Here is a 121,896-nt window from a genome sequence, read left to right as displayed (position 1 = left end):
TCATAATAAAAGCTTGGAGCCCTCATGTGGAATCCCCACCCTGCGCAGAAAACTTTCTTTAGCCCTCCCATTCCATGAGCGATACCGCCTCCTGCGCACTCGCGGAGTAGCCTCCTGTACCAAAACTCCTCCTCAGCTTGTAAACTTTAGAAAACGCGCTTCACTTGTTGCATTGGCTCAGCAGCCTACAAGTCCAGAGCGATGTGACAGATGACTGGTATCATTCAGTTAGGTCTGGCCTATATGGGTCTGCCCAGTGCCAAACCTTTTTGAGTTTCACAAAGACCCTCTCCTGAAGGTGTAACCTTGATTTGGGAGAATGAGCTCATTCTCAGCTTCTGATGGAGGGGACCCAAACAACCGCATGTTCACCGTAAGTGTCTCGCTGCGCATGGTTATGTTGAAAAAAAGGGGGGGATTTGCTTCCACTCGTTTAGGTTGTCTTGGTTTTCATCTTTAACCTGCGCCTCTGCAGTGCGTACACGCGCAGGTGCTTTGTATTCAAACGGGTTGTCAAGGCACAAACAAACACTTTCATCTCACTTGCGCGCGTTTGCAAGCGTGGACTCTTCTGTTTCGAGTTAAGCAAACTTTTCTTTTCTCGTTTCTTGAAGGTGGAGGGATGTACGAGTGGAGAGTCTCCAGCGACCCACAGGAAAAGACTTCTCTCCGCGGACGAAGCGCGATGTAGCAGCCGACCTCCTCCTGAGGGCGCCGGGTCGGTTTCCATCCCCGAGTCGGAGGAGAAAGGAGGATTTTGCCAGCAATGCCAGAAGAAAGTGTCAGAGCTCAAGAAGCAAGCTCTAGCTTTGGCTGACCAAAACTCACTGAAGGTCGGTTTTGTCTTTTTACTCTTTTGGTTCAGTCTCTGTTTCACATTGCAATGTTTTCACATCTTGAAGTTTGGAGTAAAACTAATAGTAAAACTAGTTTCAAAAAGTCATCAAGTGACAAAGTTATAGCTGCTACTGCAAACACAGAGTATCAGTGGAAACTCTCAGTCTGATCTGCTCTGACATTCCTGTAGAGATGCTTGTGTCTCTCAGTTTTTCTGTCCCACCTGCACCTGTTCTTCACACGGGCACAGAGACAATGAAATCACATCCATTTGGTGGTTTCTCATTGTACCAAGCCAGCTCTCACCATCCACTTGTAAGGTTGTTTATTGCCATACTTGACTTCAAATGCTGGCCTTGCATGTGAAAATGGGAACTTTTGCGACTTTGAAAGTGGCCCATTGTTTGGTTAAACAATGCTTATCTTTTTATTTTGCTGCTGGGTGTGGGGGGTCGAGGGGGCCGAAAGTGAGCGAGCCGCTCACGTTGGAGACTGAGGAGGAAGTTGGGTCCCAGTCGACCTTCGCCGCGCATTGAAAGTGTTCCTGTACCGCTGCTCCCACAATTCCCACCGCTGTTATATATATAGGCCCTGAGACCGCTGTTGTTGCGGCGGGCTGGGTTTGCCCTCGGGTCGGTTCTCCTTTGTTGTCCCGTTTTAGTGGTGGGGGGAGTCTCAAAGTCGGATTGGATTACAGCTCTTCAAGGTTCACCCCAAATCCCACAGCAACCTGATTTTCATACGGGAACAGGTATACAAGGGACAAGGGGGCATTTCTGTAGCACCTGGGCTCTGTATGTGTGGTCTGATCTTTGTAGGTGGTTTTGAGTGTATCGGATCTATATTCAGGTATCAGGTAAGTCCACCCCGTAAACACATTAAGCCCTAACTGCAATTATCTGCCATGGGAACTGGCCTCCCCTTTTTAGTGCAGGACCCTCCAGCAGTACTTTGCGGCCTTCACCAGGTGCTCTGTGTGGTAGAAAGAGACGCAGACTTCCCCTTTCCTCGCTCTTTTGTACTTGTTGATGGCTAAATTGGGCCTTAATTCCGGGGTGACAAACAGTGATGGCAGGACGCTGTTATTGTACCTGGGTCGTGGTATGGGTTCTCCAGCTGAAGGATAATAAACCCATTGTCTTTGCAAGTTGGAGCTGCTCACCTGTTGGGCCTCATGGGATGGACGTGGTTATGGCCGACTGCTTCCAAATTACTTCCTCCGCTGAGAGAATAAAGTCAACGGGGTCATTCAGGTGGCCCGCTGGCGTGTCTGCAGTCCCGCTACCTGCAAGGGTTCGGCCAGTGTTGTGTCTGCAGCTGTCATGGGAAAAACGAGGACGGAGACTGTTTACCCGAGGTCGCACTTCCCCTCCCTCCCCATCCGCCAGCCGTCCCGTTTTTGTCAAGAGGAAGTCGGCCTGGTCCCCAGACATCCCTCTCCCTGCTGTAGACTTATTGTTTGAATACAGTAGTAGTAGCGAGTAGATTAAAATACAAGGAAGAGTGTTTGGGTAGAGTGAATGTGCTTTCAGACATGAAGCCTACTAGAGGGAAAGTTGACTTTTCACACACATTGAAGCCTTCCAGACAGCTTTTGTGTTTTCCTGTTTGGGTCTAAAGGAACCTGCTGTTGTGCATGTCCCACGAGCAACTTGGTCAAGGCCTTTCCCCTCCATACTGCGGCTGAGTGCAGCCGTTTGGTAAGGGATGGTGTGAGTGGACGATGAAGGCATTTTTGCGCGCAAAACCAAAGGCTCAGCATTAAAAAAACTATTTTAGATTTCAACATTTTTCTTTATGAATCCACAACCGCTGGCCTTTGTTGGACAACTTTTTAAAACTATTTAAACTAAATTGCCCAGTTTATACACATGCTTTGCAATGCTTTTCCAATTATAACGTCATACGGAAGGGCTCAACCCCAAATTAACTTTGCTGAAATTATGTCCTTGAGCTACCAGCCCAATGTTTTAACTGCTGCGACACGTTTTATGTTATTCAGATGGCAGATGATGAAAAAAAAATTAAAAAACAGAGGCGAGAAATGCCCTCTGCTAAAACTTCCAGACTTGATCTAATCAAGGGAATTCACCTACTTAATATGCATAATTAAAACCTACAATGATGAGCGACTTCAATGGTGAACAGCAGACAGTCTGGATTCAGTAACTGTAGACTGTGTTTATTGTGGCTGGACTCAGCGGCTAGGTGAGGTATGATATGAAGAAAGACGATCGCTTAAATCTCACCTTCAAAGAAACCAATTAGCTTCTTACTTTTATCAAGGGTATCAGTCAATAGACAGCGGAATCACACAGCTGGATTAGACCCAGCCTTAACTTAGAGCTGTTCTCTGTTTTGTAAAAGTTACATTATATTTCGGTTGTGTCTTCTGATGACATGGAGTGGGGAAGTGATTTTTCTCCCGGCGCCATAAACCATCACATGAAGAAGCTAACAGAGTCCCATTGACAACGTTAAGTGATTAGGCTTGTGCAGAGCCAGTAGCCTGGAGCTGTTGTGACCTGTGATTCCTCGCCCGTGGCCAGGCTGGGACAGAACAGCAACAGATGAAGCAAGAGACTGATATCATATTTTGAAAGGGCTAATTGTATTTGCTGATCCCTGAGAGAGATGACATTTGTAGAGAAAAGGAGCCAAACTACTGGATTATGTTGATGGAGTATGTAAGGAGGAGCTGCAGGTAGCCTGGCCTTGTCAAAAGACAACAAAACGACTACCAGCACGGGTAAAGCTCGCAGATGAACATGTTATATCTTGTATGTTCAATCTGTGCAGAACTGAAAAGTGTAAAAGTGACACTCGCCGGGGTTACAGAAGGTTGTGTGTCTGTCTCTTTCTCGATCAGGCGCAATCACTTGTGCAAAGCTTCCTGTTTCCTGCTGTTTCCAGGCTTTGTGCTAAGCTAAGTTTACCAGCTGTTGTCTGCAGCTCCATATTTAACATACTGACATGAGACCGGTGTCAGTCTCCATCTCGGCAAGAAAGTAAATACAGCAGCTACGAAACTATTCTTATTGAGATTGCAGCTGAGAGGAATATGCGTCACTGATAAAATGAAACATTGCAACATGGAAATATGTGAAATACTTGCATTGTTGCATTGGGTTTTGGTATACTGACCGCGGGTCAATGATAAAATCAGCACTGCTGGCACTGGCTCGTAAATACTGCCGCCTATGAAGCAGAATTGGACCATGTGAGCTCTATTAATGCACTGACTGATTAACAGAGAATGTCCTGCAGGCCTGCGCGAGGTTGGAGGATTTGAATTAAGTTGAGTTGTTGGAGGTCAGCTGCAGCCAGGCCTCACCTTTCCGATGACCTTTGCCCTGTGAAAACGGAGGCGCTGACCATTAACCGGGTCACTGTAGAGATCAGATTATAATGAGCGGCGGAATCTGGTTAAATCTTTTTGATAGAGAGCGAGCAAACCTCCAGCTAATCATGAAGTGCACTGCTGATGTATGCACAATGTGTCCAAGCCTATTATGGATGGTGTGTACGAGTGTGACTGCGAATGTGGCTGCACAAATTAATTTGTACCACGAGGCCTTTTGCCAGAATTTTTTTTTATGCTGGATTCATAAATCATGGGAACAGTAATTCTCACAAATGACTCATTGGGATTCATGTTTGATCTGTTTCTGCTTTGTTCCTCATCTGACCCTCAGTCCACTCAGACTTGTTAGTGAGTGCATGCAAGTGTTTGGAATCAGGTTTTGTTTCCTGAAGCTGCGGTGAAAGGAGCCGAGAGAGGAATTTAATTAACCCTATGACAGCTAAAAAATAATATTTCTGCGTCAAGTATTCATTGACGTTGTTTGCTCTGAGGTTGTTTGTCTTGTGTGTCAAAGTATTTGTGCGTGATTGTCACATATTAACTGCATGTTGTTGCTCTTCAGCCATTTTCAAATGCACTTGGTGTCTCTTTTCCAACTTATGGATTTGTATAACTGTCCATGAAGAGGCAGAACAGAGTGTTCCGTCGCCGTGGCCAAGGAGCTGGGAATATTGCATTGTTGATAATAATACTGTGCACAGATGAGTGCGTGTTTACATGTGGGTGTAAGAGAAATGAAGTGAGTCCAGGAGACATGTACAAGATGTGGGTGAGCGGCTGCAAATCTACCTGGCTACGGTTTCTCATCGAGTTGGGGGGGAGTGTGTCACGTCTCCTTTGTTGACCGACCTCTGACCTTTCTGTCAGTTCTCTCAGCCTTTATGATGGGTTAGGGTTTCAGGGGGCCGACCCAGGCTTGAACAGGTGTACGCTGCCAGGTTCGCTGCGGGAAGGGCGGACGACAGCAGAGTGACTGGCAGACGGATGGAGGAAAGGATAGAAAAAGAGACTGTGCGAAAAACCCCTCCGGTTGTGAAACTTGAGCCGACGCAGAGTTAAAACAGAGCATGACCATATTATTCCATTCACCTCTAAGCACCTGAGCCCCCGAGGCTCTCTGTGTTGTGTGTGTTGCGCGCCTGCTCAGCAGTGCGTGCGCTGCTGAGAGCCCGGGAGGCGGTGAGAGACGAGTCGGGAGAATAGAAGAGACACTGGGCTGAGCTATGCTCTCTCTTCATCCCTGCATGCAGCGTGACTTCTGCTTTATGGCATGTGGCTGTATTAAACTCCAGAGCAATAATCTGGTGTCAAGTGGTGCAGAGACCGTGGACATCAGTCATGGTGCTACCGTGCCACACTGTATATGTGATCCTCAACAGCATGCAGTTGTTCACTGCCATGTTACCCATTCATTCCCTTTTAAGGACTGGGCATTGAGGGGGCTGCATGCCTTTTTTGGCATGGACTCAAATGTGTTTAATGGGCCAAAAAATATATAAATTTGTAGGTATATGAAAATCATTACTTTCATTAGTATTAAAATACCAATCCATACTTAGTGCAGGGTATAGTGTACCAAAAGACTGATCTAGGTCATTTTTTGGTTCTGCAAAAATCATTTATCTCCATTATTTGTCTGCCTGTGCTTCATCTTTATCTGTAGCCTACTTCTTAGCAGCCCAGTGCAACCACAGCCCTTTAAATTTGGTCAGTGGAACAAGCCTGTCATTTGTTGAGGGAGTGCAAGGAGTTTCTCGTTCACTTTCCTGCTCCCAGATTTTCACAGCTGGTCCTGCTTTCAAAGCACTTTCACAGGCCACAAAACTTATTTTCTAACCTTCAGGCAACTCTGGAATGAAGGCCACGTCTTCACTGCGTCTACTGCAGTTTCATTTTACATCTTTAATTTGGTGAGCTGAAAGTGAATTGACCCCAATAGTTGCCGGCCAGTCCACTACTTATCGCAATTGCAAGGGTAAATTGCTACGCGGCCGAGTGCAGGAAATGGGTTCAGCGTGTGCAGATTCAAGAGCTGATGGGTGTGGATGGAAACTGGAGTTGCAGTGGCGCTGATGCTCATCGCCTTTCATCAGGAGGAGAGCGTAGGAATCCGTTGATGAAGGTTGGGGAATTCTCCACCTGAAATAAATACCATTCCTTAAGTCTTCACTCCTGGCTGCTCAGAGGAGCAGATCCACAGCCGGCAAGATGAAACAGGAGATGATTGAGGCTCCTCTGCAGATACCCTCTAACACACATAATCCACATACACAGGCACGTGCACACATTTAGTCGAATGTGTCCTCTTCAGGCCATCTGGCCATTTCTGCTGCGCCTGCATGCCACTGTAATGTCTACAGAGAGCCGTCCAGATGTTCCCAAAGTTACCTGTCAAGGTGAGCGAAGCTATTTAGAGCTGCTTATACCTGGGAATTTTCTCTGACGCCTCCAGTTATTGTACAGGCTGCAGTCAAATATGCAAAGTTGGCCCATTATCAGCAATAGAAGCATTTCAGCAAAGGCATTCAGTCGAAGTATGTGGCTTAGGAGACCGGCTGTATGACTAACTCGTAATGAGCTGATGAGAAAGCAACAAAAACAAAGACCACGAAGCTTCACGCTTGGCAGAGCTTCTTAGTTTTTCTTAAATCTCCGTAAATGTTGGCCCGAAAGTACCGTAATATGATTGAGAAGAATTTAAATGTGCAAGATAACTTTCTTTTCCTTTCTTGAACAAAAATAAATCGTACTTTCCTTGGCATGTGGGGAAATGTTAAGTTTCTTGCCAAGAGTTAGAGGGGAAGATTGATGCCACTCTCGTGTGTGACGCGTCTAAGCTACAAGCTGTTAGCATCTTAGCGTTTAATGCTTGTACCTATCCAGTGCCTACCAACACTACTAAAGCTCACAAATGAACCTGTGTCAGATTGGTTTAATCTGTAAAACAAGAGACAAGTTGTGGTTGAACATTGTGAACTGTATTATTTTAGCATTTAGCAGCAGACTAGCTGTTTTCCTCTGCTTCTCTCATTACGCTAAGCTAAGCTAACTGTTTCCTATTTGGTGGACAATGATCGTCTCATCTGCAGTTACTTTGTGTCACCGTCTTTTGAGGCTGGAGTCTGCATATTTTTTGCTTGAAATTAATAGGTTATATAATAATAATATTTAGTCTGTTAATATCTGTTTGTATTTGGCCTCGGACGCAAGTTTACTTTTTCTTAACTTACTTCTTTATTCAGACATGACTCAGCCTGTATCTCATTTGTTTTATTAACGGTCACTTCATAGTGCCTTGTGAGCCGGGACTCTGACAGCACCTTACAGTCTTTCACAGATTTCTCTTTCTTAGCTTTCCTGAGAAATGATCACCATACACAATCACGCTTGTCTGCATGGGTTTGCTGCTGTTTGCTGAAGGATCATGTGTTACAATGAGCCAGACCTAAATGAAACAATGGGTCTGCAGTCCAGGCTGACAGGGCGATGTGTTACAGCACTGCACAGGTCCGCGGAGCATGAGAACGGAACAACAAGAGCAGAAATGTCAGTGAACAAAGAACATAAACGCGACAAGAAGCGTAACCAGCGAGAATTAATCAGTTTGACTTGTTAATTTAGGGCGAGCCGCGTGTCGTGTGTGTATGTCTGATGGTGGATACGTCAGCGTGTGTTTGTTTCAGGCGCTCTTGGGGGCTCCCAGCGCTCGCCTCCATATGTCATGTTGAAGTGAGACGTGCACAATCCGGGCAGACTGCAGTCTATTATTGAGTCTGATTCAGAGTATTGGAAAAACATAGTGGTTGAGATAAATTTTCAACATGGTACACAGACACCGAGGAGCACTGAGTTGGAGGTAATCTCCTGCTGGCTCCATAAAACGCGCTCAATTGACAGCAGGCCTTGTGGTAGCAGACAAATCGCCTGGCTTATGGCAATGTGCTGAAAGAGAATGCCAGCGCTGTGTATCCTTGCCAAGATGGATATGCAGACTGCAAACTCCGGGCTGTTTGGGCGTGGCTCCCTTGCTCACAGCAAATAGTGGATCAGTGGAGAGTATGGTGCCTGAGCTGGACTTGACATTGCCTTGTTTGTTTTCTTCTTGGGCAGATGTCAGTGGAGCGTCTACTTCTCACCTGCCAGTTCAGAAGGTTGCCAGTGTTTGGCCTCTTTGGCAATATTTGCCCTCAGAGAGCGAGCTACAGCGCCTAGATGTTAGCAGGCTTACGAAACTGCAAAACTTGGTGATAATTCGGATGAATTAATCAGTGTGTGTGCTGCCTTTCACATAATACGATAGCAGTCATGTGATCCACTGAGATTTAACTCTTTTTTTTTGTTGCTCAATTAACGTATTCTGAGTAATTTGTGGCATTCAAAGAGATCTTCAAAGGTAAGGAGGTATGGTCGCCAACGCTGCTGTGCATCTTGGCTGCAATCCTGAGGAAATCCAATTATGTGTTTGTTTATCACAACTGAGTGCAGTTTAATATTTCTTTCTTTTCATTCCCAGAGGAGCCTTTCACTGACCAGCAGTAGTAAACTGGCGGTCGCGGTTTGCAGCTGCTGCGTAAGTGCACCAGTGTGCTTTCATGTCATAATTTTCTATATGTGTCCGGGTGACACGTATGCATGCGTCTCTCTTTGGTTCTATTTGTGTTTGTGTAATCGTGGATGGATTGTGATGGGTTGTGTTGTGATTGGCCGACGGGTTGCGTTAACTCATCCTCCGGCTCTGCTACGGGGCCGTTCTTTATCGTCAGGGGCTCATTCAGATACGTATATAGTGCCCCATAAATCGCGGCGCGGTGCGAAAACGCCAGTCAAAGTTCACGCCGCTCATGTTCATTTCATGCTTGAGTGTCCGGCTCCGTGAGCGAGGATGAGTGTGTGTATTGATGATGTGTGAATGTAAGTACTGGAGAAAAAAGAAAGAGATGAAGCGCATTCAGAGTCCCTCCATCCTTTCCACTTTGCTGCAGAAGTCGTCCGTCTTTCTGGTCTTAACTGCTACCAATTTATGATTGCATTATTACGGTCGGTGTTTTATCCTTATTTCAGCACACTGGCCTGGTGGTGGTCTGGTTAATGGAGAGGGTGATGGAGAAGGTGACCAGCCACTGCCATTATTCTGCTACCTGCTGGGCTTAGGTTTAAGCTGAATATGATGACGGTGCAAGGTTTCTTTTACTTTAACCCAACTATTTTTCCCCTACCTACTAGTTTAGTGCTTATATAATGGTACACACTATTAAACTAAAATATTAGCTTAATTATCTTGTATCTTCGCACCATCAAATTAATACCCAAATCTTCCAATTTGCCTCCCTTCTGTACACAGAATAAGCTGAAGGACAGGGGTGGAATGTGTGTTTCAGTTCAGTGCGGCTTTTCTTTCATCAAAGTCAATGCCTCGACTCGGCAATTTGTCTGCTGACATTTTAAAGGAAATGGCTCGGCCCTGCGTTCTGCAAAATGGCAGCAAACTTGCTTTTATTCTTGTGGAAAACTGTGCCGCAGAATTTCTCAACAGGCGGAACACAGAAAAGGTCAACCGGAGCCGTATTGATTTTCATAATGGATTTTCCCCAGAAAAAGTCAATCAAGATACAGTAGCTGGGTTGTTTTGTGTGTGTGTGTGATTGGCAACTGGCGCCTTAAGACCGGTCCGCTTTTTTACTTTTGGGAAAAATGTTTGAGGATCATCCAAAGCAACAAAAGCTGAAGAAAAAAAGATTTTTGTCAGGTTTTGTTGCTTCTTGAATCAACAATATCATAAGACATTGATGTAAAGTGCTTTTCGGCAAACTCTCAACAGCTCATACTTGAAAGCTGTATTTTTTTACTTTTGTGTCTTTCCCCATTATTCTCCCAGATAAGCAACACAAGAGTGATAAAATGAAACCACTTAAGACTCGGTGCTTCTAAACCTTCTTCAAAGCCGATAAAGGTGTTTCACTTTGTCTTGAACTGGCAGCAGAGCAAGAAAATCCAGATTCTCATAGCTGGCGAGCCGCACTGTTGTACAGTGAATGGAAAAAAACAAATGAGCTTAATTAGATTTATATGCAGACCAACAAAGATTTAATGTCTTGAGAAATGGTGTCATCTCGAGCTTGTCATTACTCCCAGCAGATGCTTGCGGACTAAGCCATCCCCAGCCTCACTCCCATGAACCGACTCCCATTAATAGATCCGTCCTTTATGCTTCCCCTCTTGTTACTGCCGCGCTATTTTATGATGTCACTCTCTTTGCTGAAGAGCTCTGGGCTGTTTTATCTCCTTCGTGTGTGTCGGGCACTTAAACTTAAACCTCTGTGTTTATGAGTCCCAAAATGCCTCTCCATCCTCTGCGTTTGCTGCTCAGTATCAGCTCAGAGCGGCCCGTAAAAGCTGAGCTGAGCAGTTCTGGGAACTCGCTGTTGGGCCTCGCGGTGCGGACCCCCCAAGCTAAGTGCTCGACTCCCATGTCGAGTGCGAGAACAATCCTGAGAACATTTTTGGACAAGTGGGTGTGTGTGTGTTCAGGCTACTCCACAGCATTGTCTCTTTGCTGCATTTTTACTTAAATGTGACAGCGGCCTCTCCCTCCGATTGCTACTTTGTGGCCTAATTGGGCGCGGTTAGTCACCATTTCATTTTCATTTGGAGTGGCTTTCATTTAGCATTTTGTTCCTACCTGCTGGTATATCATTACTGTCATTAATATCATCTGTTTTCAGGCTGTTTGGCAACACTCCACCCCTGGTGCTTCCCTCAGACGCATTTAAATCAACGCTATAAATCGTAGCTGTTGTTTACTGCTCTAAATTTATGCATCAAACAAAAACATTGCTGGAATGCCTTTGAACAAGTCTGTGCAACGCGGAAACGTCGTCCCTGCTCGGATACCCGGTGAGAGAGGAGGGAAGCTCTTGTGGAGCACACCTGTGCTTGCGGCCTTGGTAAATTCCTGCAAAGCCTCACTGGTCGGACTGGGACTGGATGCTGTGATTGTGTTCAGTCCTCCGATCCTTCCCTCCGTCCAGCCCAGAAGGTCTTTTATGTGGTCAAACACAAATGTGCGGTTTTATTCATACAGTGTTTTACAAGTTGCCGAAGCTTCAGTTAGACGTCCAAGCAAAGTTACGGTTTCCAGGGAAGGGTTTAGTCGTACAAAGCAATGCTGACCTCTGACTTGAGCTCATGAACCGATGTTCAGAAATAATCCATGTGATCAGCATCTCTTCCCTCCATTTTTCTTTCCTGTCATGTGCCTCTTGTGACCTCTCTGCGCCGGACCACAAGCGAGTAAAAGCATTTCAGCACATACGCGCCCAGTATTTCTGTCCTCCTTTATTGGGAGCTAACCTCCTCCAACATGTGTTCACCGCTGTCACACGGTCATTACCACATCCGTCTAGCGAGACGTTGCCCACCACCACCTCCTCCACCTCCCCTTTCTGTCCATCCACTGACCCCTTGGCCTCCCCCTCGTCCCACGCTGGGCGTTTATGTCTTCATCTCTTTGTGGGAGAGAAGCTGTTTTGGCTGCAGCGTCCAATGGTGGGGTGAAACCGGGGCACACTTGAACTCCCACAGAAGCGGTCACTGGAGACCAAGTTTGAACTGAAGTTGACCTGTCAGACTATACCTGATGTGTGTGTGTATTTCTATCTCACACTCAGAGGCTGAAGGCAGAGTAAGTTTTTGCCAGAGCTGGTTCCCACACCAGATTGCAGTTCAGAAAGTGATTCCTGTTTGAGCTGTTAAGTTATAGAGCGTGCTGTAAAAGCCCTACAGTAGCCATTGAAAGTGATCGCGGCGCTATGGGGATGAAGAGCTGGAGGCTCCTGCAGCAGCTCAACAATGCTTAATTAGCTCATAAACAAAGGCTAGTGGGGGATCAGAAAGGGCAATCAAAGTGTCCCGTTCCTTTGAGCTTCTCTCACCGTCAACAAAGCCCTCTCTAATGGCCCCGTCACTCCACTTGTTGTGTCTCACCGTGGTGTGCTTCCTGACAACATAAAAGGCACACATTCCAAAAAGAGGCTCGGACAAGAGACGGTACCCGTCCACACCTCCCTTTGCTTTCAAGCTATCCTCCTGACGCCAGTGCCACTCCCCACCTCACCCTTCCTCTCCCTGCTAGATATTGACTTTGCTCCTCTCCTCACCTCCTCAGTGTATGTTTGGTTCCCCGTGGCGACCACAGCAGCTTTCATCTTTTTACTCTTTCAGTGTTGTGTCCGTGACTTTGGTGGTCTGTTTTATAGCGTTCCTTTGTGCGACGCTGTGCTGGCACGCTGCTGGGAGCCTGTGAGGAAGTGCTCGACACACACAAGGCCGTGCCAGGCTCTGGAAAGGTTATTCAAGCTTATCGTGACGACAGGTGTGTACGTGATGTGTGTGTGTGTGTGTGCGCCAGTGGCCTGGTGTCCATGTTTGTACTAGACAGCGAGTGTGTTATTTTTTTTTGTGTTTGGACACGAGGCCCTCTAAAGAAAACAGACATCCACCGCCACACGAGGACAGCACGGCAGCAGGTCGGAGGCAATCTCTGCTTGTTTGTGCGACTATGTTATCATCTCCTGTTTCCTGTCAAAACAGGAAAAGACAGGGGCGAAAATGGAGGCTAGGAAAGTGCCGCCTTGATGTGTGTTGGCTGGAGGTCCAGGTTCTGCCTGACGGTGACCCTCCCGGCCAGGAAAAACAGACCCGTTCCGGGCGTAACCCACAGTGGGATACTTCACGGTGTTATTTTTATCACTTTCACAAAGCACAGCAAGGGATGCTTTTCCCAGCTGTTGACACAGGTCTGGGTCATTTTTGTCTCCAAAACAGTACATCACAGGAGAGAGGGAGACAACCCATCTGGCCGTGTCCCTTTGCCTGGCAGCCTCACATGATTGTAGTCTCTGTTTAGGAAGGGAAATCCTTTTTGACATTTTGCTAATCATAAAAGCGAGACACTCCTTTTCTTTAGATGATCCCTAGACCTTAATCACAATGCCTTTTCCGTCAGGCTGGAGTTGTCAAGTGATTTAATCCATCCATCACGCGTATTTGTTAATTCTTTGCAACAGGATGGCACACACACTCGTGCGCACATACGCACACAGTAGACCTGGGAAATGCTCTTTTATGGCCTGCATCTGTGAGCACATTCCAGTCTGTAGAGTCGCTATCACTGTGGTTCAGGCGGTGGGTTATTGCTGATGGCATGGCAGGTAAAAGCTCCAGCGTCTCCTGTGATATGGCTAAATGAGAAGGCAAGGACAAGCGTGATGCACAAACAACTGAATAGCTAATTATTGGCTAGTGAAAAATTATAATCGCCTCCTGCTCTGCTGTGCACCAGGAGTCACTTTTTAAAACTAAAAGTTGCCCTTGTGGAATTCCAAGAGTTTTAAGGCAGAGCTAAGTTTAGCTCTTTATGGGGTCTTGGGCGCCTCTTGCACAAGAATGCTCTTGTTACACTGACCAGATTGCACCAAGCCAGCATTTCTCTTTCCCCTGCAATTTGTGTGTACATTGTGGCCTGAATGACCACAGCTATTGTCATACAAGAAGCAAAAGACAGCAGCTGGCAGCGTGACCTTACAGAGACTGAGATTTATTTTTTTTTGTTGTTTGCGCGATTTGATGAGCAACTGAGCACGAAACCAGACAGGTAAACATCAGAAATAGGTTCTTCAGCAGGTAGCACCTGGGTCGGCGGGATTGGTCTGCCCCTTCCTCCGTGACCCAGATTAAGATTTGGCATGTGCTTGCTGACTGAGGTCGATGTCATCAGCAGGGGGGTCGGAGTTCATTTGTCTTTCTTGACAGAGTTTCAGGTGGCGTTCCAGTGCTTTGGCAGGGGGCCACACCAACGCTGACCTCCATGAGTCGCGCAATTAGTTACCCTTTGACCCCCCTGGTTCTACAATCAAACCCTGAGCTTGGACTGGGCATGCTCCTGCATCCACAGACCCACTTTACATATGACTCTGAGCTGTGTGTGTGTGGTTTAAAAAGGCTCTGATGTAACATGTGATTCAGTCTTGATGCGATAGCTCCGCAGTTCTTCAACCGTATTTCATGAAATTAACAAAACAATGTAATTGGAGCCCACTTGACGATACATATGTCTCTTTCCTTTCCTCTTCCATTCATAAATCTGTAAAAGACTTTGTATCAGTCTGTTACACACCAGACAACTCTTCCTTAAGTGACTGTTGTGTTTCACTCCTTGAGTAACAGCTCTTAACTCTGTGTTCCTCATGCTCTTAAACGCTGTCAAAGTGCATCACTCAGAGCTTATAGAGACAGACGAGCTCAGATAAATGCCACTGTACCCTTGAGCCGAAAGTATAAATCTCATCGCAAGCTCTCTCTCACTTTGTCCGACATCTTCGGTCCTTGCTTTGAATCTGAACATGCGATTCAGCTGTGACCCCGCAGCTCTACAGTATTTCTCTCAGGATTGCGTGTTCCTTTGCAGCGCTGCAAGGTTGTTTGCGGCCGGAAAGCCCAGACAGAATGCGAAGAGGACATTTCGAGACAAGAACTCAGTATTTGAATGAGCCTCCGACAACTCAGAGGTTACCTCTTCATTTCACGATGTAAAGTAACAGCAGCGGTGTCCCCGTCCGCCCATGCCGGCGTCCCTGACAGGAGACGAGGGACGGTTGTGTAACTTGTGATTGGCTCTGCAGAGAAAGGGCTCCTACAGATTAGATTGTGTCTCCTCAGGCGGAGATTTGCTCAACCGCTTGCAAACAGGTGAATAGTTGACAAATTGCTCGGCTTCAATGCTGCAATGTGTTTGAGCATGTGTCTGTACTGTATGTCGTCAGTTGGTCCAATGTTATTACAGGGTCATGTAACTATAAGAACAATAAGTGTAAAAAAAAGGCATGTAAATAAATGTCAATAATAAACTGCCTTTCAGCCCAACCAGTCCTCCGCATCTCATTTGAATACTAAGTGAAAGTACTGGAGTAGCTTTGTGTTGTAGGCCACGGGGCCGTTTGCAGGATGCCATTGTTCCTGAAAGACAAAGTGGCAAAAATGTGCATGTGAAAAAATTTTGATAAGCCAAGCACTTTCTAGGATGGCAAATGAAAATCCTTCAGACTCAGTAAGTGGATTAGTGTGCGCTTTTCTCCGCCGAGATAGTTCAGCCTACTTCCTTATCTGACCGAGGTTCAGCTGAATGTGTCTAGACGTCTCAATTAGCAAGAAAGAACAAAACAAAAACAGATAGCGGCTAGCGTGCTTATCTCGGTGTGTTTTTCTGTCAGTGCTCTCACCAGCCTTCAACGTCTAATTCTCATAAACAGACAACATTTCTTTTTCCATTAATACAGCCCTTCCTGGCTGAAAGCCCTGGGCTGATGTTTAAATTTCTATTATTAGTGATAATTGTGTTCTCTGAGAAGTCATTGGCATGGTAATGACATCTTTCATGATAAATTAGTATTCCCCCTGTCTCTCTCTCTCTCTCTCTCTGCCGTACCTACACCATAGCCCGTTGCACCAGACTGATTCCGCCTCTCGCAACTCTGCTGCTCCATTGTTCTGGCGACACGCAGCAGCTTTGTGAGACACAAAGCGTGTCACTTTCTGAGATAACGCTGTGCAGACCGGGACAAAGATGTTCAGCACAGCTCACCTTGGCTCAGGATCTGTGCTTTTGCATAGGAGCGAAATGTGGGTCTAACCTATAGCTCATACTGCAGCCCCCTACGCCCTTGTGATAGTAAGCCGTTAGCCTGTTGCTCACTGGCAAATGGGCCGACGAGTGAAAATTGAGATATTCGCCAAATACAAAAAAAAAGTGCCAAGCTCAACAATAACCTCTTACTGTGCCTCATTATGTGCCTGCTCCTCACACACTGGATCTACAGAGTCACTCCATGCGGTGAGATGGAGTAGGAGGGAGATTGAAACGCAGAAACAAACCTTGAATATTTTCCCAAATAGCAGCTTGCCAGCATAATTATTCTACCGTCTATTCCAAGTGAAAAGTGAGCAGAATAATTGCTGTAGGATACTCAACATTTCTCCTTGTCATCACCTTCATACTGCTTTGTTTTCTCACAAGTTGAAGGATGGACTGTTGCTTTAAGAGCATGAAATGAGGTGCATGTGGACGCCGCACATCCAAAAAATGCTGCTGGGCTTAAAAAGTATTTAAACGTTGCTCTAAAAATGATTCATTCTAATCATGCTGTGAGATATTTTCCATCGCGGGATCTGGTGGATGTTGATGAAGTACTGTATGCAATTACTTCTGTTTGAGCATGAGTAACTCCCTTTGCATTTTTCTTTGATAATTAACAACCCACATGTGCGCACATGTGTGCTCACTGCTGTCACACTTTACACTCAGAGTGGCTGAGGGAGCCTCGCGGTGGAGATTAGCTGCCATAAGCTTTTAGCAGCAGTTTGTTTTCTCTCTAAATAAACTGCAGGGATACGGGGAGCGTTGAGTTTCCCGGTCGAAAAACAGAAAAAAAAAAAAAATGTCCGCCTGCAGAACAAACTGCAGGAGTGACGGCAGCTCTCTTGGTGTGACGGCTCAGACAGGAGGAGAAGCAGGTGGCTGTCATCACCGCGTATGGTCTGAAAGGGGATTTGAAAAACAAGTGAAGTAGTGGCTAGGACTATTGTATCAGGATCATCTGCTCTGCGGTGAGAGTTTTAAAGTGGGCACTTGGACAAAAATAGATCTCTCAACGAGCTTCGGTGGATAGTTGGGAAGGCTGATTGCAGTTTCAATTTCACGCTGCACACTTTTGAGAACTTGGCAAATGTATGGAACAGAATTAAAAGTGGTTTCAGGTCTCAAATACCGGGCTTTAGCTTTTAAATAGAAGTGTTTTTTTTTTTTCATTTTTTCAACGTACGTGCCAGTGGATTTTTAACCCCTCCATCTAACCTCCCCCCACTCGCCACCACCTCCTCTGCCTCCCTTCTGTCCTTGCTTTCACCTGCATTTCACAGCAACACCTGGCTCCTGCCTCTCCAGCTTGCCTGTTGAATTTTTCATTATGTACTCATTTTGGTTCGTTTCCACGGGCGGGCCCGGCTGGGGAAGGAGAGCAGCTACCTTGAGAGCGTCTCGGAGCCAAAAAATCAGCCATTTTAATTAGAAGTGCACAATCGTCGGCGCTAGCGTACATAAACACAATTCGCCGCGTCTCTGGTGAGGATAGCAGGCTAGCGAGCACGTCTGCAGCTGCCAGACTTGCTCCGCTGCAGCAGTGGAAGTGGGAAATATTCAAAGAGGAGAAAAAAAAAATAGTTTCATCCTTCTGGGTTATCTGGGCAGCTTTGGAAGTCGCCCACGTTCTCCAGCGCAAAGCGTTGTTTTATCTCTCAAATCAATTTCTCGTTGAGTTGAAGTAATGGTTATTCGCCGCCAGATGCCTAACGAAGACATCTATTTGGAACGTTTAGTAAAACCAAGCCTGCACCTCCCAACACTTTGACCCCGACCAAAGCTGATGAAAGCCTGACGGATTTTGGGCTGAGACAGCGAAGGCAGCGTCCACAGAGGAGAGAGAGAGAGAGAGAGATGTTGAAAAGGGGGCAGAGGGGGAATGAAGTCTGTCCAAACAGTCTGAAAGGGGCTTGTTTTCTTTATGTGCGTGAGCGAACAGGAAAAGGTAATTAACTGGCCAAGTGGCGAAAGGCAGGAGTGATGGATGGGTGTGGTGTAAAGAGACAGCCACACAAGGGGCAAAAAACACACACACACGTGCCCATTTTTCATCCATTTCTCTGTCTTGTGTAAAGATTGGTTTAGTGAACCTTTTATGTAATTACTTTTATAAAAAAAACAAAAAAAAAACACCTACGCGAGCCCCACTCCGGTTTCAGTAAGAGGAGCCACGCTGACAAATGGGCCGGCCGCATGGAGTGGTGACATATCATTACATGAGGTCGTTAATGGTCGCAGGGCGATTTGGAAAAGACTCATGAGTGATTACATCTGACTCTATCTATGTTTAACCTGAGGGTCAACAGGATCTATGGCCTTTTTATTTTTGATGGACAGTGACATGTGTTCTTATGGATGACGGGAAGGGCTGCAGGCCGCAGTGTGGTGTAAAACGAGCTCTACCGCGGCGCATGTAATCCCGAAACAAAGCGACACTTCAGCTCAGACATTATTATAGAGAATATAGAGAGAAAAACCATCTGCATTGTTGGGAAAATTATTCAAATGGAAGATGATTTCTACCCTCTAAGGATGTGTCGCTGTGATTTTGTGGACAGGTGGAGCTATCATGTGTTGAGAGTGTCACTGAGGGGTAATGCCTATTTGCATTTTCTGTCAGCAGCAGTTTGCCGACAGTTAAAGGGAGGAAAGGACTAAAATCACACAGGGCAGACAGACCGACGTCAAGTCTCTGAAGATCCTCTAGAACAGATGCTTGATACGGGGAGATTTCGCTGTTCATTTAAGGGAATACTGATGGAAAACTCTGATGCACTTTTCTAAACAAGGTAATCTGTTTGATCTAAATACGGGGACTCTTTGTAATGTGCTGTTGACATTGTAAGTAAGCAGCTCGTCTTCAAGATAGCTGCAGAATTAGGTAATGCTTTCTCGTCTCTCGGAAGAATCAAACACTGCCAGTAAAAAAAATTTTTCTGACTTGAAAACATTGATTTTGAAAATAAACGACATTGAATTTTCAACACATCTTCCACTTTTTTTTTTTTGGTGTATCACCTTTCTTTAATGGCAAAGTTTTCTCCCGGTTTTATCAGTTTATAAGACATGAAAGCCCTGGAGAGTCACAGACTAAGACGGGCGGCGAGACCACGGCCTCTGAAAGGCAGGAGCTGAATCGATTTTGCAACCGTATCTCCCGCAAAAGCTTAAGCTCGGATAATGCGATAAGAGGCTAAATGTGCCCTCACTTAGACAAAAGCCAAAATTCATGTCAGAAATGCTGGAGATGCTGCAGATATATTTCATCTTTATTTGATGGAATCCAATTGTGCTCCAATAAAAACCCCAAAGACCGACTTAAAAATGAGTTTTTCGCACAACCTCACACGATGAATGACTTAATTACTGCCATGGGTGTGCTTTTTGTCTGAGGCTTTATCACCAGGTAGGGAGTGAGTGTGCTTGTGTTGCTGGAGATACCGTTGCCTTGTTTGGTAAAAGTCTTATTACAGGTTTGTTTAATCTTGTCGAGTCGGCAGACAGGGCCCAACATATGTTTGATGTGAATTGCTGAACCGTCCCATTTTGTGTCCTACCGAAGGCGTTCCCGCACGGTTAAATAGCATGCTAGTGTGACATCCTGACTCATTGTCTTCTCTGCCTCCGAGCAGGCAGTGGTTAAACTTAATGGTCTGTATCCCAGATTTGCTGTGGCACTAAAAGCTCAACCTGATATCTAATCAGAGTCACAGGCGCTTCCAGCGATTCCCTCCTTCAGGGGATCTGAGCGGCTGGTTTGGAGGGCAGGTCAGAGAAGTGGAGGTGGCAGGGATAGTTGAGAAGGAGCAGGGGGCAGAGAGGGATTACACCGCTGGATGTTTTGCTTTTATCCTGGGAATGTAATCTGCCTTAATGCCCTGTGCTCACTCGGGGCAAGGCCAGCAGCTGCGCTCGTTTTTCTCCGGCTCGGCTGTCAGACTGAGCCCGGGCTACCTGTGGGAAAGCAGGCCTGCTGGAAGCTCTCGTCCTCACCCCGTGATCTGAACGGGGCTCCTGCGGTTTATTGGGGGCCAGTCTCTTTGAGACTTAAGGAGGCGGTGTGTGGGGTGTAGGGTCAACACTGGCTCAGGCCAAGTAAACAGAGATGGCTCCGTCACATCCTTACGGGGGAACAGGGGAAGGGAAAGTCAGTGAGTTGAAAGGGCATTAGATTGGGCAGCTGCTGTGTGGTCTTCATTTTACAAGAAAATGCAGCCAGTAGGAAGTACTTAAGAACTGTGATCTGTAAACAGGACTGGTGCCGGTGAGAGGACAGATATAAAGCAGCGTGGTGTTGCACTGACTCATATTGAGGAATGTCTCCATGCTGTTAGAATAATAAAACAGAAACCTGGAAGAGGAAGGAAGGAAAAGAAGATTGACTGAGCAATGTAATCTTAAAGTGAACTTTCAGGAGTTAACCTGGCTTGTCTTTCAATTTAATAAATGCTTACAATGAACACACAACTGGCTGAGGAATGACGAATACCTTAATGCAAGTTCAGGGCTGATTCTCAGCACTAGGCACCGTGACCGATGTTAGAAACAGGAGTATAAATTACATATGGCAGATTGCCACAGATTTCTGGCGACTCTAATATAGTTCAGGTGTGAGCTGACAAGCTGCTGGCTACCAAACTTTTCACTTTATTTTTTTTCTCATCATGGATACACATCGATACCATTTTACATCATTTCTCTTTCTGCCACTGCTGCAGAGGGCCACGGGGAGCTTTTATGTCTGGGAAATATCTGTTGGGCTCAACTGGAATAGAAAATAGGGTTTCCCAGAGTATTTTGCTTTCAATGGAGCGTGCCTAAAAGAGTCTCGGCTCGTGAGGGGCCTCATGCATTTCAAATCACTGTGACCTTCCGTTGATTTAAGTCATCTTGCTGTATCTGGCCCGGCGCTCCACATCAGAGGTACATCAGGCACAGAATGTAGAAACGGCTAGATGGCTGCTTTTGCTTTTGTCTGGTTAGGCAGGTGGTGTACTGACAAGACAAAGTAAATGAAGTGTGATTTGAACCAAAAACCCATATGTGACTTTGCCTGGTTCTGCTCGTACCCTGAGGAGGCACGGGAGAGAAATCATGCACATCTTTCTCCCTGTCCCCTCTTCCGTAAGTGGTTACAGCTCAGCTTGTTTCCATCAGCCTCTGGGCACGGGCTGTCTGTGATGACACTCTCCATCAGCCCAGAGAGACAGTCAGCTGGGTGGCTCTCGCTCCTGCTGCTGCTGCTGTCCTGGTTTTCATCACAGTTAGTGTGAGGGACAAAGACAAACTTAGGTCTCTAAGGGCCGTGAAGGGTTCATTCCACAGGGACGTCCTTCTCTCTCCAGTGTACTCGGCACACCTCCTTCCCATAATAAGGCCACAGTATCTGACTACATTTGTCCCCAGAGTTTAATAAAGATCAGCGCTGACAGGCAGTAAACCAGCACAGCCACCCACAAGCCTCCAGGCAAAGGCCACAACCTCGGCCTACCTCCTCCCGCCTCCCTCTCTTCCTCTGTCCTCTTATCCTTGCCTGTGCAGTTTAATTTTCTCCACCGACAGACCTCGGGTTGAAAACCAAAACCATCTCCCTCTTGAACAATGGTCGTGGAGCCAGAGCCCTGAAGTAACTCCACGCCTCTACTGCACCAGTAGGAATGCTTTGAACGTTTGGATTGGGCTGATGCCGTGCGGTACATACTTCTCTGAAGCAGCGCTACTCTTTACACCCACTTGCACCTGTCAGTAATAGATCAAATGGATAATAAAAGAAACAATATGGCTTCAGGGCTGGGCGCACTCATGCGTCGTACGTTTCGTGTTTTCCACTTACGCGGAAGCTCTCAAGCAGTTAGACCGAATGAGAGCAAACAAACGAGTAAACTATTTAAGCTTGTAAGAATGTGATGACTTCCCAGCTATCTTTATTGTTATATTTTTATATCCAAACCTGCATCATCTGAGTGATGTGTGAAATACGTACCACCACCTCCCGCTCCTCTTCACCTCTTATGGACTACTATATAAATACGGACTCTGTGGCCTTCAGTTTTATCATACCCGCATCATTCTCTTCCATATCCCCAACATCATCATCATCCTCCTCATCTTTGCCATCATCCTCACACGCCTTGTGGCCCTGACCCTTGGTTCACTCCGCCGGGCGTAAAGCTCGCAGACAGCTTTACAGGAAGAAGCCCGCTCTCTAACCTCCAGAATCCTAACTGAACAGCAGATGGGCTCAGCTTTGTGTGTCACTTTATTAGCTCCCCTAAATCAACACCTAACAATGCATGCATGAGAGAGAGGGGAATTGATTTCCTCCATCTACCAGTTGCCCGAGGTGGGTAAGGAGTGGCTCGGAGGGTGAAGGGTGAAGGGGCGGAGTTGAGTGGTTACGACTTCGCCTCAATTTCCTGTCGAGGAAGTGTGTACATGAAACCAGAGGAGACTGTGGAAGTAGCAGCCAGCGGTGTTTTTACTGGCTCTGTCTCACATTTCACTCCAATTTTTCATAGTCTTTCGTTTTATTTCGGCGGAACTGTCCTGTCTTGTGCATAAATATCCTGCCTTCAGCGGAGATTTTTCATGTGTCAGTATGAAGGGGCCTTAGATATAACTTTTTAAAACTCTATCATAGCTCTATCGCGTTTCTACTATAAGCTTCTTATATTTAAATCCGTTTCCGCCTTGGATTTACTCTAGCATCTTCATTCATTCAGTAGCACACTGCACTTGATCAACCATTAGCCATCTCAGAGGAAGGTTTATGGGATTTTTTACATGCTTAGTTTGTTTCTTAGCGGTGCTTACATCCTGCCCATGCCTGCCCATGTGTAAAGTCAGTAGCCAATATAGTAAAGCATTAACCAGAACCACTCAGTTAACATTAGTCCAGACCAGTCTTCTAAGTAAAGCGATGATATGGAGATTATGCTCATCCATCAGAGTGCTTTAAGCATGATTGTGTGAATTCAGCTCCCTGTCCATTTTTGTAAAAGGGTGATAAGTGTCCACGTTTCTTCCGTAAAGCTGCAGGAAGGCTGCTTGGTCATCCTATTAATGCTGCGGGTGTTTGCAGAGAAAGGTAATCTAACAGTCTATGTATTGAGCTGCCTTCATGGGGAGGAGATTTAGAGTCCCTCTGCCTCCCTCTCCGGTCTCCGGGCCAGTCGGGTTAGCCGCATTAAGTGGCACTGCATTAGAGCGGAGGATCGCTGTGTTCTCCTCTGCTTTACTCCTCCTGATCACCTCCGTGGTTCTGCGGAGCAAAGGTCTCATAAACATTTATGTACAGGCTGTGAGCTCCCTTCTTAGGCCACGACTCCTCTGGGCAGGAGCTCATAGTGCCCCTTTATGCCTCTTAAGAGACCGTCTTGCCTGTGAGTGTGTCTGTGTGTGTGTGCGCGTGTGAAAGTGTTTGTGTGAATGTCTGTTTCCCTTAAACAAACAGAAAGATATATTCATCCCTTACTTGTCATTTCAAAATAAAACTGTGCATCTGCTTATCACACTTTTCACTATGAGACACTTATCACATGTAAAATATATTTGGGTGGTTGAGTCCCCTCAGTTGTTGTTCTTGTTTGTCATTCCTCCCAAGCTGAGATGGACTGTCCCGGGGAGACCTGCTAGAAATGAAGTGAAAGGACAAAACTCTGCTGGACACCATCTTTAAAAGAAAGCTGCTATAAGCTTTTCCAAACATTGTTTTTAATTTATTTAGTTATTCATTTTTGCGAGGAATGTCTCTGTGGGATCTTCTACTAATTCCTACAAGACTTGTTTCAGAGCTTCCTCCTTACGTTTGCATTGTTTGGGCTCCCATCAGACACTGTGAAACGAGCACTTGCCTAGTGAACCTGATTAGAAGTCTTGTGTTGCATGCAGGCAAAGCAGCTCAGCCTAAACAAACAACCATCCTGGAGAAGAGGAAGTGGTTAAATGAGAGAGAGATGGTCCCAGAGGGCATTAAGGGACCGCACTGTTAGCAGACCACAGACACGCCTGGAAAGTTTAAACAACATACGGGAAATTCATGCACAAAGACAGACCTGAGAGCCTCGTGCTACATGTGTAGTATTTGGAATAACGGGCGTTGACTTTAATAAAGTACCTTTGTTGTGTGTGTTCTCTCCGCAGGACCCTGGATATGCTGCCTTCCTGTTCGATCAGCTTCAAACACCTGGGAACCATGAACCTGGATGTTGCCAGGTGTGCTCCACGCCTCTCCACCAACTGAGGCAGGAAGCCTTGCAGACACTCCATGCCCCCGTCCTCGCCTTCAGCTCAGACATGGCAACCTTACCAACAAGATCCTATTTGCCGCAGCCTTCGAGATTGGCCGTGTCGTCCTCCAGTGTCCACGCGAAACAGCTGTCAAAAACCCAACCCGCTGCCCGTTCCGTCCTGCCGATAGGGGAGCGGCACAGGGTGCCAGGCTGGTCCCAGAGCCCCTCGGTCACTTCAGGACCCAAAACCAGCGTCCAGGTGACAGTAGCGGGAGGGCAGCTCACTGGATCTCTGAATACCGTCACCATCCAGGCGCAGCAGTACCTCGAGGGCATGTGGAGCATTTCCAGGGTCAACAACTTTATCCCTCAGCCTAAACCGGTATGGGTCCATTTTCCCAATTATTTCATGCATCTAGCTCCAACTTTCTTTTAAAGCAACTTTAAAATAGTGTGTAGTGGAATGACTTTCTATTCCTTGCAAACTACTAAAATGTCCCTCTAGGGATTCCACACATCTGAATCTATGATACTATACTTGATTATTTTCAATTCATCATCACCATAAGGCAGTGCTCGTCAAGTCTCGTCAATACAAATGTTACATTTCAGACCTTTAGAAGAGACGAAGCCCTGGAGAGCATCTGTGAGTAAGAACTCTGCAGGAGTGCTGACCTCTCATTCCTCAGTAGTCAAGGAGCTTGAGTGATCTGAGGTCGGAGGTCATCTCAACTCTAATCTGCTGACCTCCTCCTCAAGGGCATTTCAAATGACCACCCCACAGCTTCCCCATAACTCTTCTCTCATGTTGGCCGAGGCATTAGTCTGTACTTTGTTTGATGTGCGAGATACTCGGAAAGGTCCTGAGTTTTGCCCCCGGTGTCGTGGGAGCTGCTGTACTCTTGTTATGGCTTTACGTAATTTATTTGCATTTACAGCAGCTTCCCAGAAACATTTACTCATTGCATCTCAGAGTGTATTCCTGGGTGCTGATCTGAAGGTGTCTTTTTTTGGAGTCTCTTCTGGCATTTACGGGGACATCTGGTCTCGGACCTGATTGACAAATATCTGTGACATTCTACACCAGGCAGACTCAGTGTACAGAGTAAACAGCTACTATCATCTTGTACTTTCATTTTAATAACCCCATCAGATTTATAAACTGTGAATTTAGCCATTTCTGGTATGGCTGTGTTGATAACAGTCAGCTACAGGTCATGGCAGTGTTGTTCCTTCTTTTTCTTGTTGAAAAATTGAAGACAGATTTTCACTCCTCCCTTTCATGTCAACCAGTGCCTGTAGAGATGGTTTATGGGAGGCCATCAAAAGCTTTTAACTGCATGTACGCAATCTAGGGCAAATCAAACGGCCTGGCACAGAAGGGAGAGGCTGACTTGTGTTCTCCATCTATGTGTCTAAAAGCAATTAGTGGCCCTGGGAACTGGGATGAGTTGCTCGGTGCCTGTAGCTGAGGCCGGGGCTTTCCTCGGACAGAGAGAAATGTCCCTTCAGGACATTAAGTAACAAACACAGCAGAAATAGTGTTATTTTCTCAAGACAGTTTCTTTCATTAAAGCCAGGTCCTTCAGAGGGACAAAAAAAACAAAAAAACCCACACACACTCTTGAGGATTGGAAGTTACATACCGCCGAAAGGCACAAGCTTTAGTTCATGATTCCCTCTTGGTTTCTTTGTGTGGAAAGCATGCAGTGTTGTTCAGACAATGAGGCAGAGATGGACTGTGTGTGTGCTAGACAGAAATTCTTCACAGTGTGTCAACCAGGGAGCCTGGGGCGCTCCCACACGGCAGGCCATTATCGAGCACCTTGACTCTCCCATTTGGGAAAAGGCTCTGGTTAACATCTGGAACTATGTTTGTGGTCGTCTTTTGAATTGAAACTCTCTGGCTCCATCTCTGTATTTGTCTTACACTGGTTACAGACGGGTTGAATTTGGCATTTCTGGTTCGTTTCTTTCAGTTCCAGAACCTAAAAACCAAAGTTGACATTATCCAATTTCACATTTGCTCAAGTAATCCTTAGGTCTTACTGGCTGTTTGAACGAAGAACTTCAAGCACTTAAGGTATTCCGGGAAATCGCATTACAAGCTATTTTATGCTGGTTTTCAAAATCTGCCATTCTCCCTTCTGCTCCGTTAAATCCAAAACCACATGTGCACTAATCTACAAAAAACAAGTGTTCTTGACTCACGAGGGTTTCCGTTGTTGGCCCGCTGGTTGCCTGCTGCCATGGCCTGCTCCATTGCCACCAATTTGAAGCCCAGCAGATGATCTTGGCTGCTGCTGCTTCGGTGCAGCTGGGCTCCCGCGGCAGTGTGCCACAGAAAGCGACGATGACAAGAGAAGGAAAACGATACAGGAAGGAAAATGAAGGAAAGCTCCCACTCGTGCCAAATTTGGAGACAGTCGAATATTCCGTGGCGTTGGCTTGCAGACATTTTCCGTGTTATATGTTTGTCTTTTTCTGATGTAGTCTTAAAATTGTTAGAGGTGGATTCTCACCTCAGCAGGTTTCTGTTGGTTACAGAGGCCAGCCAAGCACGACAGGCAGATTAACACAAGGCCTATTTCACCTCAGCAGTAATCGTCTGTTGACTGCTGGGATCAAAGGTCACAGGGGAGTCCTGGTAGTCTCGGGGGGATGATTGTATACTGATAGAATGCTGGTCTACCCTGCTCACTTCAGACTTCATAGAAAGCACTCTCCCAAACCCTTTTTCAATTCTTCACTTTTTTCCATTATGCCCCTTTCCTCCCTCCTCCCTCCTCTTTCCTCCTCATCTTTTCTTTCCAGTGGAAAACCAAGGTAAAGGGATCAGGGAGGGCTGGGGTTTAAAGGGTGGAAGGCCAGCTCATTACTGACTTTTGGTGCAAACGGCCGAGCACACATGGCTCCACTGACACTGTCTAATTACCTGACCAGGGGATAGCTCATACTTTTCAGCCAGAATCAGGGCCAGTCCAGGTCCAAGGCCACTGAGAGCAGCTTGGCCATGGAGCTTAAGTCCCCTGTCTTAATTCCAAGGGGAATACTCTTTGATAGGGCACCATGATGAGCCCAAGCCTGTGTGTGTTTGAGTCTGTAGCCCCACCTGCGACCAGCTGTCCCTTCGTGCTCCTGAAATCTGCCGCCACTTGATTTTAAAGTTGCCACTACACCGCCTCAATCAGCGACAGACTTGATGAGCTATACACATCGGTTTCCTGTACGGCTGCGTGTGAAGTGCTCCGGCCTCTCGTGCCAGCGTGTAATGGGTCTACTCCGCTGGTATGCGCCGAGTTCCTAACCTGTCACAGACACCAGCATGGTGTGAGGCTTTCCGCTCTGGCGGCTGCGTGAGGATCTGTATTTGGCTCATTTCAGTTTGCAGACAGTTTTTCCATCGTGTGCTTCCGAAGTCATAACTTCACACACTGCGGCTTGATTTCTGGCTCAGCCTCTACCATGAAATCTCAAGAGAGCAAGAGCAGGGCCTTTAAAACAAGGCTGCGATCCTTAACTCCGATAACAAGCTCAAAGGAAAGTAATGGGAAAGTGGGAATGGGTATGAAGACCGTGCAGCAGCCAACGCCAGCCCAGTGGAGCTTTTCTGGGAAAAGACATTGCAGCCGTGCTTTAGTATAGCAACGCATTGTACTGCATTTGAAGCAAACAGTGGAACTCGGAACAAGAGCCAAACCTCTCATGTGAATGTTAGAATGCAAGTATGTCTTCACATCCTGATGTATAGCATTCAGATGTCAGGTTCACCATATAAATAGTGCAGCTGTCAGTCTGTGTTGACGAACGGCAGATAGTGGAAGGCCAGTCGCTTTATAAAAAAGATTGTAAAGGATGTTATTTGAGTTGCCAAACATGAATCTAGGGCAAACACAGAGGTGGTAAATATGCAGAGGGCCTGAACTATGTTTATAATACATATCCTGTCAAACAGCACCGAGGCTGCTGCTGCTGCTCCGTGTTTTGCTCAGTCCAAGGTCATTGCTGATTATACAGTGTCCATGTGTCAGTGTAACAAATGTTTTCAGGAAAACTTTGGCCTTTATTTATTTAATTTCAGATACTGAAAACCCACAGAACCGGTTTTCGTCCGGCGCTATTGATCATTATCCTGTAGGATGAACTGGCGGCTCCGGTGGGGATTAACCTTTTGTCAGTACGATGACTCCGGCCCTAGTGCAGTCTCAGAACTGGCTTTTGGCTCGTATAATTAGCTCTCTGCACTCCCTCTGTCTCTCCCGGAGCAATCAGTACAATGATTGTTGCAGGCGTCACAGCTCTGGCTGACCCTCTCTGTGCTCCATCTTCACTATGCCGTGTTCGCCTTGACTTAACCACCAGAGAGCCAGGAGACTTTATGCAGTCTTTTTTTTTTTTTTTTTTTGTTAAAGTATAAATATTAAGATCTGTGTTAAAACTTTTTCGTCTGTATCTATATTTAGAACTTCATATATTATGACCTTTTGTTAACGTGCAACTACAATACCATAGTTATTAGACACAGTACACTGAACGTTTTGTATCTTTAAAGTGAGTTTCAAGTTGTTGCTTTGACTTCCGGTACAATAGCCGAAGGGCTGAACCAGATGAGGCTCACCTCAATTTACCCCTATTCAATTACCAAGCTTCCAGAGCAGGGTGTGCCCGAAAAACCACAATTCAGCTATCCCGCAAACATTTCAGCTAAGGAACAAATCTCACCTGTCACGTAGTTGTTCATTATTTACTGCCTTTGAAACTTGCTCCGACAAAGTCTGACTCAACGGTGCAGGAAGACACGTTCCTCGTTCCTGATGAGCAAAGTGCCGAATTAGCTACGGAGGTATAGATATAATCGAGAGGGGAGCGGAGTGAGGTAAATCGCCAGTGATTTAATTACTAATTAAATGTGGGTTATCACTTAATTACAGTAGGGTACAGCCAGAGAGAGCTCCTTAGTGTTGCCAGAATCCGTGAATGTTGCAGCATCCTTGCTGTTATGTAGCGGGCTCTCTGCTGTGGATACTGCTGACTCCCCCTAACCGGTACTGGCTGCAGCAGCTGCCCATCCATCTGTGGCAGAGGAGAGCAGAGGGGGAGTAAATGGAGTGGAAGGAAAGTGGGCAGGAGCAGCAAAAAAAAAAAAAACCTGTACGCTGTTGTTGTGGTCTTATCTCTGTATCTGTGTGTCAACAGGCCCATGGTTTGATGGGGGATGCAGACAGTGATGTCACAGCCGCGGAGGCCCCAGTCACCACCATGACCAGCGCCGCCAGCATCCTCAGCAGCAGCAGCAGCAGCACCCTGACGCCCTGCCGACTGAGGAGCTCCAGCCAAGCGGGACTCCCAGCACCCGTCACCAGTGCATCCACCTCCCCCTCTCCTTCCTCATCTGCAGCGGCCTCCTTCTTCATTAGGTAAGCCCCTCCCCCTCGCGCTGTCAGATGATGGGTTCTGTCAAGACGTCGAAAGATTAGATTGAGCTGTTATGGCGTGAAATGTGTTTGCATACACACCTGCGTGCATTCAGCCTTTCAGCATGTGCTGATTTACACGAAGGCAGCTGAAGAGGAGATATGCACAGACTCGCCTTCAGATGTCTGGTTATGGTTCACAGTGTCCACCTCCATGTGGGGCGCCCACCTCTTCCACCGAGATGTTGTTTTTGCCATGCTTGACTTGCAGCATGCCGTGGGATGCACATCATGGAACTAAATGAACCTTTAGTTACAGGCACCAGTGCTCATGAATGGATAATAGAATTACATAATTTGATATGAAGAAGGAGTGTCTCACGAAAGGGGCTTAGGTTAAATCTGAGTATTGTCCTGAGGCATTTTATCCTTTGTTATTTTTTTTCTTTATTCAGCCTAAAACAGCTTTTTGGATTTTTCCTCTTCGGGCAAAAGCATATTGGATGCTGCAGTGCAGGGCTTTTATTTGGTCATTCAGTGAAACCATTTGGTCCCTGTGTGTCTCAGGCAGAGGAAAGCTTTTTTTTTTTTGTGTGGAGTGCTTGGCTCTGGTGTTGTTGCCCTGGAGAATACTTCACCCTCTCCAGGCGGGTGGATTGCTGCTGAAATGTGCTATATTGTCATTGATAGATTCTCTGGCAGGCTGGTCGGTTCATACATTCCCTGCCTCTACTCTCCAAAGAGTGCTATGCTGTAATGAATGTTGGCCAAAGGGAAGCTGGCTAAGAATGATGCATAGGACTATTGAAGGCCTGCACCACGGGAGGTAGAGGAAACCGGTGAAGGGACTTGTGGAGTGTGACAGGAAGCCCAGGGGGGATCAGTGTGGAGCTTTCTTCAGAATGGAGTTTGCCTTGCCAGCGTTCACAGTGTCAGAGCGTATCAGTCTGACCACGAGGCCTTTCCTCTGACTGAGAGGACCTTGCAGATCCTTACATTAATTTGCAACTTCCTATGTGTCTTTCTTCCCGTCACAAGAGCAACGTCGGCCCGAACAACAGCGAGGTGTGTCCCTCTGCTAGACAGGGTTAATTCCTGACACTGATGTATTAGTTCTCATGTTTTCTTTGGACGTGAGCTCAAAAAAAAAAAGAGTAGCATAAAGAACTTTTTCTAGCCATTCAGAGTGTGCTAAGCGCAGGAAAAACGAACAAGCTGGACTTGTTTTTTCCCTTGCAGCGGGTCCTGGTGGAGCAGAGGGGGTGCAGAGGGGGTCCCACCTTTCATTTTGTCCGAAAGATAATTTGCTGCCAAGAATGCAGTGTTTTACTTGGCCCACAGAAGTACAATGATGATGGGCCAGCCTTAAACAGCATTCTGCAGATACGAAAAAAGGGGTGGCAGAGATGCACTGTGCTTGATTTGAAGCACACCCACTTCCTGACCCTTTTGCAGCTGTTGCCTGCAACAGGAATATCATCATCATCATCATCATCATCATCGTATTGTTATTGTTTTTCTTTGTCATTACTGATTGAAATAGACGTCCCCAAAAGTTCAAAAAGAATTGAAACAATCAGAAATTTATTTCTTCAGTTGTAAAAAATAAATTGAAACAGATCAAATTAGTGCGCTTCGTGTTTTTTGGCTTGATTGAAAACTCATATCTGATTAGTATTCTTTTTTTGTTCTCCAAAGATACAATTAGCGGGACGCGTGTGTAAATCCTGAGAGCCCGCGATGTTGGGAGCAGAATAACCAAACAGCGGTTTTTACCCCAGCGGAGTTCAGAAGGCTCCTTCGACACTTGTCTGACATTCACTAACGCCGTTCCACTCAGAGATGAAATTTTAATTAGAACGCAATTAGCTAAGAGTCTAGCGGCGCTAGCTAGTTTGTTGCCGAGTGGAAAGAGGAGCATGGCGAACAAAAGCGATCCAGTGTTTCATTTTTCATTGGAAAAGCAAGTCAGCCGTTCTACTGGCTAAAAAGGAGAAGAGCATTTTAATTGTTTCATTTAAGACGTCTACTCGGCTGAAAAATAATTTTAAGAAAAAACGTCTGATAAATGTGGAGCCCTGCTGGTCAGAGTCAAATATTTGACAATTGCTATGTACGAATCAGTAATGTGTACCACTAGATTAATTATTTGAACCCCCATTTTAAAAGAGAAACAAATTACTGAATTATTTGTCTTACAATTTTTGCATTAAGTTCACCTTATTATATACAGTATGGTTGGGTTTTGGTTTGACATCCCTTGGCATTATTTTAGGAGATAACCGATTGTTAATGTAATTCGTGTGGAGACATTATTAACCAGACAGAGCAAATTATTAATTGAAAGGAACTAGTTATTAATTCAAGAGGGCATATTACCCATTTGTTCGCATGAATTCATTTGATTTACAACATCTTCCAGGCTGAGTAGACAAATCTCAAAGTGCTTTCAGTCTCTGTGTCCTTGCCTTAGTAAAATGTTCCCATTTCACAAATATTATCTTTTGATGCATCCATTTTTCTGGAAATAACCAACGTCTTTGATCGTGCTGTGAATGCGCCTTTCAAAGCATTTGTGAAATTCCTGTTTTTAAATGTGCTCTTTTATCTGCTTCCTGTTTCCAATTGTAAGGAGGAAGCCTGAAACCAAGATGACCCCGGGGTCAGCAGTGACCAGTTGTCAATTAGACTGACTATACAGTCGCAGGGAGACAGGACGAGTCAGAGGTCACACTCTGGCTGGATGGTGTGTGTGTGTGTGCATATCGTTACGTGTCTATGGGCATGTCATTGTGGGGTTAGGGGTAATGAATTTAGAGCCATGTGTTCAGCTGACTAGCACGTTAAGCACTGATTGCCTTGTGACAGAGCATATGATTAGTGTATTGACACAGCGTTGTGTAATGAAACCAGGCGGAGCCCACAGCAGGGGCTAGACGGTGTGGCTAACAGCCGCCTCGCAGATCCTTCTACCCATCTTTCTGTTCCATTAACACCTGCTGATTGTGACGGTGCGTTTATTACTCGCCGAGCCCGTGGGATTTCTTTCTACACACTGCTGAGAGGAGTCGGCTGCACAGTTTGCCGCCTGCTTGGATCAGTGGGCTCATTTCAGCATAGCAGCATGAGACAGTTTCCATGGTCTATTGTTGGTCCCTTGTTTGTGTTTGTGTGAAAGGAGGCTAGTCGAGTCGTCACTTTGCTGCCTCACATTTATCATGCGCTGAGAGTGGATGATTAAATCATTATTAAGATGCGGAGAGATAATGAATTGAAGAGTCTTGAAGACACTGAAGTTAACAGTCAGTGGATGTAGACTTCAAAGGTGGCACACGGGCGGGCGGGATGTTGCAGGGGCAGGCCGGACAGCTGTTTGCTGGAATGCAGCCCCGGAGGACTGTCAGGAGGAAGTGGTTTTATGGTCATCCATCGCTCCCTCGCAGCTGCTGCCCAGGTGAGTGTTTGTGCAGTAATGACTGTGATTGTGCAGAAGGAATCCTCCTGTAATTGTTGCAGCAGGGCCATTTAGCCTCGGCTCGCCTGCACACACAAGACCCTGCCTTTGTGTCAGCAACACTCACTCTGCCCTTCATCCCCCAGGCTGCTCTGAGTAACCATAGAAACAAGTCATTAGCTTGTGGGAATAAAATGGGTCTGATTTTTCTTTCAGAAGTGGAGATTGGAAATCAGGAAGTTGAAATAGACCTCTCTACTCCACTGGACTGTAATTTAGTCAGAGGGAGTTACAAGCATCTCTTCAATGACGAGTCCTGCGTGTTGCAAAGGGGGAACTCTGCAGGATCACAAGTGCTTGTTCTTTGTTCTGAATAACAAATGTTGGTTGACCAATCAGCCATAGAATGTGGCTGTTTATGAAGTTTGCGCAAGTAACTCGGCCACTCCGTTCTGTTTGGGTTTCTGGGGGAACACAGTTGTTCTGTCAGCCCTCTTTCACAGCAGGGGAGATTCACACAGAGAGGCTCAGCGCAGACAAAGCAGGACAGTGCTGTGTTTGGTTGGCTGTGCTGTGACTGACAGCAGGAATCCCTGTTACTGACAAATAGGCAGGACAGATTACGCAGAGGGGTCTACTCAAAACCGTGGATGCGGCCCACATGGCAGGGGGATAGAGATACGGAGTGGGACAGTAGCTGCCTCGGATGAATGTGTTTGTAAATGTTGTCATTCCGAAGGCGTGCTCGCACTGATGCTCCTTTCTGAGAACATCAGGAGCAGGAGGTTTGTACCTGCGGAGAAGAATATTGGATTCACTGCCATGGGAGTCAAGTAAGTTATGTTACACACAGACAACATTGAGCTCACTTGGATTTGTGATGCTCTTATTCTGTGTGTGGACAACGTGTAGGACGTGCATGTCTGTGTTGGATTGTGCTCTGTGAGCTGCAGTGGTATTATTCTCTCTCTCGATTTATCTATCTCTCTTTTCCGCTCTGTAGAATGCGCAGTTTTGTGCAGTCGGAGTTACACTGTCTGCTCCCTGGAGGTGAGAGGCTAATGGTTCTGTTGTCAAGCCACAGCGAGATGGATTCCACCACCTAAGAAAGTGTGTGAGCAGAATGTGTAGCATGTGTACCAGAAATCCCGGCTCCATTTTGAGGAAGCAGCCACACTGGAGCTGAAATGTTAATACTACCGCTTCCTCCAGAGCCTGACGAATAAGAATTGATTCATATCAATCTGTTGAATCTCAGAAACACATGCCCAGGGTAGCGAATGGCTCATCAGAAGTATTGAGTGGGTGGTAGTCGGGGTGGTTGAGCTGCTCTGTGGTATTTGTCTTTGTTTACTGTTGGATAAAACACCAGCTGGTATTTTCCTGCCATAATCAGGCTGATGGGAGTAATGGCTGCCTCTGTGCAGCGGCAGACTCGGTGGTAGCGGCAGCTGAGGCCAAGAAAGGGCTGGAGCCTGTTGATAAGCCCAGGTGTGAATCTATCCGAGGCCTGTCAGGCACCGTCAAGGCTGAGGTGTTGATGGAGATCCAGTCTGGCCTGAGAGCCTCAGGGATCTGTACGAGGTACAGTAGATTCATCCCACTACCCTCATGCACCTTCTCATCCAACCGCAACAGCAAAATGCCTCTTCCCTCTGACTCATAATCCTCCATCATTCTCAGGTAGCAGACAGTTTTTTCTTTTATAAATATATATATATATATATATAGATATAAAGATAGAGATTTAATCACTAGTTGCACAGGGGTATATGCTGAATTTTGCATGAGACGTCCGAGATTCTGTGCTCAAATTATATGAAGAGCAGCAGCTAGAGTGCTGATCTTGCTGTGGCGGATTCCGCTGCCACTTTCTGGGGGTCTGTGTCTCCCCCGGAATACGATAACATGGTGTGATGGTGTTGTGCCCCCTGCAGCGCCGGGGTGATGGGTTCTGTTGGGACAGTTGGCGTAGAATCACTCGGGCCTGTCATTATGACTGGCAAACAGCTGCAGTGATAGGAAACAAAGAAAAGCTGAGGGCTTGTCGCAGCCTTCGCGAGGGATAACCTCATGCATTTTCCCCTCTTCGACTCAAATAAATCCCTGAGTCAGGAAGTCTGTCTGGGCCCACTCACATAGCCTGCAGGGGGGCAGTGGAGTTGGATGGGGAGGGGATGACAAACAAAAGGGCTGAAGTGCTGACTCAAGCCTGTGCGCTCACCCTGGGTCCTCGTGTCCTAAGCCCTGTGGGGAAAGGGGGAAGCACTGCCGTCCACTCCTGACAGATTCCTTTCACACATGGAGGACTGAATAAATGTGGAGCATAAACCTCTGTTCTGTGGGCTTGTCATGTCATTTCCAACAGGGCTGCTTTTGTCACTCAGCAAGGTGGTAGTGACGGTAAAAATAAAATAAAAAATGATTTACATGTGGGCAGGAGAGGTCACGCCCTCAACATCCATCCATTTCCGAATGTTTGCCTGCCCACGTCGAGCCGTCCCAATTTAACTAGATAACGGCTCTGATAGCTGCCCACGGGGCTTCACGATCAGTGCATTAGTGTTCAGTTATCGTACTAGCCTGCCCCCAGCCTGTTGAATGGATATTAGGCATCAGGGCTGTGGGGGCTGAGGGATGCCATCTAAACCTCTTTAATGCCCCTCAGTGAAAGGTGTCATGCAAATGGAGTCTATTATCCTTGTCATTACAACCGCAGTCACTTCTACATTGTGTTTGAGACACGACGGAATAAGAAGGAGCGAACTCCCAATAGCTGATGGCAGGGAATGTGCAATGAGGATTTTTATGACCTTTTGTGTGCAGTTTTGGATTCGAGCCTGTGGCCTCACGAGCCCCCGCGAGCTGCCTTTATGTCTTACAATCTAGAAAAAACAAAGATGGCTCCTGGTGGGGCTTCTCAGGCATCACTGCCCCTCAGTGCTCAGCCACGGCCTTCTATTCAACATGAATAACTAAAAGCTATGGTGCCTAATCACTGGAAGTGGGTTGATTTCCCCAAACGCTGGCGCTTTATTTTATTTGAGAAACACACACACATGCAGCCAACCAGTCCCTCTGAGTGTCAACTGGTAGGGCTCTGCTTTTTTAAGAGTGGAGTTCAAATTACCGCAGAGGGTAAGCCCATTGTCAGGACAGGGTGGTTTAGCATTTACCTCATCGCCCGCAGCATCAATAGCTGAAGCGTTACATTGTAATCACAGTGTCTTCTTTATTTAAAGCTCCTTCTGTAGGTTGCTTGGCTGCTGCTGTGGCAAATGTGTGAAATGACATGAAAATGCCAACTGTGGAAAGTTTTAAAAAAGGGAAATTTTGGGACTAACGAGACTAATGAAATGTACTGGTACAGTTAGTAGACAATAAGCTGCAGTGCTTTTTCTGCAATATCATGTTTGTGTGTACTAGAAAGAGAATTAGAAAGATTAAGACTAACTGTGCAGGATATTGTGTCCCACCTCTCCGTGTCCACTTGAGACGAGTCAGCAGACTGGCCACACGCAAAAACCGCAGTATGAAATAAAATAAAAAAGAACTACAAAGAGTAGTTTTACGCGCTCTGTGTTTCTGTTGCGGCTTCCTACATGCACATCGCCGTGAATGGAGAGGATTATAGCCTGTAATCGGTTCACGGCCCAGCACGCGAGAGCCAGCTGTGGTGTGCTAAAAACCCCCTTATCCCCATGTACGCTCTATGTAGCCCAGTGAGTATAGCCGTGTGTGTTTCGGTGGTTGGCTTTACGAGTGTGCGATACAGGATGAACTGCTTTAATTTGAATAGTACGGTTGAAGTCGCCGACTTTTTATTGGCTGTTCTCCATTTTGTCTGGATTTTTCTTCCCAAATACGTCCATGATGTGTTTATTGATTCGCATATAAGACGTTTAGCTCCATCCACTACTCCCACGTCCATCTCCCTGACAATACGGCTCATTTCGCTTGACTTGGACCCCCTCTAGTTTTTGTTGGGTTGCCTATTGACTAGAATATAGATGAAAGATTAAGAAACACATGTTTGAACTCCCTTCCCCCTGCGTCCTGTCTCTCTCGACGGCCCACTGATTAATCACCCCCAAATGTTCTCAGCAGCCTGCGGGCCTGTTTGTTGTGATAGCCTCTGTGCGGAGAAGTGCAAATAAATAATCGCTAGGTGTCTTGCCCTGGCAGCAAGTGATTAATGAAGCGGAGAAGTGGAGCAGAAGTATGCTGACTTTTTCCCCTCTGCATGTCTCTCCCACACTTATCATGGTCTCAAGTTGTTATCTGTTGTGATCCCAAGTTATGAATTAAGGCAGGAAGACGTAATATTTGATTGAGGAATACTCTTGCGTCAATAATAGTCCCCCGTTTGTCTCTTGTGTATCAAATATCCTGCCTCCATTGTGTGCTTGAGAACGGAAACGTCACTCAGCCGGGCGATGACTTGACGACAGCGCCAAGCGTTTCTGCCTTGAGAAGAGCTGCCTACCTGAAGTTTTCAAGGGAAGACGTGGGTGGGATAGGTGGGTGAATCGGAGTTCAACATGTGTATTGAAAAATGTGGAGTTATTCCAGTCTCTCTGCAGCCTTGGAGAGGAGCGTTGCAGAAATACCCGGAGCAGTGTCTGAGAACGGCTCTGGAAGAGATGAAAGCAGCTGTTAATCTTTGTCAGCAGTGCCAGAGGTGGGGAAGCTGCAGTCTGTGGAGCAGGGAGGAACATGTCTTCATTATCATCTGTCACCCATCAGCTGAAAAGTGAATTTTCTTCAGAGACTTTCACTTTTGCTGCCTGAAACCGTTTTGACATAATAGCTGCGCGTTTTGCCTGCTCGCATCCGTAAACAAGTCAATTGCTAGAGGTTTGCCTTCGATGACCTTTTGACTCTCGTTGCAGGTATTTCCAATTCTTTCCTCAAGGGGTCTTAAATTGATTGACAAATATGTCCTTTGTCCACCTCTTCATAGCCTAATGTTCAAGCTAGTTAAAGCCACATTAGTAAGACGTGATCCTGAATGCCAGACAGAAATATTGAAATATCCATCCTTTGCTCATGTTAAGCCCACCATAAGCCCCTAGCTTAGCAAGAGAGTTTTGTGGCCTTTCAGTGTGAGGAAGGGGCGAATTAATATGACTTGGATGATGGGTGCAGGGTGGTCTTATGGGCTGCGAATGCACCACAAAAGCTCTTCAGTTTACTTTGTCTGCCTTATGTGAAAAAATAATCCCCTTCTCCATCATAATGCAGTTAACCTCACTGTCGGAGACAATGAGCACCTTCTTTGCACTGCACTTCAGGAACTGATTGCCTGTTGGCATGAACAGCTTCTCCTTGATCTAAAGTCCAAAGCCACAGAAGATGGATCCGCTTGGGTCTCTTGATATTTCACAACCAGATCACAGTAAAATGAACAAAGAAGTTGTTTTACCTCAGCGCTGATACAAGCCAGCGCTTAAATTTCCGATTTTCACGCTGATGTACTGTAGCACCAAACCAGGCTTTCTTGAATATTGATGAGTTTTTTTTTTCCACATTTTAACGCCAACTGTTCCATTTATTCTTGGCCGAGTGGGGATTCCCATCGTTGGGAATAAAGCAATTCCAAGCTGGCTGTGGCATCGCCCCAGCCGTCATTTTTCCCCCTGATTCTTTCTCAGGCAGAAAATGATTTACCTCCTTGTGGACAGCGCTTCTCTGGCACAGAGCCAGGCCCTCTGATCGCAGAGAGGGCTTGGCTGTACACCCCGCTGCTCTCTCTGTCACCGTCTCTGTCATTCTGTTTCCACTGCACTTTTCTCTTACTGACTACCTCACCCAGTTTTTTCTTTTCTAACGCCATCCCCACCTCTGCGATTCCTTTTTTTTTCTCCCCAGTTTACCATCCGCAATTCCCTTTCTCCCTCTATGTTTCAAACGATCCTCCATTATTCAAGCTATTCTCTTGAGGATACTCTAATCCCCTGTTTTCCACCTCAGTCCACAGGCCGTTTGAAAAGAGTTGTGAGGAGACCGTGAACAGGTTTACAACCCGTGGGTAGAATTTAGGATTTTATTTACGGAATGCTGCATTTTTCTCGCTTCCTGTGACAGGAGGGCTCTTTGAATCCGCATTATGACACAGCGACAAGTCGCATGCAGAAGGAAACATCACTTTTGGTGGGGAATCTATTCTTTCTGTGGCAACACATTGTAGTCACAGATGTTACATGAATGCATTTGCCCTTACCTAATTGGTTGGGGATTGGTGCAGTGAAGATGTGTGTGCAGCCTTGGGCTGTCAGCAGTCAGCACACAAATAATGCTCCATTTGATATTCTGCGTCCAAGGCCAGACACTGTGCGGGAACAAAAGGCTTGTTGAACACCTTGTTGGAACAAAGAGCTTTTCTAAAAGGCCTGGGTCTGATGTTTTTTTGGAACGTGTCAGGCAGGATATTGCTCCACTAACTGGACATCACATTCATTGCTGTCTGGTTTTGCTGAGATTCATTTATCTATTTCAGAGGATTTATAAAAAAGTCTATAAATCCTAGCCTGAAGGTGTTTGGCCACTTCGTGCAAATTACTGCTGTGTAAACTGACACAGGAGAAGGGAGCTCTACAGTACCTCCAGACCAAAACAGCCAAGCAGGAGGAAACAGGTTCGCAGTCAGTCGAAAGCTTCAGAGCTTTGGATTGATAAGACTCAGCTGACAGCCAGATAAGCCTGTTAGTTCTCTCTTCCATTTAAATGTATCTCGGGCTGCCAGAGGAGGGAGGAAATGCATTTTTCAAAATGACTGGAAAGATCTTGGTTTTGGTTGATGCTAATCTGAATCTGAATGATAAGATAACCACACCGCACCGAGGGAAATGTCGCCTTCTGTATCTCCAGGTGGGAGCTTTTTGTGGCAGCTTTCTGTGAAATATAATTGCACATTTTTGGTCCAATTAAGAGTTGCTCAGCCACATTCCAATATTAATCCCAGCGTTCACGGTGCTGTAGCCTCAGGCAGGCAGTTGTTTTGAGTGATTTAGGAGAAGGGAGAGGAAGTGAGAAAAACTAAATTAATGTTTATACTAGAGTGTCCTTGATTGCAGGAAGACTTTAGAAAGGAGATGGGCTCATTACCAGACTAAACTCCTCTGCCACAAAGGAGGCTCGGATCAGCTTAGTCATGCATCTATCAGCTTGTTCTTCTGTTACCCTTCCCATATCTCTAATGCTACGTCTCAGGTAAATGTGCATATTTCTTTGGTTATTTTAACACCTTCCGTGAGCTTTTCGTGTTGGTGTAATTCATATGTTTATACATGATCGGCCGCACATCTGGAATAAGCTGACACTTCCAGCAAACAGCCCTCTCTGAACCACTGAAAAAAACCAGCTACAATGGGTGAACTCTGAGAAAACGTTGATGGCATGGAAGCATTCGTCTCATTTAATGATCGGCATCCTGGCCTTGCTAATAAATCTTTTCCGGGTGGGCCCTCTCGCTGCCAGGGCTGGTTGGCAGAGTATGACATCATCTCCCCTCGCCTGCGAGCCATATGAATGTGTGTGCGTGTGTTCATAGGCTGATGTCATGGCTGCTTAATCACCATTGAAGCTTAGCGGCGGCTGGGTCAGGCTGTGTGTGACCTGGGACGACGAGGCCAGCGCAGAGACACAGATTTGCTTTAATCCCGTCCCAAAATTGGCAGAGCACGAGCCACGCAGCGATGTCTGTCTGCACTGTGTCTGAACTGAACTGAAGTTGTGTTTCTGCAACAGCTGGTAGATTTATGTTATTCCCCCACACCTTTGGGGTAGAGGGCTGTTTGATCCTGTCAAGGGCAGCCCATCAATAAGGCTGTGTGTACTGATTTTAGCTCTGGGGAGGTCTTCTAATGATTGTCTTTTGACTCAAAACCACAACCCGATAGACCAACGCACATCGAAACCAGGCAATCATGCCCATCTGCTGATATGGCATGTTGGCTTTGCAACATTTCCAGCACGCGGCACGGATATAAAGAAACCACACAAATGCCTTTGCTACTGAACCCAGGGTAAATTCTCAGTGTCTCCAGCGAGTGAGTGAGTCGGACTCATTGTGCTGTAGTCATTATCACTGCATGGTGTTCAGGCTGGCTGGAGCCCAGTATTCCCATCTCCATTCATGAAGAGCTATGCCGGTCTGCTAATCAGCAGCAGTGGGAGACTCGCCGTGGGTGGGTGGCTGTGAGAGGGGGGGGGGGGGGGTAAAGCATCCTGATATCACCCCCAATGATCTGATCCCCGCATGAATGGCCAGAGTGGCCTTATCTTGTCTGTGGAGTGAAAAAAGAAAAAGGAAGGAAATGTCAACAATGGTAAATGTGGCCAACGTGATAATTAGCCTCAGAAAGGCGCTACCTAAAGAGCCGCGTGGCTAGCCTAGAAAACAGAGGCAAATTTGCACAAACAAAGCTAATGGGCGTGCCCGCTAATGATTCTCTGGGGCAGAGGAATTTCTCTTGTTAATTTGACAAAGCTTTGAAAGAAAAAGAGGCTGGAGTGATTATTGACAGCAGGCATAGGTGAAGCTTTGAAAGCAGGAGGTGAAAAAAAAACACATCCTCTCCACTCTCTCTGTTCCGCAGTCATTGACCTGATCTCCTCCTCCTCCCTCACTGTCGCTCCCTACATAGGTGAGGAGCTCGAGATGTCCTTTCTCGAACAAAGGCGCCAGGAGACCTTTTCTTTAAAAGGTGGTTGATTTTACATCTGTCTTGCTCCGGCTCATTTATATATATATGTATTACAGTCATTATATGTCCCTAAGGTCTGTTCATAAGGAGACAGTGATGGAGCTGAAAGGCCATCAGGACAGTTCCAACTGTGACTGGGACTATTTTTATGTCATTTTGATATATAACACTTGAAAGAACATTGAGGGTCGCAGCAATGGGCATGAGGCTAATTGCTTTCGGCGCCGTCAGGGTGACCAATGTGGACGTTAGTATTGTTTTCCACCCATCGACTGTTGCCAATCACGATTCAAAGGGCGGTGGGGGAGCATGTACAGTAGCAAACCTCCAGGAGACGGCTCTTGCACTTTAAAATAAGACCACCTCAGCCAAATTAATTTAGACGCGCCGCAGAAGATAAAGGTTATGCGATATATCAAACTGCTTCCTCGCTATACCGCGCTCCGCAAATATGTAGGCAGTTTTTCTGTTTTTTTCGCCTCCAAATTTAATCCAAGCAGAGTTCAGACGAGGGGCACTGTGTCAGAAGGAGAGAGGCAGAGAGAGCTTTGTGCTGAATGTACTTTCATCTGGCAAGTCTCACACCCACTCGGTTTGCCGATGTGTTGTAGTAGGCACTCTGCAGCCAAAGCAGCCGCCTTTCAAACAAGACTGGCTGGTCGGGGGCTGAGAGGGCTTACTGGTAAATTGGCAGCCCAGGGAATACAGGGTACTCTCACCCCGGCGCTCACCCACTCACATGCTTTCATTCCCCTTTTTACCCTTGACCATTGACTGACTGCGCTCTCTCCCACTGGCCGGCATAAATCTGCCTTTCTAACGTGTCATCTGTTCATTGTCTGTCCTCTCCCTCGCTCTCTTCCCTCGCTCGCACTCTTTCTCTCTTGCTTTCCCAACTGAGTCAGACCATCAGTCATTCCAGCAATCCATCTCCTAAGTATATCCTTCCTTATCTGCGTGTCGCTCCTTCTGATTAATAACGCCCTCATTCTTCTGGCTAATTGCATCCTTCAACAATGAAAAAAAAACAACAACACAAATGTGTAGAAGTGTACGCTCACTACCCGCACAGACGCACATACACACTCGTGCTCTTGCATGCATGCACTGTAGGCGTACTAACAAAATCTGTTTGAAGTGAGGGACCCTAAAAGAAGAGAGGGCTCCTGTATGCATTAAGTATTCATGTGACGTGTGGTGGGGTGCATACGTGTGTGTGTGCTTGTGCAGGGGGTTGTATGAGAGACGGTGTGTGTGTGTGTGTGTGTGTGAGTACTCGCAAATTGCGCCGCAAGCAGCCAGCAATCGAGCGCTGACACCTCGTCTGGCAGTCGAAGGGAAAAGGGGCTGGGCTGTGAAAAGAAAGAGAGAGAGAGAGGGAGGCTGGAAGAGAGGAGGTTGTGTGTGTGTGTGTGTGTGCGTGAGCGAGCGAGCGAGAGAGGCAGGGAGAGAGAGAGAGAGAGAGAGACACGGCAGGACAGCTGCCAGAATTTCTCCGATAGCAGGAGAAGGACCGAGAGGCGGAACAGGGGTAGGAATTCTCCTCATTCTCAGCTACCCAAGGAAATCTTTCAGCAGAGCCAAGTGTGCGGATTCTCTCCCTCTCCTTCTGCCTGTGAGCGGCGGAGGCTCTGGGAAGAACCTGGCCACCAGGATCTACAGCCACTCACAGCAGACGCAGCACAGTGGATTAACTGAATGAGGGAAAACCATGCTGCCGGTGGGATGAATGAAGAATTAGGAGTGGAAAACTGAGTTGAAGAGCAAGCTGTTTTCAAGCAGGTTTTTTTTTTTTTTTTTTTTGCATCTCTGAACTGAAGCTGAACTTTTTCCGGTGAGAGACGTGGAAGGAGTTAGAGATGTTTTTGTGTTGAGAAACTCTCTGGATTACCTGCGCCCTCTCACCGTGCACCTACAGCTTTTCCTGCAGGGCACTCATCCTGCCTGCCCACCTCCACCCTGCCCCACTTGGTGCTTGTTCCATTTAGTTACTATGTCGCCCACGCTTCCCGCTCCTCCTCCACCTCCTCACCGCCCCTCGGCCCCCCCATCTCCTTACAAACCTCTGTGAAATCAAGTGGAACCTCGATGATTGCGATCGGAGCAAAGAGGACTCCTGCGCCCATGACCAGAGAGCAACCCCGCCTCGCTCTGTTCTCTGCGACTGTGCCGGCATATCAAATGTGCGAATAATGGAGAACAGTGACACCACAGACGTGGACCGCAAAGTTGAACTCTATCAGTTGCCTGTTTTTTGACTATGAGCATAAACTAGATAATGGATTGGAAAGAGCTGTAAGTACACCACTGCAGCATGTTTTCACTGGTGCATGTTGAAACAAACCACTTTTTTTTTTTTTTTTTACCAAACAGCAGAACACACACAGTATGCATATGTACAATTTTTTTTGCACAAACTTAAAACTGATGGATGTTAGACTTTGCTTCACCAGGCGCGCAGATTCTCCTTTGAGCATTTAGAGCAAGTTGTGTAGGGAAACAGCTTCATTAGCATAGAGACTGAGGGTGAACAGGTGGACAAGCTGTTGTAGGCGAAGAAATCTGAGCCTTTCCTCACTGCTTTTTTTTTTTTTTTTTTCTTTTTTCTGTGGCTGATCATATACTTGGGTGAGGCAGGGAGAGAGAAGGAAGGAGGGAGGGAGAGGAAGGGAGCGAAAGAGAGAAGCAATTAATTTCCCTGTACCTGTGCTTGTTGTAGGGGGAAAAAAAACAGCATAATAATCCTTTATTTCTCTCCTCCCTTCAAGAACACATGTGCCCCGGTCGTCATTATGCCGCATGAATTAAACCTCAAGGTTACAAGCTGAGCTTTTGGTTGTGAGGACCCCTCAATGGCAAAGACAATTATAAATCAGTAGAGCACCTTTTTTTATGTCCTGTGTGGCGTCTTAGTGATGCTTGATTTATGTCTTTGCCGGAAGAAACGAGACAGAATGAGGTGAGAGAGAGGCAGAGACAGTGAAACAGGGCAGATTTGTCTTGAATGGATGTGTTGCGGATACCTCTCATAAACGCTCCAGCACACTCACGAGCCCGCACGCACACGTGCGCGGGGTCGCACACAGCCACGTGTGCTCCGGTGTAGTTTCTCCCTTTCTTTCCCTCCATCTCACATTCATCTATTCCATCTCATTTTTTCTTTCAGTCACACGATCCGTCTCGCATGCTATCACACATAGGCAGGTCCCCGGGGAGAGCCTTCTCCTGTAGCCTTCTTGGATGCAATAATTATTCCATCAGCCAGCAGTGTGTTCCCTGATTGTGCTCTTGGGCTGTCGCTGCAGGGGGTGTACAGTGAAGAGGGGAGCGTTGAGAACGAGAGGGAGGCGCGGGGGAGGTGGGGGGTAGGTTGTCACTCCAGGACGTTGGGGAGAGGGGAAGCAGAGGGGGTTGTGTTTTTGGCAGTAGCCCACCCAGTCCTGTCCAGAGGAGCCCAGAACAGGGCTAATGAGCTGAGGCTGCCCTCTTAGGCTGCTCGCTAGGACACACACTGATCTGTTCTCTTTTTTTTTTGCCCTTTCTCCTTTTCCTCTTTTTCACATGCTTTTACCTCTCCCTAAATCCCTTGCCTTGCAGTTTTCTCATCTTTGATTCCAATTTTCTTTCATTTTCCGTGCCACTCTTTCCTTCATGTTGACAACCGACGCTTTGTCTTCCCTGCATTTCCTTTGAAATCTGACTGCTCGAGTGAAAACCATTTGAGTGCATTTGAATTTCCTAGGGGTATTACTTTCCTCGCTGACCTTGAATTACTATATGAGGTGTGTGTGTGCGTGTGTGAGTGTTAGCTGATCCAGGGCAATGCCATACCTGGAACTACTCTCAGTCTGGCCAGATTCCCTGCAGACCTGGCAGAGATATTGCTGCTGTCCTGAGTTTCAGGAGTTTAGACAGAAAGGAGTGCATGTGCCTGACTCAGTCGGCGAATCTATCCTCTCCTTAGCGCTGAGTCTGGGAGACAAGAGGCCGGGATGACAGTGGATTTTAATTAGAGGACTGTCAAAAAGATGGGATTCAGTTACAGCTGTGGGTTCTTCAGTGAACCAGCGCCGTAGAATTGCTTTGTTTCCATCTAGACATTGTTTCAGAAAAGAGGAGCATTGATTTTACCTTCCCGTGTCTCATTTGCTGCTGCCTGTCGCCTTAAAGGATCAAAATTCTCAGTGTAAAGTACAAGTTTTAGCTTTTACTTTAACAATGGATGAACATTCTCTCTCATAACTGCGTGGCTTTGGTAACAGAAATGGACATGACTGCGTCCCAGAGGGTCGAGTTTCAACGATCCTCACCTGTCATGTCTGAGACAGCTTTTTCATGTTTGATCAAGATAAGTGCATGTATTTATGGTGTCTTCCTGCCACGACAGCCTGTGTTTGGTCCCTGACAGAAAAGGACTGGTAATCGTTTGCGTTCTGATGTTGTAGTTTCTGTATTAAAAAAGATATCAAGGTATAGATGGACTGTCTGTAGAGTGGATAGTGGTTGGGTGCAGTGGCATAGTGCAGCGTTCCTACTGCACTTTGCAAAATAAAAAGGAGATTAATTTATGCTTTAGTGTCAGCGTGTGATTTCTAATGGTTTTGCAGCTCTTAAGTCAATAAGCTCTTAATTGGGTGCCTCACTGGAAGAAAACATTACCAGATCACAAAGCTATTTACTTAAGTATAAACTTCTTTCTTTCTTTCCTCTTCCAGGGCAGCTCAGAAGCTGAATCTGTCCTCCAAACGGAAGAAACACCAGCCCTCGCTGCTCCACCCACAGGAGCCCTCCATCTACCCGACCAACTTCAGCGGCATCCTGCAGGTCTCGCCGCCCCCGGCCCCGCCATGCCTGCTCCGAGCCGTGTCCAAAGTGAAAGAGAACCCAGGGATGGGAAAGGTGAGAACAGACGCATAGCAGCAAATGCACAAAAGACTTAGTGGCACAGATGCTCCTAATCCTCAGAATGTACAGACACAACACAACGGATATACAAAGTCTTTTCATATAAGACACCACTCCCCGTTGCCCTTAACCCTTCCCCTATAGAAACTCATACACACACACAAACACACACACACGTACAGATATACACAGACCCCAGTTTGAAAGGGCGAGTGGCGACAGACTGGTCCGCAGGCAGCATGCCGTCTGGTCCAGTCCGTGCAGATTCAGTCAGATAAGCCTGCTGGAATGTCATGAATTCAGTCAGTTTGTGAGACAAGCATTCCTCACCCTGAACACAGAAAGACAGTAATTCACAAATCTGCGCTCACGCTAACAGCAGGATTTCTAATTCCTTTTTAGGTACAGTGTGTGGTACCGAACGTCAGGCGGGCAGCGATAGGGCGGTCATTAAACAAAGCTGTACAAACACATCGCTCTTCCTTTGTGGTTTATTGGGTATTGTTTGTCTGAGCTGGCGTCCTGTATTTATAAAGCAGAAGAAGTCCCCTAACAAGATTAGATCCCACCTGGATAGGAAGCGCTTGCTTTTGTTGCCAGGTATCCAGACGGTTGAAATTTTGCCACATATTGTAAATCACCCATTGACACGCGGACTTCATAAAAAACCTGTGTCATTAACAAGCCTCCTCAAGCCTACACCTGGCATATACTGTACATCTGTGCAGTTCAAGGGGGTCATTCAAAGGGGAAATAAGGATTTATGGTATCTTGATGTTGCTCCAAACTTATCACGACATGTTTAAGGTCTTCTCATTGTAACACGAAATGTGGTTTTTCAGTTTCTTTGTTCTTGCCTCTCTTTTGCTCATGGAATCGCAGTTAAAATACCATATTCCCAAGCCGTCATGGTTTTAACGTTTGCCTGCATATGTTTTATATTCATTCTACCTTAGGTCAATGTCTTGTTTCCATCAAGCGTATGTAGGTCACTTCCACTTCTCCACTTTTGACCTAGACACAGCTCTCTCAGGTAGAGACAGTTGAGTGGATGGAGTAATGCCAAGCTCCACTAATGGATTTTGTGGGGGATCAAGGGACAGGGAAACACAGGCCATTAGCACGGAGTCCGAGGTGTGAAAATACTGTAGTCAATCCTCTGTGGCCTCTGGTGTCTGATCTCTGCCAACATAAATAAAACTGAGCTCAACTGGTAGCCTCTGTCTGGTAGACAGACACACAGCAGTCATATGTGGAAGCCCAGTTTAAATGTAATTTACTCAACATATGCACATGTCAGTCACGATAACAGCCCCCTACGGAGTAAAGAGAGAGTTTGCACTCCAAGATGAATTCACTCGCTGAAAGAAAGGGATTTCCAGCCACATTGTTTCAGAGTGCTGGAGCCTAGATCTGCAGAAATATTTATATACTAGCCAGGGGAAGAATGGACCTTTTGTGTAGGCGTGAAGATGGTGGCGAGTCCCGGGCTGAGCAAAACAGTCTTCTGTCAAAAAAGGGAAGGGAGTTAGCTGTGTTTTAAGGTTTTTGTTTCCATGCCTGAGAGGCATCACAGGTACTTTTTCAAGAAGCTTTGAAATGGCTCAGGATCAAGTTCCCTATAAGAACAAACTGGAGCATATAGAAACTGTTCAGTTGATATAATGCTAGGCGTAACACTTAACAGTCTGGGAGTTGACAACGACGCCAAACACTGCAAAACATATCCCAAGAGCCGTTTCTGTCCCCCGTCGGGTCACGTATATATTTTCCCAGTGCCTTCAGAGAAATAGCGGTGGCGCGTATCTGACCATCAGATTGTAAAGCAATGTAGAGTTGTCAGGATTTCTAAAGAAGGCGATTGTAAACGGTGGTGTCGTGTAGCCTGACATGCACACGCGAAACCACACACACACACACACACACTGCAGCAGACAGGAAACTGTAGCATTTCTTTGTACTGTTTAAGTGGCAGAATGATTTCACTCCCTGTAACCACGGCAATAACATTAGACATGAATGGGCTTGTCAGAGCCGTGCTGAATCATCAGATTTACTGTAGATATAAGATGGCTTCCCATTTGGTGCAGCGTGCGGGCACGATGAACTGTACAATTATCTGTGGAACGTGTTAAGACTGTAAGCTCAATTCATGAATGTCAAGCCCCAGAATGCAACAGGGTGTGGAGCTGGCGTTTTTGTAGGCAATAGAGGGGAAGGAGAGGAGAGGGAGGAGAGTGAGTAGGTGGGATGAGCGGAGGGGGGGCCATATGCTCCTGCAATCCCATGCTGGTGAGCCGCTCCTGGTCCAGAAAAACAACCTCCTGTGGGATAATCCCCCAGCAGGGCGCTTCACACATCACATTAGCTTCCACCGTTTTCAGCTATGACTTTCAATAGTCACCTTGCTGCCTTTTGCCAACACCATTAGAAAATGTGTTGACCCATCGACTCGATGTGAGACTGAGTGTTTCCATGGTAACATCGATGTCCATCAGCTCTGACATAGTTGGATGTGATGTTAATGAATAGAGGTGAAGGGCGCTCTCAACTACACAGAATGCACGCATGCATGTCTCCTCATGGAAAATATTGCAAGGAAAGGATTTTTCTGCTTCCTCTGTGCTGAACCTGAAAGTGCATTCATAGATCTCTCTGCCAAGTCTGTCTGCCCATTTGTCTTGCTCTGTGTTTTCTGACCTTCTAATCCACCCTTTTTATTCCCTCTCCCTGCTTATCTGTGTCACCCTGTGGTTTAGGTGAAAGTCATGATGCGTATCTGTCCGTCTCTGGAGGCTGCAGACTCCTCAGAGTCTCAGTCCTTCTTGAAAGTAGACAGCAGAAAGAAGCAGCTGACCCTCTACGACCCCGCGTCCAGCCCACACTCCGGTTCAGGGCACAGGAGAGCCGCCACTGTGGCCGTCCCAAAGATATTTGCCTTCGATGCTGTTTTTACCCAGGATGCCTCTCAAGTAAGATCCTGTGTTTGTGTGTGTAAGAACGTGTTTTATTTTTTTTAAGGTGTGTTTAAGGTGCCTCTCAAGGGCAAGGGGACATCTTTATCCTCCCAGGGTGTGGCCCGGGGGCTTAGAGAAAAAATGTCTGTCTTGGGTCAGGGGGCATTCTTACCAGTGTGGCCCGAACAGCTGGGCCTTTTAAGCCTTCTGAGGAATGATTTGAATCCACTCCACTTATATCTAACCTTTCATAGAACAGCTATATCTAACCTCAGCCCTGTGCAGCACACAGCAGGCATACCCCCTGACAAAGGACAAAGGTCAGATACATGTTTACTATATTGCGACAGACAAGTTATGCTCTCTCCACCACAGTCTTTTAATGGAATAAATGCATGTGGCAAAATTTCCTGAAGATATGAGGTCAAGTATTTTATGCATTCCCCCAGTGTGCAGTAAACTCAAAATAGCTATAAGAGCAGAGGGGATTATCATCACTGGTGTAGGACTGCAGTGAGAACCTCAGATCTTCTATCATACCACCTACTTCGAGCAGTTATTTTCCGAAGCAGGCTGCTGAGAGCTACGGCCTAAATGTTTCTGCAGCGGAGCTGAGGCCAAGCTGCTAGATTGTGCCGCTGGGACAGCACTGCTGGTGGCTAACTGTAACAGCAAGCTGTTCTGCTGTTAGAGGTCTTGTTTGCCGTGTGATGTATGGGAAGAGGCCTCTGCTGCAGAAGCCTTGCCCCAGAGGACCCATGCTGAAACAGATTGCAAAAACAAGCCACGCATTGCAGCACACACACACACACATGCACCTGAGTGATGAAAAATACAGAAACCATTAATATGATTTGGTGTAACCAATGCCAAATAACTGTTTAGCGTATCAGACATTTTGGATTCATTGTTTTCAGCATGCCTGTTTTACAGTATCTCTAAAATGTGGCCGAATTGTAAATTGACTGTGAGGGGGGCTGTCTCTTTGCGTTTTTCACAGGTTGAGGTGTGCTCAGGGACGGTAGCCGAGGTCATCCAGTCCGTGGTGAACGGTGCAGACGGTTGCATCTTCTGTTTCGGCCAAGTCAAGCTCGGTAAGCTCCTCCACTGGCAGAAGATTAGACAAGTGCCTTTGATAGCCAAATAAAACTCTCATTGCTCTTTGTTAGCTACACTTGATGTCCACAATTGGCTTAGCTGTGCACTGGGGTGAGTCAAGGAATGGGAGATTGGAGAAAAAGGAATGGGTAGTGAGTTTAAGATGGGGGTGAGGGGCATAGTGCTGCACCAAGGCTTCAGAGCTCAGTCTGTAATTAAAATCTTAGTAATTGGACTGGCCAGTGCTCTTAGGCTGAAGGGCTTGCTGTTTCCACTAACTGCAATTCTCCACAGAATGGCTGCTCCTGGAATAGGTCCTTGGATTAGCTTTTGATTTTTATTTGGCATGTTCCGTATATTACCTCCGATCCCCCACATCAGCCATTATTAATTTTTTTCACGAGCAGTTGTTTAACACAATAACCCTCCGAAAATACCCAATGTCAGTGCCTATTTCTTTGTGAACTTCCTGGCTATTCCAGACAGCTTGATGAAAGAAGTAAATTTAGTTTGAACATAGTGTGTGTGTGTAGCTCGCTTCCAGACACAAGGCAATATTTCCATTTTCATCCCCCTCTCTCTTTTTCACACATCCCCAGGCAAGACATACACCATGATTGGCAAAGACAGCTCCACTCAGAGTCTAGGCATTGTGCCCTGTGCCATTTCCTGGCTCTTCAAGCTCATCAACGAGCGCAAGGAGAAGACGGGCACGCGCTTCTCGGTCCGCGTGTCTGCCGTGGAAATCTTTGGAAAAGATGAAGAGCTGAAGGACTTGCTGTCTGAGGTGTCAACAGGCAGCCTGCAGGAAGGCCAGTCTCCGGGAATCCACCTCAGAGAGGATCCCATCTGTGGCACTCAGGTGAGAAGCATTCCATCTCTCTGCCTTTTCTTTGTTCACTGATCCTTTCATTCTCCCTTGGGTTATGAAGTATTAGTCTGTCTGAGTATTGATCTTTTTTTCTGTCTATGATCTACCTCCTCCTTCTCCCTAAGATATTTAAACTTCTTGTGAGTGCATGTGTGTATGTGTTTGTCTCACTCTAACCTACCTGCTCCTGACATCTTTGCTTTATATTTCCAACAAACCCATCTGTGGTATTGATGGCTTTCTTCTTACCTTTATATTGACTCTACTGTCAGAATCCATCAGCATCTCTTATCCTTGTGTTATTGTTAGCCATCTGTAGCACAATAGTAGTATTATTGGGGGATGGTGGAGTGATAGGGTTGGAGGCACTCACAGGTGCTGCTGTCAGATGTTGTTTTTTGGGGGATATGTATGGACTCTGACTTCAAAGGCTCTGCAGTTCTGTGAAGCTCCTTCTTGCTCTTCCTCTCAGAAGCCACGCGTGGGCTCCCTTCATGATGCCCCCCGCCTCCTCTCTCTTCTAACTCCTCTTTTCTTTCGGTATCCCACCACTACCACCATCACATCATTGTGAGAGAAGTGCCCCTGCCTTCTGCTCCACTATTACCCCTTCTAATCCTCCTCCCTCTGTGTGCATATCTGCTGTTTTAATACCCCCCGAGACCCAATCTAATGGGCAAGAAATGTGTGCTGGGGTCCAATTAACTGGCTCCCCTCACTCACTGTTACTTCCCTTCCCCGGGATCCTTTTCCCCATCTATCCATCTTTCTCAAGCCCTATGTGGTCTCTTTTGCCCGCCCAAACCATGTTCTCTGTCTCTTCCTTCCCACCCCTGCAGCTCCAGAATCAGAGTGAGCTTCGTGCCCCAACTGCAGAGAAGGCCGCCTTTTTTCTGGATGCAGCCATTGCCGCACGCAGCACCAGCAGACCGAATGCCGATGAGGACGAGCGACGCAACTCCCACATGCTGTTCACGCTGCACATTTACCAATACCGCATGGAGAAGAGTGGCAAAGGCGGAAGTTAGTATAACTGCGTTAATACTTCTCTGTAGAGGTGAACCTACAAGTTGCCGCCATGCATTGCTAGCACAGAGTTATAAAGTGAACTGTATGCAAGCAGCTGGATCAGTACATGAAGCCCTTAGTGTTTCTGAATGGGATTAGAGCAAATGAAGGTTTGACATTTACTGACAGAAGTTTAATATTTTGCTGCCGTTGTCATAGCTGCATGAGTTTTACAATGACAGAAGATTTGCTCTGTCTGCATTTTAAACCATCAGAAGGGGACTGTGTTTCTGACTGTCAGTGAATTCTTTAGTTTTTATGTGTCTAACCAAAGGACTTACTGTTACCATGAGTTACACATCTGGTGGGAGTCTACCAGTCTGGCTCCAATTTGAATCCCTTCAGTGTGGGAATCTTACTCATACACAAACCAGACAGCTCAGAAAGAGCTGTGCCACTCCTGTCATCATGACACAGTGCTTGAGGAGCCAACTTCACGGAGGGAGTGTCTGTGTTGTTCTCACCTGGTTCTCCTTCTGCCGTTGACACAGTGTCAGGAGGACGGAGCCGACTGCACCTCATCGACTTGGGGAGCTGTGAAAAGGTCCTGAGTAAAAGCAGAGACGGAGGAGGAGGCTTGTGTCTGTCCCTGAACGCACTGGGAAACGTCATAATGGCTTTAGCAAATGGAGCAAAACATGTACCTTACAGGTAAGAAACCCACCATTTGTTTTACTGTTACTTTACCGTGTTTCAGCTTCCGAAAAATCTTATCTATATGTTAAGTGCTTCAGACGAGTCACTGCATGTGTTGTCAACCTTGTAGGTTTTCCGTGTGACTATTTATTTAGTTTGTTTAGTTAATCTCATATAATAGCTTTCACTGGTGTTGCACAAGATCATACCATAGTCACTCAAGTGAAAAGATGAATGACTCCTCATTTGGGAGTGTTTTTCAGCTCAGAGAATTCACAGCTCACCCTGGGGAAATGCCGGCCTCTTCTATTCTCAGTTTAAAAGATCACCGTAGTGTTTGCTAATAACTACGTAAATGCACCCTGCAGGGACAGCAAACTGACAATGCTGTTGAGGGAGTCTCTTGGAAACATCAACTGCAGAACCACCATGATTGCCCACATCTCTGATTCCCCGGCCAACTACGCTGACTCACTCACCACCATCCAGCTGGCATCCCGCATCCACCGAATGAGGAAGAAGAAATCTAAGGTACACTGATGAACTGATAAATGTTACTAAACGTATGTTGCTATTATAGCTAATACACATTTAATCTGCATGGGAAACTCTGATTTTATTAATCATAAATAATGCCATGAATGAAATCCTTTAAATGTGTCTTCCTCTTGTAATTTTTTAGTGATTAAGAAAATGAATGTGTGAATGGCTATGCGGATGAAATATTATTAGTGCAGTAACTCAGAACTAGTTTTTCTCAGGTCCTCGACACATAATCATGTAATCAATACTATGGTCCAAGGAGGTGTGTAATGTATTCCCTTGCATTATGGAAATATATGCTCCGGATAATTAGGTGAAATGACAGCATGTTTTAATTTAGTATTGGCCCCAGTCATGATTGTATTGCGGTCCACACATAGCAATTTGCATTAATGGCATTCATTTCTCTTTGAGTATTGATATGCTCTCTTATCCTTTAGATAAATATTGACTTGTAACATCATATAAATTAATATTCACCCTGAGATTGATTTTACTGTGAAATTGTTAAGATGTGAATCTGCAATAAATTGAAAGAGCTAAATGGTTTTGTAAAATGGAAAGATAGTTACATTAATATTTCAAAAAGATAGAACCACATTACTGTCATCACTTAATGATATAATTTTCAAATGTAGAAAAACGAATGACTTTTCTGCTTTAACTCTGCCGTGCAGTATGCATCCAGTTCATCTGGAGGGGAAAGTTCCTGTGAGGAAGGGAGGATCCGCCGGCCACCCCACCTCAGGCCGTTTCACCCTCGGACAGTAGCCCTGGACCCGGACCTTCCCTCCCTGCTCAGTGACCCAGACTACTCCTCCAGTAGTGAACAGTCATGTGATACTGTTATTTACGTGGGGCCTGGGGGAACAGCAATCTCGGACAGGGAGCTTAGTGACAATGAAGGCCCACCGGCCTTTGTTCCAATCATCCCATCTCTGAACAAGAAGAAGTCTGTAAAAGAGGGCCCTCTGGACAGAGACCAGTTCTTTAAATGCAACACATTTGCTGAGCTGCAGGAGAGGCTGGAGTGTATAGATGGCAGTGAAGAACCCACTGCATTTGTTGGAGAGGGCAAGCGATCCCAGGGTAGCCCTAAGATCGACAAATCTAAGGAGAGCCAAGGCTCGGTTTCACCAAAGACTGTCGCAAATGCTTCTCACAACCAAGAGGGCATCTCACCCAATCAATCTCCTAAATCTGTCCCCACACCACTGTCCTGCAGTCCCAATACTAAATCTAAAGTGGACAATGCCAAGGGGTTATCCGCAGAAAGGACATCATCAGAGAATGTTCAAAATATATGCAGGACCAGCGCTGATGGTGAGAAGGCCTTGGTTTCTGAAAGCCAAGTTTGTACAAGTAAGCTGGCAGCACCAAGCTCTGAGCCTGTGGTGAGGGAGAAGGTCTACTTCAACAAGAAAGCCTTGCCAAAGCCAGCCCCACCTCCTACACAGCAGAGAGAAAATGCAGACAACGAAGAAAGATCCAGCACTAGAATGCCACCTGTGGGAATGAGCCACCAAGCAGTGAAAAGAAGAGACCCTTGCACGTCCCCCTTCCTAAGAGGTCCAGTGGAGGTGTGCCAGGTGCGCTCCACCTTAAGGGAAAGATGTTTGGATCGGGACATCCTCAGAGCTACTGTCACCCTGCAGCAGCCTGTGGAGCTAAATGGAGAGGATGAGTTGGTGTTCACTGTAGTTGAGGAGCTGTCAATTGGCAGTATAGTAGATAAGGGTCGACCATCAAGCATTATCAGCTTTAACAGTGACTGCTCCCTTCAGGCCCTGGCCTCTGGTTCCCGACCTGTCAGCATCATTAGCAGCATCAATGATGAATTTGATGCTTACACATCAGCTGCGGGTGGATCAGAGATGAACGTTGCAGTGGTTACACCCCTTCAGGAAGGAGCAGCGGAGTGTATAGACAGCAGGGGTTCATCTATCAGTTCTTGGCTGAGTGAAGTTAGCGTCTGCACCTTGGAAAGTGAAGGGGCTCCTTCTACGGACGTCTTCCTTCCACAGGCCAAACACATAGGACCAGAGGCCGCCTTTTATTTTGATTCCCTGGACATGTTTCATTGTGTATCTTCTCCTAGAGATGCCAAGAACTCCTTAAATGACAGCGGATTTAGTTTTTCTGAACTAGACAGTGATAGCGCTGCCTCAAGCAAGCTGTCATTGACAAAGGGTCCCCCTTCGCCAGAATCGACAAAAGGCTCCCTCAGATTCACATCTAAAATAACAAAAGCTCACTCCCTCAGCTCGTCCCCTCTTCCACAAGGCCCCTCCATAGTCCACACTAGTCTTCCCAGGAAGATTAAACCTACCTCATCCATCTCTCATAGTAGTAGCAGCAGCAGTAGAGAACCACCAAGGCAAGAGGTCAAGGAAGATCCTTGGCAGCGCGTTGTCAGTCACTCAGAACCTCAGTTTTCTGACTCCAGCAGCACCAGCAAATTTCTTAGAAACCCCCCCAGTGGCATCCCTTCTAGCAAAACCATCAACAGCAGCAACAGTGTACCTCGCCCACCTAAGGTGCAGGGGTCTACCTCATCGCTGAGGGTGGTCGATGGCTGTGAGAAGTCAGCCAGCAAGAATCCACCCAGCAAAATGCCTCAGCTGAGACGAGGTGCTACCACCCTGGGAACAGTGCCCGTCATCCATTCCTCCACAGACTTCAAGGGAACCCTAGATATCATTGCATCCACCACAAGCCTTAAATTCTCCTCTCTAGGGAAAAACAACAAGGCCAACTCACAAAAAGCAAGTAATCTCCCCAAACCTGGCTACACCTCACCTCCTCCTCCTCCAGTGAGAAAATCCAGTCTTGATCATAAGACTAAGTCCCTGCTGCCCCAAAGTGCCTTAAGGTCAGCATACGGGGAGGCAGGGAGGACCTCTGGAGCAAGGGCAGCTGTATCAGAGGATGAGCTTGAGGTACGCCACAGAGTAGACTCTACAAGTTATAAAACCTCCAGCCTCAATACAGCCAAAGTGACCTCCAGCCTGAAGGCCAGAGGGCCTAGAGGAGAAGCTGGGCAGCATTATGGCAGTCAGATGTCGCTGGAAAGGTGTGAAAGTCTCTCTCTATCAGGTTCCAGAGCTGCGCTTAGTAGGGAGAATAGTGGAGCAAGTCTGGGGAGCAGCAGTAGCAAATCCAGCAAGTCCATTCCGAGATTTGGTATTCCTAATTCATCCAGCTCTCCTATAGCTACATGCCCATCTTCCCCAAGCGGAGGAAATGTTAGCAAACCTGGTCAAGCAAAAGCTTCTGTAAATCCCAGAGCATTAGGAACAATTAACGGTAGTAAGGCACGGTCATTGTCAGCGAACAGCTCCAAGGGCCTGAGCTCCTCCACAAAGTCTTTGGCCCCTCCTACGACCAGAAATACCAACGCCAACCTCCCTCCATCAGGTCGAACATCAGCCCCTCGGACCACTGCTGCCGTCACCAGCAAGCCTGGAAGAGGGACTATCATGGGCACAAAGCAGGCCATTAGGGCTGCAAATAGTCGTGTGAGCGAACTGGCGACAGGCAACATATCAGGCAAACACGTGAGAGGTTCAGGAGATTCAGACAGTGGGAATGACAGTGGGGTGAACGTGAATGAAGACAAAGCCCCCATTGCCATGCTGCCCTCCCCATACAGCAAAATCACGGCACCTAGGCGGCCTCAACGCTACAGCAGTGGCCACGGCAGTGACAACAGCAGTGTGTTGAGTGGGGAGCTGCCTCCAGCTATGGGCCGCACAGCTCTGTTCTACCACAGCGGTGGCAGCAGCGGATATGAAAGCATGATCCGTGACAGTGAAGCCACAGGCAGCGCTTCATCTGCGCACGACTCCATGAGCGAGAGCGGCTTTTCAACTTCAGGAAGAGCACGGTGCTCCAAGTATCCCAAGAAGAGAGCAAATGGTAAGAAACTAATTTGGGGTTTGTTTTTTTGTTACAATTACATTGCAGATATTGATAATATTCAAAAATGTTATACTGTACATATATCATGCTGGTTATAGCAGAGACAACTATCAAAGAGTGTTTTCTTGTGAAACAACCAACATTCACATAGCACAAGATTTGAGTGCTCTCTCTGAGGAAATTAACCATAAGTCTATGAAAACATTCTTATTATAGTCACGAATTGGTATTTCATTGAATTTTCTCCTCCTAAATCAGCAGCATGCATTATTCATATATATATGTATGTGAAATGGTAATGAATATTTCAAACAAGACTGCTTCAAACTGTGTGATGATCAGATAAAATAAACTGAACATAGTGACCAGGTCCGTGTTTTTGTCTTGGATAAAACCCCTTGAATTCATGTGTGTTACACTGACCTTTTGGATTCATTCAGGCTGTGGATACACAGAATGTAAACCCTTATAAATATGCAATCACCACAACTTGTCCGTCCTGTGTAAAGCCTAGCATCTCTTTGTATCTCAGAGTGGGACTCATAAATATTTTCTCATAGATCTTGGCATGTACTACTGTTGCACGTCAGCATAGTAACTGGTGTTTGTCCAACTGCATGTGATGGCATTTTAGGCTTCCAGAGAAGACGACTAATCCCGGCACCTCTGCCAGACACCTCATCGCTGGGGAAGAAAGCAGGCACAGCGGGTCAGTGGGTGGACTTGCCCCCTATGGCTGGACCGCTGAAGGAGCCCTTTGAGATCAAGGTGTATGAGATCGATGATGTGGAACGGCTCCAAAGGCGCCGTCAGGAGGAAACCGCAGAGGTGAGCAGATGGACACTCCTGACTTGTTCTGGATAGTTGTTCATTTTGCTAAACTTGTCTTAGATAACGTAACGTCTGGGTCGAGGGTCTTGTGAATCCCACTTGCTAAGCCTCTGAAATATTTTGCATGTGCAACATCGATGCCGTACATGCTCAAGATGTGCCACGCTGACTTACGTGGTGGGAATGTCTTAGCTCACGTCTTCCCAGTTTCTTTTTAAAGAACATGACAGGAATAATACGTCCCAGACGTCTGACCTTCCGTCAGCTCATTGGCAAATCCTGGAGTTAAAATGTCTGCGCCCAGATTCCCAGAGCTTGTTATTTTGGCAGTGATCCTCGGGAATGTCATGAGTTCAGGAGGCAATTACTGATGAGGGTTAATTGGTTTGGATATGAGCGATGACTTGGCTTATTGCTGACACTGATATGGAAGGGCGTATGAATGAAAACTAAGATGCTCATGAAAAGATTGGATGAAGAATGTGAGAAGGCCAAACACCAGCTAACCAGTACTGATCATCACTGGCTGCCTGATTGCTTTTTATAGCTGACTCCATTTCTGAGGACCATTAACTGCTTACACAAGTTGCTGACACCTAGTAGGGACTTTTTAAAGAAGATGCTGAATTGGCTATAGGTAGAAGCATGATTTACTTTTAGTAAAACTGATCTTTAATCTTCTTGTCCCAGCCATCACTACATGAGTGGCAAGTAATTCATTGGATTTCTGTCACTTTTCTTCTTAATATATTATGTACACGTTATATGAACATTATATTTCTTCGGCATATAGTTTGCTATAAATAAAATTGCCTTGTTCAGCATGCTAACATATTTTATGTTATTTCTTTTCTCTAGCAACCATTCCAAGATGTCGACAAGGTGAGCAAATTTTTTTGACTGACATTTAATTAATTAAAAGCAGCACAGACTGTATTACAGTTTCAGCACACGTTTTTACATTAACGCTGTGCCACTTTTTTGACTTTTTACATTTATTTTTTATTTTTTTAACTACTTCAGAGTTGTTGAAGCTAAATTAACGTGCATTGCAATTCCCGTTTCCCCCCCAGGGCCTTCTGTATTTTAACAGTAAGCTGAAGATGCTGGAGAGAAGGCAACAGCAAGTGAGGGAACTGAGGGCGAAGCATGAAGCGTTGTTGGAGGAGCTGGAAGACACCAAATCCAGACTGATGATGGACCCCAGCAAGTGGATAGGAGAGTGTAAGTAAAAGCTGATTTAATTTTAATGCAAGTTATTGACGGAACGTTAAAGGATGATCGTTAGCAAGCCGTGCAATCAAACATTAATTTCCTGTTTCTGCAGTTGAGGTGGACCAGAATTTGGATAAAGAGTCCGCAGAGTACCTGGAGGCTTTGGCTCAGGCCACAGAGGAGCTGGAGTTCTGTGTCAACCTATGCAAGTCCCGTGTGATGATGGTGACCTGCTTCGACATCAGCATGTCAACGCCAGGCACTCAGGAGGGACTGCGTGAAGTCGAAGTCTGAGGACAAAAGAAAGTCGAGGAGGAAACGGAAGAGGAAGTGAGAAGAAGACAAAGGTAGACGAAATGTAGCAGTCGGTCTATAGACGTCACTGGAATGAAGAGCGAGAGGCAGAGGTGAGATGGAGAGTGGATCTTCACATGAAAACAGAGGAGATCTCGACCACCTAGCTGCAGTGCCTCGTTGTCCAGGACATGGCAGAGAAATTAAACGTGAGCACAAATGCTGTTGCCTCTGTGGCAAGGCAGTGGCCATCACTTACTCAAAAGTCAATGAACAACACCTGGAAGTGCCTTTTTTTACTGTTTTGTTTTGAGTCATTATTTTCCACAAGGTGCGGGTATCTTAAGCATACCTAAGCAGACCCTGAACATATTGCTTTTGAGAAAAAAATATTTTATATTCCATTGTATAGTGTATTTAAATGAATATGTGGTGTGTACAAATATCCTTTTCAAGGGAAAAAGAAAGAAAAAAAGAAAAAGCAATAAGCTAATGTTATTGCGCTCCCAGACTTTGCCTTTTCTCTTGTTTCAAACCTCAGTCAGCATTTTATCCATATTCATTCAGCCTCTTGCGCCTTATGTTAAATCTCTGGTTCTGTAGTTTTCTAGATTTTCAGACTGGACTATGTTATCTCATCAAGGACTGCATTAGCTGTTGTCACTCATCTCCTGCCAACCGGCCTGTGAAGGCTTGCAGGTAGAGTGAATGTTTTTCCCTCCAGTTGCCTTGATCAAAATCGGTCTCAGTGGATGCACTAAGGTAGAGCGGTGGTCAGAGAGCTTATTCAAGCTGTGCTTGCCCATGTTTATGTCACTGAAAATGAGAGATTAAGCCAAAACATATCAATCAGAAGAGCACTGTGATGGACAGTGAGTGAAATTCTTGATTCAGCCATTCTCTCTGGTGCCTCAGTTTGTGGTCATGCAACCGCGAGAGACGCAACCTTCCCTACACTCACCTATGATGTATGGTTACACTGATAGCTGTGCTCATCAGTGTAAGCCCACTTTCTCTCCAAATGTGCTTGGACTGGGTTTTTCTATGTACTGTAAAACAAAGCGGCACAGATGAGACAGCACAAGTCTGCCAGCCTCGTATACAGTCATTTATCCAAGCCTTGGCTCTATGCATTCCAGTACATTTACTGCAACTACTTAAAGAACCTCAATACCGACTTAAGGGCAACGACACAGTTTGGCCCCTACTCCACTCCTTTTTTAAAACACACAAATCAACAACATTGAACTAGTGTCTCACACAAAGAATTGTAAGTTTCCCATGAAAGGATGCGGTGAATAAGAGCAAATGATCGTGGCATTGTTCAGCAGAATCAATCATGATATCAGCTCTTTGTAGCTGCCAGAATGTGCTTGGGAGTCAAACAGCTGACACGGAGAGAACAAAGATGATCAGTGAAAATGATTGTTAAGAAAAACAGACTGGCTTTGGTGTATCTGGGTGTGTTTGATTTCTATATCTATGACAAATATGATGTTGTTTTCTTTCCTTTACAAAGATGTACTCTCTCAGGCCCTTTCTGAAGATGCTGCATGAGATTTTTTTAATCATTTTTTTAGAATGATTTCTACGCCATTTTTACCATTCTAATTTTTTACAACTATTTCAGTTTTCTCTAATGTGGGGTTAGGCTCATAAATGAAATGAATATTACCAAACCAAGACCTTTTTCCAAGAAATGATTATATGTGAGGTCATATTTCATATCAAAACCCATATTTTCTAATATCTTTGTTTTTGTATAGGATTTTCAAACCCTGTGTATAAATGTATAATACGGCAGCTTGTGTTTTACTTTTACAGTACCTGTGAATAAAATGTTTCTTCTTACTGGTGATTCAGAGTTGATATTTTTTTCTTCTGTAATTCATATATTCTACATTGAAGAGATTGGGTTTTTTTTTCCCACACCACTGCAAAGGATAAAAGTGGTTATTGTAATGATAGTTTAAAACTGGTAAACGGCCAAAGTGGTGCATTTGCCGCAGGATCGCAAAAATCCAAACCATGTGCGTACACCCTGAAAATGAGATCTGAGCAGGGCAAAATGCATACCTTGGGTACTTCTGCAACTTGCACCGATCAGCCTCAACATCAAAACCACTGACAGGAGAAGTAAATAACATTGACCTCTTGTGACAATTCAGTGTTCTGTTGGGAATTTTTTGGACCTGGCATTCATGTGGATGTTACCACCTAGACCAGACCAGAAACCCCTACCCCATAGCATTGACACTCCTTAATAACAGAAGCCTGACACACAAAAATGGTTTAGGAACAACTCAAAAGACATGAAAAACAGCACAAGGTGTTGACCTGGCCTCCAAATTCACTAGATCCCAAACTGATCAAGTATCTGTGGGATGATCCACAGAGGCCCCTCCCCTCAACCCATAGGACCCAAAGGCCCCCACTAACAACATTCTGTTGCCGGACAACACAGGACACCCTCAGAAGGTCCATGTCCATTCTCTGATGAGTCACAACTGTTTTGGAGGCACAAGGGAGACCTACACAATATTAGGCAGGTGGTCATAATGTTATGCCTGATCGCTGTAACTTTATGTTATAAAAATTATATGACATAAGACAAAAAAAAATATAGCAGTTTAAATTTCCCTAAAGAAAATAACAAGGGGTGCACGGACACATGAATTCTTCTGACTGGTTTTAAATATGAAACCACATTTACACTGTAGACGATGTTTTGTTTTGTTTTTTGAAATTGAATGTTATGGTCCAATGCACCAAATGTAACGTCAACAACACGTGTTTCCAATCCTTTTGTCTGATTGGCCCTCTCAAGACTGTGGGCGTGTTCGAGTGATTGATTTGTTACACCTGTGCACTGCGGGACAATCAATCCCAGTGAACGTCAATAAATATATTCTTTATCAAGTGTTTTCTGGATTAAATAAGGTAACAATGATTTTATAAAAGCTTCTGAAACTCGCTGCTGGATATTTGCAGCATAATATTTCACGGAACTAACGCAAAACGCAGTACGTATTAGCGCGGCGACCACTACAGGTGAGTGAGCAAATACTCCATGTTTCTTGGCGTTTGGTTGACATGACAAATAATTAGTTTGCACTGCATTCTTTTTCTTGAGTCTGGAAAGCTCCTGCAGTTTAGCTGGTCTAATTAGCACTAAAAACACCTGAAGAGAACAGGGTTAGTTATGTTGAAGAGCAGTAAGTGCATAACATTATGACCACCTGCCTAATACTGCGTAGGTCTCCCTTGTGCCTCCAAAACAGTTGTGACTCATCAGAGAATAGACATGGGCCTTCTGAGGGTGTTCTGTGGTGTCTGGTAACAGAATACTGTTAGTGGGGGGCCTTTGGGTCCTATGGGTTGAAGGGCGGGTCCTCTGTGGATCATCCCACAGATACTTGATCAGTTTGGGAGCTAGTGAATTTGGAGGCCAGGGGGGTATTCCAGAAAGCAGGTTTACCGCTAACTCTGGGTATGTTAACCCAGAGTTAGCGGTAAACCTGGGATTTCGGTTCCAGAACGCTCAAATATGATCAGGCTATGTCAGTAACTATGGTAACATAGGCTCTGAACTTAACTGGCTATGTAAACCCTGAGTTAGCGGTAAACCTGGGATTTCGGTTCCAGAACGCTCAAAAATGATCAAGCTATGTAAGTAACTATGGTAACATAGGCTCTGAACTTAACCTGGTAGGGGTAGGTTTTGTTCAGGTTATGTTCGGGTATTTAAGTGCACGTTCAGCCAGACCGCTGTTTCCACACTTGTCACACAATGACGTTTCCTTTTGAGGAAGATCCAATTGACATTGAAGCACAAATCATTCGGGCTATTCACCGTGAGAGGGTGATAAGACCACGACTTAATATCCTTTCTTTTCCTGATGAGTTTTTGCCAGAGCGCTACTGTTTTTCTGCGGAATCTTTAATATATTTAAACAACATTCTCCATCCCCACATTTCGAACGTTACGCATCGTGGATTCGCTCATCGTTGCGCGTGCGATAGCCTATTGCACAACATTGCAACGTTGCGCAATGAATTAGTTCCTGCTATTGAGGAGCAGATAGGAACACATTCAGCAACTTGACATCAGAGATGGTCAAAGAATGCGTGATGAAATCTGTCACAATCACTTCAACCAAAAAAAATAAAATAAATGCACGTAAAACTGTTTGACACATTTATTTGCCCATTGCGTGTTTCATGGCCTGAAAAGAGAAAACACTTCATTATAGAGCAAATGTTCTGATCCAGTGTTCTCATGCACTGACAGAAAACATGAAGAAACTATGCTCTAGTCTCTGCACAGCATTTCTTTACCTCGATTCCTCCGTGACTGCTGATAATGTCTATTCATCCTCCTATTATTTATATGAACGGTAATATTGGCTATAAATTGGTCATTTTCGAACATGCAAGGCTACACAAATTAGACATTGTGATTTAGGCGTGGGCCTATTAGGGTAAATACATTGCACTTGTTCATTTTGCTCCTCCTGGGAGGTTGAGGGCTCCGATGACGTGCCCCCAGGATCATCCCCTCCATCATCGGACGCCCTCGATTGATACTGATCGCCAACTCCTCCACAGGGGTGAGGGGGGACACCGCTGGCCCAGAACCGGTCTTCCTCTCCTCTGCTTTCTTCCTATTGGCTTTGAAATTATTAATGTAACTTGTTGCAATATGGCAATTCAAGAATATAATACTGGATAAGTGATGTCTAAGATGATGCACCCAGATATATCTTACCAACTTGGACAATGTTTTTATATTTTGTTTTGACCTGCGGCCACGTTCTCTTGAGGGCGGTCGGGTTACATCTAATTAAAAATAATACAATATATGACAAGGTAGTCAATAGTATAAGAAAGTCTCATACAAAGCAGTTAATATGTAGCCTAATATCTACTGAATTATTGTGCTTCTGACACATTAGTGTGCTATATCCTACTAAACTTACGCATTTACGCGGTCGGCAATTCTCTGCCAAGCAAGATCTCGTTCCTTGGCAGACGCGCAAGTATTGCTTTTTTCGTGATTATCGCTCTTTCCTCCTCGTACGCCTCGAGCAGAACTTGCTGCTCCGCTCAGAAAAATAGGCTGCTCTGCGCTTTGCCATTTTTACTCATGGTTTCGACTCTCAATAGATGATGCCTTTATAACTTCGCCGTGATCGCGCACAACTCTAGGTTAAATAATCCGGGGTTGATTGAACTGATTGCAAACCGGTGTTGTGGAACCGACAGCTCGGGTTTAGTCGCCTCAGGTTCAGACAACCCAGAGGTTAAGTTTTATCTCAGTGTTTGTTAAACCTGCTTTCTGGAATACCCCCCAGACCAACACCTTGTGCCTAAACTGTTTTTGTGTGTCAGGCTGCATCCTGCTGGGGAGTGTCATTGCTATGGATTGGGGATGTCTGGTCTGGTCTCGGTGGGTGCTACATATCTAAGTAACATCCACATGAAGACCAGGTCCAAAAGTTTCCCAGCAGAACATTGAATTGTCACAAGATGGTCAGTGTTATTTCCTATCCTGTCAGTGGTTTTAATGTTCTGATCCGTGTATTTACTCCATGCAAAACATTTTACTCCAATACTGGCCCATGCCACCATGAATCAAATTTAATAGATTAAAGCTGTATTGCCTAGAAAGTTATCCCTGTTTTTATGTGATACAGACTCTGAGACACTACATGCATGTTGAGTTTGTCTTTTGTATTTTTTTCTCGGAGGATTTACTCATTGTACCTGTTTGGTGCAATATGTTCCCTGAAGGTGAAATCAGAGACATGTAGACAATGCTATAGATGAAATTGTTGTGAAATGTTGGAACTGATTTAGGTAATGGGGGCCGGGCAAGGGAGGTGCAGGTCTGGAGCGCTTAATTACTACTTGTAGCACAGCCCTCTGCTCAGTATGAGACATGTAGTCCAGTTGAGTAATATACTGGAGCTGTGCAGATTTGTTCGGCTGGAATCTGAACCCTGCTGTGCAATAACATCTTGCCTCCTCCTTGTTAATTCTGTTTTGATCAAAAGCACGAGGGGTTAATTTGGTTGACTGTCGGGACCAGCTGGTCACTGCGTTTCCAATCAAATTCTATGGATGGCTTTCGCTTTATGGCTTAGTGAGTTTTGGAGCTTTTACACACCTTGTGAAGATAGAGAAACTATATCAAATGGGAGTCTACGAACAATTCAGACAAATAAAATTAGTATTCAGTTAATCTTCAGGCAGCAGTTATTTGGCAGACAGTAAAAAAGCCTTTTGACAAATCACTCAAGAGCTTGTCAGCTCTGTACCTTGTTGCTCTTGGGAAGTCTGTGTCTCAGTGAAAACACTTGGCTGAGGCAGCTGCAGACGTCTGATAGCCGCCGAGCACAGCCAGCTCCGTATATATATATATATCCCAGCCCACTTGCCTCAGGGCTCTCATCATTATTAGTAGGGAGCTGGGTGTTCGGTGAGACTAAAAATGAGTTCACTGAAAAGTCAAGAGTGTGTCCCCTCCTCCTTCACCTCAACCCAGCACTGACCCCTGTGCTGGAACTTTTCTGATTTCTCTCTTATATCCAAACACAACCCAATGAAAGTCTTTTCTTTTTTTCTTTGTTTCTTTTATCGTCTCATTTCCGAATATTATGCAGATGAGTCCTCCATGCCAGTGTGACACTTAAAAGAAGTTTAAATCCTACAAATGCGGGCCCAAATCTCTTAAAGAGATTTTCTGAAATCCTTTGATTTTGTCATGAAGGCGTCTTTTTGAACTGTCCCTCCTCCCTGCACCACTATTAGACTGCCTGCATGTGCCCCGGGCATTGTTAGTGGTAGTAGTTGCTCAGTTTTGGATTTACAGCATTTACTGCAGTCCCACAGATTGGACCGTCTAAACCAGGCTCACTCTTTGAAGAAGACCCATAAACCTGACCACATGCTGCCACTTATTCACAGTAATTAAAACAAGCTGGTGTGGAGAAATGTCCTTAAATTATTAGAGGCTAGGCGGGATGTAAGCCTCACACACAAGTCTCTGGTCGTGCATCAGTGGGGTCGTAACTATTGACATCTCCATCCCCCAAAACTGATTGCATGTGTGAGGAGTTTTTGCGCCGAGACAGAAACCTTTAAGAAGTATAGTCCTGGAAGCCCCCCTCCTCATGTGTACTATAAATTCTTTCAAGATGGGTGGCCATACAAATCCAACAACATGCCACTGAGCTGAGATAACTCCAGAGGCAATAATTCAACACAATCCATTTTGTGAATTAATTAGCCGTTTTAGAGACGGCTTTAAACTTGTTTGCTGTGTGTAATTTAGCCAAGCAGCAGGGATCAAGAGAGGCTATGGAAGGAGGAACATTCCCATTATCCTGTAAGGCATAATGCTGTACATAATATACAGCTAATAATTTAACATATTGGGACAAATTGTAATGTGAATCCACTCCCTTGTATCGCCATTACTGCACTCCCTGAGTCCCCATCCAGCCTATCTGGTTTGGACAGTAATGAGGAGCAGGATGTGGGTCATGAGTTCAAACAGCCTGTGAGCTGGCAAGGTAATGAGTGTTTAGGAGATGGAGATGCACACAGTCCCTCCCACACAGCCAGTCTCTGATGCTGTCTGACGGTGAGCTGGCAGTGTTGTCCTCTTCATTATGCAGACTGAGAAATAAGGTACAGGAGAGAAGACTGTTGCATAAAAAGTGTTTTCATGTTATTTTCTCACTTTGCACAGAAACTGAATAGAACGGACCAGAGCATGTGACTCATAATCCAAGTTATTAATGCAGCAGGCATAGATTGGTCAGTACATATGGCACTGACCTTGTCAAAAACTGATAAGGAGTACAAACGTGCTCCGCTACGTGCACTAACCTTGTTTTATCTGTAGTCTTGTAGTCCCTTGGTCCAGATTGCTTGCAGATAACCACTCATTTACATAAAGGCTTTGTTTAGAAATGCTGTTTTAAATTGCTTTCAGAATACTGATGTGAGGAGTTAATGTGCAATGAATATTCATTATTTGTGGGGGAAAAAAGAAGTTCTACACAATTAAGCAAAAAAAAAAAATGAAACAGTAAAGTCCTTGATTACATCAGTTGGGTAGGTTGTGGTACACTACAGTCAGGTTAATGTTCTCCTATGTAAGTCTTTGTGTTTTTCTTTATTGCACTCAGGAGATCACTGAGCATAAAACATTAATTATTATCACAGAGGAAGTGAAATGATTTGATTCCAGGGAGAGAGAAAAAAAAGCTTGTTGAGATATTGCCATTAATTGCCCAGTGTAACCGAATAGCCAGTCATTCCATCAGGTTGTGCTCTCTTAACAGATGGGCAGGCGTGATGAAAAGGACGTTTTTTTGTTTTTTTTAATTAGTCTGTCTGAAGACATTTCTTCATAACCGAAAGCCCCCTGTACGTTTAAGTTTCAGTGGCCACCAGGCAGGCTCTTAGCTGGCTCCCAGCAGCAACCATCTGGTGGACAGCAGAACCGGGGCTACAGGGTGGCTCCCCACTCCACTGAGCCGTCACATAGCCCAAGGACACAAGCGAAAGGCTCATCATAAAAGGTCTTTACTCTGTTTAATCTGCTCTGTGTGGCGAGCAGAGGTCAAAATTTCAAACCACGCACAATAATATGCAACGTGAAATCTTACCTGTGAGGTGGGGATGTTCTAATTTAATTTTACAATTTATGAGTGATGGTATGTAGTTTTCCAGTGGCCTTTTATTCGTAAAATCATATACTTCATTTAAGTGTATGGCTTACAGAAAGATTACCACCTGGGAGTGTATTTTGAAAGGGCTTGTGAGAGATACGTGCATCACATTTTATAAAATGATAAATTGATTCTTTCTGCTTGGGTGATTTCACATTGAGTCCACTATGATTGGCAAGGCATTTATCTTGTAAACTCTCTGTCTTTGGTTGCTGGGTCAGTGCATGTTTAAATTATACTCTTCATCTTTTTCTGGATGAACTGTAAGTCATAAAATGCAATGGCTAACATGGTTTTGAGTGTCTGTTATGGCTACTGATAAGATGAATTGGATTTCCTGTCCTCAGTGGAAGGCAGAGTTTCACTCCCACAAAGGATCATATACTGTATGTTTTTGAGGAGGACATTTGGTATTCAGAGCTTTGATTGCTTTCTGAGGAACCTTTCACGTGTCAAATCAAGCCGTCTGCCTGTGAAGCCTCTCTTTGTGCATGGCAACAAGTGTGAGAAGTCTTGCCACAGTATATTCTTCTGATTTGTTTGCTTACTTGGAATTGGAAATGGAAAATTATAGTGTGCAGGTCTCAAAAACAACGGCAGATGTGCGGAACAAATTGGCAGCCAAACTGCAACTATGACCACTGTTGTGTCTGTGTGATCATGTAAAATAGTTTCATCTTGGTCAAATGTATACACTTGAAATAATGTACAATAAATGTCGTAGCACTCTTTATCTGATTCATTTTTTATTCTTTTTGTTGTCACAGAACAAATTAAATCCTTTGACAACAATGAGTATTTGCCAGTAACGGTGGCATAAAATGAAATCCCCATTCTTTGTGAATTTGGCATTTACTGTATCTCATTGTAATACATTTTGTATTGAATTCAGTTTGCTTGTTTACTGTGACAAAAAAATTAATTAAAAGTCACAGTCCAACCTTTGAGTTAATCCACCAGTCAGACAGATCCTTGTTCATCATCATGCTTTCCCTCACAGCTTTTTTATGATTGTGTGTGCTGTTTTCATTTGCACATGTAGATGATGATTATAGCTGTTTTTTCCTCTTCATGAGTTTCCATTGCAGCAGTGAGGGGGCCCTTCATTGTCAGCACTGAGACACAACGCATTGTCTCATCAGACAGTTTCAGAGGCACCACAGCGGTGACAGCCCAAACACTGTCTTTGTGTTCCCCCTCTGTCTCCCACATTAGAGCATGATTGGCGCATGTGTCTGACAGGAGGCTGTCATAGTTGTAGTGTCTGAAGTGGAATATGTGCAAGTGAAGGGGTTAATTACGCAAAATTTAAGACCCTTCTTCGCCTCACTGTTCAAACTATAGCCAATCACGTCCAAGACACACACTAATCAAACATAGGCTGGCAGCTCTGTGCCGTGGCAACAGTTGCTGTGATGGCGGATTGTTTGGCAGGGCGCGCATGTCCTGCTGTTTGCCTATTTGAGTTGGTTGGCAGGCTGGTACAATCCCCCTTCTCTTTTACTGCTATTCATTCATAGCCAGAAGAAGGTGGAGAATAAATGTGTTCTCTGAATTACTGACAGACTGGATCATTCTTACGCGTGTCTGGTTTGTGCTTCATTAAAGCTGGCAATCATAAAAATAGAAACCATTTGTCTACTAGTCAAAGAAACAATGCAGCAGTACCAGAGTTAATTATTAATTCTAGTGCATTAAAGGGAAAAATCAGGCGGGTATTATGCTCTCCAAATATCTCATATCAAATTAATTGCTAATTCAAATTAAATTGCAACCCCTTTCATAAAATAAAAAGTTGTTTGTATTTAAATCATATGAACATATGACCAGTGGATTATGTGTTACAGTTTGAAAACAGATGACACATGCTGAGGCTCAGTTTCAGTTCGAGTGACAAACCTTGAAGTGGAACACACCCATGATGAAAGATGGCATTCTTTCTCAGGCGCCCCTCATGTGCTGACACTACAGCACGAAGACCCTTGTCCACAGCTTGAAAAATATGGCTGCCACCAGTCACTACATGTCAACAACATCATTGCCCTGCTGCCTGAACCCACTGCTCAACTACTGCTTTCATCTAGTTCACTTCAGAGCTTGACCTCTTTGACTTTTCAGATACACTCGTCACACCTCGAGTCCTCTCACTGCTGCAGTAATGAGCAGGGTTGCTGAAAAACAATACAAGGTTTCAGATGACGGTGACATAAGTTAACTCGGAGGTGAATATGTGACACTGTAGTAGTACATGTTATAACTAAATTTATTGTTCTGAGCTGATGAATAAAATCCATGAAGAAGATTTATTCTACAAGAGGATCCAGCTAATTATTTTTATGATTTGATTTCTCTGTGGAGCCTCATGTGGAAGGTCGTACAGTTATACAGCGTCCCAGAGGTATTAAAATCAGGCAAGAAGGCGTTTTTTATGATTGGTTTCATAGAATATATGACAATATTGTTTGGTTGGCTGTCACAGCGAGAGCATACATTTTCTTTTATTTTTTTTTATTTTCTGTGAAAAATTTGTGACTGTGGTTCTCTGACAGTAACAAAACTAGATGGAACAAAACATGATGTTCTTGGCAATGCTCAGCCTCTTTCTTTTCCAACAAGAAATTGGTCAAAACGGGTGCCGTGGAATTGTTTTTGGTGCCAATTTCCCAGAGGTAATGTTCATTGTGTTTTTAGTATATGTTGTTCCATAGCAACCGAGATGAAATGGTCGTATTGATTTGCTCGGGAGCAAATTAGGCTTCGCCCGGGAGTAGCCTTGCAATTCACTCCGCTCTGCCTCTGCCGCACTATATGAGCAACCTTCAACAGATATGTCTCCCTCCTCTTTAATTACCACTGGTTACCTGAATGGCATAGCACAGACAGAGCAGCCCTCGTAATTAGCTGTTGGTTGTTTTAAGGTGCGGCTTATTGATTAGATCATGATCGCTAAGAGGACCTGAAATCTATTGACTTCTCTATTGATATAGACAATGAATAGAAGTTCTACATCAGCAGACCTCAGAGTAAAGTGCTTAAGTAGACATATGTGCATTAACAGTGTTATACACTTACAGTTATTTTACATCCAGATTATTTGAATCTGGGGAATTGTGGGAATTCCTACTCTTTCTGGATATAGTATTATATCCCAGTTTTGCTAATCTATGAGATGAAGTTCAGTGAAGTTTAAATGTCCAGACACTTTTCTCAAAGTTTTCCACCTTTGGCAGATTATTTGACTGTGCAAACACAGCCTTCCTCCGTGATTCCATTAACCTCCCATCTAAAAACCTGTTGTTATCCAAGATTTTCCTGATGTGGTGATTTTCTCCTCCTGGCCAGAAATGTGTTTTTCTTTAGACTATGCAGCCTCGACTGTTAGACTGTTGGCTAGCTGTTTTTTTTTTTGTTTTTTTTGTTTTTTGTTTTTTTTGTACAGCACACGACGCTGTGTGTGTCACAATCTGCTATAAACGTCTCATCTGTGATGCATATTCTGAATGCATGAAACATGAACAATGCTCCTAAAATCCAACAAATATCATGATGATATATATTCGTATGTCCAAACAGACGTTTCTGTTTATATGAGGAAAATTCTCAATTATAGTTAAATACTGGTGCATATGATTAGTTACACCTCCCAGAGAAGCAGCACGTGTGTCATGTACTGTGGGGGGTCACTCATATTGTCAAATGCCTGTGCAAGTAGCCACTGAATGAGATTATTGTTGGTTGGATTTTGAATATCCTGATCTCAGCATGTTGCTTCTTTGTTCATTTATAATCATTGATTTTCTCTCTGGGAATGTGCTAAGTCTGGGTGGACAGGTGGGTCCATGCCTACAGGCACATGAACTCGAGGCCTCGGCAGCTCCACCATCCAGACTTAGTGCTCCAGAGACTTTTGGCGGACGTGTGGCAGTCCCTCCTCCTCCTTCATCTCCACAGCTCCCCAAACACAGTTGTTCATGAATATGGATGGCAAGCAAGGCTTCCTGGCATCATTAACGTGCCACAAGCCCATATAAATCAAATCACCATAAAACCTCCAAATGCTCTGATAAAGAAGGTCACATGATAACAACCAACTGAAGTCAAGAAGACAATTCTTGAGGAGAAAAATACACTAGATTCTCGGTTAGCTTATTGTCCCGTGCTTTGATTAGTTCCTACATAGCTCTGCTGTAGTATTAACAGCCTCAGAGGTCTCATGTGTCGAGGCTGGATGCAGTTACACGCAGACAGTTTCTCTTGGCTGAGATGTTGACAGGCGTTCATGCACAGCTGCAAGAGACTCCAACCCTTAGAAGAGTCACCATTCTCTGCACGGGGAAGAAAGAACTGACATCTATTCACTGTTAAACTACTGCACAAAAAGATTTGCAAGCCTGTCCACAAAATGTTTTAGTATAATGGTCTGTCTGCAATAGGACTGTATCCAGATTCCTGGTTATTTGGCTAGTTTTATAATGATATAATATGTAGTTCCTGAATGTATTCGTTTAACTTTTTTAGCCTTTGATGAAATGTAAATGCATTTAAATTGCTCAGTTGAAAGCTGAACTGAGGATCTTAGTTTACATACAAATTTCTGTTGTTGGTCTGGACTAATTCTCACAAGGCACCCTGTTCCCTTTAGGTGCAATGTCCTGCAGAAATGAGGTAGTCTCAGACTGACTTTTTGCTGTGTTTGATAAGGCGAGTCTTCCCCTCCAAATGCACACATGAATATGTAGTAGCAGGGCTAGGCAGGCATCTTTTCTCTTCTTGGTAACTTCACACGAAATGCCTTGCGGGGGGTCTGGAGTTGATTCTGGGGGAGCGCCGCAATGCCAGCCTTCTTCACAAATCTGGTACTTTTGTCTTTGGAGGGAAGCCATGCAAAATTCATTGTTTTCACCCTGCAAGGGATAGATAAATATTTTTAAAGCATATGTACACATAGGAATGGTGCCTTAGTTTTGTGCTTGTCTATTTTCCTTTTCTCTGTCTTACTCTCCAACAGCAATACAAGAAACTATAGAGGATTCAAATAAACTGTAGTGATCTTTCCGTCCTAATCAGTCGCAGAGTTATGGAAAATTATTCTCCAAGGTTGTGTGTGTGTGATTGCAAATGCAGCTGCAACACTTCCACAAGTGGAAGATATGGCAATGCAAAATGGTTCTGATGCCTCAACATGTCTTTACTTTAATGAAGTATGGTTGAATGGCATGTCTGAAACATATTTCATTGTTTAGCGACTGCAAAACAATGATTGTTTTATTCTGATGCTCTGGTTCTTTTGTCCCTTATGTTTCATGTATGATCAGGCTGTGATTTCCTCGGGGACGCTACACACCAGCAAACCACCATTTAGAGCTGTGGAAATCCCGACCAATTTGCTGAAAACGATACCCTGTAACTCAATTAAGATGACTTCTGCGCAATGCTCGCCCACTTCATACGAATTGGATTAACAGTAGCCGAATGCTGATATTAACCAAATGATGTAATTACAACTACAGGTTTTGTGCTAAAGCAATTATCAAACTGAGTGAATATTCCCAGATCAGATTAGGATGGTGAACTTCAACCCCTCCAGATTGAATAAGATGTAATTTATCTGTGAAGAGCATGGCTACACCTCCCTTTGCCTTTGACTTGTCTTTCAGAATAAGATTAACATTCAAAGATATTTCACTGACACCCACTTAAACCTATCTTTGTCATAACTTTGCTGCACCACGGTCATATTTAATTTAATGAATTGTGTTACATCTCTTTTTCAGACCTGAATTTAGCTCATATTTGCCACTTTTCGTCTTCTCTGCAAGATTGCATTTCAGTAGATGTTTAGTAGATGTACCTCCTATATAGGAAACGGTAGATATGTCAAATGTATTAAATATGTATTTAATAATTTCACTTTTAAAGTATACTACTTCCAGAGATGTGCACATAAAGAGGCTGCAGCGCAATGGACACTGGTCATTATTGTTGCCTTAGGTCAGGATTATGGAAAAGCTAACAAGATATGCATTGGGGTGAAGATGTGGGTAGAAGAAGGTTGAACATGGATTGACTCCTTAATGTAATTACACCCACTCAGGGGAGAGAAGGAGACAGAAGTGGGCTGGGGATTTGAGAGAGGGATGTGACAGCCTCACAATAGAGGGGCTGAGAAGTGTCAGCAGACCTGTCTCTCCGGGTGAGGGTCGTCCTCATGGCCTTAGGCCAGGCACAACAGATTAAAACATCCTGGCCCTGGGGCGTGGAAACGGTATACCCAAACACAGGGCAAAGGAGCTGAAATTAGAATATTGGGACATGGGACATGGGGATCCATGCATTTAATTCATTGTTATTCCAGAGCCCTGCTTTGACTTTGTTTTACTTTCCACATCGCCAGAATTGAGTTGCCCACAAATTCTGCTGCTTGTTTTTGTTGCACTAAATGTAGCCAAAATTGTGAAAGTATGACGGATGCCTAGTGCATTGCAAGGCTTCAGGTAAAGCACATTATTTCTGTCTGGTGTGATTTCCAGTGTAGACAATGTAGCTTTTACTTCTTGACATGCAATCACAGAATAGATTGCCCACTCTGAAGTTGGCACTCCCTCACACAAAGAATGAGAAGGAGGGAAAGAAAGCCCTTTGATGAAAGGACAGAACCCAGCCCCCCGCTCACACTCCTTCCCTCCCTCCTTCTCTTCCTTGCCCTGTGGAGTTAATCTGGCAAAGAAGAGGCAGCATCAGCCAATTTATACAAGCCGAAGCAGCAGCAGCAGCAGCAGCAGCAGCAGCGGCAGCAGCTTTTCTTGTGCTTTGCCTTCTTTCACTAGTCTTGCCTGTATCTATCCACCCCCATCCACCTCTCTGTTCTTTGTGTATACACTTGTTTGCCCGTGTTTGTGTGTGTGTACCTTCACTCTGTTGTTCTGCATGCATTTGGGTGGTGGAATAATATCAAGTACAGTAAGGTGGATGAGAGTCCAACCCCCGAGGCTGGCAACACCTGCCTCGTACAAGCTGTGTTGCTAAGGTATCTCCACTTGCGTTCACCCATGCTCTTGTGCCCCCACTTATTGCACAGTCTGTCACTAGTACACACCTCACTCTAATTAAGTCTGTTCTTCTCTTCTTTGTTCAAAAGGCACATACACAGATTAAGAGTCCTACGTGTTTGAGCCCCACCCTCCCGCCTCCCCTCCGTGTACACACAGACGCAATGTCAAATGAGCGTCCCTTTTGGACACCTATCATATCAGTCTCGTAGGAACACAGCAAGAAATTGACAAAACATGTTTTCATTACCAACAAGGATTATACATATTCAAATGTGTATGATTAATTGCATGACTAGAGCTGTGTGTCTTATCCACACCATGGCAGATGACTGTAGACATTGATCAAGTGCATTTACTCTTGTCCGTCACCGTGAACGATTAGCACAGACTGTTTTTTTTTTTTTGTTTTCTTGTTTCTGCTTCCTGCTGTAAAGTGCTCAATAAATCCTCCAGACACAATGATTTTCTTGCTGTTTGGAAGCAAATCTAAACATTGTGGCCCATCAATTTTTCTCCACCATGCTTGCCCAGATCAATTTAATCAAAGTTCATCTCAGCCAGACGTTAATTATTTAATGAATGGCATCTGGGCCTGGTGTGGCTGTACATGCGTTGGAGGTGAGGTGGGAATAATAAGTGAAAGAAAATATATTTGCCCTCAGTGCCTCCATTTTCTCAATATTTTTAAAGAAATATGTCTTTCTTCCTCTTTATAGAGACATAACTGGCATCTGTCTTAGCAGTTATTAATATGTTATTGTTGTGTCATTGTGCAGATTTTTCTGTAGTCTTTGTTGTATTTTTAGGAAAGAAATTACCACAGTTTTATATTGTCAGCGTGTTTCCAGTAATTACAGAAACTGCAATCTTCTGATTCAGATAAACCCTCTGAATTCTTTTAAATTTTGGTCTTGGCTCATCTTAGCTGCTGGTCAAAGGTGAATGAGACCAGACTCATCCTAATTTACACAATGGATGCATCAGCACTTTGGGTTCCCTGGGTCAATAGAGGTCTGCCAGCACCTCGTGCAGCCTGTCAGAGTCAATAGACCCACAGACATGACGTGTCTTGCACCAGTGATTGAATTACTGGCCATTTGTCTGCCATGATTGTCTTGCTGTCATATCAGTGTTAATCTTGTTGCAGGCGCTGGCCATCATGTCTTCATGAGATGTGACAAAGGAATAAATGAGCATATTAGGATTATACTTGCCAAAGGATGCCATATATTATTAGTTAAGACCCGCTTAAATTTCTCAGTATTTGCATTAATTACCTACGCTTCCAATGAGGAACTTGAGTACTGCTGGCTTCCCTGTCAGCCTTGTAATTCCCTGTCAGCAAAATGTAATTCCCATCCACAAAACTCAAAATAACCTAACTCTCTGTTCTTCAAAAAGTGAAATTCAGTCTTCAGATTTCTGTGTGATTTTAGTGATATATTAATGAATTTTCCTGTGGGTATACCTTTAAATCCAAAGTAAGTACCCTTTACAACATAAAGCTGACAGGAGATGTACATGGCCGAACAAACCCACACTTGCCTCATTGCTGTAGAGTTTTTGCAGCTCTGCAGCAAGGTGGATTTATCAGAAAACACATCATGTTGCAGTGTATATACATATGTCATTGCATGCATACAATATTAAAGTAACGTATATGTTCATGTGTTCTAACTACTGCACCATATTTTCTCGGAATTAATTGCTAGCAATGTGCAGAGTGTAGTAATTACCATGAAGGAGTGGCATGCTCTGAATTATGATTAGTGTGTGTAAATAAATAGTCACTGGGGGATATCAACTGGAAGGAATGCTCCCAGAATAGCTGACATATACAGTAAACTGGGGTGTTGGTCTAAGATAAAGTATTGAGATATATATATATATATTTTTAAATGTGTTTTCCAGTCTGTGTGCTCATATAAATTTTCTTAAAGTCACCGTGAACAATAACAGCCCCTAGTTGTTATACATTGAATGAAAGCTGCACTCACTATTTAAACACATGTTATTGCCAACAGCTAATGTTGCCTTTGTCCTCTTATATTGCCGACATTATACTCCAATAGCGAGACAAACCATGGAATTGTTAATAATTCAGAAATAGTGGAATATGCATGCCTTTTCTCTCATAGACTGCTTAACATGCACAGACTGAGACTCTTCAAATATTGATTTTCTCCCTTTCTCCAATAGTGTTTTTATGCAGAGAACCTCTGATTTGTTAAAGAAGAATAAAGAAGAATATCCTTTATAGGACAATAAAGACTCTATCTATCTATCTATCTATTTAGCCCTTCCTCTGACATATGAAACAAAGGGGTGTGAAAATTTTTTTTTTTTTAAGGCTACAATAGAAAGTCTGTTTATCTAGTCTCCCAGTTTCTATAGGTACTAGAGCTCAGTATTTGCTTCAGTTCTGACATTTTGTGGCTTTCTGTGATATAAAAATAAAATACATAAAATGCACCTAGAAGGGTTAAGGAGCTCACTCATTTCATCACAGTAAATGCCTTGCATGTGTAAATTTCTTTTTACAGCCTGTCAGGCCTTGCACAGTAGCTCAACTTCAGAGCAACTCCTTGATGGATGTAATTCATGTGCTGCAGTTTTCAAAACCTCATAGCTCACCTTGGTCCTCTGATCTGGACCCAGCCTGGCACGTATTATTTAACAGGGAGATGAATGGCCGATTGGGCTTTGCTCATGTGTCATGGCGTAAGTCGTGATAAATAACACGGGTAGGCTGACAGGACACAGGACAGTAAAGAGTAGAGATATCAACATCAACACAGGCTCGACCAACCGCAGTGTAATTTTGCAAGTCGTTAAATCACTGCCACAGAAATATGAGTCCAAGGTTATTGAGCGCTGCGTGAGTGATGGAGACTTGGAGTGGACCATGAGGCTCAAGTTGCTGCGGAAATGAGATTTAACACTGTGTCATCTCATAGACCTAAGCTGAGCAGAGGAGAAAAAAAAAACTCCTGTGCTACTGAATTGTATTTGTTAGTGCAATGCTTGAGATGTTTAGTGCATTATATTGATAGGCATGGACAGAAACTTTATCTGAAATGAATTCCCACAGTAATTCTTTGGCAGCACTCTGGATTGTAGCAGGGTGTTTTGTCTTTTTTGTATTTACAGGGATGGTGTGTGTGTGTGTGTGTGTTCTGATGGACAGTATCTATCTACTGCAAAATGTAGAAGGAAAAAGGCAAGAAAGAGTGAGGTGATAGGGGTTGTAGATGTAAGGCGGAGGGGGGAATAAGGGGTATGCCATCCAATTTGTGATGGACCAGATGCTGTACCCTCAAGCGAGGTATTTTACCCCAAACGGTACCTGTAAAAACTCCATCTGTTGAAATGGGCTCTGGAATATGTCAGCACTAGCTGAAGGCTCTCTTGCTGTGCTCGAGCTGGCTCTCTGGCTCTGAGGATCATGTGCTGTCAGCTGTACCCCATGGGCGAGAGAGGGAGAGAGATGCTGCTGTGGCAGTCTGACAGCAGGGCTGTGGCAGCTGCAGCCTGTACCATCTCTCCGAGAGCCCAAGAGAGAAAGAATGGGGTGGGGGTGGCGGTGGGGAGATCCTATCATAACAAGGAACCAATGTTGTTGAATGTCAGTGTGGCGGAAAAACTGCAAATCACCTTTCCTTCTGAATGTCACAAAAGGTGCCATATGCATACAGCTGCAACATTTGCTCCTTTGGATGAAAATAATGGCCAGCAAGCTTCTGGACAGATGTGTCGCCAGCTGATCTGTCCTCCGATTCTAGAGAAAACTGGAGTCCGTTTTTCACAGTCCAGTTTAACAATGTGTGAAAATGTGCATGCACCTGCACACCAGTATGCATTTAAATTGGCCTCCTACAAGCTTTGAATTGTTATTCGGGTTGACTTAAAATCAGCCTTTCAGCGTGGTTATGAGGATACAGTAATTCAGAGAGCACAAGCCCTGCAGCTTGCTCAAAGGAAGCCTTGGGCATAGTCTCATTGTATGATGATGATAAGAGTACTTGTAAACCATGCAGTAAATAGAACTAAACCCCTGCTTGGTTACAATCATAGATTCTAATGTAAATAGTTTTTATGGGCTATCTTGATTAAAAATATGATCTCTTGACATTTGTTTCCTTTCAGTTATACATTTTTAACGGAATTAACAGTGTGCATATTTGATTGTCTTTAATCATAACCTTTTTTAGTTAATGTGTGCTGAAAGGTTCTCAAATGTTGTTCAGTTCCTATGTTGATCCTAATGCTACTTCAAATTGCATAAAACTTAAAGGTGAAGCTGAAACCAATCTGTTCAGTTACTCCACATTCAGGAAGTGCCGCTGAATGATGTTGTTCACATCACACGCTGTGAAGCACACTCTCTCAGCACTGAGAGCCAAACCATTTCCTGCACATTTCCATCGGGTCCAAGTCAATTTAACCTTGCAAATTCTCTCCGGTTCAAAATGTCCATCTTTATAAAGGGCTGGCTGCAGCTTCTCCAGCTCTTGCCTGTTGCCTCATGTCATGTGGCAAGTGAAAGAGGTTCATAGGTAGAGTAGCTGTAGCTGTGGTCTTTGTCATCTCACAGTGAGCTGGGACTAACAGTGTAGTTCCAGCCAGACAGTCGCTCTGTCTCTCTTTAGAGGCCAATGGAATATGTTTAATTTGCAAATGAGGTCAAGCAGTAGAATGAAACCCAAAGACTTCGCAATGTCTAAATTGTGCTTTAATTTCATCAGAGTAAAGGTTTTGTTCAAAGTTTCATCATTTCCTATAATTTAACCACTTCTCATTAGAACTAGTTTTCACACCTGCAGCGGTTGTGTGTGTGTGTGGAAATAATCAATCCCGGTAGCAGTAATCTATGGAGGGAGAAGTACGTAGTAATTTTGTTAATTAAAAGCTGGGGGGCATCAGGCAAGACCAGACGTTGGCGCTCCATTTTAGAGGTGGCATAATTATGTGCTACACTTTGTAAAATGGCTGATAGGGATTTCCTGACTGCGAAAGGGAACTCTGAATATTCATCAGGCATTGTTAAATGGTAGTTGTAGACATATTACCTCTTCAGGAGATTTACACTTGCTCTTCAGTCACTCATCCAAAAAAACATTAGAGGAAAACAAGTCTACTGGCTGCAGTGTTAAATGTGGTATTGTGTGTGCAGTTAACAGAAGAGAAGCATGTCTTATAGACGTTCAACAAGACACGAGATACTTGAGCTACGTGGCAACCGTCCTGCCAAGAAAAAGAAGAAAAAAAACAGCAATTAGCACTAATATGTTGAGACTAAGTGGGCTTGGAGTGAAAGCCCAAATCAAATAGGAACACAGGGGATGAATTCTCTCTAATTTGAAGCCATTTTGATGGGAAACCTGAGCATGGCGGAGCATATGGCTGACAATTCAGCTGTGTGTGTTTGATAGTGTTCATAAACAGGGACCATCACCATGCCTCATTTCAACCCAAGTGCTCTTTGCTAAGGATAAATGCAGCATAGAAACGTGAGGGGGTGTAAATTGGTCCGTAATTGCACTCTCCAGAGAAATACCTGCACGCAAATCTTGTCCCATATGCACTTGCAGTGTAACACCTACACACATTTGCATTTGAGCATATTAATGCAAATGTCTGTTCATCTTTCTCACCTCCTAAACTTAGTCTAATTTTGCAGAGTAAAGTGACATTTTGTGTCTGGAAATGGTTTGTTCAAAGATGTGATATGCTTACTATGTGCAAGTGTCTGTAATAGACTCAAACCACACCAACCACAGTAATGATACTGGTGTAATGATGTCATCCAGCTTACTCGTTTGGCATCTTCCCGGATTGCTTAGCTGGAGCCACAGTGGCACTGAGGCATTTAATTGCTGAGAAGTCTTAAAATGAAAACCTGTTGTTTGGCAGCATTTCCTTGTACTTCCATTTCAACCTCGGAGGCTAAGATTCAAATGAGACCTGATGAAAACTATACTTTCTTCTGTCTGCTCGTGTCAATTTTAACAGTGTCCCCAGTTTATTAATCCTGGTCTTGAGACAGGCTCATCTACAGATTGTGGTTTTAACTTGGACTTGAATAAGGGCTTAATTCATTGTGAATTCCTTGTAATTATGCAGCAACACAACTGCATAGCTTATTATACACCTTTACACCAACAAGCCCACTTAAGCAGTTTCTATGACTTCCCTCTCTACAGCAAGAGCAGAGAGCTGCGGGGCATGCCGGTGTGAGCTCACACACAGTTGTTACTCTGTGTAAAATCTACCTGATTTAGATGAAACATGATTAGTTATTGTATTCCTTCTACCTGTTCATGGGCTGAGAAGAGAACAGCACTAACAAGGTGTAGAATCTGAAATCTGTTTCACTTACTATGGCAAAAATATATTTTCCCTTAATTTCATCAGTTTGATCCATTCTAACAAATTTCCTGTTTGTCTGCACTGAGTTGTTTTCTTTGGCATTAAGGCAGGGACAGCTGGGCCATGGGCCTTATCTCTGTGTCCTCACTCCACCCTGCAGTGAAGGGCTTGTATCATGTCTACTCTTATCACATCTCTGTCCCCGCAGGCCTTGTGCATCCCTATTCAGCTCGATGCAGGGCTTGACTTGGTCCTTTAATGGAAAGAGAGGTGTAGCACACATGGTACAGTATAGTACAGTGTTTTAATTAAAAGACCTGATTCAGAGGAGGGAGGCCCAGAGGGTGAGAGGTGGACCATAGGGTGAGAGACATCTGCCCTCACGAGCACAAAGACAGATGGACACCTTTATGGGGTCCTTTAATACTAATGAATATGAAGATGAATATGTTTTATTAGATACCTGAGGTATGATGGCCAGTTCTTTTACCAGTTCTTTTTCCAGTTCATTTAGTGAATGTAAACAATAAAACCAAGAGTGTGTTTGTACTATTTAGCTGGATACTTTCCAACTGGCTCAAAGCCCTTTATTCCTACCTACAATGTTCATCTTGATGGATATTTATAGCAGCAGGATGGCAGTGAACCAGAGTGTTTAGCTGAATTTAGGAACATGTGGTCCAAACATCACTAATAACCCATCAATGGTCTCTGTAGTACTGACAAGGTCTCTGGCACACACTAAAACAGCATCACACTTTGGCTGCATAGGCCATACTGTTAGTAAAATGAAATTATGAGTAACTCTGGGACCCATTCTCCATATGTGGATTAGCATTGCATGGCTGGCAGCCTGTGAGGGCACCCCCTGAATTATGTACAACTTTCAGCCTTGATATAATTTAAACAGGTGAGTTTTATTAAAATTTTCCCAGTTCTTACAAATGGGGAAATTAACTATAGGAATCCAAGCTGTTTTATGCACCAGACTTGTACCGACATGTTTGTTTCTGTCGTAAAGTCGGTTATTTTAACATGGGGGGTCTATGGGGACTGGCTCACCTCTGGAGCCAGACTCAAGTGGCCAGTCTAAGAGCTTCTGTGTTTGCTTCATTTTTCAGTCACAGTGGTTTCCCCTTCATTGTTAAAGCAACATAATAAGGCCAACCTTTCTCTGGAGCAGATTTTTATTTTATTTTTTTCAGTGTGAACAAGACTAGATATCAATTAGTAAATCCTGGATCAGCCACATTTTTTAAGCAACAGAAAGAGAATGGGCCCTTGGTCTTTTCTATTCCCTAACCCTAACCATCCTCTTTTATGTCTATTGCGAGACAAATGTGCTACTGAGGACTAGAGTTGCATTGTGCTCTTCTGTCATATAAGCAGTGGAAACGTTGACGTCTGTGGCTGTGACATGCTTACAGTTTTCAATTACAATCACTTGTACGACTTAATTTCTAATTCAGAAGACTGACTTGAAGACTTTTCTAAATTCCCCACTTATTTTCAATTCAGTCAAATATTGTGCGACACATGCTGTACTTTTCCATTTAAAAGTCTAATCATGAAAGGAAATAAGGCAATATTAGTGATAATAGTGGTTTTCCTGTTGTTGATGTAAAACATATAGGATTCTATTATGTCATTGATAATTCATGGGATCTTCAGATGAATAATAGATGAAGTCCTCTGAGACCACTGCCCTTGTGCCTACACTTGTTATTAAGAGAATTCCAGATCATATCAGTGTTTTTTCTCTGTCTTACTGGAAAATCTTTTTCAAAACTGGACATTGATCCATCATGCTGCCTTGGTGTTGCACATATAGTACATCATGTATATGATATTTATATGATGATATTTTCTCTTTTGAGTAATCTTTAGGTTTTGTAATATTCTATGCTTCTGTACTTCATGTTTCTCTGCAATCCCAGCTTTGAATTTATACAAAGAAGCCTAGAATCACTACGTTTGCCCTGCAGTGAGCTGGAATAAATTTAGGGGTTTGCTGGGTGTGATGAATCACAATCTTGATAAACATTTCACTAGTTCCACATTTTAAATTACTAAGGAAATAATTACTCTCAGCCTGAATGAAATGTGTGATTATCATACTTGGTAATGTCTGAATGATACACTCTGCATTATGATCCACTATGTTTGGAATAGCAATAATTAAGCATTTCACTGCCACATTTCAATTATTTCCACTTGTGGGTAAGAACGACCCCGAGCAAACTAGAGGCTGTGCCCTATGCATCTTGGGTATGAGATCCCAAATCGCTGAGATAATTATCTCCCTCAGCAACAAGGTTTTTTTCTTTTTCAGAAGGAATTACCATAATACATTGCTAATTTTAATAGGAGACCTAATGTAACTCAAATAATTATAGCAAGAGGGTGGGGACGTGGAGGAAAGCTTGAATCATTCACCCTGATTTAGAGGAAGAGCGGGGGTAGAGAGAGTGGTTTATATATAAAAAGATGGACTCAGATCCATGGCTACTAATTGATTCTACTAAGAATAATATATAGTATATTGGTTGAAATTTCAGTTTGCCAAATGAATACATTAATACATCATTTTTTCCCCTAACTCTTTAAGAGACACACACTCGCACGTGGCCATGTATGTGCGGCAAAAAAGGTCAAGCAATTAATCCAGCCATAAACCTCAATAAATTACAAAGACCAATTTTACAGAATAATCTATATTAATATCAGCATGAGGTGGCCTGGCTGTAAATACAGAGCTTAGAGGCTGTGATGCATGGCTGCTGGAAATAAACTCTTAACTGGCGTCTCTCAGGCGGTCAAGTTCTTATTTTCTCCCTCCCTCTCTTTCTTGCTCTCAGTTGGTTTCTGGTGATTTGTTCGGGGTTTATGTTTTGTGACATGTAATGTTAACTGAGTCCCTTTTGTTTTTCCCCTTCCTCTCTGTTTTGAGTGAATAGCTCTCAAGGCGATAATAAACAGTTCAGCAGCCTGCGGTGGATCTTTTCACCCTGAAGAGAATTATTCCACAGTAGAAAAGTTTCTGTCAGCCTTAGTGGGGTAATGATTTTACATGTCATCCGCTTTCAACATGCTTGCCATGTCTTCTAAAGACTTTACAACAGGAACCGCTCATTATTGTTTTTCTAAAGGATCAAAAGTCATCAGAGAAGTGCTTTAACCCAGTCACTCATCACTGTCAGATTCAGTGAATGTGAGCTCCGCGTTGGAGACGAGCTCCCAAAGGCGGCAGTTCCAGAAGCTAAGCGCACAGTATCAGTTCACCCATTAATGAAGCTGCTGTAATCACACTTGTGCAGGACGGTCGTCTCTCATTAGCGCTGCGGTTGGAGAAATGCTGTGCAACTCTTTGATGTTGTCAAAGATTCTCACCACAGTGTTCAGAACAAAGAGCGTCTTCCTCTAAGATAAGGGGAGGAGGACGCTTCCTTCTGTTATGCCGAGGATGTCAGGAAACTGCATGAGTTGGAAACCCTTTGTTTTGATTCCAAAACAAATTATACAGAAAAAATAAATAATTGACAAGTAATGTGATTTGTTCTAGGGATCCTAATTTTGGAGGGTGAATCTAAGCCACATAACAGAACACTCGGGACTAAGAAAATAAAATGTTGTTCCTGCCATAGTTTACTGATCTGTACAAGTGTCTGTTGCCCAGTTTATGATGGGATGGGCTCTAGTTCCAGTTATTCTGAATGGTATAAACAGTTGGTAAATGGATGAATGAGGCGATCTCTAAAGCAGATGTAAGGCAGCAGTTTGGTGTTTTTGAACCTATCCGAGACATCTGAGCTATACCTGGCATTTGATAGAGCTCCATTCCAGGGTTGAATTTGAGACAGGATCTTGTGTTTTCCACTCTGTGCTTGTTACTGCCAAGGCTGCTGTCTGGAGATAACACTAAGGCTAGAGTTGCCAACCTAATGCCACACAGAAAAGGGAGAAAGCATGAGAAGAAAAGCAAAGCGATTATGAGGGGGTATGGGCAAAAGCAAAGGGCTAACACTTCTTTTTCTTGCTTCATTTTAGATTGTCTTAGGGGGTTTTGGTCACACATGGGAGCTTCCTACGTTGGTGCTGATTAAAAAGCAACACCACTCTCCTGCCTTCAGCTAAACGACTGCAGGGAATAATACCAAACAGGGAAGCTTTGCACAATGTTTGCATACCTGTAGGGCAGTGGAATTGAGTCGGCTAGCCATGCACTGTTTACTCACTATGAATGAAAGAAAGCAATTAAAAAAGAGGAAAATCTGTGAAATTAATTTTAACAATAAAAAGATAGACATGTAGCCTTTAATCATTGTAATTCTAAATTAGTTGGGACTACTGAGTGTTTTAGAAAACAGTCTAAAGGTCCTTTTATTGTTCAGCAAAAAAACAACAACAAAAAAAAAAAAAAAAACCCTGACTTTAATGTTGCCTTTGTGATTTTCTGGAGCACTAATCTAAACTGTTTTCAGCCTACTCAATAACCAGATGATGGATAGAATCACACTCGCTTCTGAACGCCAATTAGAAAGAAAACAATTGTTGTTTGCCACTTTGTCGGCAGGCATTTTCAGTCCAAACATCTGAAGTTTAAATTATTTAAAGTACAAACGATGAATATCAGGCTTAGTTGGATTTAGTTTACTAGTTTTAGTCTACTACATTACCAGACAATTGTTTTAGGCTCTTACTTGTTGCAACACAGTGATTCAACCATAGAGGTAAACAGCCTGCTGTAGTCTTCATCTAGTCTTCAGTTCAGACTCCACAAAACCTATACTGAGGCTGATGGAACAAGAAACGGGTGGAAGAGAGAGAAGTTAGCATCCACAAACTTTACTGGTACAACCAATATTTATATATTCTCCATGTGTCTGCGTGGGTTCTGTCCGGGTACTCCAGCTTCCTCTTACTGTCCAAAGACATGCTCATTAGGTTAATTGGTGATTCTAAATTGGTCGTAGGTGTTCATGTGAGTGTGAATGGTTGTCTGTTTCTCTGTGTTAGCCCTGCAATGGACTGGCAACCTGTCCGCCTCTTGCCCAATGACAACCCCCCCGCGACAGCAAATGAATGAATGCATCTGAAGGCTTACAAGTCATATATGGTACAGTTGAATTTTGCCTGCATAACAGTGGTATGGAACATTGTTCAAGCGCCCAGGCCTAAACCCTGAGGTGTTCACATCTTCACCTATAGTATATTGAAAAATGTCCTATTTCGCAAACGTTGATGTTTAAAAGTGGATGATTCGTCCAGGGAATGGAATTTGAGAGGGTGCCCACACTTCTGGGCAAAAAAAACCCTCAAAAAAAAATCTTCATGTGGGGTCAAGAAAAAAGTTACATGAAACAGAGTTTTTCTGCAAAAAGTCAATACAAGTGACTACAGGTGAAGATACCAGGTAATAAAACACAAGGTCAGAAACGGATGGCTCAGTGTAGATCTCAAAAACATCCCTAACCCAGAGTATGACCTTAGTTGTGTTTAGTGCCAGACTGATAGTGGTAGTACTGAAGGGTTACGACTTGTCCATCAGTAGTGCTTGGTTCTCAAATAATAAATCCAGTGCCAAGATTGGTAGAAATTGTAAATTGAAAACTCTGTAAAAGTGATAAGTGACAGATCAGTATCATTAGCATATGAAGCTTCTTCATAGTGCATTGCAGAGCCTTGGGTGCTCTAGGTCAGACTGATGTAAACCATGGTAATAAATCCCCTAGGCTATGACGGTCAGGGATCAGTGCTCTCTGGATAGATCATCTGCCAGTGACCAAACACACCAGTGCATACTTTAGATTGGCATAATTACACCGGTAGGAAATCAACTCTCAGTTGAGGGAAATCAAGGTTTTAATTTAATTAAAGATATGAGCGCACACAGATTGCGATGTGTGGGTCTTTAGGTCTTTACAAGCCGGTGGCTCTGGCTTGGTAGCTCTCTGGAGGAAAATTAAACCCTGACTGCTCTACTGTTAACACGGAGATCTATGGACTGTGCCACATAGATGCAGTGTCACTGTTCACGTGTATCACACTGTTCAGTGGCAAACAAACTCCCTTTAAGCCATTGTGATTACAGTAAGGTTTGGTGTGTGATTGCTACAGGGATGTATCCCCTATCCGCCGTCTGAATTTCAACACACGGGCAAACGTCAGATTGAGTTCAAATGGCTCCACTGACAGATGGCAGGCCTTAGACCTGCCGTGAACAGAAACAATCATCCTTAATTTAAACCTCTCTGCATTCTCCCACCTGCTGTGTTGCATTAAGCACTCAACTACAACTACACAAGAGACAGAACTTTTGTACTGACTGTTTCAAACCCATTGATGTCTGTGAAGTGTTTTTGCAGCAGAATTTAGAGGCATATAGATTAAAATATCAGAATTCTAATGAGCCATCTGTTTAATAGCTCACTGTTTTGAGAAAAGTACACTGGACTGCTCTAGGAAGACGTGTCTTCCATATATATGCAGCATTAATGATGGTAATGGCAGAAGGAGAACACAACTTTCTGGTGCTTAACCAGATCTTTAAAAGCAGAGTGGAGCTCTGGAGTTTACAGCTCTCTGGTGACAAGAAGACTATCGACGGAAAGCAGGAAATGCTCCTGAATCCTGATTACAGCCACTTTGTGACACCTGGGGGACAGAGAAAGACGTCTTTATGCCTGTCATAAATATTCACAGCAACTTAATTGTGCATGCTGAAGTGATATAAAGACCCACACTTCTGGGGAGTTGATGCTACAGAACGGAGTACTTTGGCACCTCACTCGGACTTGTGCGAAACTCACAGGAACAGTCCGTCTTGGATCTTGGTGTCATGAAAAATTCCCAGTTGGTCTGTGCTGCCATACATTCAGCCCCGCCTTGGTGCCTCCAGTCGCTGCTCACGCAGTGGCAGCTTTCCTGAGACTCCACCTCTCACCTCGTGCCATTGTTCCTCCATCACTGGGACCTCCCCCAGCTCTTTATTGACTATTTCACTAATTGCTGCCCGCATAAACAAAGCGTGGAAGGGACTTGGCAGTATAAAATGCTCAGATAATTAGTTTTGCAGGGGGAGGACTGTGTCTGTGGACATTGATCTGATGGTTTGCTGTATTGAATGGGTGAGGGAGGTGCTCCTGTGACGGTGACAGGTAGCCTGTCTCATGGATCACAGCCTCTCGTCAATACTACTCCCCCTCTTCAGTGGTCTTCTGTGAAGCATTTCTTAGAATGACACAGGTGCCAATTGATTTGGGGTATTGCTGGGGAGGCATGTAATTTAACACTTTTTTTTTTTATTATTCTTTTTCTGTTCTGCTGCCTTTTGCTAAGCTTGCATCATGACTTTATTACTGAAAACAGAAGCGCTATTTTGTAATGACTGTAGAAATGTATCAACCGAAGGGGTTTTGTATTTGCTCTGTGTTTTGTAGGTGTGGCACACGCCAGCAGAATCTTAATGGTTCATTTTCTCCTCTGTTAACATGGGGGGGAGGGTGGGGGGGTTGGTGGTGCAGTGGTGTGTGCTAGGTGTGGCAGGAATAAAGATGGTGATGTTGGGGTGCAGGTGCACCGAGCACAGAAGAGGGGTGACCTTGGCCATGGTGGCGACCGCAGAGGGGAGCCAGCCATCTGTCTTGGGCCATGAGGAAGTGACCCAGCATCATTGTTTTGTCCAACAGAGTACACTGGGGTCACTGGGAGGGTCAGACCTCCCGGGTGGGGACTAGAATGGGGTGTCTGAGCTTTATTAACACTGATAAAGAGGATGAAGATATAGACCAAATGTTTACAATAATTTATGCCTTATTTTAATGTTTATACCACATGCTGTTCTCTTATTTTGGGAGTCTTAAGTATTTATATTAGAGTTTCTCCATCACACTCTGTGTCCACCTTTTTGCCCTCTCTATTCAGATTCCTTTTTATACAGATGAAATAGCCCAGGCCATAATTATTCTGTCAATTTGATGTGGCACCCTATAACCCTTTAACAATTTGTGAAGCATTTTATTGAAAGCACTAAGGGGAGAAACGATTCGGACATAATTTGCTTCCTGACTCAGTTCAAAATGGGCTTTTAATCCTTTTATTCTGTAATTCATTGGAATACTTAACTGAAAAACTATATTGTTTTCTACTTGTAACCTCCAGTTCTTTTCTGTCCAAGACGGCTGGTAGAAAAACATTTCTACTCCTCAAAGCTAAGTGGATACTAAAAAGGTGATGGTTAAAAAATAGTTAAACAGTGTTTGTCTACAGTACGGCTGGACACTTACTCAATTAAATTATTAATCAACACATTGACTTTTTAACCGACCCAATTATCTTCATGATATGTTAGCTGTATGAATTTTTTCACAGGGATCCCTTGAAGCTCTGGAGTTTCCTTAACTACATGTAACACTCAGCCAGAGCTTACCTTCCTAACAACCAGTTATTGCAGCTCACAAACACACAACCTGCTTTCTTACTATGCATGCCAAATGTCAGCTGCCCGTTTTAACCAGTGTCACCCAACAACAACATGAGTGCATCCAAGTACAGAAGAAAATAAGCCATGTTGTCATGTGTGCACACTGTTTCTTCAGTGGACCAGATACAGGGCAAAACAAACCCATATGCAAATAATCCAAGGAAAAGAAACACAGCAAACTTGTTTCAACATCTCCAACACAAACAAATCACGCACCATGCGTGTACAAGAAAAACACAATTGCAGGAAGTGTCTTGCCTAAACAGAGGACTGTTGAAATACAGCAGTCATTACACTCCTAATGCTGATTTGTATCCTAACTTACTAACTACTCTCCATTTGTTAGGAAATGCAAAGACGTGCAGAAGCGATTTAATAAAAAGCTTCACAAATATTGCTTCAGTCTATGTCCTCAGGTCAGTTTGCAACATGCCCATTATGACAATGGATCATCTGCAGTTTAAGCATGCTAACATTTAATATATGGCACAAATACGTCTGGTTTATATAAATGCTGTTGGTTTGCAGGTACTTGTTCATCATGCAAATTGGAATTTTGACCTTGTGGCAGATGAAAAGTCATGTGATCTTCAAAGTTAATAATTCATCTTAAAGGGGACATGAATGTCCTTATTAAAATTTCACTGCAATCCAGCCAAAGTTGAGACGTCGCAGTGGATCAAAGGGTCGATCAACTAACTGACATCACCTTCCATAAAACCACGGTGACATAGTTAAATTACAATTGAAACAAGTATTTGAATATCTGCAATAACAAATCAGTTAGTAGAAAATTATCTGGAGGACTATCATTGTCAGTTTAGCCCACAAGGTTATAGAATAACTCTTTAAGGCCTCAGAGACATTTGTATTTTTGGGCATTTTCTTTTTACTTTCAAGTGTTTTTCCCTGTTTTTTGTGGTCCCCGGGGAAGGGCAGGACCAAATGGGGTACTCCTGCCAGACAAAGACCTCTGATGAAGCAGTCAGCCTGACAGGGATGTGACAGACATGCAATCAAGGTGTTAAATGATAGCGAGGCCATAATGTCTGTCCTTTCAGTATAATCACAACCCCATAGCTCAAGTTTTACTCTGCACTTTCAATCACCGTCCTAGTCTCCTTTCACACAAGGCTTGACCCCCCTCAGCTTGTTTCTCGTGTTCTTCACTCTAATGACAAGTTTCACTTCTCACCTCATGCTCATTAGTCACCTTTGTAAGCAATATCACCATTGCAGCAGAATCTATAAATTCACAGGAGCATAGTCACATAAATGAGACGCTTTTTTTCCCGGAAGGCTGTCACATGAAATAATGTGTCCATATAACAGTTGTACAATGCCGTCGAAGAACTGGGGTTAAAAGGAAAGTAGAGATGTGTTATGATGTGTTAATCATGCCCAGCTTCAAAGGCTGAGCTTTCAACTTCCTGGACTCCAGCTGGACTTAAGAATTCAAAGACAGAGGTTGCAAAGAGCAAGTCTGAGTGAGATCAGAGGTCGCGGTCGAGCTGTGGTCTGTCGGCTGCTAAGAGGATGAAGAGTGACAGAGTAGCAAGAGCCTTATGAAAGTCACCATAAAAGGTTTACAACTTCTCATAGTAAAGCTGGCCCCTTTACATCTCTTTACTCTGTGTGTAGTGCAGTGACATCAGTTGCTACAATGCTACATGAGGACTAGATGAGAGCCTGGCTGATGTGACTAAGCCTGGCTCATTCCTGTCACTTCCTCTGCTTTACAGGAAAACTTCCTGCTTAATTGGTGCTGTGACTCTTTGAATCACATCATTATTGAGTTTGCAGCGATGTGGCCTTTGTTTGACCCACAGCACAGAATCCTAATCCTTTTTTTCAGACTTGACACGTCACAATTAATTTTCCATTTTCCATCATCCGCTCTGTCCAAGGGAATACCAGAAAGCGGAAATTGTGGATAAAAGCCCAGGCAGCTAAACCTGGTTTGAAATTCTGGGAATACACATCTGTTTTAATTTCTAGAGTTAGATGATTAAATATGATGTTGTTAAATATGAAGCTGCTGTTCTTTGGTCCAGCTTAGTACCAAGCAAAAGGCTGGCATAGAAACAGTGGAGCACACAAGCCCCTTTTCACTGACATTTCAATTTTGACTGATTAGGGTGCACCTGTTATTGGTGGCGATGGCAAATGTAGTTTATTACTACAGGTCACAGCATTGTGCGCACAGCAAGACAAACCATGGTCATGATGTTCCTTCTGTTACAGTGGCTTTACAGACATTTATGTAAGAAAATCTTTAAACTAGTTCTAACATGCTTTAATGTGACCTTCCAATGTCCCACGAAGTGAAATTTTGTTTGGATGTGACCAAGTCCTTTCCCCCCCACTGCCAGCCTTAACGCTACCCTAAGCACAGAATATATATGTCCATAATCGCCCTCCTTTAGTAAAGGGAAAAATAAAAAACGATTAAATTAGATGGTACCCTGCTGTATCTTCTTTGTGGAATCTATTTTCTTGCCAACTTCTGTACGTCTGCTTTGGGGTTTAGCTCAACTGGAGTTTGCCCTACAGGTGTGGGGAGAAGCATTGGTTTCTTCAAGGTGACATGTCTCTGAAATAGTTAATTTCATGGTCGGCACAGTGCAGCAGCATCCCCCCCTCTTTATTGAGTGAGGGTTAAGCCTGTATAAATTCATAGGTTTCTTGAACAGCACATACCTTTGACATTCATTCTCAAACTGCTCTGAGTCCAGTGTGTGTGTGTGTGTGGGGTGGTGTGTGTGTGTGTGTGTGTGAAATGGTGTGTGGTGAATCCCTCTCCTTATTCTTTTAGCGTGGCCAGCACCCCTTTTGATTTCTTAGGCTCCATTACTCCTCAATCTGGACCATGCTTAAAGGCAGAATGTATGTGAGGGGCTGCCGACACATCTGAGAAAATGATACTTCTACTTTGATTATGTTTCAGTACACGGTGCGTATCTAGGGGTATAGGGGCTGGATCTGAATCAGTGGCTGTTTACCAGTTTGGACAAAAAAAGTAAGCCGTAAAAAAACAATTTGTTTTAGCAAATGTGTGTTTAACATCTAATTATGGAGCCTTTGAAATCTGAAGAGAGAAAAATACCTCTACACAGTCGCTGTGTGGTCTTGACTGGACAGTTTTATGTCTTACATTGAAATTTATGACTGCATAACGTACCACACAGCAATTCGTGTAAGGCTGGGCATAGTGAAGTGCACCGTTGCTATCAAATAAATTCTGAAGTGTCTCGACCGTGACCCTTAAAAGCCAGTTCACAGATGGAGTTTCATCCAAAATGCACTGTGTCCTGTGACCATAGTCTTGACTCTTGACCGGGGTCATTGAACTTGACGGGATCCTGACCTTGTTGAAGATGGAATATGGGAGACATAAGGTTCACAATGACCCTGGCTTTTAGCAGAAGTGATTTTTATATGCACTTCCACCAGACACTGACAGATGAAGAATTTCTTCTCTTTTGAGAGAAACACAATGACGAGAGTGAGAGGGCAGTCAGTCTGTCAGTCTTGGAGCTCGCACACATGCTTACCACTTACTTGCCAGACGTTTTAATAAATATAATTAAATTTTGTCATCTAAAATTGATAGATGCAACTAAGCAACGCTTACACACAGAAATGGGCTACCTCCTTTGCTCTTGTGTATTCAGATAAAAATAACATTTGAATGTGCTGAGGCCAAACACTGGCAAACAGACAGTGAGAACAAGATGAAACAGATGCCACCACAGATGGAGGATAAATAGGCACATACATTTCTGTTACAAAGCCGACCCGTCACTCGCAGCAGTAAATGATTATTACGTGTGTGGCGAGGAAGAAACTCGGTTATCTTGTGGGATGCTGTACATCTGTTTTGTTGTGGAAAATGACAATTCCTCACTGCAGTTTTAAATTTGGCGACACACTTGAGCATAAATCCTTTTTGCCCTTTACCATGCTTAACCTATTTGCATATGTTGATCTAAGTTCACCATGTCAACTTGGGCATGCAGCCATTTTTGTTCTTCCACTTCATAATTATCTACTGAACAAAACGACGTAAAGGTATTTACCAGGAATAACTGATATATTTTCTGTGATATTTCTAGGTTTTTATATGTGATATATATAAAATAGTTTATTTTAAATGCGTCTCTCAGTGTCTGATTACTATGAATGCAGTGTTTCACCTTCTCTCCTTCATGATTGCATACAGGAAGTTCTTATTATGTGCCAGCACAGATATCACATTACAGTAACTGTCATCCCGCCTCTGCATTTATTATGTATGAGTGTTTAGATTTGGTCGTCTTCTGTGTATACAGGACTATGTGTGGAGAGGTTGAGACGAGGTCTGGAGCTGTCACCTATTGAGAAAGCCCGAGGGAGCACAGGCACTGATTTACAGTCTGGCAGGACACCCGCTGTCTTCAGCCCGGAGTGTTACAACGTGTAATCACACATAGACTCTCGGTGTTACTTCTCTCTTTGTCTCTCAGAATTTTTTAGCACTACCGCACCACACATCTCTCACCTCTCAACCCCATGTCTGTGGGTTCATTTAGAGCTTTTGGAGGCCCTTTGTTTTGCTTTCCGAATTAATTTTTTGGAACGGGCGTTTATAGTGTGTCAGACTGTATTGTAATGACTTTTCCACCTCTGCTTAGCACATTCATTTAACTGGAAGGATTTGAACAGCTGCCAATCTTGCCCACAGGTTTTCCTTCCAAATCCATATAATAAATTGAACCATAATTTAAATATGTGGATAAGCTTTTATATTGGAAATTTCATGGCATCACTTAACCTATAAATTGGTTCATCTTTCACATTTAGTGAAGGTATTTAATCATACAGTGTGATACATATATTTGGATATCTTTCGTGACTTTTTTAAATTTTATTTTAACTGTACTGAATCTGTCAATGAACAAAAGGCTGGACTATGTTAAGTACAAGAGAAACATCTTCAAAATGGATATGGAGTTATTTCCAGAGATTATGGCGAGTGTTTTGTGGTTATTATCATATGTTAATATACAGTACATTCATGTTTTAATAACAGTAATGATCAATTTTATTTGTGGACGCCTTTCAAAGCACCCAAGGTCACCTTACATAGAACAGCAATACATAAAACATCATAAAAATAAAACATACAATGCAATATAGATAAAAGCAGATTTAAAAGTATATAGAAATGAGATAAGAGGGAAAGCAGGTTAAATGGGGTTTTGAGTGAATTTTCCAGAAATGTTTCTGCATTCTGTACCACTAGAGTAATGGCAGTCAACAGTAAAGCCTACTGCTGGAGGAGATATGTGGCTCCGACTGTCACCACCCTTTTCAGGTCACTCATAACAGAGCCAAGCTCTGGCTCTGACTCTAAACAGAGCCAGCTCTCAAGCTGAAGCCTTATTTCCCCTCTGATCTGCTGACTCACTCTGCATATAGCCAACCATTCAGTCCAAGAGGGAGAGATACCAAAAACGAGTAAACAGTGTTGCTGAGAGGCTTGGAGAAGACGGGTAGAGCGGTCCTGTTATTTTTTAAAGCAAGGAGCGAGCACTCAGGCGTTGCACCACCCACACACAAGTATTTTAGTGTGCAGACAAATATTTTTTGTGTAGGTGTTTTGTAACTACACACAGACATAGACCGAGAGAGTACAAGAGCCTATTTTCTATTTTCCATGCCCAGGGCAGGAGACATACCAGGAGCGACAGAAATCTCGCCAAGTGGGATAAGATCATAAAACTGCAAGGTACTCTCCTCTCATTTTCAACTAAATGGATAAAATGGTGTCAGCATGTTACTGCAAACCCCTCAGGATCCAAAATACTGGCAGGGCTATAAACTAAGGCAGTTACTTCATGACAAGACACTGAATCCTTTCCCATCAAGAAAGATTTCCTTTTGAAATGGGGTGGATATTGGTGGAAAAATGTAAAGTAAGGCTGGGAAACACTGATGAAAATATGCAGTTTATTCTTTTTAACTGTTTCAGTTACTATAACTTGGTATTTTGGTATATTGTTGGTGTGTTTAAAAAGACATGTAGTTTTTTAAAAGCCACTACTGATACGATAACCAGTTAGATAAAGCCGTTCATTCAAAGCCGTGATGGTTAATGCATGGAGTGTTTTAAATGTTCATACATGTTACGTACGTAATAAGTATGATGCTCTGGTTATTTTTGAAGTACACCGTGTAGCTAAGCAGACGGCTGGCTTTGTACATGGGATCCAACAGCTCTTGTATTATGCTGTAACACAGCAGGTTGCAGACATGTTGACAAGAACTCCATACCACATGGCACAAACGCTTCAAATGGTGTTTGATATTATTGCCTCAGTATTCTTGATCCTATTTAGGTATAGAAATTGAATCTGTTGCTGTCAATTTTCTGTTTTATTGGCAGAAGTTGTACTGCAAGTATTTGAACTGATACGGCTTTGTGTTAACCTCTGAGATCATCAGGGTCAGGTGTCACCAGAATTTCTCCCCTATATGAATGACTACCTATTAAATCGTCTATTGTGTTGAATCACCGAAAGCCCCAAGTAGAAAGCAGTACAACAGTACAATTGTCAAAGTTGTTTTGTTCACCAAATTTCCTGCTGGATATTACTTTAAATCCCTCAAATACTTTACAACAGGGACCTGTTAGGAAAGGTTATATCATTCCGTCAAGGTAGCAAACTCAGTGTCTTTAACTCTTTTCCTCTGCTTTTCTGTCATCTTGGTTTTGACGGTGCTGCAGGGTGCTCATAGCTGAAGGCTAGTTCAAACCCCAAGCACCGGCTCTCCATGAAGCCACACAATTATCCGGAGCTTGATAGGAGAACCTGACTTTGACACGTTCTGTGTCACCGTATTGAGTGTGAGTGCTAGGTGGGAATGGAAGCTATTGCAAAAGCCTCCCCTCAAGGCATAAAGCAACAGCAGAATAGAGATCAGCTGCTGGTGCATAGTGTATTGCAGCGTAAGCTGTCATGTTAGCATGAATTGCTGATGGGACCATCTCACACACACACACACACACACACACACACACAATTTCATGTGGACTCATTCACTTTCTATTTTAGTGTTATTACTGCAGCTGTAGCAGTTTGCTGTTTTACCGAGCCTGTGTGAGCTGTTCTTTATTAAATGACTTATTGTTTATAGTGGTGTGTGTTTGTGCGGGTTTTGGAAGGATAAGAGCAATGGAGTCGTTATTCAGTGCTGCACCATCTGTGCTTTGAGGGAAAAGGTTTGAATAGGGCTCATGTGATTGAGTGGCACCTGCTTGTCAGAGGGTTGCTGCAAAATATTGCTGCATTCAGAGAAAGCAGTACTCCACCTGCATGCCAATCAGGCTGTCAGGCTAATCCCCTCCACCTACATGCACTCACACACAAACGCTTGTTCTCTCTAGTGTTTCTTTACCAGCATATCCCCCACAGGTATGGACGCATATGTCCATCACAACAACCACTCGTGCACTGACAACGCTTGAAACCAGGCACTAATTAAATTTTATCTGTGTGTACTTTGCTCTCAGCCCAGCAGATATCAGAATGTTTTGTCAGACGGATCATCTTACCTAAACATGGAGACAAACTGACACTGACGCTATTTAATGTCTGCTCATTCTAGCATGGCTGCCAGCATTGATTTGCCCACTCTCTATGTGTGTTGTGTGTGTGTGTGTCTAGCGGGATTTAGTTTTCAGTTATTTACAGTAGCTGACATCCGTAGAAATCACAGAAAGAGAAAGGAGGGAACATGAGTTACGTTCACTTTTGTTTATAAAGCTATCGATTTACACAAGCTGAGATGTGGAAAGGACCTTTGCCCAAGCTTGTGCTCTTCTGCGCATGAAAGCGTACTTGCTTGAAAAGTGATTGTGTGTCACATGCATATGTTTTTGTGTGTATGTGGAATAACAGAAGCCTCAAAAGAAGGGTTATGAGCTACTGTGTCAGCGATAAGAGCTCTGTTGTGCACACACAAAGCACAAGCCCATTCTCCTGAGCATCTGCTCTGATCTCTGTTTTCTCTGTCATGTCAAGACAGTAACAGGTGTCTCACCTAAGGCAAAAACACTGTATCACTGTCGTCCTCTTTATCTCACTGTGTTTATCTATTGTTGCAGCTCTCTGGGATAAAGTAGGAGCATCATAGTGAATTTGGTGCCGAGGCTATGTCACTGTCAGGCGTCTCCATGCTGCCAACCTTGTAGGTATGTTTGGCAGAATAATTTCATCAAGGGATTAACCACATGGTGTTGTCTGGCTTGGACCCATTCCCAGCAATGCACCTGTACCGCGCCGAGTGGACGAACAGAAGGTCAGGACATGCCATAACACTGTAATGCTGGGCTGGTGACAGCAGCCAGACAGTGCCAGGCACTGGAGACCATACCAGGCACCACTATCAGCCCAGTGTCTGATTTAGGTGGCTCACCTAAACCTGTAAACACCTTCTTTCTTTCCGGTATCACAGTGAGTCTGCACATCCTTAGTGCAAATTGGATTTGTTCTGGAGTATTATCTACATGCCTGAATGTAGAGGTGGGATTTTATAATGACATTGTGGAATGTGGCATTGACATAGTAATGAGGAAAAAAGAGTCATGCATCATCCTCTACCTCTGCTTACATTATGCACTGCATGAGTCATCACGTTGTGTTTCTACTTTTACCTTTCAAAACCACCTTCTCTCCTACGCATCCCTGCTCTCTGAAGCAGGTAGATTGGCTCCGTCGATGTAACACTCTCATATTAATTTACATTCCAGTGCTGTATTCCTGACAGTAAGATGTCTTTCACAGAAATCTCTGACTCCAGAAGCCTCATGTACACAGACTGTAATTTAAGTGAGTCATTCATGAACAAAATGGTGAACACACAATCATCAGACATGCAGCATTACGCTGGTGCTTTTTAAGTACCCACACATTAATTGGTACTTATATATCCTTGCATAAACAGAAAACAAAGCACTGAGTATAGGGTAATTAAATTCATCCTTTTTAGCATATCTCTGTCCATTAATGATCTCCACATAGAACAAATCCTCCATTTATTAGCTGGTTAGGGTTTTGAGGTGATTTTCAACTGCGTTTGCCTACAACTTCTCAATTTTATAAATCACTATCCTTTATCGCCCTTTGCTTGTGCTTTTCTTGCAGCCTCATGGAAGTAATCTAATATTTGCAAACTAGTAATTCATTACCGTTCATTAGAAGAGATAAAGCCCTGGCTATCAGGCAAAGAAAACGCAGCTCTTGGTGAGGTTAATGGTCCATTCAAAACCCTTCAAAAACTGGGCAGAAAGTGACATAATGATCCATAAGAAGTCACTCTCGCAGCTGTTTAATACAGCGTGTAGTTTGTTTGCAAAATCCTAAATTCAATATTTGCTATTCTATGCCATGTGAAATAGATTAACACAGGATTTATCACAGACAGTACAGCACAGGGTCCAGCAGATGCTGTGGAATAATGTTGTATTAAGAGAAGATATGACCATTTATTCTTTGAACAATTGTTCCACATTTCCCACTCAGATTATTTGCTAGTTTCCTTAGTCTCATGATTGCAAACTGAATATCTTTACTCTTACAAATCAATAAAAATCTGTACAAATTGTAGCTTTGCCAGCTAAAGCTTATGTTCAGAAGTGAAGTATATTTGTGTTCCAATTTCCATCCCCTCGAACAGGAAGCTTCTAGGACATTAAACTAATAAAAGCCTCGGCATGGTGGAGGCACACACCACCTGGCAAATGTCACAGCCAAGTCAAGTGACAGAGGGGCGGGCCATGTTTACGTTGAATCAGCCATAATTGTGTGTGATTGAGGTATTACAGAGTAATTGTGTCTACATTCATGGCATCAGTTCTGAACAAACTGAAGCATTACTCGAGTGAAGCACTTAAGCAAAGCAGTGCACTTTTAAATTATTTTCTCAATTGCTTCTTGTTTGTTTCTGGAATTGCAAACCCCGCTGTCATGAAGTGGAAGACGTTTTAAACTGGATTCAGAAATCAGACTAATTACACTAGAAATGGAGTTGGCTGGACAGATGGGATTTTTTTTTTTTTTTTACCTTCCCCCATTTTCTTCAGTGAAACCAGTCAATAAACAATCTGCATAACTTTAGCACATCAATATTTAATGTCCTAGCTAAAGGTCTCCTCTCCTACAGGTCGCACTCAGTCTGGGTTTGATGTTTACTACTTTGAAATTCGCCACAGATGCAAACGGTCCCAAGGGGTCTCAGTGCTGTGTGTGTGTGTGTGTGTGTACTTGTGTGTGTTTGTCTGGGTGTATGCATAATGAAGAGTGTTTATGTCTTTAGTATTTTTTTTTTATTGGACTTTGCAAGTCTGTCTTCTTGGTGTGTCTGTGGGTGTTTCCTTACATCAGAGAACGCGAGGGGCCTCAAAGCCCTCCCAAGCCAGTAGAAACGATCTGCTATCCCAAATTGCTTACAGCCGGTCTATCAGTGGGGAGGGGAAAATATGAGGGTGAATTTTTAACGACGAAAACAAATGAGCCAACACAGGCACACAATTAGGGGGAAGTCATGGCTATGTGTCGTCTTTGGATGAGCAACATGATGGCCTCTTTACCCCTGGCGGGGGTAAAGCCCTGCCCCAGGAGATGGCTCATTAGGGCTGAGAGGGGAGGAGAGGAGGGGTTGCTGACAGTCAAAACAGTGGGCGTGGAGAGAGGGGGTCGCTGCCACTCAGGGAGAAGAGGGGCTCGGCTAAAGTCCTTTCACTACAAGGGCCATTCGGGTTCTGTGGAAGACATTAGCTCATGGTGTGACTTGCTGCTGCTTAATCATCATGTCACACAAAGGACGGCTGCCATAAGGGCTGCATTAACTCTAGTGCCAAAATATTGCCTCATCAATTTGCCTCCTTTGTGCTGGGGTCATTTCTAGTGTAAATCTCTTGCACTAAGTTAAACCTCACATCTTGAGTGAGTATTGTGTAATCACAGTGTTAGTGTCTGAAACTTTCTGGACAGAGATGTGTATTTAAAACTTGAGAGCTCCCAGACAATTTCCTTGAGCTTTCTGAGGGAAAAACACAACATTATACTGATTATTCCAAGAAAGAGATTTTAAGACGTTATTATTTCATCAAAATCAAGAATGATTGTCATATCTGTGGCCATCTGACAATAATGAAACCACTCACAAGTCATGCTTAATGAACTGTAATGTGAAGTGTCATTTACTGAGTGGCTGTTGATCACTGATGTAATCAATGGATGATGCATCTCATTAATCGCTGTCACAAATCATGCATTTTTTTTATTTTATTTTTGGATTTGGTTGCATTTGTTCTTGCATAACTGGGTTGCAAAACTGTGAAGGATTCAACAGATGACAAAGGAGGGTCAGCGGCTTAAAACGGACACTGTGCGTACGGTAGATGCTCCATCTAATTGTGTTGCTGCAGGGATACGGTGTATGTGATCCCCATCACAAAAGCCTTTGTTCAGTGGGCGCAGCAGCTTTGGTCCCATTATGGGACTGCACATGCAGCTCACTCCTGGGTCTTTAAAAGCTGGAAGAGTGCCACCAGATGGTTAAGAGCAGAAGTGAAGATGTCATTTTACACCCTTCATCTTTGTTAATGATCCATTACGATACTGTTTGCCGTGTTGTGCCAATATTGAAAACAACACACACGCACATTATTCAATTAAAAGAAAAACAACAGGAAACGAACGAACGGCTGCTGTTTCAGTAGATTAAACATTTTTAATTGCAGGAGCATCCTGACATTATTTTTTTCTGAATTTATACAATATATTTTAGTGGAGGAATTTTGTGGAAAAAAAAAATATTTAATTTATTGTTGTGCAATAACAGAACCCCCCTATCTCAATTCACTACACTTCCTGAAATCTATTGTTCTAATAGCTTAGCAAAGATCGCCCCCACGTCCCTGATTTTTCTGATGCTACAGTAACGATTTGTCAAACTTTCTCTTTGAAAATGACCGCCATGCTTTGCTTCTCTGTTGATCAAAGGAACTAAACCCAGATGGGTTCATTTGTTTTCTGTCTCTCTTGTTGAATTACCCTGCACTGCTGCATTCAACCACATTTGCATACTGGGTATTAGCTTTGGAACAAGCCGGGCTTCACACAAACAAGCACATACAGCTTTATTGAAGCAGCTAATTGAGAATCAAGTAAGCATCTCTAATCTGTTTAACAAAAAGAAATAGTATTCTCTCAACTAATTAATATTCTCAGTTTAGCTCATTAAAAAGCCCAACAAGGGTATTCACTAGTGAGTTTAGTGTGAAGAAAGACTGACAGGAGTTTAGCACCCACATAATCACACCACCCATAGCCACGTGGGAAGTTACCAAAACGAACTTCTGAGATATCCTGTGTTTGAGTCATTTAAAGCTTGTTAGCTTTAAACCATTCAACTACCTCTGCAACTGTGTGCTCCTGACACCTGTGCATAGAATCATTATAAGCACATTAGCTCGCCGTGAAAGAGAAATTAAAGCGTCAAGAGAGGCTTCTTTTCATCAAATGGAGTCTTTGTGACTCCCACTCTGATGGACAATGCCTCCGCTGTGAATCCCTTCCATTTTCGCCGCCATTTTCATTTTATTCATCTCCTGTCTTTTCACAGGACAAAGTCGGATGCGTTTGACGGCGCTAGAACTGTAACTCACTATGCGACAACACTTTTAATTTTCACAACTTCGCACTCTGTTTGAAAGATAAATCTACCCTCTCATGCCGACAGTATTTTTCTGAAATAAAAATTTGTCATTTAATCTTTGAGTTTCAGGGATCTTTTTTTTTTTTTTTTTTTTTTTTTTTTTTTCCTCTCTAAACTGATGTGTCAGCCATCGTAACTGCTCGAAAGTCATTTCTGCCATTTTCCTGTGCTGCACTTTCAAGGACACACGCCGCACAGCAAGTTTATGTCTCGCGCTCTCAGTTCTGTTGACCTTGGACAAAAACGGCCACCACCTCTATCAATCACCAGCTCAACCAAGAACAAGAGAAAATGATGCTGGCTAACAACATTATCACAGCACTTGTTCACATCTCATTGATTTGACAAAAGCCATCACTCAGTGGTGTCAGTCACACGGTTCAGTGCTCTGTTACGGGAGGAATGGGTAAGCACAAAAGATCAAATATTATAGTGGTCTCAGTGATGGAATTTTTAACTATTTCTATCAGTCCAAAATCCATTAAAGTGCTTGTAAAAAATACTATAGTGCCATGCGGTACATATTTGGCCCTCTAACAATATTGACAGGTCATCTCAAATGTCATCAAAAGCTCTTCTGTGTGATTGCACAGTACATTTTATATTTTGTGCACGCGTGCCATCTAAAGGTCAGTACCATCGAAACATTAGAAAGCGTGACTTTGAGAAACCTCTTACTGTGCTCTCCAGATTGTTAAAGCTCCATTGTGTATATCAAAGACATAACCTTTAGATAATTAAAAGATAACTTCACCAGCGTTTTGTATTTTACTTACGACCCAAGTCTGAAGACGTCAAGCTTGAGAAACGGTGGATTCACGATGCCTTTTGTCAGATATTTTCTGCGTAGTGAAGGTCTGTTGGTCTGTCGCCGATTCACATTGCATGTTAGTAATTATAATCAGGTTTCATTTCACACAGGGAAATTACCAAATATAGTAAAAAACGTTAAAATGCATCCACTGAAATTCATACTTTGGAATAAATATTATTTTTCTTTAGTAAAGCTAAGTGGCTGCAGCATTTTGAAATCAGTTTGACATTTCACCGTGTAGTTATTACATAGAATGCAAATATGATTATCTTCATAACTATGCAAAAATACTGTAAGTCAAAGAAGTGTTGCCCAAAGAACCGAAGCCATTTGACTTTTGCGTGAGGTGGATGCTTCAGTTGGCATGTCAAAAAGGAAAAGAAAATGCTTTTAATGTTTAGGTAAATTATTGATCGCACCAGTGCCCACCCCCCAAGTCCCATCTCTGGCATAAAGGCCACACCGTGTTCGCTTTTCCAGTGAGCAGTGGCGCACCTCTGTTCCCCGCAAGATACCGATGTCACACTATTCATCATCTCCTATTGAGAGGCAATGAGGGAATGGATTCACCTACGAGGATCCCCGGCGGTAGCTCCCCCGACGACCTTCCCGCCCTCTTGTCCCAGGGGAGGTTTCAATTAAACCGCTTGAATCTTCGGGACATTTTAATTCCTCTTCCATCTCGTTTTATCTCTGGTCCCACACCTCTGGTGCTCAGACAGTAGAAGAGCACATCCGTGGATTAAAAAAAAAAAAGAAAAACATCTCTCTGCTCACTTTGCGCACTTGGCTTAATTCATACCACTCTAATCTCCATATTAAAGACATTTTATTGCTATTTATATGCCATACTAATGGAGTGTGTTACTACAGTCTGTCTTAACTACATTGTTATTGTAGGCTTTGATTGGGAACGAAACAGAAACAGGCACTTTTGGACTTAAGGAACCCATTTTCCCAGCACAGTCTTAACGATCCAAGTGAAGTCCAATGATTGGTTAAAGAGAAAAAAAAATTTAAACCGTGGACAAATGGACCATGCATGTACTGTAGGCTTTACTGAGCTTTCATACAATGTTGTTGTATGTTGTGCAGAACATACATGATGTTATACCAAGGGCAAGTCTTCTTATGCCTATTGGTGGTTTGAACGCAAACTAACAAAAAATAGGTAGTTACCCCACAAAGTGGCCCAGTGCACCTTATAAGGCTGTTTTTTATGAATGGGGGAATCATTTAGTCTGTCTTGTGTAACACAGATGTAGCATATGCTACGAGTGGCACAGATGGAAACTGTCCATTGATGTAGTTATTTGTTTATCTATTAATATACGCTGCCTGGCCAAAAAACAGTCGCCACCAAAAAAAAAAAAAAAAAGGTCACACTAGTATTTCGTTGGACCGCCTTTGGCTTTGATTACAGCGCGCATTTGCTGTGGCAGTGTTTCAGTAAGCTTCTGCAATTTCACAAGATTTACTTCCATCCAGTGTTGCATTCATTTTTCACCAGTATCTTGTATTGATGATGGGAGAGTCTGATCACTGCACAAAGACTTCTCCAGCACATCCCAAAGATTCTCAATGGGGTTAAGGTCTGGACTCTGTGGAGGACAATCCATTTGTGAAAATCATGCTCCCTGAACCACTCCTTCACAGTTTGAGCCCGATGAATCCTGGCGTTGTCACCTTGGAATATGCCCTGTGAACATTGGGGAAGAAAAACAATCCATTGATGGAATAACCTGGTCATTCAGTATATTCAGGTAGTCAGCTGACCTCATCCTTTGGGCACATGGTGTTGCTGAACCTAGACCTGACCAACTGCAGCAACCCCAGATCATAGCAGTGCCCCCACAGGCTTGTACAGTAGGCACTAGGCATGATGGGTGCATCACTTCATCTGCCTCTCTTCTTACCCTGATGCCCCCATCACTCTGGAGCAGGGTAAATCTGGACTCATCAGACCACATGAACTTCTTCCATTGCTCCAGAGTCCAATCTTTATGCTCCCTAGCAAATTGAAGCCTTTTTTCTGGTTAGCCTCACTGATTTTGAGTTTTCTTAAGGCTACACAGCTGTTCAGTCCCAATCCTTTGAGTTCCCTTCACATTGTAGGTGTTTAAAATGCTCTTACTTTCACTATTAAACATAGCCCGGAGTTCTACTGTTGTTTTTCTACGATTTGAATTCGCCAAACGTTTAAGTGATTGCCGATCATGATCAATCAGGATATTTTTTTTTGACCACATTTCTTCTCCACTATCCTTCCAGTTTTTAATAATGCATTGAACAGTTCTTAACCCAGTTTTAGTACTTTCTCTCCTTAGATGTTTTCTCTGCTTGATGCCAATGATTTGACCCTTCTCAAACAGACTAACATCTTTTCCACGACCACGGGATGTGTCTTTCGACGTGGTTGTTTAAGAAATGAGAAGCTACTCATTGCATCCGTTGGGGTTAAATAACTTGTTGCCAGCTGAAAGATAATAACCCATGCAGTAATTATCCAATAGGAGTCTCGTACCTATTTGGTTAGTTAAATCTAGGTGGCCAGGCAGTGTATGATATAAAATGCAGTACACTTCCACCTATCTGCCCATTTCCTCTCCTAATAGTAGTGAAACGGTAAAAGGCTCCGGTTATCCTAAAATGTTCATGCCAATCAGGTGCTGTCAAAAAGCTGCTTAATTTAAATTTTTTATACTAGACACCCTGCCCTTCTCCATCTCTCCTTTAGCTCATCACTCTGAGTTGAGAGGCAATAACAAGATGTTTGGGCTGTCGGCCTGTTTCAGACCTCTTCTTTGGCTCATTAAGTATTCATGTCAAGATTGACATGTTTGTCAGAGAGAAAATTGATGTGATGACCCGATAATTAAACTGAACAGAGGTTCCATAATGCATTGCATTTCTAAAAGCGTATGTTAAGCTCGGCTTTGGATGCCTTCTAATTGAATTCACACTTTTACGGCGTTTGCTGTTCACTCTGCGTAACCAGAGACGATTCTTTGGCGCGTGATTTGCAGAGAAACAGCTTGTTAATGGTCAATTGATTAGGCCTTAATGGGAGTATTGATTGAGGTGATCTAGAATGTAAATTTTTCATCCAATGTTCTCAAGTCACAATAGCTGGCATGTCTGTGCAGGTCATGTGTTAAATGTACATCATTAGCGCTCTACTTTCAGCTCCTCACTCAACTGCCAACCAAAGCATGGGGGAGATTAGGGCCGAAGAGAATTAACCTGAGTAATCTTCTCTGTAATTGTTTAGTTCCACAACTATCGCCACAGATTTGTGTGATGCTCATTAAAATGATCTGTGTTCTTGCTCCGCGTGCAGTTTAGGAAATTGGAGTGATTTTTGATGGAAGCGTTCCTTTCTTCCTTCGTCCAATCAGGGAGATTCCAGCTGCTCTTTTTAGTATGCATCTCCGTGTAAATCAATACTTAATGTACTATCTGTTCTGTTCATTTGCACTTTCCAGTTCACAGTCTAATGCACTACTCATTAATGAGCGCTACCTGGCTTAATTCACAGAAGTATGAACAGCAGCACGTGACCCAATTTATACTGATAACACACACCACCGAGCCTTTTTAAGTCAAAGGTGCTCTATGTAAAGACGGCATGCTTCATTTTTGCAGTTTTCCACCATCTCATTCTGTCTCCGTCATGTACACAGCGTTGCGCATCAGTCTGCGTGGCAGACCAAGAACCATCTAAAGACAATCAACGTGTCTTTGGTAAAGGATGAGCGTGCCCGGGAGCCAGAGAGATTCATCACTCATCAGACGCGGTTAGGGAAATTTAGGAGCTTAATTTTGTCGTTCCAGGCGGCCAGTGATTCAACATTGTTATACCAGAGACTGATGTCTCTTCTCTAACGGATGTGCAGACGGTCAGCAATTCCTCAAGGAGAGGAATGGGCTCTCCTGCTGGAGTTAATGATGTCATGCTGGTGGTTGATCAGGCTCTTTTTTTTTTTTTTGTGCTTCCCCTGGTGATATTGTCGACATAAAACTGGTCCACATGGTTTATGATAACACTAATGCTGAAACAATTTGTTGATAAATCTGAAAAGCAGAAAATTAATTTAGGTTTTATTAACGTCTTGCACTTAAACTAATAAATTGTTTATCCATTAATAGATTTAATAATCGCTCTAATTTATAATAAAAATCAGGTGAATTGTTACTTTTGTCTGTTTTATATCACGTACATATGTGATGTAAATATCTGCGGTTTTGGATTGTTGAGCGAGATGGTTGGAAAACTGGACTCTACCAAACACTGCCGTAGAGGCTGTTTTTATTATTTTGTTCACTGAAATGATTAAAACATAATAAACTGCACAGATCAATGGCTAATGAAAAGCATATATTAATGGCACCAATAAAACAGACATGCATTGTCGAACATAAACTGATGCTTAACTAGTGTTGCCTCTTTTTCTGTGGAAAAGCATAGCTACAATTTTACTAGCTGAACGATGGTCAGACAATGTGACTCTAGTCTCCAGCTGAGAAGAGAAGAGAAAAAAATAGCAAAATCCATTTGACATGGTCCTGGGCTTAAGATATGAAGCTGGTTGATCTTCATATTTCTCTTCTACTTGTACCTGGATCTCCATTTTAATAAGCTAATTACGGGGCAGCTGGCTCTCCGTTGTGTGTCCGCCTGAGTCGGAGGCCTGCTCTGGGTGTGAATGGGCTGCAGCCTCTGCCACTGTGGACTGGAGACAGCTGGCTGTGTAGTGTGCTTTTCAGATATGTCAGAGGAATCCTTTTCTAATCCTCTGCTCTCCTGCTGGGAGCCCGTTGTTGAAGAGGCATCACACAGAACATGTGACGTTGTTGATAAGGGCGACTCCATGCAATTCAGTTAAATTAAAAAAGGATCACTTTGGGTTATTAGCTAACTGTTTGTCAGAATGTTATCGCTCTCAATGCGATACTTATTCAAAGACGCTGAATGCGCCTGGCTGTCACTTGGGTTTTCTCATGAAGCAAGTGCGACATTTCATGAAGCGGAGAGTGCTTGGATTTAATCACTTGTGTTCCTCATCCCAGTGTGGCTGAAGTGTGTCCTTCAGAGGTGTGAATGGAGTCAGATCTCTGGGGGGGGCGGGCCCACAGTTGGATTTCTTCTAGTAGACCAGAAAAAAAAGAAAAGGCTTTCCACGTGATGTGCCATGATTCGGGCAGCACATATAAATCATCTGCTTCAGCTGTTATGACATGCTACTGCTGTGTGGTCATCAAAGTGAATGTCTTTGCCCTTATTTTTATATATTAGATAATCATGCGCAGTATTTGAAAGAAATTGCCCGTTGGTGACTTTTTAGTTTTGCTTCTTTTCAAATTTCAGCATCAGATAAGCTGAACAGTGAAAACAGTCTGGGAGCACAGTGCTAATTGCTCTGCGGTTAGATAAGCATCTTGGAAAAGCTCCAGACATGCGAATCATGAGCGCACTCACACTTGGCTACCTACACACTGACGCAACATTGAGCACATGGAGGTCAGGCTTGGGGAAATAACGGCTTTATATTTAGTATAAACACACGACTGTCTGCTGGATAGAGAGCCACACACACACACACACACACACACACACACATTAAGATCTAATGTATATACACACACAAGGTGGGTGGTAGAATGACTTTCACCTGGTGAGCAGCAGCATTAATCTCGCGATGAGAGTGATGACTTTAATTCACTGGTTTGCCAGTGGAAAGGGATATAATGTTGATATTCCCTATAAAAAAAAAAAAAAAAATAGAGATAAGGCTTTTATTCTGAAGCGGGAGAAGGGATAGAGGAAGCAGCTTGCTCTGCAATGATACGAGAAATCTTCCGCACTTATTCGAGTATGCAGTGTTCACAGTAACAGTGCATTAACATGAGGCATAGAGTAAAGATGACTTAGACGGTCCCATGCTTATATCTTTACTGAGACAGAATTAAAACGCAGGATTTGAAATCTTCTTTAATATATCCCATGTGTTTACAACAACCCAGCGGAGACAAAACAACAGGAAAGCCTTTTGGGGCTCGGGACATGCTCAGTGATACTTAGGTGTCAGGAGAATAAAAATGGCTTGTTGTGTTCAGAGGGGGGCTCAGCAGAGTCTGATTGATTTGGCTGTAACAGTGACAACCGGCCTCCCCTGTGTTTTACTCCGCATAATTCTTTGATTAATGCCTTGCATCCCAAAATCGCTCCGCTGCAACACGAAATCGAATTAAATCACCTGGATACAATCTGTAATTGATTGTAAGCGTCAGAGGAGGGGGGAAGTACCATTAATAACTTGAAGGATTTTTAAAAAAATGTGGATAAAGTGATTTCTTTTTATATTGTGTTTATGTGGCATATGATGCATTTCATCATGCTGGTTGGAGGTATCAGGATGTCACACGTGAAGTATCAGAGCTGAATATCATCTTCTTTCAGTCCCTATTTCACCTTGACAGATGCCTTTGTCACCGCTCCCTACAGGCCAAATTCAGATGCATGTTTCATTGTCTTTGCTTGTTGTGTACCAAATCAGAAACCAAATCACTAAAGCATTAAATGAAAGCACAGTACTCCTCTATGCACTTCACAGTGTATGACTTTGTTTCAAATCAATACTGTAAATTATTGAAGGCGTGGGATGGGGATATGCCAAATGATATTCATTGAAGGGAATCATGTTCCCCAGGGCTGTCAATAAAGCAGCGCATGTTCTTTCACTCCTCTCTTGGCGAGCCTATTGTGGATCGGAAGTTCCTACTTTGTCAGATTGTATTTTTCATGAATAACAATTACAGATTTTCATAATTCCTTTCATGCAAGAGCCTACTGCCTCGGTGATTGATCTTCTCACATCTGCCGAGCCATCCCTACCTAACCGTGTGATAAGATGACGATGCTCTGTAGCACATAATACATCAGGAGCAAGTTTCTGTTTGTCCTATTTCAAGCTTTTTAGAAGCAGGTAGACTATATGTAAAATTTACTTCATATCTTTTAATGCGGTGGAAAGTGGGGGAGGTGGGCTGACAGACAAAGACCAGAGTGTAAAATTACATGACCGTAACCAACCAGAGCCAAAATGCTATACGCGTAGTTTGAAGTGAAACACTTATTCATGCAAGGGAATGTCACCTGCAGGGACAGCTTGATGCAACCAGTGAAAAATAAAAACCAGAAACAAGATGACACATCTATAGTAAGCATATGATAATGAAGGATTTTTCAAAAATGGAAACTCAGACGTGTCAGATGAATGTGTTTCGCACAACGATCACATCTCTTTTTAAATCATCGTGATTAATCAGGGCATAGAGTCAAAATTAATGAAATGCATCTGAGTTTCAGCATGTTCAAAATCAGATATAAGAGCAGGTCGGTCAGAGAGATCTCTGTGGTTGGCTCTTCATCTCAGCGAACCGAAATATGTAAAGAAGAATGGAAGTGATGCAAGAAAAGGAAATGACAGGGTCAAGAGGGCACGCACGGAAAGCGCTTCACGTATTAGATTCTCATCTCATAGGAATATTCGGGTACAGAAATATTTTCACTGTGACATGATTATCTTGAATTGATTAACTATAGACCAGCTAATCAGACTGATACCTCTTTTATTCCTACATATGCCGGCCAACCCACCTGTCAGTTTTATGCCCCTGTGCTTACTGTAACTTTATGATTATAATGATCAGATTAATATTTTGACTGCTATCTCAACCCATTCTTTTTGATAACTATCAATCTTTCACGTAACATCATAACCTATATATTGCACTCTTGGTTGTATCATGTTTCCATGCTACGCGTGTGCTTCATTCATCTGTATGTATGAATTCATCCTCATTCCTTCTGCTGCTCTCTGCAGATGGGTCATCCCGTATGAGCTGGGTTCCGCTCAAGGTTTCTTCCTGTTACCACTGTCGGCTTAGTGCTTGCTCTGGGGGCTTCAGTCTCTGGGTTCTGTAAAGCGCCTTGAATCTGGATTGTTACTAATGAATCAGCGTTATCCTGGAGAGGCCAGATCTGTACGATGGTTTGTAGTTTTTCTTAGCTTCCACAGCTCTCAGCTAATGGTTGCTATATCCTTGGATCCTGCCACCTGCTGGTATGAAGAGTTATATCCTGTTCGAACATACTGTAATCCAGCATGCTGTTGGCTGAAATTTTTACTTTTTACTATTCAGTTACAACTTTTCACAATGATCCGATTTCTTGCAACCATGTGGTCCATTACTGCTGAAATCTTGATTTCTCTTTAACATCTTTTAAATCATACAGTTTTCTGGCATCAGTGCTTGGAGTCAGGATCCACCACAAAATGTGCAAACGTGGAATCATTAGCATCCATCACCTTCCTAGGCACCTTCCTTTGAGCAGTTTTCATGAGTGCCCCTCCAGCTCTGCTGTGCTGACCCATCATTTTTTTTAAGGAGATATGCAAGGTAAACAAGTATAACACATTCTAGGCCGTGAGGGTTTGACGGTTTCCTCACTGATGCGTGACAGCCATTATTATTCTAGCTGTCAGTATTACACACGTAAGTGAGCAGATGATGCCTCGTGAGTAGTGGTGGTAGCATCCTGATAGAGACATCAATATCCGCACCCTTGGCCTCCTTCAGTCCGTCACACCCTTTTCCACCGTGTCTGCGTACTGATGAGAGGGAGGTTTATGATTCGGGTGACAGTGTGAGATCTCTCTTTCTGTCAGAAATGGCCAACAATGCATCAGCAACTTCATGCTTTCCTGTCCCATAATTCCTTCGCACGAAACGGACTGAGCATTTATCTTTGATTTAGCAGACATGGATATTCCAACACACATTCAACTCACTTCACCAGTTGGTTTCATACTCTCCAGATTTTGCAATTAACTGAAAAAGCGATGAAGCAAAGCTGATTTTGTAATGTCTCGATGAGAAGAAGTTAATGTGGTGTAAAACGAAAATTGAGATTTTTCTACACGCCATTGCTTTTAGTAAAGCAAGGGACTAGGTTACAGATATGGTGTGGTAACGGCAAGCGCAATAACAAGCCACCGTCTCTCTCTCTCTTCATTTTCTTTTCTAAAATCCTCGTTCTCCTTTTAGCTGAATTTCATTGTGCAATCATCCTCTCCCACTGCGAGCTTGGCCATCAAGGGGCCGCTCGCTGCTATACACATTATTTACTCTTGGCCATTTTTCTTTGCGCTCGTGCCTCCACCTCACTCCTTTTTCTTCACTCTTTGTCCCCTTCCATGTGCAGGAGTAGATAATTTCTTGGCTTTTCTCCCGCACGTCTTGAGTAAATCCTGGCTGACAGTTTAATGGCCTTAAGACACGTTGGGTATGGGGGCTGCAGAGAAAGGACAGAAATCTATACCCAACTGATCGACAGATGAGCAATTGAAAAGAGGTGAAAAGAACGGGAGATAATACGTTTGAAATGTGTGAGGTGTGTCACTCTCTTCTGCGAGCCAGCGGCCAGGTTCACTGCAGGACACAGAAAAGAGAGCAGGAGAAGTGGGACATGATAAAATGAAGCAGTCATCTCCTACAATGTGTCAGAGACCCTTAACGTCCTTTGGAAGGCTACACACCTATTTATTAGAGATGTCGCTCTTATCAGAGGAAAACTTTAACATTTTAAAGGAGAATGTCTCTTTCCAAGTATTAAAGGAGTAACCTGGATGCCACTCTTGTTTGTCTGTTAAATATGTAGCTTGAAGGGGTTAGCTCAGCTTAGCAAGAGTGACTTTATCCAAATGCACAGGCCAAAAGATGTCTAACATATATTCTAACCTCCTGGATAATAAATAATAATAATAATTTTTACAGTTAATTTGCTGAAGGAAAAAAAAGTTTAGTCTCCTTTAGTTAGTTTTAGAACTGCTCGCAGGGTCTTTGTTACGTTTGCACAGAGCCAACGATTCCCCTTTCCCTCCAGTCTTGGCTGCTGAGTAGCTTCACATATACCATACAAACATCAGAGGTGTTTCCAGTCCAACCCAAACAAGCATATTTCCCAAAAGGTCATTCCCCCACCGTGGAATAAATTAAAGGATTATCTATCTATAACTGGGGACAAATGAAGAAAGAGGAGACATTTCTTCTTGTATTAAACCGGTTTCTACCAACACCGCAAAACTATCAATGAATAATATGAATATGGAAATCTGAATGTGATTTTTACTGCACGGACAAAATCTATTTTTTATTTATTTATTTATTTTTTTATTTATGGGGGATTTGCATAGTTTAAAATTCTCATTCAGCATCACTTTGTCCTGATGCGTGCTGAGTGACGGCTTTAGTCCAACATATGCGTCTAATCTCAGTTACGCTGCGTGTGCACATCACCGCACAGATAAGGGGTGCATGCTCCTCCAAAACACGGAGACAGCTGGGGTTCGATGATGCCGGTCAGACATTTTACACTCGGCTTCCTGCCCTGTTAGTCAAACTTCGTCCGTACTTGTGATGTGATGTTACGGGTGATCATGTTTGTGTGCATCTGTGATACCTTTGTACAACAGAACCTTACATTATACTTTAATGTGTGTGTGCTTTGTGTTTGAGAGACTGATCTACAGCAAATATGTAACTGATTTGAAAGCATGTCCTCTTCTATTGGCTAGTCTGGAGGCCCGTTCTGTTTGCATAAAAAAATCCCTCTGAAGTTTACACCGGTTGCTTTCCCCATAGCAACCAGTTAGCGGCCTAGCTTATTTTTCGTCTTTTGGTAACATCTGTCTCTAATCTGACTTTTCATCCATCTCGAGAAAAAACAAATCTTCACCTGTCAGTTGAGTTGTTTTGTTCACAAATGATATGACATTATTGTGTTATTTGTGTGGAATTCGATATCGGTGTCTTTGGGAATGCTACATTTACTGTGAAGACACACACTTATTCTAGACAAGCACCTCTTTAGTTTATGTCCCCAGGCAATTAAGCCTTTAAGGGCATATTCAGCAGGTCCCTGCTGACGGTGGATCCAGAGCTTCATATCTTCCAATACTGGATATATGGATCTTTAATTGTTTGAGCAATAATGGTAATGACGGATTACCATCAACAATTGTCCAGATTTGTCACAATGTGACTCCACTGCTGTGTCCTTTGGTCTTAATGCCAGACAGGACATTCTTAGCCCCCATCTCAGACCCCCTGCGGATTCCACACAGTAAAGTCATTAGATTCAATTTGGTTTTGTAAATGATACACTGGTACCGTGGCTCCCATTCAAGGCAGGCTGGGTTTTAATTACCGTTAATTACAATTTGCATAAAGCTTTTTAGCAAACGGCTCCTGAAGCGGCTGTAATAATTATACATGTAAATGAATGGTAAGCTGATAAAGGCGTATGAGCGTTTCGGAAGAGGGGCCTGCTTTTAAAAAGCCATCTGATAAGTGAAAGTCAAATGGAAAAGAGCAAAATGAGTGTGTGTCGGTCTGAGGAGGTATCCCCGCAATAAAAGAGTGTCTGTTTGCATCCCTTTCTCGTGTTAAAATGAGATGCGTTTCAGTCGCATCTTATGAAACCCACTGCATGCATTTTGGAAATTACAATCTAATTTGTTAGAATTCAGTTATCATTATCGTTTTTTTCATTAGTATTAAATCAGTATAAATAGTAATTTAATATGAATATGGTGAAGAAGATCCTTCTCTCTAAACATCTCCTGAGTCACAGGTGAACTTTTCCCAATCAGCCAAACTCTGCTTTTCATTTGTTTTGTCACATTGTGTCACTTCCCCTCACCTCTCCTATTTATCACCTCTGCCTTCGGAAAATAGCACAATTAGGCTTCATGTAAACTGAAAACGAACCTGAGATGTCTCCATCACCAGCCAATCAGCACCTCTAATAGGAAGTAGCCTTCACTCGTGTTTTCATTGGCCACATGTCTATGCCAAACCCTGTAGTTAAAAGGTGACACTAAATAAATTGGGCTCCACTGAGATAACCACGGCTGAAAACTGAAATCACATTTGATGGCAGTCATTAGCTGGGCTCGTTGGCCAGATACATCATGCTGTCACAATTCTGGCCCACGGAACCTATTAAATGCCATTAGTGAGGAGCATTTGAAGGCAGCAAATTACCCATGTGCTACGCTGATTTCTGCATTAGTATTTTCAAAATGTTTGCTTTGACACTGATTGTGAACTATGAGCACTGTATGTTTTTATGTTTTGTGGACAGGGCCTGAATACTAAAACTAAAATTCCAGTTCAAATTGAATCTGTTATTTGGTTTTGACCTTCATTGGGCAAAATGTTGTTTATTCTGGTGTTGCGCTGTTCTCAGATGCTTCTGCTGAAAGACAAATGTTTGTTTGTGTTCACCTAGAGTCAGTGGTGGGCCGTGCATTTTCCACCAAGGCCTTCAATGACCTCCAACCTTATTCAAAACACCTCTTAACATGATCGTTATGATACCACTGCTATAATTCAGTTCAATTCAATTTTATTTATATAGTGTCAATAACAATACAAATCGTCTCAAGGCGCTTTACAAAACCCGGCCTGAAACCCCCAGAGCAAGCCTGAAGGTGACGGTGGCAAGGAAAAACTCCCTTTTAACAGGAAGAAACCTTGAAGAAACCCAGCTCATATGGAGGGACCCATCTGCCTAAGGGCAGCCGGGTACAAACAGAAGAAAGAGAGAAGAGAACAGCAAGGTAAACATACATCTGTCATAGATACACATATCTGACTAAAGCGTACATGTGGAATCAACCATCAACCATATAGAAACCATCATAGAAACCACCAACACCATACGATACGCAATAAAACAGGACGTTGCATCATAGACAGGTATATCATATAGTGCGCTATATAAGATACAATTTAGAGTTCTCCTCGGAGCCTGTTAACCAAGGGTAACGCTCATAGTAGCTCCAGGATTGGGTGGCCTTTCTTCACAATACCCAGCTTTTCCTTCAAAGTCCGCTGTGAAAATGTCTTTCTAAGAAGATCTCCAACCAAATCAATAGCCTCTCTTCCCTCCACCATCGTGAGTTAAAAAAATAGCTATCAAAACGTTGGGGACGATTTGCTTGTGCGGCTCGCAACAGATAAGCATGCACCGCTAGCTTGGCTTAAATGGTGCGGCCCACAGACCCTCCAATCAGAGGACACGAAAACGCTGAAGGCCTAAAAATACTAACTTGAAATGTGACTGGTTAAAGGAACAGTGCCATTACAATGTATGTCAAGCTTCAGCCGCCTGCAGTTTTAATTGTGAAGGCCCAGGCACATTTCTTTGACTCTGGCAACACATGACGGCTGAAATATGATTGGATAAAAGCTCTAATGCAAAGCTACACTCCCAGAAGCACTGCAGCTGAGAGACAGACAAGCCATAAAATGAAAAGAATAGGCATAATTTAATAAGCTTAATGGGAAAATATTAAAATGTAAGTCAGTGACTTTGATAAAGTTTAGGCCAACAGAGAAGGCTATGCTGGCCCTGATGGCCCCCCACTGCCTAAAGTCCAAGCTCAAAATGTCTACTTGAAAGCACAGTTTGTGACAACTAGTTGGAAGGGATCCAGGTCTAAAAGGGAAGCCTGATGTAGAAACTTGAAGTCAGCATTGCTCATGTGCTGTGAACATGCCTCCAATGAGGAAAAGCACATCTGTATCAAGTAATATCCAAAAAAGGTTCAAAAAAGGCAACTGGAAAGTCCAGTTGCCTTTTTTGAACCTACCATGACCTGGATGACTGAGAACATATGTATCAAGAAATAAATCTTCTGAAATAAAACTATATTTTAATATTCAAAGATTCAGGTTTTTCAAAGATGGAGGAGGTGTAGCTGTCAGTATTTTCACATTTTGTTTTTATTGACGAACCATATCAGACACAAATTATTATTCAGAGCAGAGCGTTTTTATGTATCTTTGAACATGTCTAGAGGATATCTTTAACATCACAACGGACACCTGCTGCCATTACTTGTTTTGTTATTTCGAAACATGAGAGAACCGCTGGTCGACTTTGAATTCAGTGCTAACAAGTTACCGTGAACGCATGCCAATGAAGTGACATTTAAAATCCATCTCAATTTCTGAATCTTAACAGCGTCTGACATTCACAGAAACCTCAGAGATTCCTCGAGGTCATTGTCAGCTAATAGGCTGTATCCCTCTGACATGGTTGATAAACAAGACAGCGCTGACACAGAGGGGCATCTGTGGCGCTGATGTCACCCCGTGACCCTCTTTGGCCTCTTGTCCCATGTCACCGTTTGTGATGCCCTGGTGACAGCCACTGTCAGGGGAGGAGCCTGCGACCTTTGCTTAACTAATGGATTCTTCATCATCCCCTGTGCCACTAGCATGAGCCCTGTGTTTATTGCTCTTTATTTTAAATTAAATCTGCAGCAGTGGCCATCCATCATGGTCGCCCATGACCTTTAGTGGAGGTGATGACTTGGCCCCGGAGAAGCTGGTGTGCGGGTTTAAAGCAACCTAGTGCATCAGAAGAGACAGTACGTCAGCTATTTTAGATATCACAAATGCAAACTGTTCGCATTGATGAAATCAGTTGTCTAGTAACCTTTATGTGTTTTTTTTAATTTTTTTTTATTGCAAAGTAGTTGTCATCTTTATAGCAGACTATAGCAAAGCATAAAGTACCATAGCCATCCAGCAGTACATGGACAAGCTTTCTGTAGTGAACTAGACTTGTTATGGTTTTTCAAGTCACACTTCTTTCTTGACTCTTGACAGTGCATTAACTTAAAGACAACCAAGTACGTTCCTCTCGCTTTGCACAAACCTGTATTTAATCTTAAACAATGCCACACTATGTATCTATCATCTTTTCTTTAGGCCTTTTGTCACTGCAAAGGCCACCATTAGAGAACTTATTCAATTTGAACTTTTGGCTTTATTGTTGCACATGAGATTAGATGGGATCCCACCCAGTAGGTGCATTAAGGAACCACGCTGTGGACAGCACAAGTGAGCATGTTGCCCTGGACTGTAGCTTTTTACCCTTGGCCAATGGCCAAAATAGTTGGAATTGCTTACGACTACTGTACTTTGGTTTCCCTGCTGAATAAGAGAGTGCCACAGCACTCTGTAGACACTACTCTGCCCAATTCCCCTGGCTCTGCTGCGATAAAACGTCAGGTATGAGGGAAGAGTTCCCCAGTGGCCGATTGGATCTGCCCTCCAGGCTTTCTCTGGAAAATTGAGAGACTAGAAGAGACAAGAGAGGGCCTCCTTACTCCTCTTGCTGTACTTTCCTCCAGTAAGACCTCAGTAATTTGCAACTAACCATCAGCACCTGTAATAGTCTGTCATGTTCTCTGTGGTGATCTAAAGATTCACACAGGGTGGTGAGTTCCCTTGAATCAAACAAGCACTCAGGAGTGATGTAATTGGCCGTAATTGTGAGCAGTGCATTTCATTTCAGGGTGACTGTGATATTTTTGTCTTTCCTTCTCATCTTTTCTAAGTGATCTTTTTTTTTTTTTTTTGCATCAGTGGATAACCACCCATTGCCCTTTTTATAAATGGTTAGAATTGGGGATCTTACAGCATGTTTTTCTACCCAGTGTTGTTTTAGCCTTTTCATGTGCACATTGTGAACGCGTAGCATTTTAGTGCTTTTATGGCAGTTTTTGTAAAATGGGCCTCAAAGAAAAAGGAAAAATTACATTATACCTTTTGAGTGCTTTTAATGTCGGAATAGAGCTTGAAATTATATGTGTGTGGCAGAGATATTTCATCCATAAAGCCCACTTTAGAGTACTTTCGGGGGAGTAGTGAGATGTCGTTATCTCTGTAAATGGAAAGCAAGATAATGATTGACAGGACGCTGGGCATTTATGCAAGTAATCGGCTTGAGTGTTGAGAATTCAGTGATTGTAATAAAGTCACCTTTTGGCGCTGATGAAGGCTACAGCTGTTCTTGGTGGACAATGCTTTGATGACACAAGTGGAGTTGTGTATGAGATTTTCTTTCAGCTGAGCCTACTGAACAATGACAACCAATCACTGATCTATCATCTCTACCACACAAAAATGGAGTTATCACATCATGTGCCTGCAAAGCATTCTGCATCTGACCTAGGGTAAGCCGTTCTGCAGCTCCGTAACCAACATAGTACCTTATACTGTAGCCTGATGTGCAAATACCCAGAAATGTAAGTACTTGTCGTGGTGGTTCAGACCACAACCAATAGCTGTGATTAGTCAGCAATGTATTTCTTCATCCTCTTTTCCGTCTTTCACTGACTGGACAACTACAGACATTCTGCCTCCTACACACCGCCTACTCACACATTCTCTTCTGCGTTGCAGTGATTTCAATAAACGTCAGTTCAGCGTGATCACAGAGCAATGTCTACACAAAAGCTTGCAAGGGTGAAGGCTATGATGTAGGATGTAGGATCATGTAGGAACATGTGGCAATAACGAGTCCTGTGAACATTTATTGTCCACTGTTGAATGAATAAGAAAAATCTGGGAAAATTGACAGAATGATGGCTGCTCAGCTCTGAAAATTGCTAAACAGAAATAATGCAGGCACGTTTTTTTTCCACTTTTCACTATTTTCTGATGACCTTTACTTAATTGGTTGAAAATACTTTTTGCAAACAGAGCACAGTGTCTTTGTTTTTTGCTGCCATCCTTACAACCCAGAGAGTCCAACAGGAGGATTTTACCGCTACGGAAAATTCAATTTATCCCTTCGATGCTTATGCTCCCTTTTTCTTCCCAACTCAACTTAATCTTGGATGCACTCATGGTATTGGATATGCAGGGAAAAGTCTGCAATATCAATTTCCTACAGGTCAACAAATATTGTACAGTCAATACATAATGTATGTTATAGTCATATAGACATAATGTTTGTCGTTTCTGGTGCGTGCATTGCAATATATTTCTGTTTAATATATTTCCATGGCCTAAAAAAATGACCATGGAGTCAAATAACTCCTCAACGCGTACTGTATCTGAATTCTATTAACTGTGCAGAAATAGGGGATGTTGTTGCTGTGCTGCTGTATTGGATTACATTAAATTGCTCAGGTGCAGCTAATATACTGATAAATTTCGAATGTAAGTGGTGTTTCAGTTCACTGCAGAAATAACATACAGAGGTACTGTATATGTTCCATAAAATCCCCCGAGGGTCGTTCGATGTTTTCATCTGCTTTCGTGTGTGCCTGTCTGATCTTTCCACGTAATTTAGAGTTTCTGGTTGTCTTACTCTGCATGATGGAGCACAGCATGTGATGTATGAAAGAGCCTTGTAACAGTGTCTTCAAATAGCCCCGCTAAATGCTAAATATTCAGTGGATATTTTTCATGAGCTTATGTGCCTTTTACTACTAATTTGCTATTCATTTTAAGAGCATGTTCGAAATTGCTTTATGTTTACAAGCCCATAGGTCCAGTGGCTACAAGGTCAGACTTATTATTGAAAATTGAAACTAATGAATATGCGAAACAGAGTAGAAAGCTTCTGCTGCTATATGTCCTTTTATGAGCTCCAGCACCCTCTGAGTTAATGAGGGTGAATACAAGGCTTTAATTCATTATTTAGAATGGGCAGATATCTGCTCTACTCATAACATAAAGTCCATTCTAATAATAGCC

The 121,896-nt window shown here is 43.7% G+C and overlaps 1 protein-coding gene across 1 annotated transcript; it reads left to right on the top strand.

The window, feature by feature from the left end:
- The first annotated feature begins 240 nt into the window (after positions 1 to 240).
- On the top strand, positions 241 to 61,897 carry kif26ab (kinesin family member 26Ab). Its single transcript, XM_084568963.1, has 16 exons — positions 241 to 373; positions 615 to 833; positions 24,036 to 24,506; positions 29,321 to 29,541; positions 46,416 to 46,599; positions 49,365 to 49,577; positions 50,563 to 50,656; positions 51,260 to 51,522; positions 52,371 to 52,554; positions 53,091 to 53,250; positions 53,604 to 53,766; positions 54,456 to 57,696; positions 58,334 to 58,527; positions 59,389 to 59,412; positions 59,604 to 59,754; positions 59,858 to 61,897. Exons 1-16 carry the CDS (start codon positions 320 to 322, stop codon positions 60,037 to 60,039), a joined length of 6,018 nt encoding a protein of 2,005 aa, XP_084425089.1. The 5' UTR covers positions 241 to 319; the 3' UTR covers positions 60,040 to 61,897.
- The last annotated feature ends 59,999 nt before the right edge of the window (positions 61,898 to 121,896 follow it).

This window comes from Chelon labrosus (assembly GCF_963514085.1).
Source record: "Chelon labrosus genome assembly, chromosome: 20".
Classification (NCBI taxonomy): Eukaryota; Metazoa; Chordata; class Actinopteri; order Mugiliformes; family Mugilidae; genus Chelon; species Chelon labrosus.
This window is presented reverse-complemented; position numbering and strand designations above follow the sequence as displayed.

Bases quoted from the DNA above. Each gene is read 5' to 3' on its own strand.
- kif26ab (XM_084568963.1), top strand. From the start codon at position 320: ATGAGCTCATTCTCAGCTTCTGATGGAGGGGACCCAAACAACCGCATG. The intron at 374-614 runs GTAAGTGTCTCG...CGTTTCTTGAAG, and splicing joins CAAACAACCGCATGTTCACC to GTGGAGGGATGTACGAGTGG. The intron at 52,555-53,090 runs GTTAGTATAACT...CCGTTGACACAG, and splicing joins GAAGAGTGGCAAAGGCGGAA to TGTCAGGAGGACGGAGCCGA.